General features: G+C 33.5%; 9 protein-coding genes across 16 annotated transcripts; 3 read left to right on the forward strand and 6 right to left on the reverse strand.

The window, feature by feature from the left end:
- Window positions 1–10991: 10991 nt before the first annotated feature.
- Window positions 10992–19914, reverse strand: LOC128192379 (uncharacterized). The gene is made up of 6 exons (XM_052864991.1): window positions 19802–19914; window positions 15773–15857; window positions 15570–15661; window positions 14405–14468; window positions 13695–13789; window positions 10992–13379 (listed from the first exon to the last, which is right to left on the reverse strand). Exons 1-6 carry the CDS (start codon window positions 19851–19853, stop codon window positions 13309–13311), a joined length of 459 nt encoding a protein of 152 aa, XP_052720951.1. The 5' UTR covers window positions 19854–19914; the 3' UTR covers window positions 10992–13308.
- A 2522-nt stretch (window positions 19915–22436) lies between these two features.
- On the reverse strand, window positions 22437–27502 carry LOC128192380 (uncharacterized). Its single transcript, XM_052864993.1, has 9 exons — window positions 27371–27502; window positions 26745–26939; window positions 26607–26669; window positions 26280–26459; window positions 25873–25971; window positions 25036–25107; window positions 24672–24779; window positions 23610–23685; window positions 22437–23468 (listed from the first exon to the last, which is right to left on the reverse strand). The coding sequence occupies exons 1-9, from the start codon at window positions 27432–27434 to the stop codon at window positions 23114–23116; spliced, it is 1212 nt and encodes a 403-aa protein (XP_052720953.1). The 5' UTR covers window positions 27435–27502; the 3' UTR covers window positions 22437–23113.
- Window positions 27503–33961: 6459 nt separating this feature from the next.
- Window positions 33962–51984, reverse strand: LOC128155329 (uncharacterized). Its single transcript, XM_052816974.1, has 13 exons — window positions 51856–51984; window positions 51089–51258; window positions 50535–50629; window positions 50162–50224; window positions 49878–49985; window positions 48087–48193; window positions 45156–45250; window positions 44778–44801; window positions 39828–40013; window positions 39594–39656; window positions 36553–36768; window positions 36236–36311; window positions 33962–35819 (listed from the first exon to the last, which is right to left on the reverse strand). Exons 1-13 carry the CDS (start codon window positions 51888–51890, stop codon window positions 35624–35626), a joined length of 1434 nt encoding a protein of 477 aa, XP_052672934.1. The 5' UTR covers window positions 51891–51984; the 3' UTR covers window positions 33962–35623.
- Window positions 51985–52210: 226 nt separating this feature from the next.
- Window positions 52211–55990, forward strand: LOC128157029 (protein catecholamines up-like). Its single transcript, XM_052819385.1, has 3 exons — window positions 52211–53354; window positions 54091–54290; window positions 54590–55990. Exons 1-3 carry the CDS (start codon window positions 52247–52249, stop codon window positions 54839–54841), a joined length of 1560 nt encoding a protein of 519 aa, XP_052675345.1. The 5' UTR covers window positions 52211–52246; the 3' UTR covers window positions 54842–55990.
- On the reverse strand, window positions 55332–60220 carry LOC128157030 (tetratricopeptide repeat protein 19, mitochondrial-like). The gene is made up of 2 exons (XM_052819386.1): window positions 60025–60220; window positions 55332–57415 (listed from the first exon to the last, which is right to left on the reverse strand). The coding sequence occupies exons 1-2, from the start codon at window positions 60177–60179 to the stop codon at window positions 56482–56484; spliced, it is 1089 nt and encodes a 362-aa protein (XP_052675346.1). The 5' UTR covers window positions 60180–60220; the 3' UTR covers window positions 55332–56481.
- Window positions 60221–60379: 159 nt separating this feature from the next.
- Window positions 60380–96321, forward strand: LOC128157027 (tudor domain-containing protein 5-like). The gene is made up of 22 exons (XM_052819376.1): window positions 60380–61160; window positions 61285–61491; window positions 61791–61942; window positions 62390–62446; window positions 62564–62720; window positions 62996–63147; window positions 63795–63903; window positions 65301–65395; window positions 65802–66016; window positions 66204–66351; window positions 66965–67026; window positions 67879–67948; window positions 68147–68227; window positions 68397–68534; window positions 85445–85560; window positions 85726–85846; window positions 86195–86274; window positions 86763–86919; window positions 87064–87152; window positions 87759–87877; window positions 88401–88555; window positions 95536–96321. Exons 1-22 carry the CDS (start codon window positions 60560–60562, stop codon window positions 95965–95967), a joined length of 3513 nt encoding a protein of 1170 aa, XP_052675336.1. The 5' UTR covers window positions 60380–60559; the 3' UTR covers window positions 95968–96321.
- LOC128157028 (E3 ubiquitin-protein ligase TRIM56-like) lies at window positions 68553–85438 on the reverse strand. 8 transcript variants are annotated; one of them, XM_052819377.1, is made up of 2 exons: window positions 83725–85416; window positions 68553–73110 (listed from the first exon to the last, which is right to left on the reverse strand). In XM_052819377.1, the coding sequence occupies exons 1-2, from the start codon at window positions 83806–83808 to the stop codon at window positions 70828–70830; spliced, it is 2367 nt and encodes a 788-aa protein (XP_052675337.1). In that variant the 5' UTR covers window positions 83809–85416; the 3' UTR covers window positions 68553–70827. The 8 variants fall into 8 exon arrangements, 7 of the variants coding, with proteins under 7 accessions (XP_052675337.1, XP_052675344.1, XP_052675341.1 ...); XM_052819384.1 differs by lacking the exon at window positions 83725–85416 and adding an exon at window positions 81862–82820; XM_052819381.1 differs by lacking the exon at window positions 83725–85416 and adding an exon at window positions 81737–81876.
- Window positions 96322–97789: 1468 nt separating the features above from the next.
- On the reverse strand, window positions 97790–100267 carry LOC128193219 (uncharacterized). The gene has a single exon (XM_052866554.1). It carries the CDS (start codon window positions 100232–100234, stop codon window positions 97934–97936), a length of 2301 nt encoding a protein of 766 aa, XP_052722514.1. The 5' UTR covers window positions 100235–100267; the 3' UTR covers window positions 97790–97933.
- A 2274-nt stretch (window positions 100268–102541) lies between these two features.
- On the forward strand, window positions 102542–117881 carry LOC128193220 (protein O-mannosyl-transferase 1-like). Its single transcript, XM_052866555.1, has 33 exons — window positions 102542–102824; window positions 103004–103152; window positions 103307–103411; window positions 103514–103585; window positions 103670–103744; window positions 103863–103905; window positions 104104–104173; window positions 104479–104620; window positions 104728–104754; window positions 105006–105084; window positions 105222–105299; window positions 105558–105607; window positions 105832–105938; window positions 106066–106159; window positions 107808–107882; window positions 111209–111343; window positions 111731–111816; window positions 112013–112116; window positions 112262–112312; window positions 112587–112733; window positions 112934–113042; window positions 113246–113311; window positions 113440–113533; window positions 113703–113858; window positions 113982–114214; window positions 114468–114560; window positions 114752–114848; window positions 115048–115140; window positions 115227–115341; window positions 115506–115723; window positions 116013–116139; window positions 116361–116538; window positions 116808–117881. Exons 1-33 carry the CDS (start codon window positions 102716–102718, stop codon window positions 116998–117000), a joined length of 3570 nt encoding a protein of 1189 aa, XP_052722515.1. The 5' UTR covers window positions 102542–102715; the 3' UTR covers window positions 117001–117881.
- Window positions 117882–133282: the final 15401 nt, after the last annotated feature.

The following is a 133282-nucleotide window of genomic DNA, read 5'->3' on the forward strand; positions in this document are numbered from 1 at the left end:
TATGGTTTGTGCTATTGACGTATTGTTGGTACTGCTTGAGTTTGTGATTTTTTTCGTTGAAAAACTAAATTCCGGATAGTAGGGATTTTCCATGATAGTATATCCGTAGTCATATCCGATAGTTCTCTGACATTATACAGTGCTGCTAAAGATTAAAACTTGGATCACATCCTAACAGAAAAAGGAATAATGCAGATAAATAAGTCCTACATTTCAAAGTAGGTCTATATATTTTATACTATGTTGTAAATTGTTTACGTTTGTTGATAGAATTTAGTATAATACAATATTTTCGTTTACACTGTCCACAAAAGTCCGCTTAAATGACGCTGAACCTTGACACGTGTACTGACCCACAAATTTGATTGGAGAACAAGTAATGTGGGTAACCCCAGATGCTGAACCCTTCAAAGCACTAAACATACTAATAAATCAAAGAAAAGTAAAGTTCATTAAGTTTACATTGTTATTTTACAATAATACTGTAACATTCAACTGAGTAATGTTTGGACGGTAACCGCTGGGAAATTACCGCAAATGTCGTGATGATTCCAATGAACGATAACTATGGCTACGTACTTTTACCCACCAATTAATAAATCAGTGAATGATTCAGAGATAGTTGTCAACATAAACAAGAAAATGTGTTAATTGGTGATTCATTCGTGCTATAAAGATAGGAAGCATTTAAAAATATTTCACTTAAAAAACTAGGGTTATGTAGAGGGGGTAACGTCTCAGATAGTGTAGATGCCTGAATATTTACCTTGTCCACTTATAGCACTTTCTTTATTTTGATAAAATGGGTAACTGCAAGTTAGGGAAGGAGAGACTTTTTAGTCACATCTATACCCTTTCTTACCCAAGTACCACCAGCAAACCCTACTCTCAACAGCTGACTACTCCGAGTAGTTCCTGATTATATAGCTATCTTATTGTCATTAAATATATTTTGATAGGTAGAAGACTAATTTTTGTTTATTTCATAAACGAGTTCTCATTTTTTTCACTCTAACCATTACGGTACATGTTGTAGAGTGTTGATACAGTTATTGTGATAAATAGTCTTTTTAATTAAATGTATACTTGTAAAATTATATTGATCTAATGTTGTGAAATAGTACTTTTAAACAAGAGGGCCATGGGCCACATCGCTCATATGAACGACAGTTCCTTGTAATATTACTATTCAAGGATTCTTGCATAGTAAATTAGTAATCTCACAAACTTTAGCATTGTTATTCTCGATGGGAAAATTAAAAAAAAATGTCCATAAAAGCGGGTATGTTGAGGCAAGTCCGAGTTTAATGACCGTCGATATGTCCATAAAAGCGGGTATGTTGAGGCAAGTCCGAGTTTAATGACCGTCGATATTATGATCAATTAAAAAATTTTTTTCTATAAAAACCGTGCTGAATATTAGTATCAAGTGAATGTGTTTGCAAGATATTATTGTTCTACTTCGGATTTGAGTCAATATTTGAAGCTGCCGTGCAATGGTATCACTTTTTTACCTTAACATAAAATCGAAAAGTGTAACACTACCCCGAAGTTCATTTGTATGTATGATACAATAATTCGATCGGCAATTAGCTCATGTTTATTAGTATTACTGCTAGAATCCTATCGTTAATCGCATGAAATAAATATTGTCATTATTTATCGGAAACCCTCTCAAGGGTTTCAATTTCATTGAAAATTCTACGTATTTTTATTTACAGCAACAACGCAAAGGATTCTTGCAGCACTTTTCAAGTATTTTAGGTTATGTGCTTTTGATATTTGCCAAATTCAACTTTCATAATATCCGGGGTAGTGTTACACTTTTGCCTTTTTGTACACATTGACAGAGGAAAGGCCGATCAAGCCATATGTCGATTTGCTTACCATATAACACTCGCTGATTAAAAAAATATCCATGAATTTATTATCCTGATTATATTCTAACTGATACGCTTATAAATTTTGGATATCTGTATTGAATTAGTCTTATTTTGGCATTGTTTATACTGCATTCCGATGATTTGTCTCCTGACATGATCTTCTCTATTTAACATGCCTGTGACATTATGAACGAAAATTATAGGTAATACAGAGACTTCGAAGATATTAGTTAGAGACATCGCAGATATCAGTTAGAAGAGTTTCTAGTGAAATTTTCCACCTGTAGTTTTTATTATATAAACCAGAAGTTAAAATTGACATGTTTCTGATTAAAATATGACATCTGCGTATTGTGACGTCATATCGATCAGTGGAATTTTTACTCAATCGATCGCTGAGAATTGCCTTATCATCATGAAGCATTGTAGTACTCCAGGGAAAGATAATGAAACCTGTTTTCTTAATATTTCTATGTTTGAACCCCTCTTGGTGCCCCAGTAATTCAGAACCTACATTAGCCATATATGTTTGCACAGTAATATGCCAAACTGTTGCATTGTAAATCTTGAGAAGTAGATTTTTAAACATTTTTTCTCTATATGTTAAACTTTAAACCCCGCCCCCAGGGTTAGTCTGGGGTCACTATTTTTACAATTTAGAATGTTCAAAATATATACAATCTTTTGTGTAGATATTGGCTTTTCTGATGCAGAGGTTCTTGAGAATAAAATTTTAGAACATTTTCCCTACGTATTTCTATGTTAAAATTTGAACCCCGCCTGGGGCCCCAGTGTTGGTCCGGGGGTCACGATTTGTACAATCTAAAATTTCTACTATATATACAAGCTTTTGTGTGAATATTTGCATTTTTGGTGCAGTGGTTCTTGAGAATAGGATTTTAAAACATTTTTACTAAGTATGTCTATATTAAACCTTGATTTCCCTCTGGGGACGAATTTTGGTCCGGGTATGATTGTATTTACAATTTATAATTTCCACTATACGTACAAGCTTTTATATAAATATTTGCATTTTCTCTTTGGTTCAGGTGATTTAAAAGAACGAGTAAGGAACATTATGAATTGATAACCCTTTTGATTTTAAATTTATAAACACGCCGAATTAGAATATTTATGTCTCTGATAGCGATTTGGGAAAATATAACCAAAAAAAAAATAGTTTTGCAATAGAAGCAAATTTATTATTTTTAGTTTTATAATAAATTGAACGTGAAACATGACAGGATGCTTTAAACGTGCATTTACATTTTATACAATTTTATTTACAAAGATATTGTATACACAATTGTGGCTTAGAAGTGGGAACAGAAAAAAAACTCATTTCATTTCACTCCCATAATATTCATATCAAATTTTGTAAAATGATAAAAACGTTAGATATAACACAAGGATTTATTTTATTCTTAAACATACCCCCCCCCCCCCCCAAAAAAAAAAGAAAAAAAAGAAAGAAAAACTTCCCCCCCCCCACAGAAATACCCCCCCCCCCCCCATACATTGGAAAGGATGTAAACGTTGGCGAATATCTAAAATAATTTTTAAATTTCCCAGTCCAATTATTGGGGCAAATATTCGTTTCAGTGTACATTTGCTCTACTATAGGATTTATCAGCTTTAATCTAGGGTTCCTAAAACGTTTAGTGATACAAAGAAGGAAGTTAAATTTAAATTCTACGAATAAAGTGACACAAAAGCTCTTGACCTCCTCTTTAAAATGATGTCAAATTGAATATAAATACCGCGATTACATTTTTCCACGATTAAATATAAAATGTCGAAATATTGTTTTAATGATCTTTTCTCGTATTTTAGGTCAGGAGCTTTTGTAAGGCCGTTTTTGGAGAGACTGTAGACATTATAGATATATTTCGTTAGTCAAAAATGGACAAAACTTACGAGATTTTTACATTTATTTTTACATTTATCCATCATATTTCATAGAAAATGGATGTTTAAAACATGAATTTCATTGTGTTTACCAAACATTTAAGCCCCGGTACACCCTATGAAACAAAGATAGTGTTATGAAGCATCATTAAAAGAATTTATATCTTGAATTTCATAAACCTGTAGGCACCTTTCATTAACTAGATCTTACCCTTAAGATGAAACTGTTTTACAAAAGAACAAATTTCTTTATTTTTCCATCACGATAAAACCCTTACTGTTGATTCCACCTCAATCATACATAAGAAAGCTTATACAAATGTTTGGATTTTCTGAACTTGTAAAACACCCTAAGTAATTAAAATAAAATTGATGATCCTATAAATTAAAAAACCCCAAACATTACGGTTCTTGTATCTATAAAGATAGGTTTGTGTTTGTTCTGTAGATCTACAAAGTATGTGAAACTGCGAAAGAAATACAGGAAATACTGGAAAAAATTGAATGTATTATAACAAAAGTTAAGTTTTGATCTGTTAGTGAACATAATTTTGCAGATTAAAAGATTTGTTGGTTTGTTGTTTTGTTGGTTTTATCTTACTTTTTCCCTCAGATAAATGCATGATATGCAATAAAAATCAAAGTACTGAAGTACTGTCGGGAGTTGATTTTATTGATTAGTATCAATTTTAAAATCAACGATATGTTATTTTGCCTGGCAAGTAGTTTCTAATCTGTATTTGAATTACGCATATTTTTATAATATGAATTCTCGAACTTTTCCGACAAGAATTTCAAAAAACCCCATATGAATCATGTTGTGTAATATTTAAAGATAGAATTAATTCCATCAAACTGTGTATCAGTAATCGAAATGTTTCTAAAAATCGTACACGTCTGGATCCAAGCATTATTGAACTCTAGTCTCGTTCAACTAGACGCTCGGCTGTCTCCATTAATCTCCGACTACCAAAAGAGACTATCTGCTTGTCGGAGATTTACGGATATAGCCGAGCGTCTGGTTGAACGAGACTATATTGAACTCTGGCGTAGGAATACATACAACTACAAAACAGTTAAATTGTTCGTACTTTATAAAAACTGACTATTTTCAAGGTATTTATAAATACATTTCTTTTGAAAAGCAATGGTACAGCATACAGTACACCGAATTTATCTATTGTTTTCAAGATTTACGTCTTGTCAGCGGTGATGACTTGTGCTTAGGTCCAAACACTGTTTCACTTTCGGTTTGCCAGAGTAACTGCATAGGAGAGTTTATTAAAATCAACTCCTTAAAATATTAAAAAGTTCCAAAGCATTGAAAATAGCATATCTTAAACTTTGATCTTTGACTTAATAAAAAGTTTATTCCAGCAAAATGGTTTAGAAAATGCAAATAGGAAACCGGACTAAATTTCTGAAAACCTAGTATTCTTTTCATAAAACCTATTTTTTTTATTTATATTAAGCTTCACTAGCCTTTCATAACTGTATTTTTTTGGAAAAGTTCATTTATTGATACATTTTTTCATAGTTAAGAAAACAATTATTTTCAAAATACTTAATGGTCATTAACTTAAAAAGTAGGCCTTTAGCCGAAAGTGAAAATAACATTACTCTTTATCATACAATAGATGTTTTTTCCCTTATCATCAGTAAAATCTTTTCGCATTTAAATGGTCCAAAAACTTAATGATTTTTTAACAGTCTGATGATAACATCTACCTTCTTCTTACACTTTTCGGGGTCAAACCCTCACGAGTGTAAGAAGGAAACAGACTGGGGTTTAGGCTCAGAAATTCTTCCGTCTAACCAACCCTCTGAGTAATTTTAGGTATAAGTGAGATGGTGTTATCTATCTGTTGGTTTGACGTAGTCCTTATTCCAATAACAACGTTACATGGTATTTAACAGTGTTACGATCAAAAGACAAATTCCACTGCTAAAAGGAAGACTGGAACCGGAACCTGAAAAGAGAGGATTACGTAAATAGTTCTAGTTAATTCTGGTGTTCGAAAAATAGAACGTCACGTCAGATCAAACAAAATAATCATTAACAGTTAAGATTTAGACAGAGAGCAGCACTGAGCAAGAAGCAAGAAATCATACAGCTTGTAAAGTAGGCTAAATGTTCAGACATTTTGAAATAATAATGAGCTTTCAGATCTACTGTATTTCAAAACATCAAAAATGGAGTCATTATTAAACATACAATATTGCTTCTTACAGCCTTCGTCGTCGAGCTCCTGATTTGCTTTTGCAAAACCTATCGTCGTCATTTGCTACACAGTCAGTAAGTTCTTCCTTGACACATCTCTGCATCTGTCTAAAAGAGTGTCAAGATATCATTATCTTGAGATTAAGCATGGTAAAACTAGCCTATTGAAATAAAAAAAAATACTGTTTCTGTTATTCCTACTAGTTATAAATTCCATTACTTCTTACCTGCAGTTTACTTCACCACGGTAACTAATCGCTAGCAATTTGCATGAGCTGGTACTACAATAACCTATGCACAAAAATTGTTTTCTTTAACTTAGAATCAATAGTTATGTTATATTTTTATATGAAAGAATAACAACTGTTTCTCGTTCAATTCAAATCAATTCAAACTAACGAGCATTCGCAATTTTGCATTGTGCATGTCAACGAACTTTACTATTTAAGATGTAATATCCCTCTGATAAGAGAGATAACTTCTGTAGAAAATAATCTCACTTTGTTTTTGTTAACTCACAATTATTAAGGCATGTAGCAATAAGGGAAGCAGTGCTGGGCCCCAATTTATGTTGGATGGCGACATTTATTTAATATTCAATAATAAAAAAAGAAAATTGGAACGAAACGAACTGAACCCAAACTTTTGGCAAATGAAAAAAAGTTTAGAAAACTTTTACAAAAAAATGCAAGAGGCGAATCATATTTATCAAAGTTTTAATGAGGCAATGTCTACATGTAATACCCCTTCCCCTCCTCCCAATGGATTAATTTTTAAATATTACTAAATTTTATGTACTATTTCAGTATATGAATGGTACGCATTTGATGTTTTAGGCCAGAAATTTTAGGACAAAATTATGCGCTCTCTCTATTCATAGCTCGTTCACAAAGGGGAATGAATTATGATTGAGAAAAACGTGACAAAGACAATTGCAAACTCTAGACTTAATGATCGTCGTTTGAAACTTATAACATTTCAAATGCTTAAAATTGAATAAGGGTTTTCTTATCCGAGAGAGCAGATGTGGCACAACAAAATTAAAAAATAATAATATTACATTTTATTCAAGACAATATTTCCCTATACTGCTATCATATCAATTACTGGAAGTTAATTCATTTGACCCCCTTTTTGTGTTATAACAAAATGCTCTCACGACTTGTTTACATTTTTAGCATTACTAAAACATATGGATCCATTTACATGTACTATTATCTTATCCAAATTTAAAAATTTAAAAAAAGAAAACCTTTCTGATTAATTAGAAGCTGTGGCAAAATATCATGTACTGTATGTAACAATGTATATAAAACCTTCAATAGTCTATGATAAAGAAAGATAACTCTTGCTAATTGAAGCAATTTTTGTTACTGTATATAACTATACATTATTGTCATATACAGTTAATATTTTTTTTTTATTTTTTGGGGCCGGCTAGAGGAGACTTTGAGGCGAACTGCCCTGAAAGACCTAAAAAGCAGAGGCTTGACCATGTAGACGCCTCGAGCACCTGACGGCGTAGAGAGGAAGGAGAGAGATGTATATTTCTTGTTTGATATTAGTGTTGTTTATGCTAATATCAATGGTAATGCTGATGCAAAGTATTGTTTATGAAATTGCTATTGGTTCTGTTTATATCTTTATCCATGGTACAATTGATACTTTTGTTATTGCATAGTGCAGTTTTTGCCAATAGCTTATAAAATTGTTATACAAATCCTGTATAACTCCACCATTTGTGCTATTTCAGGCAAATGTTAATGGAGCTGTTTATGCTTATGTTGTTGCACGGTTTTAGTTTTGAGCAGATTCTCATGGTTCTTTACGCAAATGGTGTAAGTGCTGTTTGATAGTGTTATACATTAAGATTATAAAAACGTTCGTGGAGAGCTTTTTAAAAGAATGAATTTGATGTATCTTATACCATTACTGTAGGTGATGATGGCTTTGCTTGAGCTGTTTATGCCATTTTAAACATGTTGTTTGTGCTATTACGTATTGTTGGAAGTGCTCGAGTTTGTGATTTTTTTCGTTGAAAAACTAAATTCCGGATACTTGGAATTTGCCATGATAGTATATCTGTGGTCATATCCGATAGATCTCTGACATTATACAGTGCTGATAAAGATTAAAACTTGGATCACATCCTAACAAAAAAAAGGCATAATGTAGATAAATAAGTCCTACATTTCAACCTAGGTCTATATATTTTATATTATGTTGTAAATTGTTTACGTTTGTTGATAGAATATAGTTACGTTGATACAATATTTTCGTTAACACTGTCCACCAAAGTCCGCTTAAGTGACGCTGAACCTTGTCACGTGTACTGATCCACAACTTTGATTTCAAGGCACTAAACATACTAATAAATCAAAGAAAAGGAAATCTCATTAAGTGTACATTGTTATTTTACAATACTACTGTAACATTCAACTGAGTAATGCTTGGACGGTAACCGCTGGGAAATGACCGTAAATGTCGTGATGATTCCAATGGACGATAACTATGACAACGTACTTTTACCCACTTATTAGTTGAATGAATGATTCAGAGATAGTTGTCAACATTAACAAGACAATGTTTTAATTGGTGACTCATAAGTGTTATAAAGAAAGCAAGCATTAAAAAATATTACCAAAAATAAAAACTAGGGTTAAATAGAGGGAGTAACGTCTCAGATAGGGTCGATGCATGATTATTTAGCTTGACCACTTCTAGCATTTATTCTGATAAAATGGGTAATTGCAAGTTAGGGAAGGAAAGACTTTTTTGTCAAATCCATATACTTTCTTACTCAAGTACCATAAGGAAACCATACTCTTAACGGCTGACTACTCCGAGTAGTTCCTGATTATATAGCTATCTCATTGTTATAAATTATTTTGATAGGCTGAAAACTAATTTTTTCTATTTCATAAACGAGTTCTCATTTTTCAACTCTAACCATTACGGTACATGTTGTAGAGTGTTGATAAACTAATTGTGATAAATAATCTTTTTAATTCAATGTATACATGTAAAATTATATTGATCAAATGTTGTGAAAAAGGACTTTTTAAACAAGAGGTCTAAATATGCGGGTAGGATAAGGCAAGTCCGAGTTTAATGACCGTCGATATTATGATCAATTTAAAAATTGTTTATTTCTATAAAAACCGTGCTGAATATCAATATCAAGTGAATATGTTCACCAAGATATTATTTTTCTACTTCGGAATCGAGTCAGTCTTTAAAGCTGCCGTGCCATGGTATCACGTGACAGTTAAAAATAAATCACATTTTTACCTTAACAAAAAAATCAAGAAGTGTAACACTACCTAAAAGATCATTTGTATGTATGATACAATAATTTGATCGGCAATTAGTTCATGTTTATTAGTATTACTGCTAGAATCCTATCGTTAATCGCATGAAATAAATATTGTCATTACTTATCGGAAACCCACTCAACTTTTTTGATTTCATTGAAAATACTATGAATTTTTATTTACAACAACGCACAGGATTCTTGCAGCACTTTTCAAGTAGTTTTGGTTATGTGCTTTTGATATTTGCCAAATTCAACTTTCATAATATTCAGAGTAATGTTACACTTTTGCCTTTTTTGTACACATTGATAGAGGAAAGACCAATCAAACCATATAAATATTGATCTGCTTACCATATAACACTCGCTGATAAAACAAAATATCTTTGCCTGTATTATCCTGTTTATATCCTAACTAATACGCATCTAAATTTTGGATATCTCTATTGAATTAGTCTTATTTCGGCATTGTTTACGCTGCATTCCGATTATGTCTCCTGACATTGATCTTCTCTATTTAACATGCCTGTGACGTCATCAACAATTATTATACGTGATAAGAGACATCGAAGGTATATTCAGTTAGAAGAGTTTCTAATGACATTTTAAACCTGCAGTTTTTATTATTTAAACCAGAGATAAAGTTAAAATTGACATGTTTCTGATTAAAATATGACATCCTGCTGCTTATTGTGACGTCATATCGATCAGTGGAATTTTTACTCAATCGATCGCTGAGAGTTGCCTTATCATACCCACGTATATTTCTATGTTGAACTTTTAACCCATCTTGGGCCCCCAGTATTTGTCCGGTGGTCACACCTTTGATCAATTTAGAATCTACATTATTTAAGAATGCTTGCATAGTAATCTCACAAGTTGAAACGTTGTAATTTTACAGAAGAAGATTTTTAATTTTGTTTGCGATATATTTCTGTGTTAAACTTTGAAACCCGTCTTTGGCCCCAGTTTTAGATCGGGGTCAAAGCTTTGATAATTTAGGTTGTACACTATTAAAGGATGTTTACGTAGTAATCTGACAAATTGAAGATTTGTAGTTCTCTAGAGAAAGATAATGAAACCTGTTTTTTTAATATTCCTATGTTAAACGTTGAACCCCTCTTCCTGTCCCTGTAATTTAGAAACTACACTAGCAAAGGATGAATGCACAGTAATATCCCAAACTGTTGCACTGTCAATCTTGAGAAGTAGATTTTTAAACATTTTATTAAACTTTAAACCCCGCTAGGGGCCCCACAGATGGTCTGGGGTCACAATTTTTACAATTTAGATACAATCTTTTGTGTAAAGAATGTCCACTATATATACAAGCTTTTGTGTGAATATTTGCATTTTTGGTGCCGTGGTTCTTGAGAATAAGATTTTTAAAATTTTTTACTAAGTATGTCTATGTTAAACCTTGATTTAATTTCCCTCTGGAGCCCGAACTTTGGTTCGGGTATCAATGATATTTACAATTTCCACTATACATACAAGCTTTTGTATGAATATTGGCATTTTCTCTTTGGTTCAGGTAAGCTAAAATAACGAATAAGGAACCTTATGGATTATTATCCTTCTGATTTTAAATTTTTAGACACGCCTTATTAGAATATTTATGTCTCTGATCGCGATTTGGAAAAATATAACAAAACATCAAATAAAATAGTTTTGCAATGGAATCAATTTTATTTTTTATTATAATAAATTGAAACGTGAAACATGACGGGATGCTTTAAACATGCATTTACATTTTATACAATTTCTTCACAAAGATACTATATACACAAATGTGGCTTAGAAGTGGGAACAGAAAAAGCTCATTTCATTTCACTTCCGTAATATTCATCTCGAATTTTGTAAAATAATACAAGCGTTAAATATTTATAATAACACAAGGGTTTATTTTATTCTTAATCATAACAAAAAGAAATAAAAAACAAAAGAAACAAATAAAGAAACAAATTTAAAACAAAACACACACACAAAAATACCCCCTCCCCCCAATACATTGGAATTCATGTAAACGTTGGCGAATATCTAATTTTTTTTTTAATTTACCTTCCAATTATTGGGACAAATGTTCGTTTACAGAGTAGCTTTTGTTCTACTATAGGATTTATCAGCTTTAATCTAGGGTTCCTAAGACGTTTACTGAGACAAAGAAGGAAGTTAAAACATTGTGCAGTTTCAAGTAATGGAATGATATGATATAAAATATAATATACCTCAAAATAAAGTCATCAAAGTAAATATGCGGAAGTACTTAAATTTTTTTTGTATTCTTTCGCTTTTTCCTTAATTTCCGCCATTTTGTTGTAGAATTCCATAGATTTCAAAATTGTGCCAAACACACTAAACTAGTATACGAACAGGAAGATTGATGAAAAAAAGTAATAATGAATATGATGTCTACCTACTGATCCCCGAGAATCAATCTTTACACGAACTCGTAACTTTTTTTTATTAGTTTGTATATTGATCAAGATCTAGTAAATGATTCTATACTGTCTTTTTGGTGTTAGAACCATTATGACGTCATAATTGATTTGATGATCTTTTCCTGTATTTTACGGCTTTAAAGGAATTATGTAGAAAATAAAACAATATTTTGACATTCTATAGCCTATTTAATCGCGGGAAAAGTAATCCCGGTTCCTATATTTAATTTGACATCATTTTAAAAAGGAGGTCAAGAGCTTGTTTAATGCCGTTTTTTGAGAGACTGCAGGTTTTCTAGATATATTTCGTTAGTCAAAATGGACCAAACTCCGAGATTTGTTACATTTATCCTTCATACTTCATAGAAAATGGTTGTTTAACATTGAATTTTTATTGTGTTTACCAAATATTTAACCCCGGTACATCCTAAGAAACAAAGATATTGTTATGAGGCATCATTTATAGAATTTATATCTTGAATTTCATAAACCTGTAGGCACCTTTCATTTACTATATCTTGACCTTGTTTTACAGAACAAATTTCTTTATTTTTCTATCACGATAAAACCCTCGCTGTTGCTTCCACCTCAATCATACGTAAGAATGCTTATACAAATGTTTGGCTTTACTGAACTTGTAAAACACCCAAGTAATTAGAATTGATTTTATTTACCTATGGTTTTAGTTGTGAGATTTAGTTTTTTATACAGTTCATTTTCATAAGTAAAATGTGTTCTATATACATTTTGTATTAAAAAGAAGATTGGATTATTTTTTCTGATTCTGTGTTTACTGAAAAAATTTGACTGTGTGTTATAATAAAAGTTAAGTGTTGATATTTTAGTTTACATAATTTTGCAGATTGAAAGATTTGTTGGTTTGTTGTTTTGTTGGTTTTATCTTATTTTTTCAATCAGATAGATGCACGATATGCAATAAAAAAAATATAAAAAGTTCCAAAGCACTGAAAATAGCATATCTTAAACTTTGATCATTGACTAAATTAAAAGTTTATTCCGGCAAGATGTAGAAAATTCAAATAGGAAACCGGACTAAATTTCTGAAAACCTATTCCTTTCATAAAACCTATTCTTTTTAATTTATATTAAGCTACACTAGCCTTTTATAACTGTACTTTCTTTTTTGAAAACGTTTATTTATTGATTCATTTTTTCATTGTTAAGAAAACAATTATTTACAAAATACTCAATGGTCATTCACTTAAAAAGTAGGCCTTTAGCCTAAAGAGAAAATAACATTACTTTTTATCATACAATCTAGATGTTTTTTTCCCTTAACATCAGTGAAATCTTTTCGCATTCTAATGGTCCAAAAATTAAATAATTTGTTAACAGTCTGATGAAATCATCTCCCTTCTTCTTACACTTGTTGGGGTAAACCATCACGAGTGTAAGAAGAAAACAGACTTGGATTTAGGCTCAGAAATTCTTCCACTTAACCAATCCTTTGAGTGATTTTAGGTATGTGAGATGGTGTTATCTATCTGCGGGTTTGACGTAATCCTTATTCCAATAACAACGTTACATGGTATGTAACAGTGTTACGATCAAAAGACACATTCCACTGATAAAAGGAAGACTTGAACCGGAACCTGAAAAGAGAGGATCACGTAAATAGTTCTGGTTAATTCTGGTGTTCAAAAAATACAACGTCACGTCAGATCAAACAAAATAATCATTAACAATGAAGATTTAGACAGAGAGCAGCACTGAGAATAAATAAGTTACATGCAGTTAGTTAACAGGTTATTAATGAATAAGTTATTTGCTTCAAGCAAGAAATCATACAGCTTGTAAAGTAGGCTAAATGTTCAGACATTTTGAAATAATAATGAGCTTTGCAGATTTACTATATTTCAAAACATCAGAAATGGTGTCGTTATTAAATACACAATATTGTTTCTCACAGCCTTCGTCGTCGAGCTCCTTATTTGCTTTTGACCTATCGTCGTCATTTGCTACACAGTCAGTAAGTTCTTCCTTGACACATCTCTGCATCTCTCTAAAAGAGTATCAAGGTATCATTTTCTCGCAATATCACCGGTGTGAGATCGGTTTGTCCAATGTGAGACAGCAGTGTGAGATTTTTCTGTCTTACACTGTGTATTACTACGCCGTTTTAAAACGTAAACAAACGTTGTCTGCTGTAGGGAAATGCAAAATGGTGCATTGAGATTATCCATTTAGTAATTGTGTTGCTTAATTAATTACAATTTATCATATTTTTAATTTAAAAACTGTCCTATGCACTCATTTTGACTTGCACCATTTGAAGCACGCGGAGGGATAAACAGAAAGTAATCTTTTGAACGTCATAACAGAACGTTGTCAAACATCATTTTTTAAGGTAATATAATGCGAAAAAAATAACCATTCATTATATACTCGTGTGGGATAGTGAAATTCCACCTCGGAGCCAAGATTCATGGTCTAGGACTCGGCAAAGCCTCGTCCTAGACCGTGAATCTTGTCCCCGAGGTGGAATTTCACTATCCCACACTCGTAATAATGAATGATTCTATTAATCTTGAGATAAAGCATGGTAAAACTAGCCTATTAAAATAAACAAATACTGTTTCTGTTATTCCTACTAGTTATAAATTCCATTACTTCTTACCTGCAGTTTTTTATTCCAAGGTAACTTATCGCTAGCAATTTGCATGAGCTGGTACTACAATAACCTGTACACAAAAATTGTAATCTTTAACTCAAACTCAATAGTTATGTTATATTTTTATATGAAAGAATAACATCTGTTTCTCGTTCAATTGAATTCAATTCACACTAACGAGCATTCGCAATTTTGCATTGTGCATGTCAACGAATTTTACTATTCAAAGCTTTAACTTTTTCCATTTAAGTATTTTAGATCTAGAAAACGTTTTTAGATAACAGTACACTATTTCAAGGTATATTTCACTGATGTAATACATTTATCTCTAATATGAGATACTAAATTGTACTAAATAAGATCGCAATAATGTTGTACTAAGGATTAAGTTGAAAAACAAACTAAAATCAAATTGAAAACTTCAATAGCACAGCATTTCATATCGTTTGTGCAGTGTGTGTGTGTGTGTGTGTGTGTGTGTGTGTGTGTATATATATATATATATATATATATATATATATATATATATATATATATATATATATATATATATATATATATATATAAAGTACAAGCACTTTAAAAATCCAACAACACGCGATATCTATAGATATTAAGTCTAAAAGATTCACGGTTATAGCACGAGATATCAAAAAGCACTTATTTACTTAAAAATAGATGTAGATGTAGATGATTTTTCCCCCTTCCTTGTGTAGTTTGTATTTTTTGTCCTAAAGAAGAGACTTGTAGTTTGGAAAATTTGACAATATTGTATTTTATTGTTCGTGTCGTTTGTTATTTTTAGTGGGCATATATATATATATATATATATATATATATATATATATATATATATATATATATATATATATATATATATATATATATATATATAAAAGTAAAATTAATTAAATTACTGTTAATGTACATCAGTACTTTATCTAAAAGAAATAGCCAATCGTCTCCTATAAGAGTTTGAGTATGACATCATCATGATTATTTTGTGCAGTCCGTGATCTTTCTTAGGTCGCGATAGGTTTCGACCAATCGATAAACGGGGCGTGTAGATTTCAGTTTGGTTGTTTCTATACAGCTATCCATTTACTACACATACAAAGAGAGGGAATCATGATCGGTAGATGTAAATATAATCTAAAGACCCGTATCTTACATCTTTGCTTGTCCAGTATCTGTTTTCCAACCTTCCTATCCTGAGTTGTATTGCAGTCGGTTAAGGCTTTGGCAACACATTTCTTATGGTCGCTTAAAGACAAAGTGATAATGAGTTATTTTCATGAAGGAAATTATTTAACGAATGAAATCGATCATCACAATGTATATATTCTGTGTAAACGATTTGTTTTGACTGTTTACCTGCAGCCTTTAATCACTAATCCAAACAAATTTGTCTTGCAATCATCTAACTTTGACCCACACTGTGAACCTTGAGCGGAAACACCTGATAGGAAAAATATGATATATTTAATCCAGAAAATGTTTCTTTTATGCATTATTGCTGGTCTTGTGAGATTCCGAAATGTTAATTTTAAAACAGGCACGTTTGATATAGGAATGGTAATCGTTGTCATATTTTTTATAAGAAAGAAATATCTAAAGACAAATAAGAAGATCGGTGAATAAAAGAAAAAAGGGAGTATAAGGTAACGTAAAAGGCTTATTCATTGGGGCTTATTTGGTCACTCCGACAAATACGCTTTCGATGATAACAGAATGTGGATAAAACGGGCTCTTTTTCACTGTACTTTAACCCCCCCCCCCCAATTTTTTGCTCATTTGACAATACTACATTATAGCATTTTATAATCCAATGTCAGGTACTTTAAAATTAAAGTTTATTGTTCAGGTTTGTTTGATAATTCAAAGAAGTTATAAAACAGTTTTTATCATCAAGTAGGTATTTTTTTTTCATTAATATTGACAACGTTTATTAATATTCATACAATCCGCGCGTAGGCTCTATATTCCGACACAATCCCCTTCATACAATAAACGTGTTTCAATGCATCGATATTCGCTCCGTCAGTTACATTACATGGATTTCAAAGCCCTTATTATTTTCAAACCAGTGGCAATGTTCATAAAAGTAGTTTAAAATCCATTTTAAGTCATGTCTTAGAATCTTTGTTAAGGAGGTTGGCACCTGAAATACTCGTAATGTCAATCATCCGAATACCACTTGGATATAAAGATATGGACCTTAAATGTTCATTTGTTTTATTTGTGACTCATGTCACCTGTCATTTTTTGAAAATATAGGGCCCCAAACAGAAATGAAAATTTTCCTGAAATTTTTGCTAAAATTTAGCATGGAAATTGATTAATTGAAAAAATCAATCAAATATTTATAGTTTGAACAATTATTTAATTAAGATTTTAATACAGTATGAAATTGAACACATGTAGTGACAATAAAATCGCCGTGTATCTCCAAGCGCTATACCTACTTGGTCATTTAAATTGCTCCAGGCATTAGACACGGGACCCGTGTCACGGGTTGTTTATTCAGGCAACACTTGTGCTGTAAGATGATAATTGTTTAATGATTGCCCATACCGATACCTAATCTATAATCAATACCTACCGTTTTACGATAATTTGGAGACGCAATGAATGAGAAATTAATTGAGATGAATTTTGAGCCATGGTCAAATTTTAAAATTATAAAACGGTAAACATTATGCTTATCAGCATCATTGTCATTATAATGATTATTGCTGAATAAGTTCTTACAGCTGGTGAAGGACCGGTTCAGTGGGAACACTGGGTGATACTCGGTTATCACATTTTTGACATGTCGATCGTCTCACAGTACAGTAGTACTGAGCAATCTCGTCTTAATATGATACATAAAATAAATAATTATTATGAATTTATTCAATAGTTGTTTGTATTTAGTTTTAAAAAACATCAAGTTCTGCATATTTTACTGAAAAGAAAACGTTGTTTAAGCACGTGCGTAAGGTTAGCACTAAATAATTGGCTGAATCATAACATCCGGTAAGACTAATTTTAAAACCCGTCGGTCAACTCGGAATATTCCAAACTCTTGAAAACTCGAACTCTTGAAACCTCGAACTTTTTCCTCGGTCCCATGGACTTCGAGCTATCGAAAGTTACCTTATCTAAGTCAAAGTTTAAAAAAATCTTGCTTATTGGTGGCCTAGAATGCCAGTACATAATGAACACAACAACAGATGTTACAAAATTTTTGAATAATAAAATTATAACGCAAATAAAAAAAATATTAGTAATGTCATCTTCCAAAACTTTGATTGCAAATTAACATACGTTTGATTTATCATTTAAAAATAAAAAAAAGTAGGGGTCACATCTCAAAAATTTGAGATATAGCATGAAATAAGCTAATTTTAGACCAAGATTTGAGTTTCTTTTTTCTAAACTTCTATGAAATATAAGCTAAATTTACCAAAATATATCGATAGGAATATAAAAATATTGTTCAAATATGTTTTTTTAGATTATCATGAATATATCGTAATACACAAACTATGTAGAAGTTTGCTCTTCTCTGCAAATAAGGAAGCTTAACTAACAGTACTCTAAAAGTACTGAGTTATGAAAATTGATCATTTCCTTCTTGAAGACCTTCCGCCACAAAATATTGTCCCTTACTAAACTCTGTAAAAAATGTAATTTTGTTTAAACCATTCTATTCAATAAAGTTTATCTGGCATTGTAAAATATAAATATACTATTAGAATTAATATGTGAAGCAGAATTTTCAGACTAAAATTGACCCAAAATGGCTACCTAAATTCTAAGGAGCGAACCTGATATATCTTATGACAATTCTTAAACATATCTTAGAAAATAAACCACTTTTTTCTTCCAACCAGCATTAGCTAAATATTATTGTAGGTGATTTTTTTTTAAATCGTTAAGAAATCCTCAAAGTTCACAGCGACGTCACATTTCGATTGACAGCTTTAAAAAAAGTCTTAAACAAGAGATGATATTTAACTGGCGCATAACTTTTGATGAATCAATGAAAATGTGGGTTATGTTCTAAGTGAAATAAATCATACTAAAGTTAAGCAAAAATCACCAAATAATAAAATTTTTAAAATGTCGACCAAAAGATTTAATGATTTTATCAACGTTATTTTTTCTCAGTCACATATCCATTATTTTTCGCAAATTGTATTTTTATTTTTTTAAGAAATGAAAATACGAAAAGTGCTTTAGATATGTCTTTTCTGGAGTACAAGAAAATCTTTATTAAAACAACATACCACCTCCTTCAAAATGCAAGCGAGTGGCACTTTTTTCTTCGGTTTCAAGTTTACTACACTGGCAATCAATACTGACTTTTAAAAGCTATTTTAGCATATTATCCGATTAATGTCTTAAAATTACAATTTTAATACACATTTAAACGTTATGTATATCGTTAACTTTTTTTAACCGCAACGCCAAGAAAGTTATAACTTCACCTACGGCAGTAGGAAAAATAAAATTCTGCGCACGTGCAAAGTCAGGTTCATTCGAATTGTGCTTGACTTTAATGCAGATCATAGGATGTAAACCGAAGCCATCTTAGACGTATAAAAAGATATCTTAAATTGACTAAATTTACTTTCTAAAAAAAGAATTTCAAGAGATAATCTAAAATAAATATCTTTGAGCAAAACCTAATTATACAGATATAAAACTTAGAATTGTGGTTGTCTATCATGAACAATTACATTTTCAATTCCTGTTGCTAATACAGAATTTGATCCGCCAATGACGATTCGCGCCAATTTCGCATCCCCCTTATAGGTACGTTTAGTAATACTCGGTGGCTAAATATATATATTTTTCTAATTTTAAAGTTTTTAATTTCATCATACATTTTTAGCTAAGAGCGAGCCCTTGTCAACTTCTTAAGAAACGAAATGAAAACGTTGCTATATATTACGGCCAATAAAACTTAACCTTATTTTCACACAAATTCTGTAAAAATACTTAGTACCAATTATTAGGTCGGACAATTTACTAATGCGGTCGTTGCTTTACTTTCCTCAGACTCAGAATAAACAAACCACATAACTTCACTTTACAGGACTGGAAATAGTGTTTACAAGATGCAAATAAGTCACATAAATCAACAAAAATTGTTTCCATTATTTTTCAAAACCAAAAAAATCTAATGCAAAATTTAAGACAACTTCGAGAAATTCTCTTGTGACTAAGATGTGTCCTAAGATAAGTCTGAGACATATCTTAGTCTTAAGATAGCTTCAAGAACAAGCCTATTAGATTATTTAAACCTCTTCAACTGCTCCAGTACCAAAATTGATATTGACAAAAAGCTATAACAAAATTTAAATGCATTAACAAATCGTCCGCTACGATAACTAATCTAGCGACTACTCCTACCTCTGTGGCTGATGGATGCAAGAGCCATGAAAAGGAAGACAGCGACGTACATCTTTTAAAGTCTACAAGGAAGTGCTGTTATGTACTTAATCTAATGCTGCCTTTATATACACTACAGAACTTACATAATCTGTACTGACTGTAGACAATTTTAAATATCTTACAGAATCTCGATTAAATGGATAATGGAAACAAAACAAGAAGATTGGCTAACGTTTTACTGTAAGTGGTTATATTTTCAGTGATATGTAAAAGTAGTCTAATCCCCCCCAAAAATCACAGTGCCTGGTCTTTACATAAAGAAAATAAAAAAGAATAAGATAACTCAGAGTAATACACTTTTTCTGTGTTGTCTTTAATTTTAAACAATATAAATATATGATACCTCATGATTTGAGATGGTATATGATAATTATTCAACGAGTTGTGTGAGGATAGAAAACACACACCAAGATGGATAAAACTCTTCTGATAGAATCACCGTGTTATTCTTCATTTTTCTTATTTTTAACCTTGTTACGAAAGCAACAAGTGTCAATTTTTTATCCAACGTGTATTTTTGAAAAACAGCTATTTATCTATGAGTTTGGGTCGATGATAACTTCTCTGATATTTAAAAAATATATCAAAAAATCATATTTTGAAAAGAATTATCGGTTTCAATGGTGATATTCTCTAGATTTTCATTTTCAAGATTAATTCATCATCATTTTAATTCATTTTAAACTGGAGATTAGGAGAAACTGTATAAAGTTTTTTGCTAATGTACTATCATCTTCTGACAATTAATGTCAGAAGATTTTTTGATCTGATGCGAGTCAACGTTTACAAATTTCATTTTTGATAGAAATCAACTTTTGTTGCCAAATTTCCTTTTTCTCAGAATAGGATGCACAGTTATCATTATTTATCTTAAGATCTTAAGATCAATTCTAAGTAAAAATCAAAAATAGAATTTAGAGATTCCGGCACACATAGTCACCAGTTTTCTTTATATTGCCTACAATGATACATATTGATGTAATAAGTAGAAAGATGCCATAAATTTGTTGCTACGGACTATCGCTGCCATGGTAATGGAGACCAAAGATAGAAAAATCTTAGCAACTTCAAAACAAAATAGAAAGTAATTGCAGCTTATCTAAGTTATGAAATATTGAATTGACTATATGGTGAATTTTAAAATTATAGAAAAACATTGGTGGGTAAATGATCATACTACAAAGAACGAATTCGTTTTCATAGGTAGGGGTCACTACATTATATTGAATCTTCATAAGATAATGAGGATGCATACCTTTTTAAAGACTTAATACGTAGTCAGCGCATGTTTGTCTATTGTTCTCCTTTTAATGGTAGTTGTATATTCATACATTTAAGCTTATGTTAAAAGGAGATCAATAGACAAACCTACACTCATGATAAAACAGACAATACACAATTTCTTCTTGCATCCGCGTCCTCTTTTGTTAATAGGTATACTTTGACCTGTTTGAATATTATAATTTACCACGTGATTTCTAACCCCAGGTAACTGTGTGAGTACAGGACATCGTCACGTGATGTGTTAGGTAGCATGCATACTGTTAGATGACATGATTTGTCCATACATATTTCAATTCATTCCAATCGAGTAATGGTTTTTTAAGTTTTCCGAGATATCTTTAAGGGATTATCGCTTCTGTGCGTCACTGGAACCTATTTGTTATTTCGTTTAGAACACATATTTTGTTGACATCAGCCTGGTTAACGATCATCAATAATTAAAGGGGCATGGTCTCGATTTTCGTCAATTTTTTTTTCTGTTTTTATTATTTGCAATGCTTTAGGAATGCATTTCTAATGATCAAATGGAATTTGGGTGCCAGTCGTTGAGTTTTAAGAAAGATACAGGGCTTACAATTCTTCATCATGTAAAAAAGGCTCGTGCCCTGTTTTTGTTTACATAGGTTCAATATACCAGTAAAACTCTTTTTAAGGATGGTTTGTCTATCTTATTATTCATTTTAAGCATAAATAAACAGTTCTTAACGATTAACACATTCATTTTAGGTCTAAAACTGGAATTTTCACTTCAACATTCAAAATGTAAACATACGAGTTGTTTACATAGCGAAGAATTGTAAGCTCTGTAACTCGCTTATAACTCATCAAATGACACTCAAATTATGGTTGCCTATTAAAAATGCCTTACTGAAGCATTGTAAACATTTAAATCGAAAAAATAATTTTTGACCAAAATCGTGACCATGTCCCTTTAAATGGCAACATGCAGAGAGAGAGAGAGAGAGAGAGAGAGAGAGAGAGAGAGAGAGAGAGAGGTCTCAATGGTTTAACGAAACTTTCATGAACATGTAATTTCATAATAACGTAGAATTTATCATTAGTTGACATCATAAGTTTACATATTGTATGAGTGTTTTTAACACACAAAAAATATTTACAAATTTGATTTTTTTTACCTACGCATTGAGTCACGAAATAAAAATATGTTGGTATATGGAACATTCAGAACAAAGTATGACGGCATATATTAGGCTTTTGCCAATCATTGTAATTGTGTGTGTGCCAATAATATATTTGTATTTGTATTTATCCAAAATGCTATATTTTTTTAAAATTATAACTTCAATAAATAGTTATTCTTTTTTATCATTAAAAAATCATACTCCATTCAACACGAGAAACAAACAACATTACGTGTTCTACTTGACGTCATGCATTTTTCTGTCATATATCAACCTAAGAAAAAAAATCAGTTGGCGGATCTTAAAAGGTGTTTTGTGCACTGCAATACCACCGTAATGTTTATTGCGATGTTCTCATAAGTTAACTCATACGATTTTATCTGATATTATTTCAGGATTTTACAGAAGCAGCTCACAATATAAAAAAGAAACTCCTAGTTCTTTGACGAATAATTATTTAAACGGTAATTTCAACAGTAATTCGTTTTTTAGTTAACCACCCTTTACAATTCCATACATATACACGTGCCAGTCAAATGACATAGTATTGAGCATGTACCTAAACTTTAAACTGACATCACTATGTCCGTCTGTCTTTGAATGTAATTGTATTGTAATACAACTGTTCATCATTCACGTATTTTAAACAGTATTTGGCTATCAGCTGTTCTTTTGACACGAGTCAAACGTGTTTATTGTCAACTTTGATTCAACTTCCATTTAAAAAGCTGAAATATTACAGCCTATTGGTTTACACAGTAGAAAAAAATCATATTTTTAAAGTTTGTTAATCAAGTTCAACAGGCGGCAAAATATACAAAATAATTTGTCAAACTCGATTGTATTAATCATACATCGAGCACTTCTGTGTGGAAGAACTTTTACCGAGCTTAAAAGAGCTACAATATGCACCATTTCGCACAAGACCAGGCATTCCTTTCATATCAACATAGCCATTTCCATGTGGTCCAACTGGATTGACTTCATCATTGAAACAGGCTCCCTTTCCGGTTATTTCTGAATACGGGTTCTCCTCTTCCGGTAAGATTTTCACACGGGTTGAGTTCCCGGGAGATGAGGCCGGAACACATTGATACTCTGTGTTTTTAAAAAACGTTTTCCCTTTCTTCAACTTTGATTTACTTTTTACTTCTGAGGGATGCACATTCTTGGTTTCCATATTCCATTTTGATGTTACTCTGAATTTAAGAACAAAGTTTTCTTTACAATTATTTTGCTGAAACCATAAACCATCTACTTGTATTTCTGGTTGATTTCCATTTATACTACTTTCATGACTGAAACTTTATATTCGGTATGACACTAGTATATGAACAAACCTTTTCCAAAGAACCAGCATGAAACCCATCAACACCATGAATAAGATCAGATTGAAGCCGCTGAATGCAAATGGCACTACAGCAATGAAATCAGATTAAAAGAATATTGAATGTAATGATAGCTCACATATCAACTGATAGAACGACACACAAAATGAAATTAGACTGAATCCACTGAATGCTAAATAAACTACAAAAATTTAAAACAGGTTGAAATCCTTGATACAAGATATTTCAATAATAACATAAGAATATATGTGATATAAAAATCAGATTGATTCTCTAGGTTACATGCTTTAATTCAACAGACGCTAAAAGTTTAATTTGAAGTAACTACAGAACTTTGGTATTATATTATTTTTAAAGTGTATATTAGAATTTCATTTTCATGAGTGTGCTATATCGAAATTGAATTAAAGCAATAATCAATATTCATTTTAGTAAACGTACGTTAACTGCTTATATAAAACGATTACGAACTATAATTCATACTTTGATACTTGGCTATATATATTTTGATTTATATATTCTCTAATATCACTTTATCAAATATGACTCAATGGAGTCAAATAAATGACATTTCTATCAGCTGTACAAAAAAACCCAACCTCCAGCTGGGTAATATAAATTCAAAAGTAAAGCTAAGAGTAAACAATTAATTTGGAATGAATGGAATCTGGTTTTCTTTTTTCCCTTTAACTATAACGACCACCTTAATCATTGCGTTTTGATTTCCGTTACCAGTCTATAGTTTGTGATGGTGATAAATAAGTACAATATTTCACAATTTTCAGCATGAACAAATTTGAAAGCAATCGTGCTCAAAGTTTTAGAAACTCTTAGATACCTAAAAGTACTTAAAATCATAACGATTGTTGAAAACTATTCAATTGACTTGAGATGTTTACCCTACAATAAATAAATGTCCATTGACAAGGAGACTCTATTAAGGAGACTTGGTCGTATATAATGAGGAAGTGATCGAATAGCCATTATGAGCAGGAAGAAATGAACGCCCTTTTAACAATTGTTTAATTGGCGTCGTGTTAACTAAACCCTTACACAGAGTCTTCAAATCCCAGACATGCCAATCTCCATTTTCTGTGGTCCGAGTACCAACTAGCTGTAGGGAAGACGCTTCGCTCAGATCTTCTTGCATGTAGGCTTGAACTATTTCATGTAAAACAATACATCTAAATATCAGGCTTGTGCTCGGTCATCAGATATAATTTAGATATGTTTTAAAATGCACTTTATAAGAAAAAAACATATAAACAACGAAACAAAATCAATTTCAAAGTAAATAAACAAAAGTACTATATATATGTGTGTGTGTGTGTGTGTGTGTGTGTGCATGTATGTGTGTGTTTGTTTGTTTTTTTTAACGATGGTTAAGAATCAATGCATGATAAAATAGGTTTCCTACCGCCCAGAGCCTCTTCTCTGTATGGTAGTGGAGTTATTTCCAAAAATGTTGACATTTGATGATCTGGTATATCTGAGAAAATTAGTGAAGTGTGTATCATCAATTGAAAAAAAATTGTTATTTTTTCTTTAATCAATATTGACTCTTAGATTGTTTATTCTGTAATAACTATTTGTATTGGAGACGGTCTTTAAGGTGGTACGTGACATCTATCAATATAATCGTGGATTTAAGTACTTTATGATTAAAATACTTTCAGCGGTTTAGAATTTTCCAGTTTTTCAATATCTATCCAAAGAATATGTTTTAAAATGTTTTGGAAAACTTTTAAAATCCCCATCCGGACTCGATCTCATGACTTACATTTTCGTATTGAACCTTTTAACCTACTGTGCTACGCTGTTAGATGAAAATTTTGGGAAAGAAACCATTAAATTGTTATAAAATAACATTTTGGTTAAATATCACTTTTCATTTTGGAATGTTTAAAGCCTATATAGCTAGGCACAAGTGACAAGATATTCACGCTATTGGTGTGTCAATAAGGAGAGTAATTGAACCAATTAGCTTTTTAACTTTTGATTTCAATTCGTTAAGTACATGTACTTTGTATTGTTTGTGTTGAACAATGTCAGTAATCCAATGATTAACATAAGATATTAAATCTAGAGATTAAAATTAAGAAATTTACAAAAAAGCTTCAAATTCTTTCAATTATCTCATTGGTTCCAGGATTTCAACCTCGTCCCTTTTAAAGAAGTAAGAAGTATTTTCGATTTTAAAAACGATCAGGTAAATTTACACTTACGAGAACCTTCAATGAACTTTTATACTCACAAGAAGTGTTGATACAGACACCCATTTTTGGAATTGAGCAGTCATCCTGTCTTGATTCCAACGTTTCATTGTCACGGGAAACCACGTATGTACATTGCTCTGAAACAACGGCCATTGTATTGTGTAACAAGAATCATTATGTTCAGCATCGGGTTAATTGGGTACGGAAAACTTTGCCTTGTATTTATTGTCTATTATCGTTCAAGATATCAACAATTCATATTTTAACAGGTTTTTCAATTTTAAAAATTCTATAGCTTTATTGCTTTGTTTTATCCACCCTTTAGTAATACAGCGCATTGAAACTATCATTGTTGTCAAAAACGTTCTTTTTAAATTAAATATTCTATCAAATAACATCCATTGATTTAGTATGTTAGTTAAACAAACTTTACTAAGACTAATACCTCGGGTACTATCTATAATGACCTCTGGGACCCAGAAAGCTGTTGGCTTCTTGAAATCATTCTGAAGCCTGGTGACATCAATTATGACGTCTTCCATTTTGTGTTGAGCACTTCCACATATACCCTTCGCCTTTTGGTATGTCACTTCGGTCCAACGTATTTCAAAGCTGCCAAGGTGTACTGTTGAAAACACAATGCTAATGTACCTTAATTCTACATACCTTTAGGAAGGAGAAGTAAGAGAGCAAAGTGCATTTTCATAGTTGGTTAAAATTTCGATACGTCATGGATACGGCTAAACATTTTAGATACATGTATAATGGTTACCACAAATGAACGGATTTCTCATATCTCCCCGTGTGTGTTGCTGTTTCATGCGGTAACAGGCATCTGAAAGTTAAGATGGATTAGTCAATGAAATATCCTCACATCAGTAAAGAGTCAACTCTCTCTTGATATTCTCACCTTCTGTGCATCCTAACTCTTTAACTTTCCCGTCAATCCACGCTTCGACATTTATTCCAAGTTCTTTGATGATTTCTGCTGTAAGGTTCTTTTCCCCTATGTATTGATAGGTTATCAGTTCGGATTCGTACTTGGTCTTGCATTCTCTCGACGCCTCTTCCCAGTGAATTTTATACTCAGGTGTACACAAAATTCCTGTGTATAATGGAACAACAATACATAGCAATTGTTGTCAATACTGGTTTTTCTAAATCTGAAGGTTCTAAACTTAAAGTAAGCGTCAAATTGCCACACAGCGACAGATGCAGAACCTGTCTCTTCTGTATGAACCTGTAGACCTAGACCCACACTATCTAAGTAAAACAGACACTAATTATCGGTGCTTGGCTGACTCTAACATGTCTGATATCATATGATATAAGAAACAAGTACAAAAACCATGTTTAAATTTTTTTTTTAAAATTATTTGCTAGTGTTTTTTGTGCAAAACAATGTTAGATTGAACAGTTTTCAAATCTTTAAAAAGTTATAAGTTTTTCATCAGTTGTGTCTTATGTGCTAATTAAAGTCATAACTTATAAATGAAGAAAGAATATAGACATCACTAAATTAAAAGGAATTGGTACCTGTAACTAAGCACACAAGAGGGATGAGACCTCTGAACGTTCCACTGAATCGCCGCAGCATCATTGATTGCCCTAATCAAATCTCATGTTGTCAACTTATGCGCATTCTCTCATTTCCCCATTATCCTGAAATAGAGTGAAAAAGAGTTTTGAATTTTATACTTTAGTTTTGGGCATGCGCATACTAAAAAAATTTGCAGTTGCTGACAAGTGGCTTTCAGTTTGAAGTAAATGTTTTGTTATGTGATTAACACAATACAAATAAACAGTTATATTGCTTAAGAGTTATAATAAATAATCTATATTAAAGGTGGACAACATATTTACCGAAAGAAATACAAACCATTTTTTACAAGTTCCAATGTAATGCAAAAAATTGCTATTTGTAAAAATTTTGAATAAAACTGAAACCAATGTGATTAACCATTTAACGAATCGTTTATCTTAACAAATATGTATTAAAGATTATATAGCGAACCAGTTATTTCACAGTACGAATTTTTTAGCATTGTTTGCCAGTGGGTCATTGAAGAAAACTAAGAAGTCCAATGAAATTGCAGTGAACAGATTTTAAGTTATGTGTCATGTCTACGCTATTTTGGGACAACCCTCGTATATCGGCTATGTAAATTTTCTTTAATTGATGTTAGCTAACATTTTAACAAATCATGACAAAGATTTGTGAATTGTTATGTGATTTTTATTTCATTTTAATAGTCAATATTATAATTACAATACAGTTCGGATATGAAATACAACTTATTATCACTTGCAATTAATTTTGATTAAAATAATGTCATTTTTTAAAATGATAAAACTGTTCTCTCCATGCGTTCTTTTTTGAATTTTATATTTTGATTCTGTTATACCAATAGTGATGATTTTACTAGTTTTGTCATATGGTTTTATACACTTGTGGATTGTTCTATTTATGCAAATGGAGTTGGTCTTATCTATGCTATGTTGATGACAATATGTTGCTTCAAATTAGGCTAATGCTGTTGATGGGCGATCACAAATCCTGTTGGTGGTTTCTTTGTCACTTTTGGAGCTGTGCAAGCAAACTTTGGCGGTGCTGTTTATGCTTATGTTGTTTCGTTGTGTAGTTGTAATAAATGGTCACGGTTCAGTACTGCTGGTGAGATTTAATAACATGGTTTGTTAAGATTATATCGATGTTGGCTGTGCTGTTTTTCTGGGGTTTATGCCATTACTGATAATGATATATTGTTGGTATCCATTGATGTCGTTAGGTTTTTGATTTGACCAAAACAAAATAGTTGTGTTTTTTTTCATTCCGGTCGCTAGAAACATTTTTTTAGTCAAGTTATGTTTGTTTGATGTATTTATTAAATCCTATAGTAGATTATCAAAAAAAAATTAAAATCCCGGATGCTAAGGGACTATCATGGTTTTATCTTTGTTCACATCCGATAGATCTCTGACATTATAACATATACCGGTAGAGAAAAGCACAATGCAGATAAATAAGTCCTAATTTTGAACCCAGGCCTAAATATTTTGAATAAATCGGTTTTAATTTCTATATTGTACCTTTCAATCATATATATCAAAAGGAACTGTTATCTAGGAAAAACAACATTTTTTTCCTTTTTGTATCATAATACTGTACCTGATACAACACGGTAAAACACGATGCATTTAACCGAATAATGATTAATAAGGTAATCACCGGGAATTGGTTGTAAACATCGTTATGATGACCTTGATGATAAATCTATACTACACATAATCATAATTTTAATCAAATTATTATAAAGTAAAAATTGAATTAGATTGCATAAGATAGATTATTTTCATTTTGCTATAAAATTATTCGTTTCATTCTGTAATACATGATCAAAAGAATGTTTGATGCGATGAAATAGACCTTTTTTGTCATATTGAACCCTATGAACATGCGTCAATATACTTGGCAAATATTTTATTCAATCCAAAAGTCTTGAAACTTTAAGTGAACTTATACATAGTATCAAATCAAACATAGAGAGTGTTTTAGTGTGTTCAATATGTGTACGAGAAGGTCAATTAAGGGAAGTACAAGTGCCAAACAAGAACTCGTAATTGAGTTAAGGGTCACCTAGAATCCTCATGGAAGAATTTGAAACACACAAGGAAGTTTATAGAGGATAGCTATGGTGGCATATTGCTGACCCCTATATCAAGATCAATTATGTCGACATGCAAGAAAATTATGTCAACATGCAAAAAAATTATGTCAACATGCAAGATAATTGTCTGTACATGCAAGTTACAAATCTTTTAAGAGAACCTAATTTTTTATGTGGGTAAAATCACTTACTTACACCAGTATCTGATATTTTAGATGCAAGATGCAACATAATTATGACAACATGCGGCTTATTAATGTTGACATGCTATTAATATATGTGAACATGCAAGTTATCTATGTTAACATGTAAGAAATTTATGTCAACATGCGAAGTAATTATGTTATTTATGCATATTGACTAAATATCTTGCATGTTAAAATAATTAACTCGCATGTTAATGTTGATAAGTCACATGTCAACATAATTTACTCACATGTCAACATAATTAACCCACATGTCAACATATGTATATTGCATGTTTACATAATTAACTTGCATGTTGACATAGATAAGTCACATGTCGACTTAATATGTTGCATGTCTACATAATCATTTTGCATGTCAACATAACTAAGTCGCATGTTGTCATAATTATGTTGCATCTTGCATCTATGATGTCAAATTACGGCATTAGTATGTCATATTTTACCAATATAAAAATCAAATTCTCTAAAAGGATGAAAACAACATGGTCAAATAATTTAGCAGATATTTGAAGAAGAAAAAAATGTCGGAGTCATCCATTTGAATAAACATGGAGATAAATATGTCACAGTGTAAAAAGAAAATGAACTTTTTCAGACATTTTGTTGTTACCAAAAAATTCTTCTTAGCGACGGTCTAAAAGGGGCATAAAGGGGGCTCATGTTTATTAATGTCTATTTAACATTAATTTTATAAAAATTGCCTTTCTCTTGAACTCGCTCTTTTTTGCGATAGAAGCACGACTGTGAGTTTCCCGCTCTCATACAGAGTGTGCTGGGATGCGCCAGGAATTAAAATTCGGACTTTAAAAAAAAAGGAAATGGTTTTACTACTTCAGTTCAAAAAATAAATCTAAAGCATCTCCCTTTTTGCAAAATAACCATGTATTTGGATTTGATTCGTACCAGTTGTAATATATATCATTCAATAATGTCTACCACTTAAACTGGTATGGCTCGTGAAATTCAAATATTCTTAATTCAGGATAGAATACATTTATTTGTCCTGTCTTTTCATTCTAAGCGTAGCACGTGATTATTATTCAGTCTGAATGGGTCTCCAAGAAACATATTGAATAAATATAACCAATTTTAAATTTCTTTTCATTCATATAGAACACCACATCTGTCTTATGTAGATAATCTTCATAATATGATGGTACTTTAGCAATACATGCTGATACTTTGACAGCATTACATGGTGGTACTTAAACATTACGTGCTGGTATTTCAACATTACATGATGGTACTTTAACATTACGTGCTGATACTTTAATATTACATGCTGATACATTAACATAACATGCTGTTATACCATAAAATGATGGTATTTCAATATGCAGTGGTTCCAAAGTAGCTATAAGCACCGGGATCGTGATTCCGTATTACGAAGATGGACACTTTTCAAACCCAGTTGGTTATCATTAAAATCTATATTGCCAAAACTAGAGCTTGTCCCACTCAGGTGAAACTGGATTCTGGAGGGAATCGGTGCACGGTCACTTTAATCAATTTGTAAAAACCTGCGCCGAAACCTCTGAGTCAAACGACTCCTGAGTCGTCCTTGTTTAGGCGCCTTCAAATTCAATGCCAATTTTACAAGTTCGTTTTCTGTCGTAGATTGACTGTATTAATCCTGCAAGCGGGCCCATTCAATTGGCGCTTGTTTTACCATTGTTTAGCCAGGCCTATGGGTTCGGGCGCTTCTACGCCATTAAGCAGGGACTTTACTGTTCAAGGGACTTTTAATGAAATCAGATTACGAGCAATCATCCAGCAGATCCCAGTACATGCACATAGCATCATTTATAGGGAAAGGGTGCAAACCTACCACTCAATCTCGACATGTAAATAAAAAAAGGGGGCGGTCAAACACCGGTTTTTGATATATTAATCTACATATGATCGAATTTCTATACATTTGCATATGCGTTTTCACCTTGTAAAAAATGAAATGTCAGTTTTTAAAAAACTTTTTTTATATTATGATTTATGTAAGTTTCCACAAAAAGCGCGTTGGTTAAAAAGAGAGTAATTAACAAGAGTTTGGCTTCATGAAGCATTTACAGTGCTTATATTGCTTAATTTCAGTAACGTAGCGCATCTGCCAAAATACATATAAAAAAAACTGCTGGCACTGAAGAAGAACAAAGTACAGCTCATAAGAGAGGATCTCTATACTGAATAAAATAATGTCGGAACATACGATTTGTTTGGGTATAATATATCAAGACATATTACAACCACACATGCAGTTTATAAGATCACGGTCCTATCATGCAAAGGATAAAGCATTGCATTACTGTTGAAATTTTTTCAGTAACTGTACTGTTGAACAAATCAGTGCTTACATTGCCCACTCCTACACGTGGATCTCCAGGGAGAGCCCATCAATCCCCATAAGTCCAATTTCTAACATGAATGACAGAAGTCTTTGTTTAGGTGCTATTAATATTTTTAGAAGTCCGCTCTGACCGAGCGCCAAAAGATTTGGTTCTGTATGCAAATTTTTAGACCAAAACCCTCTTGGGGACTTTTCGTTCCCCCTGATTTTTATGCGCTGAGCCCCAATGGTCTTACCATGCAGCCATTCTTTAAAATTTGAAATGACCTTTTTTATAAGACAACACTTAATCAAATAGTAGCATTTGTTGAGTATCTTGATCTAAACTAGTCTAAGTGGACCTTAGTCCTATCTGAAACAGAGATACAGCCTAGTGTTAAAAACTTTACAGGCATCCACGTAAACAGAGATACAGCCCAGTGTTAAAAACTTTACAGGCATCCACGTATTCTGAGTTTTAGCGTATTTCGATCCCGAGGCGACGCTTCCCTATTTTTAGAACCCCCGCATAGTGAAGTACCATCATGTAATGAAGAAGTATCAGCATAAAACGTTAAAGTATCAGCACGTAATATTAAAGTATCATCATGTAATGTTGAAGTATCAGCACATAATGTTAGAGTACCATTATATAAATAGTGCCTGTTTGGGAAGGTAACAGTTGAAATTGACACCCCGAGAAAACCATTGTCAACCGACGCGAAGCGTGTTACCCGTTGCTAAGTGCGTTGCTAACGCTGAGGGTAAAAGAACGGATTATCAACTGCGTCTAAACCAATCAGATTTCAGTATTTAACATGAAAGTATAATAACATGTAATGTTGAAGTATCAGCATATTATGTTGAAGTATCATGATATTATGAAGATTATCTACATAAGGTAGTTAAGGCGTTCCATCGTTCACATTCACTGTAGATTCCTTATTTTACGCTAGTACTTACTTCCGCGATTTAACGATTTTGCATCAAACCGCGAGAATACAAAATAGCGATCGTCGAAATTTAAATCATTGTTTCTTTTAGTTTACATCTGCTCAAAACGAGATGTGATTCTCGTGATTTTACGCAGATAATAATTCCTCGTGTTAAATTAAGAATCTACAGTACTAACTTACACTCATTCAACCCAGAATATTCCTTTTTGCCTGTCTGCTGACATATGCTGTACCATGCCCCAAGTCCATCCCTGATCTTTCATCTCCTTCTCCACTGACCTCTGCCATGTCTCCTTTGGTCGCCCTCTGCTTCTTTTTCCAGGTGGAGTCCATCTTTAGGCTACCCTTGGTATTTATGTTGTTTCCTTTCTCGGGACATGGACAATCCACTTCCATTGTTTATCTTTTATCTGGTCAGATATGGCAGCTGTTTGAGTTGTCCTGTACAGCTCTTCGTGGCTGATCTTGTTTGGCCAGAATATCTCGATGATCCTACGGAGGAATCTTGTTTCGAAGGTGTCTAGTTTTTGTATGATGGTATTTGACACCTTTCAGGACTCAGAACCATAAAGAAAGACTCCAATTAAGTTTGTTTTGAATATCCTGATGTTGGATGACTTCCAGATGTTCTTTAGGTTTGCTTTTGTTATCCTGCATTGAACGTCTATGGTAGAGTCTCCATTGGAGTGATCTTGTTGCAAGGTATACGAAATCATTGAATCATTGACCTCTTCTATTTTGTTGTTGTAAGCTGTAACTTCAATATCTTTCTTTGAGTAAATCTTCATTAATTTTGTTTTCTTTACATTTATATTCTAGATACTTTTTCACAGTTAATGAAGACATTCTGAATTGTCTCAACTTCATTTTTACAACAAAAGGAACCAAAACGCACACAAACACACACCCCAAAAAACACAACATTAAGAGGACATCACTTTAATTCATTTCAAGTAATAATTCAGAGGAAGAACTCCATGGCCTTATCTTTATTGTAACCATTGTAACTGAGCATCTTTAATCGTTTTAAAACATACACTACAAACATCATTAACACATATTTCGGATCCACATTAAACCAACTCCGAGTCCCACTTGGAAATAGAGGTAGGAATTACATTGCTAGAATTTAACTGCCTGTACACTACCTAAATATATTTATTTTGCAACAGTAGATATTTATAATATATTGGAAAAATGGAGTGATATACCTATTGTTTCAGTTCAGAGAAAAAAATTTCTCTTTTTATTTCTAAGTAAAAACATGTGGCCCTTACCAAGGAGATCATGATTTGAACGATCTGGAATCTACAGTACCTGAGAATGCTTTTATTATAACTTGCATTCCAATCATCCAAGAATGCTTTACGCCAACTTTGGTTTAAATAAGCCCAGTGGTTCTGGAAAGAGTTAAATTAAATTTTGGGTTAATGCTTAATCATAGAGAATGATACAAATGGGAACAGCTAGACATTGTGAAAGGTATACACACACACGCCTAATGACTAGGTTCTTGTTTCACAGAAAAAAGAAGGCCAAAAAAAATCTGTGCAAGATGCAATTGAGGCTGGTATATCTCATGATCTGGGCTCAGAAAGCAATGTGGATGTGTGTGTCATCACTAAAAACAGGATGGATTATATTACACCGTTTGATGAGGCAAATCTCAATGGACAAAAGTTTAAAGTTTAAATGGAAATACTAGTTATTATTTGATTTATGAGGAACTAGTTACATCATTGCATATTTTAAGGAAAACTTTTGAAGTTAAATAAGTATTCAACATTTAAATTCGGGAAAACCTAGTATTGAAAACACGATGGAAGAAGAGTTTGTTTACAAATTAGAATCACGTTTTTCATGTCTTAAATTAGATAACTCTTATATCAGATGATACCCGAAGCATTATTATTCCGTTATTCATTAATGTAGAACGATAAATTGCTAATTACGTGTAATAAAGATGAAACACGCTTTTAGCATCAACGACACGGTAAAACCCCTACAACTTCATGATAAAAACAGTCTGTCTCTTTTTTCATTCTTTGCCAAATCTGTCAAACTTAACAGCTGCTTAACGGTATACTTATCTTTCTCGTCGTCGCCATTGTTGTTGTGATAGACTGAGCGTGGTGTCATGTGACCGATTTCAGGCGGGATTATTTATTGTGGACTCCACAATAATTATAAAATTTATTAATTTTTATATCTTTTTAACCCGATTGATATAAACTGCGTAATTTATTGTGAAGATACGTGTTTATATAACATATTTAAATAAATCAATCAATATTTCAATATTTCTTAGCATGAAAAAAATACGCCACATTTACCTTTAATAGCCCCCCCCCCCCCGGGAACATCAAGAAAAGCTCACTAGAGCTTATTTCTTCGGTAAGCTTTCTTTGGAGAGCTTAAACGTCAAAATAAAATAACATTTCACACGTTTAAGAACTGGCGCTTGAAAAATAATCCCATGTAATCCATATAGCATGGTGAAAGTTTTGTGTTAGTTAATATATAACACATGAAAACCTTAAACAGTTAAAGTCTCAATCGAAAAGTCACACATTTTTACAGTTATCTAAATAAAACTATACAATGAAAACACAGCAACAACAGTTATAACGTTCTCCTCAGTCTGTGTTGTTCTGGTTGATGCGGGAGTAAGGATTCTCGTCGGGCATACTGGGGACTTTGACTCGGGTAGAGAGCTCGGGGCTGAACACCGGAAGTCTCTCGTAGGCCACACTCCTGTTTCCCCTGGTTTTCTTCCTGGGCTTTCTCACCTCGTACACATACTTTGTCAGGGTGTTCAGCTTTGACGACACTCTTTTTAAAATGAAAACAACAAAATGGTGATGAGAAAATCGAATTTGATTATGTCTCGATGCAAATGAAAGGACTTTTAGGGATATATATAGTTATACATAAATCGTAAAAAGCAAAAATGGTATTATTTTACAATGTACGTTTAATCTCCAATTTGGCCTTGCTCGGTACTCAAAAGCATCTTTGTTTACAGACATTGTATTCGCAAGGTGTATATATTTGCTCATTTGCATGCAAATATATATCTACAATTAATCAATGTTTGATAATAAGTATTGTACTAGCTTTAAATAAAATATATTTAACTCTTAGAATTGTATTTCACTATTAATCAATATGCATTTGCTTTGTCATTATTGTGGACACAACAAAAAATTATGATTGTAAAAGAATCACAGTTTGAGTTGCGTACGCACCTTTTCCAGAGTAGAATACTGATACACATGGTAACAAGAACCAGGACCAAGCTAAACCCAGCCACGCCGAAGGATACTTAAAAATATAAAAACACTGGGAACATAATTTCAAGAGATGTATGACTAAAGAAACATAAAAATGTTAGTCAGGGTTACTTAACAAAGAGGTTTTACAATTAGGAAAATCATCATTGCATCCAAATATCTTGAGAAATCCAAATATATGCCAAACTTCTATTAACGTAATTGTTTTATTAGAAGAGCTAGATCACGCAAACACCGACACCAATTGATAGTAAATCGTCGGCAACACTCACTGTACTCCTGAATCTCTAGTAGGTTTCTCTCATTAGACCTGTCTGTCGGCAGATAGTCCGTGTCGTTTCCCGCGCTTTGTTGGAGCTCCCCCCAGTGACCGTTTAACGTTAGGCCCCCGTCTAATGTCGATACTTCCTCTTCATTACGAACAGAAGTACCTTGATCGTTCACTTTGAATTCCAAAACATTGTAAAACCAACAATGAGTCACGATATCTAATATGTGTTAGAACAAAAAAAAAATCCTCAAGAGTTTTTGTAAATCCGAAAAAGTATATGCAATTGAATTTAAATATCCCGAACAGTGATATCTTGATTACAATGGATATGTCAAAGTAATTTGTAAGTCCCAACCACTTATTTTTGAACTATTTTACTCTCGACATCTCGAATACTAGGATATCTCGAAGTTTAAACAGTACCATCTACTTGGAGATAACAAGGTTTGACTGTAACTTTATGCTCATATTTTTTATCTATTGGTGAATTCATCTTTGTGATGCGTGTGTCAAAGAACTTAATGTGTCCAAATGAATTGAAATCATCTTTGATTTAACATTAAATAACTGGATAAATGCACCTGCTAGAAGGAATCTTTTATAATTGTACTAACTGACTTCAGTTAACAGAAATAAATAACATTTACTAACAACAATACTTAAACACATGCACTATTTGAGATATAAGTTAAAAGTATAAAAAAAATCATTAATTACAGTTTCATTTTTATTAAAAAATTGACTCTGGGTTATTTTCAAAGAATAACATTTTGTAAGAAGAAAGCTCAGCTTGTGTCCTTTAGATTTACATCTTAGTAAAGATGTCTAAAACAGACGTTTTTTATTTAACAAAAGCAATCTGACCCTTATAAATGAACATTTTTAAAAAAGTGCATTGAGCATCAGATTTATCTTTCAAACCTTTTGATGATAAAGCTGAAACTGCTGGCGCTGTAGGCCGGTTTACTTCCAGCATAACAGTCAGTTGGAAGTCAGATACATCTAAAAAAAAAAACAAAGATATCTTAAATAACAAATATATCTAAAATAACAAAAGATGATATCTAAGATAACAAAAGATATCAAAATAACAAAAATGACTTTTAAAATAATAAAAGATATCTTATATAACAAAAGATGATACCTAAGATAACATTATATCTCTAAAATCACTAAAGATGATCTGAAATTGACCTTGAAAACATATTGAAATATTGAGTAGTTGGAGTAACAGGTATACTAGCCCCCCCCCCCCCCCCCCCCCCCGGAATAGGAATGTCATGATTTTGGGGGGAAAAATTTGGTAGGTAATTTTTTTTGAAACTATAGGTATACTCGACCCCCCCCCCCCCCCACCCCCCACGAATTAGGATTTTCATAATTATGAGAATGGAGTTTCGTCAAGATTTCTGAGGATTAGTCTAGCCCACCCCCCCCCCCCCCCCATTTTTCAATTTGCTTCCGACGCCACTGCGTTGATCGTGATAATATGACACTCCACTAACATGTGTTGTTGATACAGATGCCCAGTTGTTGAACGCTACAGTCCCCAGTCAAAGTCTCCAGCGATTTCTGGCCCGTAGTGATAAAACTGCAGCGGCTGTCTGAAACATTTACAAGAAGGTGGTGTTTGGAAGCATGGCGGAGCCAAATAATTTCAGGTTATGCAACAGTTCTTAAAAAAAGATGGCTTCAATAGAAATTCTATGAAGGACATCGAATTGAGGCATTAATTTAACAATACCTAGGTTTAGCTTCGCATGTGGAAGCCAGAATGTTGATAGAGAAGAACGCAGAGGACGGTCAGCTAAACTCGATCTTAGTGCGTACGCATACTTGTCCAATTCAAAGCTCGTTACATTGCACAGGTCCCTAGATTCCTGGTATAGAACCTCCGTCAGGTGAGTGTTAATACCCATAGGCCTCACTATGTATAATAAATTTGGATGGTGAAATCATTGACAGCAATACCGGTAAATTGATTTGCGAAACTATTGTTAACGCTTCTTGACAGTATGTTTGAAATTATGAAAGAAGATGGGGGAACAAGATAGCGCAAATGCCCATTTGGTTTTGTCGTAAAAAACAATTTCAAATTAATTTTTTTTAAACAAAATATACTAGATGATGGTATATTACAAGTTTACAAAAGCACAATTTCTAACTATATTCAGTTCTGAATATTTTAACAAAACGATAAGAAGAAAAATAAATTCTAAAATTTTGGTGGTATCGAACCCACAACCTAAAAATCCTAGCTTTATAATGTTACTAATGTGCTCTAACCACTGAGCCATTTCAGTTACAACAAACTTCATTGTTAAAAGCTAAATGCAACTTCAACCATGAATTTACGGACTTGACGAATTTCTCTAAAACGTTCAATTGTTGGGATACAAAATGACATTTTTAAAGTATAGTGGGTCATCTCTCCACGTTTTTGTTGATTGAAATCGGTTTGATTTCCTTTAAACCTTATATAGACTATGACAAAAATATGGAGCCAAGACCCACTCTATAAAAGAAAAGGCATTGTAGTTCTAAAAATGACACTATTTGGATGTTTTGACACGCATACGCCAGTTTAAATCAACCTATTCTAAATATTTAACCAATTTAAAGGTTATCAATCGATGTTATAGTAAATATACATTGTTTTCAAAAATTTAGAAAGAAATTATGAGATTTGTTCATATTTTAATTTTATAGTATCTTATCTATCCCCATATTGGCAGTTTACACGCCTTATGCATCCATCTTCTTTTGTTATGTTCAGAACTAATTACACTTGGTAAGAAAAAAAAATGGTAATCCTTTGGTCTTAAGACGTAATTTTGTTCAAAATCTGTTCTTTTTAAAACTTAACGTAAACTCTATTGACAATTTTATCTGAAAACAAACCAACACTGTTGTTAAAGATGGATAAAGTTGTGGTATTGAAGCAAGGAAAACAGGGCAAGACATCAAACGGCAAACTTCACACATTATCATTTATAACTACCTGGAGATTTTTGAAAACAGAAATGAAATAAATCAAAATACCACAGACATATGGTAATTTTCTGTTTTCTTTTTGATGTAACATTTTAATCGTTAGACACGTTTCTGAAATAAAAAAAATCATAAATTTAAGTTTTATTCTTACGTTTTGTAATGGTATCAGATTGTAATGGTATCAGATTTCTTATATTTTTGGATCCTCGGAAACACGCTTTTAAATAAGGGAAAACAGATAAACTCTGTGATAGTGCTTAAGGATTCTCTTTGGTTAAATACCTTGGAAACAACCGATGTGTTGCGTTTTCCCGTCGATCCAGGCCGAGACACCAACCCCCAGCTCCTTGATGATGTCCCCTGTCAGATTGCGGTCATCTATGTAGCTCCGGGGGATGAGCCGAGAGTCGTATTTCGCTACACAGTGAGAGGAAGATGTGGTCCAATTCACTGGACCAGTGGCTAGCACTTAAAGAATATCGGAGTGCACTATATATGTATTCCATATTGTTTCCACGATTTAGTAATTTCTTCACAATCAGGTTTATATATATATCTAATAACATATTGTAGAGTTTTGGACAATTTAATTTACTAAAATTGTTAAATCAGAATCTACATTTTCAGTGGGGGTTTTTTGTATGTGAACACTGCGAATCGAATGTTGTAATGTATAGTCCAATACATGTCATGTAATATATAGTCCAATACATGTCATCGATGCACATGGCTATTTTAATATTCAATCTTACAATTGCCGAAAATTATTTAATATAAGTAATAAGAATTATTCTTTGAATATTATGAGGTGATCAAATACGGCCGTGGAATCTATCATAAAGCTCTTCGGGCTTTATTGGATTTGATCACCCCGATGTATTTGATGACCTCATAATACCCAAAGAATGATTCCTTATTCCTTTATTGTAGCTTGTTTTACAAACATAACGAATAATAAAGATCAAGCCATCTCTCCTCCTTAATTGAAAAACAATGTTAAGAAAAACAAATCAAACATTCGATCGAACATAACATAAACACACAAAATAAACTCTGTATGACATTTCAATTATTATTTCATCTTCTTCAATGCAATCTTTTTCTTAGAAAATCATTGTTAGATAATATGTTGTATACCTTCATTTAGCGGCAAGAAAAACAACATAAAATAGCACAGGTAAGACATATTTCCTTGCCGTGATTGGCAGAATGTGTCAAGCTCCCACAATGAAAACAAATAGCATGAGTACAGCTATGGTTTGGCTCGTACGTCATATTAAATATAATATATGCATAGTAATTTTTGAGAAAAGTGCATGTATGGTTTTTCCAATAAAATTACGTTGTGTGATCGTGTCAATTATCTGTTTCCTCGTCTTTTTTTATCCCAATTCTTGTGACGTTAAATCAACCATTTCATTGTCCCTTTCCTGCAAAGAACGTCAACGTACACAAAGAAGGGTGTAGTTAAGATAAATATGCGACCAGTTCTAGGAATGATATCGAACTGTTACGGCAAACAGCTGAGGAGGGAATGTCGGTCCATTCTGGTTCATTCCGAAGCAATGTGATATAAGAGCAAATGTTGCCTTTGGTTCTGGTATGGAATGAAAACTTCAGCAAATCTCTTTATCCGTTAATTGTAGCATCTCAATGACTTGGTTTGAATGTTTGATATGAACAAAAGATACTAGAGTGAAAGAAATTAACTTTTTATAATAATGTTGTTTTTATTTGTTATTTTGATTTCCGAGTAAAAATTCGGGAATAATTGGTACTAACCAACAATAAAAGATTTATATCTGCTCTTGTAACCACTGACAATTGTCTTTTATAATAAAAGTTTAGGAGGCTGGATGGTCAACAAACTAACCATCAGATCTACCGTAAAATTTCGGACACGATTGATCATGCCATAAACTTTTCTTTTGTAAAAGAAATCGAAACAATATGTCTATATAAAATTTGGGTATATGTAATTCCTATATGTATATATCTTTATACAGATCAAGCTCTTTTTCTAAAGAAGATTGGTATAGATTAAAAATGGCCATGCACCATTGAGCCCTCTTAACGTAAATAAAAATCCTGGCACACAAGGAACTACAGTCAAACTTCGTTATCTCGATATAGAGGGGACTGTTTAAAAAAGTTCGAGATATCCAAGTATTCGAGGGTATAAAAGTTAAAAAGTCGTTGAAACTTACAAATCTCTTCGACATATCGACTGTATTCGAGATATCATCGAAGTTCAACTGAATAGTAAATAATTTTAACATTGTTCATTAACGTCTTCTTTGTACTTTTAGTAACTTGGTATTACAGTTAAAGTCAATGCCCCTGTCACACCCCACAGATTAAGCTAATGCCTGTCACACCTCTATGACATAGTGATAATGAGCTCAGTTATAAAGTCACTATCTTCTTGGTGTGACATTCTCAAAGTATAATAAACAGTCAAAAAAGATCAAATGTTCAGTGTTTATTTTTTTACAAAATGTCTGCATTAAATGCAGTGTACATTTTAAATGGAGGACTATTACCTCCATAAAGTAATGTAACAACACATAAATAACAAGCAGGTATTGTACAACATGTCATAATCAAGTGTTCATCACATGCAATAAACTAATCACAGACCAACTGTGTTTATAATGTATACATCAAATGTACATAAAACTCTACATTTGCTTGGGTGTCCTTCAACTCTGTTTTCTAGAAAGCAAGAAATAAACAGATATAGGAATGATTTGTGTACAACAGCAAATACTTAACAAAATTCAAGGGGGTCAATGTTTTGTCATTGAATTATTATTAAGATATATTAAAAGATTTTTTCCGGCAACAAAACCAAATGATATGTTACAATTGTATGTCAATTATCCTAAAATAACAACCCTTGATAATTTCAATAAATTTCAAATCCCAAGTACAGCTATAACGTTTAGAGCTAAGTGAATTGGTCAAGGTTAGGTCAAGTACAGGAAGTAAATGGCCAATCCAATAATGTTGACACTTAATAAATACTTGTACCTTGTAAACAAAAATTTCATTGAACAATGCAATCTTAAAAGCTTGCTAATATACTATAACTAATATGTAGAAAAAGCTAAAATGGTCATAGTTTGCATCTCTAAACCAAATGGTCACTTCAATCTTATCAAAGTACGCAATATATTTCTCCCAGCAAACCAGTTCTTTAATGTATCTTAATTGTATTTGTTCAAATCTATCTTAACCGGCTTAGTAAAAAAGTTTAGTTCATAACATATTTCTATAAATTTAGTTTTTATGAATAAGACAGGGTTTAGTAAACCATACAGGACAAACTTTACAATTTTTAATCAACAATTTGTATAACAGGGTGAATCCTATGATCTTGAGTACCGGTAATGAAATGTAATATGCAACCAAATGATTTCCCTGAAAATTTAGGCCTATGGAAATAAAACATAACATAACATCTACAGCTTATACTGATGCAAATACACATGCAAACGAATCTTTGGACTGGTCAATAGGGAACAGGTTGATCAGTTCTAATGCCAAGGTCAAAGTAAAAAGAATCACAGTGCAGGGCTACATGTACATTACTAAAGATTTATGGAAGATTCTGATTAGATTTGAAACTGTCGATTATAAGCTGATGATTACATTGCAGGTAGTTTGTTGTCTATTGAAAACTGAGGCATGTGTTAAGTTTGAAGGAAATCAAATGCACAAAATTAAGTATATATATGGCCTACAAACATGCATGTGCTGAATGTTATAATGTCTGTTCCTCCAAAAAATATGGTTATTAAAATGCCGTCCTATAGTGTACAAAATATGGGTAAAAGCCAACAATACGGTACTGAGATTTCTTATTTCATTAGAGTACTTAATTCTGCAATTTCACTGTTTTGTATCAATTTGCGAGACAATAAAATCGTGTGTATCAAACTTTTGCTATACTTGCATGTAGTTCACAACTATCAGAAATTGAAATTAAAGCCAGATTTCAAAATCTGCGAGGGATGTTTCTCGCAATTTCACTCGGATACTGTAAATTCCTAATTAAACATGAGGAATTAATATCCGCGTAAAATCGCGAGAAGCCAGCCTCATGAATTTTAAAATCTCGCTTTTAATTTTCAAACATATGTAAACTACATGAAACTATGATAACATTTCGACATTCGCGATTTTATGTTCTCGCGATTTGATGGAAAACCGTTGAATCGCGGAAATAAGTACTCGCGTAAAATAGGGAATCTACAGTATTAATTCTTCATGTTTAATTAAAAATCTACAGTAACTACTGTTTAATCTAAGCAAATCTCAAGCTAAATCTCATCTAATTTTGGCAAACTCATGAGAAACTACCAAAAAAGATATCCTAGCAGGTGTTTTTTGAACGGCCATAAGTGGTATCCTTCTCCATTTATAGAAATATTCTCTTTCAATTTATCAAAAGTGCATGATGTAACTCCAATATGATGCATTTAAAATATTCTCAATAGCTTTTTATTCGAAAAATAAAACTAAATATATATTCATGTATGGTGTGAAAAACATACACTATCAGAATGTTTGGTTAGATTAGATTTGGATCATTAATCCTCTTAATATGAGGAAGTACTTATGAGTTGATAATTTGAGATAAAATCAGTCAGCATTGATTATTTCATTGAATTGAACATTGATCCAATCCTGCATAATATGATAAAACAATGGATTGTTTTTGTACATTTATTTTGATAATGTATTTGTTTTTTTCATTTTGAGGGGTAGTGTAATATTAATTCAACTAATGTGGGGAAAAAATATGAATCCATTTATATTTCCGGCATTTTTACAACTGTTACAAGAGAACAGGAGAATGTTTATTGAAAATGGTGTATCTAATTATCATTTTACAAGGATCTTGAACAGGGGAAGAAAATATCTATAATAAAAAATGAAATACATATACAATGTATACAATGTACATGCAATTGAAAAAAATACATACCTAGTATTTATTTTTAAATGATAAAGAAGGAAAAAGAAATCTAACCAAAACATTACAAATTATTGGCAGTGTGTGTGTGTGTGTGTTTGGGAGATGAAGGTGGGAGATAGTACATGTACTACATGAATTAATCTGTCCATAAATAAGTACTTCCATGAATATTCACTTGTATTTAGCATCCATTTATCATAAAACAATGAAGAGTAAAATGATAATCAAAATAATCCCTAATAAAACACCAATGGCACACCACTGTCTTTTGTCTGAAATAAAGAAAAAATATATATAAATAGCATTCCACATAAGATACTATACACAGGGAAATATATAACACAAAAAGAGTAGGCTCTTTGAAATGTGTATCATTAAGCATCAATTACATGTAATTACTGTAATACACACAAATGTGTTCATGATATTTATCATCCAGCCTATGTTATATACACAAGAACAGGTTTTTTTTTGGTTCCTACTATGGAGAAATACATGTATATGGGAGTTAACAAAGCATTAATATGAAAGCTTCTGACTTGTGTATCATGATAGGAACAGGATGCGACTGTTTCAATGACTAGAATGTATAGAGCATTGTTTATGTCAGTTCTTTGACCACCCACCATTGGACATGTGCATCACTTTGGCCATTTTCTTCATGGTGGTGTCCATTCTGGATTCTGTATTGTCCATTTCATGTCCAAATTCATCTAATATGCTAAACAAATTAAAACAAGTATACATCACATATAACAACATTTATGACCAGGAACAATGTGTATTTTTATTTGTTATATCATTTATACCAAGAAATAAAATGACTGCCTGACTTCCCCTTGGATGTTGTTGAAACAAAGTACACTGATTGAGTTTTAACCAAATCCAATTTGAAGGAAGAACACAATTCACTGCGTCCTTGATATTTGTTGATAAAACTTCCCTACTTCCCTAATGATAATCATATAGTGAGTGATGAAAATATGTACCAGTGTATGTTAAGATCTTGCATGCAATAAAAATTGATTCTTAGTGCATTCATAGAATTAAGACAAAGATTCTCAATAAATAAATGACAACATGCATGCCTATCTGATTGGATATAAAATATCAGATTACCAGAAATGAATTATATAATAGGCTTAGAAAATATTAATCCTTTGTTATCCTTTCCTTTGCTTATACATACATAATAAAAAGATTTTCTTTATATAGTTATAATGTAACTAAGTATGTGTAATAAAAAATACATTTATAGTACATGTATTTTAAAGGTTATTGGTTTCATGCATGCAACATTGTTATCATGGCATTTGAAGAAAAAGAAAATAAACAGTACCCAGTATTCAAATAGCCATCTTTGAAAACTTTGAGAATTCAAAGAAGTTTTAGCAATGCAAGTCATCTTAAGAACAATAGAGCTAGCGTAAGACCCACATTTAGCTGTGGTTAGGTAAAGCTTTCAATAACTGCTGAAAGAAGCATATATGCTAGCTAACAGTAGTCTCACAAAAGAGCCACCCAAAATAGAAAGAGATGGTATACTTTTTAAACCTGAAATTATTACATGATTATTGTATACAAACTGAACAGAGTGGTTTTAAAGTTGTAAAATTGTTGAAAACGTAAATTTTAGAAGCAAAGCCTCTCTCGATGAATAAATAAAAAAGAACATTTTGATTTGTGACAAAACATGACCTAACAATGTGATACCATTGGCAAAAGGTATGACTTATAGCATTTCTTTGGTCGATCATACAGCCAGGCTGATACATGACTGAATATTACTTCTGTCGTCTCAACTCTAATATCAGAAGTTTAATTCCAGGAAACCATAAAGAGCCATGGGCCTTTGTACTTTATATAACTGGTATATAAAACATCTTTATTTTTTTTTTACAGAAAGACAAAACAGTTAAGTATCATACATGCATAAGATGAAAATGATTGTAAAACGACAGTTATTAAGTGGGTTATTTACCAATAATATAGTATTAATATGACTTTCCCCCTTGATAAGTGTAAGCCTTTGTAATTTTTTCCCTTAATTAAGAGGCCCATGGGCCACATCACTAACATGAGCAAAATAGCCATAACTTATCAAATCAGCATTACAGTATCAAATTCAAATTAATCTTGACAACAAAGTAAGTAGATCTTGCTCAAATATAAAAAAAAATGCTGATTTTTTTCACACATTTTTATGGTAAATACCAAGCCCCTTCTGTTGTTTCAGTATATGTAAGAAGGTTTTCCTCTATTCCTATATAGAAATCACCCTCACCCCTCATTTTTCTGTAGGGAATCATTGTTTGATCAAGCTTTATTCTGCACAACCTGTGCTTTCACAAAAGTTTCTGCTTTTTGGACTGAATGCTTTTCCAGAAGATTTTTAAAGATTTTTCTCTTTATCTTCCTATGTAAAAAATTCACTCATTCCCTCTCCCCTCCTCAAATGTGGCCCCATCATACCCATGATTTGAACAGACTTGAATCAACACTATCTGAGGATGCTTCCACACAATTTTAAGCTTTTCTGGCCAAATGAGTTTGAGAAGATTTCTAAAAGATTTTCTCAATATCTTTCTACGTACAACATGATCCCCAAGTCCCTTCCTTTGGGACTATGAACAAACTTAAATCTACACTACCTGAGGATGCTTCCCCACAATTTTTAGCTTAGCTGGCCTAAAAGTTTTAGGAAGATTTTTAAAGATTTTCTCTATATATTCTTAGGTAAAAATTCATTCCCCACTTTGGCCCCACCCTACCCCCATGGACCATGATTTCAATAAAGTTTAAACCACACTACCTGGGGATGCTTCCATACAAATTTAAGCTTTTATGGTCTTATAGTGTTTGAGAAGAAGGTTATTGAAAAACTTTTTTGATAATTATAAATCATCTCCACTTTAAAGGGGGTGTGGCCTTTCATTGGAACAAACATGAATCCCCTTTACCCAGTGATGTTTTGTTTTAAGTTTGGTTGAAATCGGCCAAGTGGTTCTAGAGAAAAGGATGAGAATGTGAAAAGTTTACTACAATGAAAATGGTGACGAGAACAGACAACAGACAAATCTTGATCAGAAAAGCTCACTTGAGCCTTTGGCTCAGGTGAGCTATTAAAAATGTAATTAGTTAACTGCCTATTTTTATGCAAAATAAATTAATCTTTTATCATACATGTAGGTGGTTTCACAACATATCTTGTGTTTTTGCAATGTGCCACTTTTAATAATTTTAATAATTATACAAAAGTTACATAATGTATCATAAGTGTTATGCATGTAATATGTGCAATTGTTTTGCTTTTAGTCTCAAATATTTAATTATTTTTCACCTAAGTAAATATGATCAAATGGGCTTTTGTATCATATGATAATCAAAGAAAGATTTATTTTGATTAACAAGTGCTGATGCACAAAAAAACCAAAAACAACATTTTAAAGAAGTGTAGAAACAAAAACCATCCATTATTGTGCTACATGTATAATGCAGGTAAACACATTATTTTTCTTGTATTGGTCGATCAGATTTATGAGAATGAGGACACTCACAGATTCTGTTCCTCAAGCTCGTTGCCGATTTGGTGGCTCATGTTTTTGAGGACTCCTACACTGGACCCTATCATATCCAGCTGGTCATCCTGGGATCTGATAATCATCTACAAATCAGACAACATGCAGTCTTAAGAGCCCATCTCTTCTGAATAAATTGATATTGTCAGTAAACGCAATTCAAAATTAAAAAATCATTTTATTTCATGGATAAAGTTTTTTGATTGTGAGAAAAAATATTTACTATTCTAAACTTTAATGTTATTAAACACATCCTAATTTGGAGGAAAGTGAATAATATTCAAAATGGCATACAAATTCATTGTTATTACTCTTAAGTCTTTAGAAATTAAATAACAATATACAAATTATGTTAGCATGTAACATTGATGAGCTTTGACTGTCAGATATGTGTAGATTTTTATTACATGTACTACCAAAACTGACACAAGAATCATGAGAACCATATGCTGTAATTATCTGTGCTTAGATTGTTACATTATTGTAAATATAACCTTCATTATCTTGTAACCATATAGTTACACTACAGTTACCATATTAGTTATCTTGTAACCACATAGTTACACTACAGTAACCATATTAGTTATCTTGTAAACACATAGTTACACTACAGTAACCATATCATTGCTTATCTAGTAACCACATAGGTACATTATGACAATTTTACTGTGCCATATCTTTTCTTGTAACCACAAGTACTAGTGAATGGAACCAATTTCACTACTGATAATCACATTTAATTGACAGCACAGATTCAATTATAAAATCGAGAATGTAAACTTTCAAACTCCAAAACTTCGTCCTGAGTAAAAGATACATATATATAGGCATATATATATAGGCATAAATAAAAACATCTTTTTTATTTAGAATTCATAGTTCACAAGATTTAATGAATGAACTTTTCTTTAAACAAATTTAATACATATATAATACAGTCATATTCTAGATACTGGGACATAAAAAATTATCTGTCAAGTGACTGGATAATTTTTTTATTTTAATCAGAAACATCAGTGCTGCAAATAGACAATGTATAAAGTGGTTCCCACACGAGCGTGTTGCGTCCACTTCATGTCACGAGAAACTGATTTAAGCAATCCTGAACTCATTGAAACAATTAAAGATGCAAATTCTTGGCTTGTAGCCAGAAACTTATTGATCATGTCAGATTTTTGGATTGAATACATGGGAATCTTGTCTTAAATTAAATCTAGACTTATATTTTAATCAAGTCAGGAAAACTGAATGAAGAGGAAAACATAAAAAAAAAATAAATGACAATAAAATTTGGACAAAAAGTCTAGAGTTACCATTAAGATTTTGAACAATTACCGACAGATAGTTTTAATGAAAACACAACGCAAATATTGTGTGGGATCCGCCTGATCAACTGTTGTTTCGTTCATCATTATTTTCACATGGAGAAGAAAAAAGTTTAAACCATTTGACTAAACAAAATATTTCCAGAATTTTAGTGACTATTGATTAAATTTTCTATTGATTGTTGCCAAACTGCTGCCTTCAGCAATAATTTTTTCGATAGTCAGTGACTATTGTAACAACACTACACATTACTGTAACTACATATCTTATCTTGTAACCACATTGTTACATTTCATTATTGTAGCCTCACTGGTATATCACAGTAACTCTATCATTACTTATCTTGTTACCACACTGTACATTACGGTAACTGTCATTTCTAATCAGACAGGTAAGTTTGGTACATAATGGTAATTATATCATTACTTATAAAACCCATGTTACCTGCTGCTGTTGGCTGGTATCGTCCAGGTATCTCTGGTTGGATCGTTCCATCTCTTGGTCTAGTCTTGTATATTTATCATACTGTTTATTTTGTCCATGCAGGAGAGCCTATGGAAGAGAGATAAACCTGACTGTTTACTGTTCTTTCTATTGTGCAGGACCTCATAGATTGAGACATGAGGATGAGAGTGTTGATTCTTATAGATTACTCTGGTACTTCCATAACTCATCAAGTTCTAAATAGAATTGATTTCATGATGGAAGAATGATAAATAATGGTGTACCTGGCGCACATCCCCGTCATCCTTTCCTTTGGCTTGTGGACTGGCTAAATCATCTTTCATTCTCTGTAATATTCAATTATATAAATTAAAACTCCTTTTAAGGCTTAAAGAATTCAAGATCATACCTATGTGTTGCATGAATGGACATTTTGTATTAATGAATAATCATAAAGTTGAAAAATATACATATCAAAGAGGTTATTTATTTTACTGTACATTTTGTTTTATCAATGATTAACGTAAAATTTGTGTTCAGTACATGTATTTGTAAAAAAGTTAAAAAATCTCAGCTGCAAATGAACATTCAATGAAATACACAAATTTTGCAGAATACAGTAGGTTGTGTGTACATAAAAGTAAGAATGCAACTAACCCTGACAGTGGCTTTACTTCTGTCAATAAATGCTCTCCTCTCTTGAAGCTCATTCTGATCGATTTTGAACTTTCTTGGATTTTTTTCTACAATTCGTAAGTTAGTCAAGGCAAAATAACAGTCAGCAAATGTACCCATCAATGGGGTCATTTTACTCAAATCAGTAATTTATAATTCTATCTTACATGCAAACAGCTATGTATACCCGCTTCTCTGTTTTTATGACAAATGCTCAGAGAATCATTTTCATTAATGAAAAGTTGTTGGTTTAAGTCTATATAAATTATTTAACATATTTACTTGGTACCCCCCCCCCCCAAAAAAAAAAAATTACTCATTCCACTTATTAAGAATTATTTCCGCTCAACTTCTCTGCAAAATGAATTAAAATATATGAAAGGAAATCAATTCGACAGGTCAATGGAAAAGATCAAGTAAAATGGTGTTTTTCAGTAGTTCTCAGAAAATTTTCAGCAGTTTTCTACATTAAACAAGGACCACATATATGAATTATGATTGGGTGACTGTTTGACAGCCTTGTTGTGAGAGGATATCAACTGTCTCCTCCAGGTCCTCGAGGTCCCACTCAATGCTCCTCAGACTGTTCCTCAGTTCACTGGTTGTCCACTCCAGTTCCTCCTTGGACACCGACTTGGGATTACTAACCAACTCTGACCATCTGTCATGTAGGTTTTGAGAGGTCTGGATGGCCTTTTGTACTTCTCTGAGATTTAAAAAGAGAAAATTATCAAATATTGTGTGTACATAACTAGCTTTGCATGTCATACACATATTTTCTTAAGGAAAAATTGTAGTACTTGAACAACATTTAAAAAACAAGATTGTATGAGTTAGCCATTTGCATTTAATAATATAGAGTAGCCTGAATTTGATTATTATTTTGTGTCATAGTAATTAAATCAGTGTTAATGTTTTTCGCAACTCAAAATCTTCCTAAACTACATACTTTTAGTTTTCTCCCTCTACTTATTATTCTAGGTTTCAGATATTGTTCAAAAGTGTAATATCAAATTATCAAGCAAATGATACCTCAAAATCATTGAGACTATTAAGGTGTAACCAAGGTTTCTGCCATATGTTTGAATTTAACCAAAATAAAATGATAAGACATGATGACCAATGACAGCTTTAACATAAAAACAAACTGGTGGCAACCAAATGCTCTCAGACCCGGCAGAGGTATTTATAAAGACCAAGAGTAAAAGCTGCTAAGCACAACACTCAATGATTTTGCCAACAATTTTGATCAAAACATGAGGTAAAATATCATCAATGTAAGGATATAATTAAGAACACTTACTCTTTTACAACGAAAAAGGGATCTTCTATCGACATTTTTCTCTATAATTGAGAATATTCTCTAAAACATTCCAATGCTGTAAAATTAATCGATCAGCTCAAACCGGATTATTAGCTCGGTATATATAGGGTTTCAAACGAAGCGTAATGAAGGTCATAATTTTCCGGAATAGTATTATTTAAAAATATATATATAAAAACATTATTGCAATTAACTAATGTATGATCAACATTTATTGAATAAATTAATAATCTTTTAAGATATTATATACATTTTTTTCCAAAATAATTCTGGAGTGATATATTTTGATGGACCGAAGCATTTGTTGAGCAAGCTATCAAAATCATTAAAAGGCCACGTAAACATTTGGCGACCTTCACCTTTCCGAAAAATGGCTGCTCCCGGTACACGTTCTCAGTTGGGACTGTTTAGACTTGTGATTGTGTCCTTATGGGTGTTTTGTTTGTATTTTGCCATCGTGTCTGCTCATGGACATGGCCATAGTCACGATCACGAACCAAAGGAACCAGCTTCCTTCAGATATAGCAGGGAAGCCAACGAGGCAGATGGGAAAGAGGGCCAGGGACATGGTCACGCCCACGGGGGCCACGGGCACGCCCATGGGGGCCATGGACACGCTCATGGAGGTCACGAACATGCTCATGGAGGTCACGGACATGCTCACGGGGGTCATGGTCACTCACATGAAGGACATGGTCATGGCCATTCTCATGAACACGCTCACAGCCACGGACAGCCTTCTGGCAAGTCGGAGTTCTCCGTTGATAATATGGATTCAGTGTGGACAAAAGGGGATACTAAAAGTCCAGTTAAAGAAGTAAATGTTTGGCTGTGTGTTCAGGCCTTGGTTGCCACTCTTTTTATTAGTGTATCTCCTATTGTTATCTTGTTATTTGTTCCTATTGAAAACGCAAATGACCCAAAACACAAGGACTTGTTGAAAATCTTGTTGAGTTTTGCATCAGGTGGTCTGCTCGGTGATGCATTCCTTCACCTTATTCCACATGCTGTTTCTCCCCACAGTCACGGAGGGGATGATCATGGCCACTCTCATTCCCACGGTCACAGTCACGGGGACCATGATCATTCTCATGACATGTCCGTTGGCCTTTGGGTTCTGGCAGGAATCATTGCTTTCTTGTGTGTGGAGAAATTTGTTCGCATTGTGAAGGGAGGGCATGGACATTCACATGGTCACAGTCACAGTGATGCATCAAAGAAGGAAGGGAAAAAGTCTGACCAGAAATCAGAGGACACCAAAGACAGCAAAAAGGAAAACGAGGAGGAAAAAAAGAAAACTGATAAAGAGAAGGAAGAAAAGAAGGAGGAAAAGAAAGAGTCATCAGACAAAGAAGACTCTTCTAAGGAAGATAAAACAAAGAAAGACACAGAAAAAGAGGAAAAGAAAGAAAAAGACACAGAAAAGAAAGATGATAAGAAATCAGATAAAAAGGAAGAGAAAGAAGAAGAAACAGAAGGTAAATCATAAAATGAAAGTTGCATTATGAAGCTAACAATTCCTTTCATGTATCAAAAATCCAAACATGAATGTACATGTATGATACTTCACATGATTGAATACCCTGAGAATTTCATATGCATATTTATGTGTCCAAATTTTAACTTTACTATAATTTGGAAATGCAACCTGAATGTGAACTTAGAATTACTGGTATCAAGTAATAGAGAATATATATAAACAGTATAGCATGGTCTTAAAGGTACCTCACTACACCTACATTTATACTTTTTAAGACACTATGTTGCAAGATGGCGATTTAAATGTTTTGTTAAACTGTTTATAGTATTCGATTGGATTGTATATCGTCATAACTCAGTGGTTAAAGTATTGGGCTCCTGAACTGCAGCTAGATCATGAGTTCGAATCCACCTGGAGCTTTTGTTCATGTTAATTGAACTAAATTTTTGAAAATGTAATTTTTCATCCAAAATGAAAATGTAATTTTTCATCCAAAATTGCACATTTTTTGCCTATTTGACATAAATAATTCTTATGCATTATGATATATATCACAATCAAGTAATTTTCTGCTGATTTGAGAAAATATTTCAAGGTGTAGTGAGCCACTTTAAAGACAAGGGAATTGTTCACTTTCAAAACAATAAACTTTAATGATTATCATTTTACACTGAATTTTCTATTGGCAATTCAATGTGAATTTTAACAATTTTCAATATATATATGAATTGCAGAGGATATAAAAGTGGCAGGCTACCTGAATTTAGCAGCTGACTTTGCCCACAACTTCACAGATGGTCTTGCGATAGGAGCCTCCTTCCTGGTGGGTCAGGGGCTGGGTATCATCACCACGGCAACTGTGTTCCTACACGAGATTCCACATGAGATTGGAGACTTTGCCATCTTAGTGCAGTCAGGATGCTCAAAGAAAAAGGTAAGAATGCAGGCTACCCATGGTGAAAGGACTCAGTGGAATAGAGTTCTCAGCATTGAGAACCTGTATCTAAAGAAGTGTCTGTTTTATTTATCATGAATATAAGATACAAACTTGAACTTTTAATGCTAGGAGAGGAAAATCATATACTGCTAGCTGACAAATTTCTTGTTACACATGTACTTTTTAAAGTTTAAATTAATTATTATTACAGAATTTTTTTATCAATCAGTATATTAGGGTTTATATTCAAGTGTTTACACTCTATTTATTTTCATAATCCATGTGTAATATTTCAGGCCATGAAGCTACAGTTTACCACTGCCATTGGAGCCATGATGGGCACTGTCTGCAGTCTAATGGCCCAGGGAATTGGAGATGCTGCCACGGCCTGGATCCTTCCCTTCACCGCCGGGGGATTTATCTACATCGCCACCGTCTCCGTCATTCCAGAACTTCTGGAGGATACTAAACTAGGCCAGTCCGTGAAGGAAATAGCCGCCCTCTTAGTGGGGGTGTATATGATGGTTTTGATTGGTCAGTTTGAATGATCTGCCAAAAACTTATCGAAGAGTACCTGTTATAGATTTAACATATTTTCCATGAGAATTTGTTACTATTTATTTTGCTGAACATGTTGAAGGCTGATGATCATCTTGTGTTCAGGGAACACATTTCTTACAAATTTTACTTTTTGTGCTTGAGAAGCAGAGCAATCGACTGGTAGAACTATTTATGGACCAATTTGACACACTTGTAGATGAAGGTTATACAATGTTTGTATAAAAATGCCAATTGAGGTAGCAAGTTTTAAATCATGTCCATTTTCTTAATCATATCAAATAATGCTTGTTGATTTTCTTCAAGCAGATTTCAAAGTGTTGTTGTATTCAAAAAGGTCAATTGGTACTGAACTTAACATGCATTTTTTATTGACAAAAATGCATGTCAATGAACATTTCAATTAAATGGCAAGGGTGCTCAAATTCTTACAAATAAAACCCAATCAGGTTTTTAAGAAACCTTTTTTTTAAAAAAAAACGTTTTTCTTGTTGTGAAATAGATTTTCTTATTGTATCATTTAATATGTTGTTGGGAAAGACTGGGTATGAGTATTGTTAAGTGTGGTTGCATGAGAGATTTGCGATTGATGTTTGTGGATATCTAGTCATGTATAAAAATTCTACTGTTTTTCTTTAATTGTACACATGAAAATTAACATAAAATTAAAGAATTATCAGTTTGCACAGATTTGAGAACCTGCCCCAAAGTGTTGAGAAGTTGAGAACACATAATAGATTAAATATATGGTATATACAAGTATAAAATAGCATTGGTTTGCTCTTTAATTTCATCTTTTTTGTTGAATGCATTAGTGTTTTATTAAGTAATTGATCAATAAACAAAATGGGTGGAATAAGCATTGTTGTAATAGAACCATGCTAATGCTGTGCAAGACTTCAGAACTAGATACATTAATGTCCTTATTTATTCATTCCATGTCATTCTTGTGTGAATTTGTGAGAAAAAGTGTACATTGAATTACAATGGGTTGAATGAATGTGTGATAATTTTGTAGTTTATGGGTCCTGAAGGAGAGGAAGTACTTGAATAATATTTTTTGAATGGAAATAGAAATTTGGATGCTTTAATTGTATTGTTTAAGATGTCATTACTTTGAAATATATCTGGTGCCAGGATATTGAGTTTCTCATCTATTTCAACTGTAGAAGCTTGTGGCATACAGTGCTTGTCTGCAGTACTTATATCAATAACAACTGCTCCTTCATCAGAAGCTTTGCATTAACGTTTAAAGTTGTGGGTCTTAAAGAATGTAAGGACTGTGATGCAGTAATCGCTAGCACAATATAGATCCCTCAACCAAAGAATATGGTAGTTTCAAGACCTGGCGATTCTGAACACCTTGATTTGAGTAAAATATTCTTAATATATGTAAAAGCAATGAAAAAACCCCAACTAAATTAAATTGAGCTGAGACCCTTAAGGATTTCTGCTGCATTTTTAATTAACTTTTTAATCAATATCTGACTATTTGTTAACTTATTACAACAGTGTATCTAATGAACACTACTATGACAGATAGTACATGTAAATTAAGTTATTCAGAAGGACGATTAAAAAAGCTTTAATTTTATTTTTTTCTAAATTCACAAATATAGAAAAGCAAACACTATTCTTCCTCTTCACATTTTTCAATACAAAACTTGGCTCTTTTGACAGCTTCAGAATGCCCCATCTCAGTTCCAATTTTTTCTCCAGTTTTGCACATTTCTAAAGCTTTGTCCACTTTCGCCTGTCTGAGGTACAAAGCCCCCAGATTGGAGTATAAGACAGGCAATGTCTCATCTTTACAAGCATGTCCAATAGCCAAAGCTTTTTTCAACACTTTCTCTGCTTTGTCATAATCTTCCTTTAAAATGTGAACAGAGCCAATGTCATTTAGAGCCACGATTCTCTGGGGGTGCTCCTCACCCAGATATCTCACCACCACCTCCTCCGCGCGCTGCAGGTACTCCAAGGCTTTGTCATACTGCTTTGCATTCACGAGGAATTTGGCGTAGTTTTCCAAGCACATCCCCAGCAGACCGTAAGTATAGGAACTCTCATCTGGATTCTCTTTTATTTTGTCCTCTTGGGTCTTGATGCAGAACTGGAAGCCAGAGTGGGTTTCTTCTTCTTTTCCCATCATGGCATAAATGGCTGCTAAGCGCATACTTATCTCAACCGTTGCATTATCTGTTAGTGTAAAAAATTCATTCTGGACTGCTACCTTTAATGTCCTTTTGTAAAGTTCCTCAGCTTTTTTTAGATCACCCATCTTCAGGGCGAGATTTCCTAAGGAATCAAACACATATATTCTGATTGTGATTAGCTGCCGCTTGTCAATCTTCTTCTCGTTAAACTGTTGTTGTCCAGCATGAAGGGCAAGGTGGTAGCAATTCTCCGCCTCCTTAAAATCTTCTCGTGCAACTGCAATGTGTCCCATTCGTATGTGCTCTTTCACTGGATCCTTTGAATCATCAGTCCCAAAAAATCCCAAAAATGCTCGAGTAAATGTCACAGTTCCAAGGAATTTGTATGTGCCTTTTCTCTGTTGTGTCCCACTGAAATAAAGAATGAGAGATTTTATTTAAAGAATCTGATAGAATTTTACAAAATAATTATTAAGGTCTCTTTTTTGCATTGCAAGCAAATTTTACTATATGTTTCAGTATATGAATGTAAAGCATACATCAAACTACATGCACACCAGTCCAAATGACAAACACGAGGCAAACTGGCCTTAACGGTCACCTATGTAGCATATAACCCATACACAAACTTGTCGAGGAGTCTCATATAATATTCATTTTAAAATTAGGTTTCATTCTGGAGTAGAACAATTTTAAATTTGTAATGACGACCACCTCCCTTCCTGAAATCTTTCAAAAAGATCTATGAAACCTATAATTTAGGTGAAAAACTTAAAGATTTGGTCTACAAAATCATGAATTAAATTTTCCTTTCAGGTGTGTGGGAGTAAAGAAGATAATTTTTTAAAAACATTTTATGCATTAACACCTATACATCCATTTTGGCCCTGCGCTAGAGTCAAAACCCATACTCCAGGGGACACGAAATTTAAAACTTAGTAGAGGACTTCCTGGTAAACATAATTATGAAGTCAGTTTTTCATAAAGATGTGTGAGAATAGAGAAGAAGATTTTTAAACATTATACGCATTGACACTGTATCCCCCCCCCCCCCTCCCCATGTCCTAAACCCCTGACCAAGGGGCTATGAATTTCACAATTTTGGTAGAGGAGTTAGTGGACATCATAAACATGTATTCAGAATTTTTTGCCCACATGTGTTGGAGTAAAGAAGAAGATTTTCTAAGATTTAATACATTTTTCCTATATGGCCATATTGGCCCCACCCTAGAGCTTGAACCCCTGACCCAGGGGTCATGAATTTTGATTGAGGGCTTCATGGACATCATAATCATGCATTTAGTTTTTAACAAATATATATGGGAGTAGAGAAGAAGATTTTCTAAGATTCAATACATTTTAACTATATGGCCATATTGGCCCCACCCTAGAGCCTGAACCCCTGACACAGGGGTCATGAATTTCACAATTTTGGTAGAGGGCTTCATGGACATCATAATCATGCATTTAGTTTTTAACAAATATACATGTATATATATGGGAGTAGAGAAGAAATGTTTCTAAGATTCAATACATTTTTACTATATGGCCATATTGGCCCCACCCCAGAGCCAGATCCCCTGACACAGGGGCCATGAATTTCACAATTTTGGTAGAGGGCTTCATGGACATCATAACCATGCAACCAGTTTTTTCCTCACATGTGTGGGAGTAGAGAAGAAGATTTTTGAAATGTTTGCTTTTTTTTGCATATTTGGTACCACCTGTGGTGCCCCGGGGGTGGTAGAGCCATGCATTTTACAATTTAGATTCCTCTGAACATAGAGATGCCTCTCATAAAAAATGGTACCAATTGGACTTGTAGTTTTTAAGAAGAAGTTAAAAATGTAAAAATTGTTAACGTGTGACGGACAACAACTGACGAAAACAGATATCAGTAGGTCACCTGAGTTTACCTAAAAACACAGGATATACATGTACTAGTGTTTTTTCAAGAAATATTATAACCTGTATTTTTATTAACATTTTCTGGGGGGGGGGGGGATTATACCAATTTTCTTCATATACTAAAGTACCGGTATATCAAATGTCTATCATTTATATAATAATTATTTTGCATTTGATATCCCAGTCATTAAAGAGCTTGTGTTAGCAGTAAGAAAGAACCAGAAATAACTTTCCATTATGACACAATACATGTATAACTGATCTGTAAGCATTGAGACATAACTCAAACTCATTATGTAAAACACATTTGTATTTTATCACTGAGGAAATAACGCCATGTTGGGATTTATTTATTTTAATCTTCTCATCTATTCATTTTCATAAAGTTGTCTATCAACTTCAATTACATTGAATCTATGAGCTTTTATGGTCACACAAAAATCTTAAATTAAAAAATCAAAAGGTTTTGTTATCTTTTTATTCGAATAAAAATTTTGGCAAAACCTTTAGAGCATGAGTAATGACAAAACAATGCTTGCACGTACATTATTGATCATAATCAGGAATGCATGGATCAACACTAGTTGTATATACTTACAGTTCTGTAAAGCTAAACTAAGGAAGAGCAACAGTGATCTCTTACACTACTAGTCAGTGTTTCTATTTAAAATACAACAGAATCATGGATGAGTCGTGACAGATTATCATGTTTATAAGAGCCCCCTTTCAAAGTAGTCTGGAAAAGGAATTTTAAGAACAAAACATCCTGTGATTTGATAGGCTAGTGTACACAAAATAATCCAGTCTTCCTGTGTTTAATACAAAGTATTGGAGCAATTGAACACAGAAATCGACGGTGTTTGATGAAAGCCTAAGCCAACCTGAAGATCTGCTAAAGCTGCTGTTAGTTCACCCAAGGAACAATAACGTAAATCGTTACGGTTTGTCAGATTAATGCGCCATTTTCTATTAAGGATATTAGCCATAAGCATATTTAACTTTGAAATATTGAATACATTTAAATTAATATTTTGAAAAATAAAATTTAAAAAAAATTGAGAGAAAATTCGAGATATTGTATAACAGAGGAAATTCGAGAAATTTGTTGTTACCTCTTGTATAACTTCTCAAACGCATCCTTGAAACGTTGTTGGGTGAACGTTGTATTAAACACAGCATGGTTAAACTGTTTTGGAAATTTCCATTTGAAAGTGCGAGGCAATTTTAACATCAAACCCAAAGTCGATTTCCATGTCGAATATGACATTATGAAGTTCGGAAATTTTTCAAGTTGGTTTTAATTTTATGTAATGTGATATCGTACAAAACGTTTCGCATCTTATCTAGGCTTCAAATTGATTGACATTTGTTACCGAGTTGTATATTCAATAATTTAAAAAATCGCACAGAGACCTATAAAAAATATTAAAACTGAGGATAGAGATATTTTTCGATGGAATGATGAAATTAGTTTCGAACTCCATATTGAGAAGCACATGCAACGACAAACAGCGGGAAATGCAGAGAATTTTAGAATTTCATATGCTTACACAAGAGCATCAATGTGATCCTTGATTGAGCACATATGCCAACCTTTAATTCTGATTGAATTGTTTTAATTGACAGGAAACAAATCTCTTTGCAATAATGAGTAGTAAAGCACAGAAGAAAGAAGAAGTGAAGAAGAACCTCAGATCTCTTCTTCTGTCGGCCCCCGCGGCGCTGACCATCGATGAACTGAAGCGTGACTACCATGACTTCATCATGGAACCTATTCCCTTCAGGGCACTTGGCTATGTCACCATAGAGGATCTCCTCAAGGATATGTCAGATGCTCTGTATGTTACATGGAAAAAGGGAGTGATGTGTGTTGCAGGTATTGCAGACTCCAACACTGCTCACATTCAGAAACTGGTCTCGAAGCAGAAAGTAGCAAACAAAAACAAATGGGCCACCCTCAGAAAAGGGGGTCCACCCCCACAGAGACACAGAACTCAGCAACCCCGGCCTCTTCCAACTGTTCCACCATTCATCAGAAATTATCTTACTCAGCTTTTTAAATCCTACCCTGATGGGTTGCCTTTCACACACTTTGATGCAGCGTTCTCTAAAAGATTTAACATTCAAATTGATCCAATAAGGCTAGGGTTTACATCACTACGAGAACTCCTGAAGTCTGTGCCATACATTTTAGAAGTGAAAGAATTGCAGAATGGAGAAGTTCGTGTGTGTCCTGTCAGCAAATCTTGTAAGTTTATAAAGGCAAGAAATGAAGATGATAAGATGTATTTTGATAATTTGATAGATCTATAGCATGGAATTGTATCTCTCAATAATCTTGAGTTTGAATTCTACTCTTTTTTTTTTGGCAGATGATCAGCCATCACAATCAAGAGAACAGCATCCTTTTTACAAACCCTACACACAAAATCTACCTCCTAGACTGGAGAGACAGAGATCTTTGGAAAGTAAAGACCCCTCCGAACATCCAGTCAATTCAGCATTTTCATGGAGAAATCAAAGCAACAATGAGCAACAGCTTATGCAGTCATCCAATCCACCCCAGTCTGTAGGACGAGGTATACATTGCAGACTCGTAAACATTGACTGTCAACTGAGCAGACATATATATGCATATGCGTAGATCTTAAATTTTCAGTGATACACACTTAATTTTTTGTTGCTTGTCATAGTCCCTATTATGTAGCATTTCAACTCCATATTGCTTCATTAATGTAACAAGACAAAAGATACCTTTAATTTTCAGTGATTTCAGACAGATGAGACACATTGTACAGACCCAAACTAAGTGTTTTCATGCTTTGGTCATTAAAAGAATAACAATGATAAGTTGTAAACAAAATGAGGCTTATTTTAGGTAGAAAGAAGAGTTGTTCGTACCGTCAGAACGGGCCCCGCCCTAGACAGCGGTACCAGAGTGAGGACAGCTCAGGAACGTTCTCTTCCTCGGAACTCAGCGTGGACTTTGAGAGCAGCGTTAGTCACCAACTCCACTTTGAACTTCAGCAGGTATTGGGTGCTATGGAAAATTGGTGTCTAATGTCATATGTGCTGAAAATTTTTATTGAAAATGCTCACAAAAACAAGTTATTTCTTTTTCCTTCATCTACACCATCTGTTAGACATCAAAAATTCATTTTTTAGTTGTCAGATAACATAAAATCAGAATAAATGCTGCTGCAACAATTAACATATTGCCTTATTAAAAACGGGAATACATTTTTTGATTCCAAGTAATGAAGTTAAAAAAGAAAGAAGATATACTCTCTTTTCAAATCTTGAAATCAAAATAAAATATCTGTATTATATTTTGAATGTTTTTGATACAAATAATTGAATCTCTTGACCGTATAATGAAACCTGCTATTTTAATTCATTTTTATGATTATTTCTTTAAATTCATTGCTTAGATAATTTTTTCATTAATATTATGTTTATCATTATTTTATTTTCTAGCTATTAAGTACAAGACCTGAGGGATTGTGGGCTACAAAACTGCTAGCAGCATACAAAGTATGTCATCTCTGATAAAATATTGCTAGGTTTGCAAAATATGTCCTTCAAGGCTTCTTCCATGTTTTACAAAAAGAAAATTGAACAGATTGGAAGTCGATGCTTTTATTTTGTCAGGAGACATTCCAAAAGGAGTTGAAGCCCATGGATCATGGATACACTAGCATCATTGAGTTGTGTTCAGCCCTGCCAGAAGTCATCAGAATGGAGCGACCTCATTCCAAGGGAGACTGGAGACTGTTTGACAAGAGACTGCCCTCCCCCGCAAAACCAGGTACTGATAAAAGGAATGGATGCTATGTGGCTTGTGTTGTATAGAACATCTTAGATTCATTCCAATTGTTCAGTTATTTAGTTACTGCATTCAAGTAAAAGTTTGTGTTAGGAATTAAACATGTGGATAGTTGCAAGTAGCTAAAATGGAAATTGTAGTGTATCTTGAATGTCTCCTGTTAGTATGTTGTCTAACATCTTGGTTTCACACCATGGACTTGAGTGTTGAGATAAAGCAGTGAGCGTGAACACACCAAATCTGAATTTACTGCACAGATACTAGTAACTCAGAATTGGGAGGACTAGTTGGGCGTCAGAGACATCCCAGTGAGCTGTGTGCAGACAGTGTTCTGAAGGAAACCATACGACAGGTGCTACAGGCTCATCCAGAGGGAGTAAGACTGCAGGATCTAGCAGCAGTGTTCCAGGTATCTCCCTCAAGATGTCAATTATCAGAATTTTTTGTCTCTATATTGTTGATTATTGGAATAAGATATGTGCTCCATGTACATGTATATGTATATATAGTCAGTGTTTTCCCCAGAAAATTTTCCATGCATGGGGGAAGTGTGGCAGAGTTGGTGCACGATGCGATGTAACAGCTGAGTACATTTGCTCAAGTTTCCAATATTTTTATGGCAAATACACAGTTTAATCATATCACAACCAAGCTAATACCATCGAGTGAACATTGTGCTATTTTTATACCCTTGCTCCGAAGGAGAAGGGGGTATACTTTTTTTACCCTTGTGTGTCCGTTTGTCCTTCAGTCTGTCTGTCCGTGACAAAAATTTCTGTCGCATTTTTCTCGCAACTATTTATTGCTGGTACTTGAAATTTTAAAACACTATTTGTTTAGGCATACCATATTGTGGAATATATTTTTATACCAATTGTAAGTCAACTTCCTGTTAAATGACAACTTTGTTTATTTTTAACCTAAATTTTCAAACAAATTTTCGTCAAAGATTTCTCAGCAACGATTTATCACTGGTGCTTAAAATTAACCATGAAAATATTTAAGTAATGAATATCTCATGTCGATTAAATTGACTACATCATTTTGTATGTGTAGGAGGAAACAGGCAAGTCTTTGGATTGGGAGAGTCTGGGTTTTAGCAGAGTGGAAACATTTGCTCTCTCCTTGGCTGACACAGTTTTACGCTTTGAATACAAAGGCAGCAGTGAGTACCTCTACTATTTCCAGTAGTTACTTTATTTTACCTCTGTGAATATTGTCTCTTTAAAGATATGTCAGATTTAACTAATAATTTTTCAGTTTATATCTCATTTAAACAGCCAGCATTGTGTGGTAGCTTTTGTATTATTTCTCGTATTACCGTAATGTATCGTGTATAATACGCACTCGTGTATAATACGCACCCCCCAAAGTTGACCAAAAATGGTGAAAAAACAGCAGGTCCTTTGTATAACACGCACCTAAAAAATGGGGAAATCAACGGCCGCCATTTCCCCTAAAACTATCGATGTTTCATAATAATTTTATAATCCTTGCGCAATTTCTTTAATTTTGTGATCCGAACATAGCACAGCGATGAAAATCGAGGGCCGCCATTTTTCCAAATAGCTATTGATGTTCAATGATAATTTTATAACCCAAGCACAATTATTGTAATTTCGTGATCGTAACATGGCCCGAGCAATATTAGAGTCAAAGTTCTCACAATTTTTCTTAAAAGGGACGGCATGATTTACGTGGGCAGTATCAAATATCATTTGACACTTCGTAAAGAGTTTCTTATATACAACAGCGGAGACGTTGAAGATCATCATACGTAGAGAAGAATGGCAACCGAGCTTAGTGCTTAAAAGTAATAATGTTTGCAGATATAAACCAAAACAACATAAAAAAATTTTTTTATTTGATAAATAATATTATAGTCACACTCTTTGATTGTTGTTAAATAAACATTGTGAAGAAACGTATGTATGTCGTATATCGTCATTATCAAGTCGTACAAATGATTGATGTATTTTTAGCAGTGTCTATGTAAAGCAATAACGTATAACTGCATAACTGGACATGAAGTAAGGTAATCAAATTTAATAAAATCAGAATAATCGCTAATCTTCATGCATTTGAAAACACCCTGTGAAGTCCGAAACAAGACAGGTGCATGCCTCTGACACTGGAAATTGTTAAACAAACACTGACCACGCGCCAAGTCAACAGGTGGCTGCTTACGTAATGGCAAATACACTGGCGATATTTAATCTTGTTTGATGCAAGAAATAGTGTTGAGAGAGGATAAATATTTCAATACATGGAAATAAAACTAAGAATAAGGTATTTCTGATGCAGTTAATTTAGTATACACTCACACAACTTGCATAACAGGCTATATCGGCAGTCACTACTCCATTGGTATCAAGAATCACGGCTTGAAAAAATGGGGTAAATTTTTTGTCCTATGTACAACACGCACTCCCACTTTTGATCAAATTTTGGCTGAAAAAAGTGCGTGTTATACACGCGACATTACGGTAATTGGGAAAAAAAATGGAAAAAGGGTGTTACATACATGCAGGTCTGTTTACACACTGCTTGTGATCTCAATAGATTCCATTTACCTGTATGCCATTGATGATGAAACTCCGCCCAAAACAGATCTTATGAAACCCAGAGAATCCAAAAGCCAGCCACCTGCCATAGCAGTCAGTATAACACTAGCACTTGTAATCTACATGTATAAGCATATGATGAAGTAATTAAACTGATGTAAGTCATACATTGTTAGTCACAAAATTATTATATCCTTCATGTTTATATTATATAATCAAAAGGAATTTATTTCAGAGATTTGGTTGAATGAATTGAGAATTTATCATTAAAAAAATCAATCGTTTTAAGAGTTTTAGAGTTTTCCAGAATGTTCATGCTTTGTTTCACTGTTCGGATTGTACTGTAGTATTGCACTATCGGTTTTTGGTTGTAAATTGTAAAATGGACATTTTTAAGCAAAATTTTATTTTCAATATATGAATTTTTGAAGCATGTCAGTATTTTTAGTAAATTTCCTAGTCCACACTCTCAATTTCTTGACAATTTTCTGTATTATAGCCCCCTATAGAGCCCCTTGTTGAGATGAATGCAGACAGCAGCATTCCCTCTGACGCCATTGGTCCCGGCAGTTTTTATACCCCAGTAGACCTTCCTCCCTGTAACAGCTGGATAGAGGTCTACATCGCCAATGTCGATTCCCCAGGGCAATTCTGGTTCCAAATTCGTGGAACAAAGACTTCGTTGGCTCTGGAAAAACTAATGAACCAGTTAGAGTAAGTCCAAACTTTTTTAGGCGTGGACCTTATTAACCAATAACATAAGGTCAAAGTCCAAGCATCTTTCCCTGGGTCAAAAATAATTATTTTTGAATTCTTTGATGTAAAAATATATGAAACATGTCTCTTGTCATTCTTCTCTCAAAATCAAACTAGAGAGTGTTGTTTTAAATTGTATTTACAGTGACTCCTACACTGGAGAAATTGGGATGTTATACCGCATTCCCAGTGAAATCGTTGCAGTGGGTTTGTTAGTGGCTGCCATCTTCCCTGAGGATGATAACTGGCACCGCTGTGTCATCACAGGAATGGGGCCAGGAAACTATGTAGAGGTGGGACACATCACAACATATAGGGGAAACTACGTAGAGATAAAATGGCCAGTGATTTTTTTAAGGCATAAGTACAGCTGATATTTGACAGTTTCATTAAGGATTTTTTCCCAATTGAAAGATACTTTTTCCCAATTGAAATCAAGAATTTTATAAACAAAAAGTTTTTATGTACGAGTTAACAAATTACAAATAGAAACTGAAAGTTAAAAAAAAATAATGTGGTTTTGACATCAGCATGTCACACAATGCTAAATATTTATTTAAATTTTCAAAAGTAGTCATAATTTTTTCCCAATTTGAGGAAAATGTCGGGGGTGGTTGTACAAAAAACCCACTGGATAGGATTCAAAAGATATATTTTAATTTTGTTGTCTAATTATTTTTTATCCTGGCTCTTTTACATAAATATCTGGGTGAATGTACATATACACATGCATTAAATGTCATTCCCATGAAGGCAGGGAAAAGTTTTGAAGGATGCAGTAAAACAATGTTTAATTATATCAAGATATGAGACAAAAGGCTTTGAAATGTGAACACAGTATTAAAGCTGTGAATTCATGGTTTAATCTTTGCCTAACATTGCAATTTTTTTTGGCTTTTATTTCAGGTTTACTTTGTGGATTATGGGAATACATGTGATGTTCATCGTAATAACATACGTTTCCTAAGGTTTGTTAGAAAAGTTTAATAACAATAATGCATGTATTGCAGTTTTATTAAAGCATAAGATATGTATGGCCATGAAAAATTAATCTCTTTGTTCTCAAGCCAATATTTTCAAAAACAGTGTGGTTGGTGATTTTTTTTTCTTATTTCATAAAAAAAAAGATGCAGCATTTTTTCTTATATTTCAATAATGTGCAATTCTAAAAATTCAGAAAAAGCAGTGGTTTAATGCAAATATATAGTTACATCGCAATAAATGTATGGTCTTAGATTTATTAGTTCAAACCAAATGAAATAAACAAGTCATCATGTTCTTCAGGAAATACCACAGCTACAAGGCTTGAGGAAGCCCTGTGTTTAAGCATTATGAGATATTTAGTACAGTGCAAGCTGCAGGAACTCTCCTCCTACATGCATTTGAAGTTAAACAATGCTTTTCTTCATATCAAAACTAAAATCATTGCTGTCACAATCATAACCTGAACACAGCATCTTGTAACTATAGATTTGGTGGCCATTTGCATTTTGTTATAATTTAGTCTGGATCATCATGATGTTTGCATTAATGTTCTATATTTAAGTCGAGTGTTTTAGTGACTGAGTATCTAAAATGCAGTCCTTAATCAGGAATTTTTTTTCCATGATTCACAAGTGCACTAGAGAAATTTAATTTTATTCACTTAGTGTTAAAAATGGGCAATGCACGATGTTATGTCAGATAGGGTGAGTCGGAGAACCAAGCAATTCATTTTTGATTGTCTAATAAGAAAACTTTAGTATTTAACCATTTTTCTGATCATTAATATTTATGTCTTTAATTTACCTACATGTAGATGATTTTGAGATGAATTTCAGATCCAGATTTCTAAAACTACCAGCACAGGCTATATCAGGCCGCCTGTCCAATATAAGACCAATCGGCACTGTAAGTACTTTTGATGTCTCAGAAAATACTACACTTATCTCATGATTTTCAATGCATGATATGTAGAACAGCAATTGCATAGTTTATAGGGTTTGTGATTTGTACAGGAATATGACTACACATCAAACTAAGAGTAATGCTGTATTGATAGGTTAATTGTTTGTATTACATGTATTGTTTTATGTCTGTCCTTTATAGGAATGGAGTGTGGAATCTCAGTCTTGTATGCTCAGAATGGTGAAATGTCGACCTCTGGTGGCCATAGCAACTTCTGAAAAGGTCAGGCTTATATATTTACTCACATGTATTATCAACATTTTTGTGTCGATAGAAACTTAATTCATAGATGATAAAAATAGCAATATTTAAGTAACAATAAATCTCATCTCAAGTTTTGCTGGGCGTTGTGCAGCAGTTTATGTGTATTACTGAATTTCCTGATCTGTAGAATCGTGTGATGTCGCTCTGTCTAAGTGACACCTCTGGTAAAGACGATATCCACATCAATGACGTTCTGATAGAGGAGGGCCATGCTCAGTTTGTCGCGGATAACCCAGACCTGGTCTACGCTGAAGATCCACAAGTGGTAGGTGTGATTGTTCAGATTAGAGTTATGCCCCTTTCCATATTACCCCATTCACATCAATGTTGCTCATTGAATTTACATACCATTGAAACTCCCAGTTTGGTGCTGATAAATTACAGTATCCACTTCATGGTATCTTTACATTTGTTTGCCATGGAAAATTTGTGTACAGATTTTAATAATGATATTACATTATAATACCTTCTTGTATTTTTTTTTATGGTGAGGCATAATGGCATTATTGATACATCTGTTAAAATGTCAGTTTGCTATAGTCTGGTTCAGAGAAGAAGTGAAAGGATGCATGTGCCATTTCAGAAAGGACTACTGATGGTAGCCCTTGTTTGGTTTTGTGTTTGTAGCTGCATTTTTCAATACAAAGATTTTTAACATAACTCTGGTTAATAATAAGTTAACCCTATCAATTATTTAATTAGTCCCTACAGGAGAAAACAGGGAAATATAGGCTCAATTACTACAATTTTTCTTTCCATATGTAAGTCTTTCCACATTTGTTTACCTGCATTTATTATAACTTTTATTTTTTCTCATCGAAATTTTTCCTTGTCTGTTGTTTGTATTGTTGTCATAGTAAACTTTTCACATTTTTATCATCTTCTCCAAAATTACCGGGCCAATTTCAACCAAACTTAAACCAAGCATTATTGGGTGAAGGGGATTCAAGTTTGATGAAATGAAAAGCCACACCCTCTTCAAAGGAAAAATAATTTAAAATTATTGAAAATCTTCAGTATTTTTCTAAAATCTTTTCTCAAGAACCTATTGGCCAAAAAGACTGAAACATGTGTAGAAGCATCTGCTTCAGGTAGTGTAGATTCAAGTTTATTCAAATCATCCCTGGTGGTAGGGTGGGGCCACAAAAGCAGGCTATTATTTTATGTCATCGTTGGATACCCACGGGTGATCACGTCTTTTACTTATCAGACGCAATCACCCGTGGGTATCCAAGGATGATTTTACATTTGAATAAATAAAGAACATTCTTAAAAGATCTCAAAAAATGAAACAACAAAAGAACCTCAATGTTTGAATTAAGAATATGTGGAGAAAAATTTTTAAAATCTTATCAAACAAGATATTCTCTGTTAACTTTTCTACATATTTTGCATTTGATACTCTAAAAATGGTCTAAAGCTTTTCTGATCAGTTATGACTGAGTTGCTCAGGTGAGTGATGTGGGCTCTGGGCCTCTTGTTTTTTTTTTTTACAACTTATTTTCAGTTTCTAATCTTCAATAAGCTCAGAATTGTTGATTGCAAGTTTGTAATAAAAACTTCATTCTAAATTCTTCATAAAATATTTATTGAAAACAAAGCTCAATACAACTATCACAGAATATTTAACATTAACAAAACAAGATTGTGTAACACAGGATCAATGATTCATAGGAAATGTCTGTGACTAAACTACTACTGGAACAGTCTTCAACTCTGACTTTAAATGCAGCTCTAACTACAATAAAAACTTCACTGTCAGTCTTGCATTTTATGTTCATAAAAAAAGTGTTAGAATTGCTGCATGATATGGATCACCATATCTAGATGGACGGGGAAGCATATATGATACAAAATATGGACTAGGAAACGTACTATACAAATGGACTGGTAACACAATATCAATAACATCAGCTGTTGTTGGACTGTCGGATACAATCCAATGAGTCTGCACACAGACTAATCCTGTAGAATGACTGGGTTTGTGCATTAGGTTATTGTATTAAAGAAAGACAAAAGGGCATTGTTTTATTAATCAGTCTGTGATCTGCCGTTTAAAACCTTGAACAAAATACTGGCGATGTCTCACATTTTTTAAAAACTGGAACAAAAAATCTGCTGTGAATGTCTCAAGTTTTGTTAAAACCCCAAACAAAATTATCAATAACGTCTAAGGTTTCATAAGAACCCTGATCAAAATAATGCCTGAAGTATTGTTAAAATTAATAACTACTAACGGTGTGGAGTTTACACGGAGACAATTAATGGAGAGTTAAAAACAGTTTTCCTCCTGCAGGGGGATAAGCCTCTTATATATGTTTATACAACTAGACACACTTGTGAAATGTAAAATTAATCTCTAGACACAGACCCTGTTCACATTGGTCAATAATCACACTGACCATTGTTCCCCACTAAGGACGAAGTGACCACTCAAGATGAAAGTACAAACAGTTGGTAGCTGCAGTAAAGCACTAATGTACTATAGCATGATTTAGCTGCTCAGTGTCAAATTATCATTTTATCCTACATACTAGTCTTTTTTTTTAACAAAAAAGTTAGCTCAGGTACTCATAAAACTTCATGTTTCCATCGGGCATGGCCGTGACCAAAAGTTTGTCTGGGGTGGCACCAACAAACCTAGGAATGTCATCAGTGTAGAAGGATTTCTTCAGGTTCCCTTTGTGTCCCAGAATGTCTATCCTCCCCTCCCGTTTGTCTGTTACGATGACATTTCCGTATTTATCGATGGAGATGAGGTCTGGGCCCTGATAGATCTCCTCTTGTCCCTCTATGTTCCCATACTCAAAGGCAAGTCCACCTTCGGAATTCAGAGCTATGACTTTGTGGCTTCCTGGATCGGCCACGTAGGTTCTGCTGCGCTTTTCATCCACTACCACCATCTGGGGTTTTTCCAAGAGATTGGCATGGAAATCTTCATTTGTAATTCTGCGAAGGAGGTATCCATCCGAGCCATAAAAGGCAATGTTTCCACCTGATTTTGCTGCTTTGCCATGACTCTTATGGATCTGAGCATAGCGGTTTGAAGTGATAATGAGTGTCCCAGACTTGTCAGCTGTTACAAAATTAAGTCCAAAACTCTCAACGTTGAAATCTGAGAGAATGTGTCCTGTCCCATCATTTCTCAAAACTCGCACTTTAAATCTGTTATCTCCTCTTGGCACAGTCATGGAGACTTTGCCATCACTGGCCACAGAGTGAATGTTCCAACCGTTCTCTAGAGGGATCTGCCCCCGGACTATTCCACGTTTTTCAAGGACGTGGATAGTTGTTGTTGTTCCCACAATGATGTCTCCTTTCTCATTGATCCCAATGCCTTTGATACACTCCTTCTGAATAGGTGCTGGGAGAACAACTTCCCTTTTTGGATTCTCCAAGTTAAACACATTTTCATTCTGGAACTCGTTTTGTTCAACTTGCTCTCTGAATTTGACATTCTTGATCTTGTCGCTGGAGTTACTGGAACTGAGCATGTCTGAGTCGGATCCACTCTGTTTGCTGTCTTGTCTGTGAAGGTCACCATGAGTTTTACCAAAGATTTCCACCAGCTCTGGCTCAGTTTCCACGTTTTCTGCATTCTCCATGGAATCGCTGCCATGGCCCGAGTCTCCAAAGCTGTGGTAGCGCTGGAAGTGTTGAGAGGTAGGGGTGTTCTCCTCGGGGTCGCCTGCATTAGTACCTACTGACTGCTCCTCTGTACTGATGGTCCCAAACATATCACAGATAGTGTCCACTGTCACATTGGGCTCCATCAGCCTCACAGAGTGGATCTGGATGGGATCAGTTCCCAGGGATTCCTCACAGAGCTCACGGATCCTGTATCCAACTTTCTTCCTCAGGTGCACTTTCTCCTCATAGGAACCATAGGTGATCAGATTGTTTGTAAAGTCCTTCACTCCTCGGATGGCTTCTAAATGCATTTCTAGGTCTAGTCTCCTGGTCTTGATTTCCTCCAGTTGGTCATCGAATCTTCTCTCAATATCATCTAGCAGAAGCTTTTGATAATCCTTGATCAGACTACATAGCTGCTTGGTACGGTCTCTCACATTCTGCTTCAGTGAATCTTTCTGCTCCAGAATGGTTTGCTCTGTGGAGTCCAGATTCACAAGAAATTCACTAATTTCCTCCGAATCATTGTCAAGTTCCTTCAAGGGTTCTTTAATTTTAGTTTCGAAATGTTGTGCTATGGTCATGAGTTCTGCACATCTATGTTCAGCATGTTTGTTCACATGACAATCGGCACACACAGAAATATCACACTCCACACAGAACATGGCACCAATGTCTAGAGGATCGTAAGCCTCGCAGCACACTGTAAGAACCTGTCCCTGGGTGGTGGTGCTGGAAGATTTCTCCAGGCTAGCGTTGTAGTCCTCTTCACTCTGTAGCTGATGATCAGCAAACTCTTCTTGGGCGGTGTGGGAATTGGTGCAGGAAGTGCACAGAAACTCGTCACAATTGACACAGTGCGTTTTACCCTCGACAAAATTCCCAGCATTCTTGCAGTAAAAACAAAGTGTCTCTCTTTTGATTGGATCAATGGTGGGAACTGACAGACGGCGAGCCAGGATGTTCTCGGGGAGGTTTCCTTGTCCTCCATGCTCCTCTTCCAGACCAACCTCTGTCATACATGTTGGACACGGGAAATATCCGTCATCGTCTGTGCTGTTGATGCGATGCTCGTCTATGCACTTCTGGCAGAAGGTGTGGAGACAAGGAAGGTAACATGGTTTGGTGAACTCCTCATCACAGAGCTTGCAGCAGAGGAGTTGTCTGGGAATGACCAGCTCTGACTGTTCCATGTCCATACTGGTGCATCTCTGCAACAGAAAGTAAATCATAAACATTATCTCTCTATTTATACAACTCTGGAACAAATTAAGGTTACATCTCTATTTATACATCTCTGACACAAAATATGAAGGCAAACCATAAAAAATTCCTGGTCAGGATTAAAAAATGAATATAAGACTTTAGAATTGTCTACTGGTAAATATCTTTTCCTGTGTTAGTCTGGTACAGAAAGTAACATTGTATGACTATCTCTCCCCTGGCAAATCCCATTAAATGATGTGTTTGTAAATTGCATGACCATGATGATAATGGTAACTATTAACTCCTTGCAATCTCTCTTTCCTGTTTTACTTTAAAATGATTGCATGGTATATGACAGTAATGCCAATAATAACACTGTATTGTTGGGGAAATGACAGCAAAAAGTGATAATGGAACAAAGTAACAGTCATAACAGTTCCATTTATGTCTGGTCCAAGGCTACCAGAATCAATCCAGATCAGCCTGACATATCATTTATGTCTTACCCTTCTTTTCCGGATAAATCCCATTTCCTCATCAAGATGTATGAATTTGACAGTAGTTGTTACAAGTCAATGTACTGACTGTTGTCTGAAGGTTTCAGGGTCTTTTTGTGGTTTATTGCATTAGGATACATATGCTTTTAATCTTATAATCTTATTTGATTGAGAATTACATAATGGGATAGGAATTGGAGAGCGACCTTTAAATTCAAGTCAGGTGACATAATGCTGTCTATTTAAAAAAGAAAGTGGTATGAACTAATTGTACCCCCACAGAAGTTTCACCTTTCTAATGAAGATAATCCTTCTTTCCCAGTGGGTTGTCTACCTTGATTCTATCATAGGATTTTTTTTATACTTCATTTTAAGATGCAATAAGAATACTTTCATTTTCTTGAAAAAGCCTGTATGATATCATGCTTAAAGACTACAAACAACATCAACAAGTTAACACACTGTTCAGCTGATTGAGGTAACTACTTACTGTTTTAACTTTCAGAGCCCACAAACGAGCATATTTTCCAGCAAACTCCATTGCAAGAATTTAATCAAATTTTAACAAAGTAAGGTGTTTGGTCTTAAAAAAGCCTCCTTATTGTTTGTCAAGTTAATTAGAATGGTCTTAAAAAAGCCTCCTTATTGTTTGTCAAGTTAATTAGAATTTGTAATCCATTAAAGCTTGACTTGGTATTCCTCCTCCCTCCGGAATAAGATTGGTACAGATGAACAGACTATACAGTACAATAATAACAATATTGTTCCTAGAAATGGGATGCACCCTGTGATAATGAGAAGTGATCAGGAGTCCATTATAGAATCTGTTGTCCGTACTCTGCTCCCAGAGTTCTTGCCTGTTTGCCGAGCTTTAACATTGGCCTATATTGAAGTTCCATTCCACTGAATAATCAATGTAGATTACTTTTTGAGATTTCACTGGTTTCAACTTTTGTTCAAATTATCATGTCAACTTTATGACTCTTAGACTTTTAACTTTGAACTGAGAAAAATTTAAAGGACTCCATTTCACAGCTCTCCATTTGTTCAAATCTTTCTGATCTTAAACTCCAAAATAAATAGTCTTCAAGGTTAGTAAGTTAAGTCAAGCAACAGAGTTAGTTTGGTGTGGTGAACTTCTTGATCAGTCATCACAGAATATAGACACAAATGAGGAGAGATTGTTATGTGTCCTTATTTTGCCTCTGTCTTTTCAGATGGTGATGTATGGAAATTCGATTCAAACATATTGATTTTCACATCCATTGAACTGAAAGCTTGTAATACCTGTAATATTCCTGTTTGCCAACCAGCGTGGCACTAATATATATTGGATGCGACATGTCAATCAATTGCGCTTTGAAAAATAGAGATGATTAAAAATGCTTCTGAAACTGCTCACAGGCTGAACATTAAAAGGGGGGATTGTGTGGAGGAGGATTGAGATTTACTCCTGGAACCCTAATTCTGTTGTTCTCACTAGCTGTTTGAATCTCCAGGTTCTTTAAATATGGATCAATAGTAAATTAATTATTTTCATTTGAGAATTTAGAGAAAAGTTGATTGCAGAATTCATCTTTTCTAATAGTAGGGTGCTTCAAAATTTGTAAAAAGAGGTTTGCAAAAAGTTGAATTCAAGTTTTCTTTAAATTGACATCCTTTTTTAGCTCACCTGAGCTGAAAGCTCAAGTGAGCTATTCTGATCACATTTTGTCTGTCGTCCGTCTGTCCGTCCGTCTGTCCGTAAACTTTTCATATTTTCAACATCTTGTCAAGAACTACTGGGCCAATTTCAACCAAACTTGGCACAAATCATCCTTAGGCAAAGGGGATTCAAAGTTGTGAAAATTAAGGGCCACACCTGTTTTCAAGGGGAGATAATTAGAAATTAATGAAAAATTTCGAGAAATTTTCAAAAATCTTCTTCTTAAGAACCATACAGCCAGGAAAGCTGAAACTTGTGTGGAAGCATCCTCAGGTAGTGTAGATTCAAAGTTGTGAAATTCATGACCCCCGGGGGTAGGGTGGGGCCACAATGGGGGTTCGAAGTTTTACATAGGAGTATATAGAGTAAATATTTAAAAATCTTCTTCTCAGAAACTAATCAGCCAGGAAAGCTGAAACTTGTGTGGAAGCATCCTCAGGTAGTGTAGATTCAAAGTTGTGAAATTCATGAACCCCAGGGGTAGGTTGGGGCCACAATGGGGGGGTCAAAGTTTTACATAGGAATATATAGAGATAATCTTTAAAAATCTTGTTCTCAGAAACTGATCAGCCAGGAAAGCTGAAACTTGTGTAGAAGCATCCTCTGGGAGTGTAGATTCAAAGTTGTGAAAATCATGACCCCCGGGGATAGGTTGGGGCCACAAAGGGGGGGTCAACGTTTTACTTAGGAATATAAAGAGTAAATCTTTAAAAATCTTCTTTTCAGAAACTAATCAGCCAGGAAAGCTAAAACTTGTGTTGAAGCATTCTCAGATAGTGTAGATTCAAAGTTGGGAAATTCATGACCCCCGGGGGTAGGGTGGGGCCACAATCCGGGGTCAAAGTTTTACATAGGAGTATATAGAGTAAATCTTTAAAAATCTTCTCAAACACTAATCAGCCAGGAAAGCTGAAACTTGTGTGGAAGTATCCTCAGGTAGTGTAGATTCAAAGTAGTGAAAATCATGAACCCCGGGGGGTAGGTCGGGGCCACAATGGGGGGTCAAAGTTTTACATAGGAATATATTGAGTAAATATTTAAAAATCTTGTTCTCAGAAACTAATCAGCCAGCAAAGCTGAAACTTGTGTGGAAGCATCCTCAGGTAGTGTAGATTCAAAGTTGTGGAAATCATGACCCCCGGGGGTAGGGTGGGGCCACAATAGGGGCTCGAAGTTTTACATAGGAATATATAGAGTAAATATTTAAAAATCTTCTTCTCAGAAACTAATCAGCCAGGAAAGCTAAAACTTGTGTTGAAGCATTCTCAGGTAGTGTAGATTCAAAGTTGTGAAATTCATGACCCCCGGGGGTAGGGTGGGGCCACAATCCGGGGTCAAAGTTTTACATAGGAGTATATATAGAGTAAATCTTTAAAAATCTTCTCAAAAACTAATCAGCCAGGAAAGCTGAAACTTGTGTGGAAGTATCCTCAGGTAGTGTAGATTCAAAGTTGTGAAAATCATGAACCCCGGGGGTAGGTCGGGGCCACAATGGGGGGTCAAAGTTTTACATAGGAATATATAGAGTAAATATTTAAAAATCTTGTTCTCAGAAACTAATCAGCCAGCAAAGCTGAAACTTGTGTGGAAGCATCCTCAGGTAGTGTAGTTTTAAAGTTGTGAAAATCATGACCCCCGGGGGTAGGGTGGGGCCACAATAGGGGCTCGAAGTTTTACATAGGAATATATAGAGTAAATATTTAAAAATCTTCTTCTCAGAAACTAATCAGCCAGGAAAGCTGAAACTTGTGTGGAAGCATCCTCTGGGAGTGGAAATTCAAAATTGTGAAAATCATGACCCCCGGGGGTAGGGTGGGGCCACAATGGGGGTCAAAGTTTTACATAGGAATATATAGAGTAAATCTTTAAAAATCTTCTTCTCAGAAACTAATCAGCCAGGAAAGCTGAAACTTGTGTTGAAGTATCCTCAGGTAGTGTAGATTCAAAGTTGTGAAAATCATGAGCCTCGGGGGTAGGGTGGGGCCACATTGGGGGGATGTTAAAGTTTTACATAGGAGTATATAGAGTAAATCTTTAAAAATCTTCTCAGAAACTAATCAGCCAGATCATTCTTAAGACTTTGGCTCCAGGACAATTCTTCGGCCTCACAAGAAGGTTCAGAGTTTGATATAAAACTGCAATACTCATTATGTGATATGACTATAAAATCAGCCTGTTAGAAAAGGGACGAATGATTATAAATTTAAGAATATCCAGGGGGAAAAATGGATTTTATTTATACAGGATCTACATGTATTATTGTACATTGTCCAGATAGTTTGTATTATGACTCCATTAAGCTGATTTTATCATACCTATTGTTCCTCAGGTGAGCGATGTGGCCCATGGGCCTCTTGTTATTGATAGTAATTAGATTACAATCTATTGTCATCTAAATTAGAATCCAAAAAATGTAACTTTTCCTTGTTTCATAGATATATATTCTTTTCACTTGGTATTTGTTTGATGGATTAAAAAAGAGTGCCTTTTTGAGCCTTTTGGAGAAGGGGGATGGGTGTATGATAATGGCAAAGACGGGACAGGCACTTAACATTTGGGAGAATATATGAAAATTGCAAAGTACCGGTAGTCAGAAACTTTGTTCTGCATGGCCAAGCAGTAGACTGGAAACTGTTTTATTGGTCATAGAAGATGATACCAAACAATTTGCAGTGCTGAAATAGCAGATCTGCTTAATGCCTTATATGTCATAGTATATTTAATAGATGATAAATAATTGACAGTTTGGAATAGATAACACTGTATCAGAGCATTGGTAGGGTCTGTTAACAAAAGATTCATAAAAATGTTAAAATAAAAAGCTGTTGGAAGATAGCCAAGATTGGAACTTTATATGGACCAAGACTTGCATATATAATGCATTTACTGGTACATGTACATGAATGAATGTACGGTAGGCCTAGTATGATCTGTCAATTTTCTGTTAATAGGAAAAATGTAACATTTAATTAAACATTAGCCAAGTAGAAAACTTGATATGGGAATATGTTACTACAGTGTAATGGTTATACGATATTGAACAAACACTGACTGACATACTGAAATACCGTTAGACTGATTAAAATAGTTCAATGCCATTGTAACACAGCTGTCCTGAGTTAGCAGAATGATGCATCCACACTTACAAAGTAGAAAGAGGAGGTCAAGCTTGTTCAAACAGACCCCCCCCCCCAAAAAAAAGCATAAACCCCAAAAACGAAACAGAGCTAACTGTCGTGAGTAATTCTCTAAGTATTTATATATGATCTCTCTAAAACATTTATCCGTGACCCAATTATTGGATGTGGACTGTTTACATTCCTACCCAAGCTCCAACACCGGCCACCGAGTACAAGCTAAGAGATCGAATACCTATCCTCTCTACAATCAATACAAGTCTATCAGTGTCCTCCAGATTATTTCGTTCTCTCTGGAATGCTAAACCTGAATAATTGCTCCTTAATGAGGAATAAAGTGGTATTTCATACCTTACCTGGCCCAGTCGATACAGACTTAAGGAATCTGCTGCTTAAAATCCCCCAGACCTGCTTGACAAAACATTGCTAGATGTCATAGAAGTTGTCAATAGCCAAGTTCAATAAATTGATCGGTTACCAAGTTGAGATGAGAACTTTAAATGCAATGACTGCAGTTATCTATTCATTCTTTTTAATAACAGTAATGAGATTTCTGTGTAAATTCCAGCATACAAAATGAAGCTGTTCCAAAACTTCCAGTATGCATGGGTACATATATTAATATGTAGATGCAATAAGTGATAGATGAGGGAATTTTGTAATGATTTCATTTAAGTACCAGGGTTAAATGGGTATTAACATTCTGTTTATTGCTTTTTTGCACTTTGATGGCTTACATGCCTAAATGCAGAAGTAGTTACCTGTGTATAAGAATCTTACCTGTTAGACAATCAATTATATGGTGATGTTATGTAATAAAGCTTCCATTATCGCATAGCCCCCTAACTCCGTCACTACCCTAACTCCGTCACTTTCGGGAAACTCTTTGCCGTTTGAAATCAAGTACGATTATGACGTCATTTTTTACATGTCAAAAATCTTTAATCAAATGTCAACAATTTGCAACGGTTAAATTTAAGAATATGTCAAAAAATAACAGAACTAAACCTTGTTCATTTTATGCACCATTAATTGTGTGAAATCAGCTAAAACTTTTTCACGGGTGCACTAAATTATCGATATTTCTGACATGCAGGCCCATTCGATCATTTACGGTGGTCAGCCATTTTAAGAGAGGTTAAGATGAAACATTTCACATGTAATACATTTTTGAGTAAGGTAATTAATACATTTTTTTCAGACCGCAATAGCCTTTATGCACTACTCTTGATGATAACGTCAAATCGCTCATGCCGATACTTTTGCCTTATACAGGGTACATAGACATATCCAGTATATCGCTATTTAGAATATGCTACATTTCTAAAAATGTAATAAATAAATAATTTAATAAGTAATATATTAATTAATGATATAAAATATTTGAAATATATAAGGACATAAATCAAACGGCATCCATAAATTCTGAAAATGACATTGTGATTGTTGTTACATGGACCCATTTTTTATTCTGGCGATCATTTCATTTCGATGAAATTAAATACAATTTAAATTGTATGCACCATTTTTACTTATTATAACTTGGCCTAGATACAAATTGAGTTTTAACTAAATTGTTAATGTGTCTTCATTCCCTGCCATATCATAGAGCATGTGGGTGACGGAGTTAGGTTCATAAGTTATGATAGCACGTGTGATAAACGTTGTATTCAGAGGGCTTATTTAAATAAAAATAAAAATATTTTTGTTAATAATTTTATAAATTATATTGTTTCAGATTATGTTTAGTGATTGCAAATGATAAAAACCACAAAAAATAATTTACAGAGAAACGCGGGAGGTTTTTTGCTTATGGTGACGGAGTTTGGGTACTCGGGGATATATATATGGTCGTTTTTTTTGCATAATTAAGCTTAACTTTCATATTTGATGTTTGACTTTAATATACCCGGTAATTAAAGGTTGCGTTAATCATGTATTGAAGGGTATTATCCTCTAACTCATGTGAGAACACAATGCTACAGGCCAGCTTGGTCATTTGACATTTACTCATTCAGTTAACCATAAAACTTTCTTACACACTATTCACCAGATTTACTAAATATCCATTGGCTTATTTTGAAGGTATGCAGATCTATATATGAGCTGTTTTGGCTTTATTTTGTAAGGTACCGGGTATGCAGATCTATGTATGAGACCAAAACATGCAATGGAAGGTGAATGTATGAGATTGCAAAAAACTGAAAACTTAGATATTTATTATGCAAGACAACACCTGCATTTTCTTTAAAAGCTGCAATTTTAATTTCCTCCTATTTACTACCTGGAGGACTTTCGTAACATGGGAATCATAAGTCCAATCTACAGTCATTATGCCTGAATATTAAAAGATTTTGTCTGATTAATTTGATCGGGACAACAAAGAAGCCTGAAGGCCAGATTTTTTAATTCCCATATTAACCTCTTAAGGGCACCCACACATAAATGACTGGTGACTGACTGGGGTTAATTCTGGGGGCTTATATATTATGGAGATGACTTATAAAGCCCTTGTTTGATCTTTTCAAAATAAACTGGACAAGATCGTTTGTAATTCTCCATCCAGGAATGAAATACGAAAAACTCACGGATACAAAGATTGAAGTTAATGAAAGATTAATGGGACCTATCAGTCCTATGGTAAAACCAATTCCCAGGCTTGTTTAGAGATCCTATAAGTAAACTTTGTGTCAACGCCCCTTTCGCCCTCGTTAAGACAGGGCGAATTCCAATGTCTAAAATAATCTCTCTTTAAACACAACTGTGTCTGGGCGAATTCAAAACGGGGCGCAACTATATACAAGTGTAGAAGGGCAAAAATTACGTGGAGAGAAAATAACGCAGTATAAAGTATTAGACAAATATACTGCTGAAATACAGTCACACTACGGAACAACAATATTTTGAATACCATGGATCATGGATATGTTGAACTCTTTATATAAAATCTCACTTAGTCACCAGTAATTTCTATCTTAAATGTGTAAATCTCATTTAGCCACCAGTAATTTCTGTCTTAAATGTAATTAAGATATACAAGTTGATTAAATATAGATGTCCAATGATAATGATAAATGACCACGTTTAATTCTTCTTTTCTAATAAACGTTTTTGGTCCAGAATTTGTGAGTAGTTATCTGGTGTAAATGATACGAACATGATCAATGAATTCTTCTCATGAAATGATTCCCGCGAAGGTTGGACCCAGTGCATGCCTACTGAACACACATTTTACAGGATGAACCGAGTAGATCATCACAAGTAGCAGGTTAAGAGAGTGCTGAGTGATTACCTTCTTGGTCCACACCATGCTGATAACAGGGTGCTAGTAAATATACCACTAGTATTGGAGGAGTGTGTGTGTCCCTCTACATCACAAGTCGGTGTTTATTCCTCAAACAGCCATATATTACATACCTAACACCACTGCAGTGTTTCCTTGGAAGTACCCTAACCAGGCAACAGTCCCTACTCTGTTGTCTTACTCCTGACCGAGTGTTTAGTTGTTTGTAAATATTTACGCTCAATCTCTCCTTAGCAAACTTCGGTAATTCCAAATGTGTACATATCATCCGATTTGCACATAGTAGGATAAGGGTGAGTGAGAGCAGAGGTAATCACTACGAATTTTCTTTACATGGGCATTTTACGGGGTCACGACCTAATGTGTACGTGGAATTCTGTGCCAGAGTATGCTCCATGCTATTTCAATAAGTTTAAATCTATCAATGAGCTCATATTGATCGGGGGTTTAAATTTTATTGTAAACACTGCTCCCCAGTTTTGGAGGGATTTAAATAACAGTACAAGCATAAACAAACTTCAGCATACATTTTTGGAGTAAATACCAAAGATGCTATTTGCATATATCTTATCTGAAGGATTGTAAATTGAAATATTCAATGTTTTCATTTTTATGTGCGTGTATTTAGCTTTTAAGAAAGTGTAAAGTTTTCAAAATCACTCTGAAAAGAATGCTTAGCCACCAATCCCTTAAGATATTGTTGTATATCTAAAGAAAATGTACATAGCACAGAATGACCCATATGTCAGAAAAGAATTCATTTTGACAAAAATATGAAAATGATAAAGTACGATGTTTTCCTATGCTGCTATTTTTTTGCATTGGCACAAGTTTTCAAAAAATTTACTACAATAAAGAATTGAATAATTCTTGTTTATTTCAGTCCATATTGAAGTTTTTTCGAGTCACTAGAATGTATCATGCTAATGAGTATAAGTGGAATTGGAGAGGGTTGATATCATAACTGTTACGTGTGATGTACGAAAGAAAAGCCTTCAGTGCATCACTAATGGGAGATGATCACATTAATATTTGATGGTGATTCCCGAGTATAATCTAGGACACACACAGTACTATAAAGGGTTCAGACTCTATGTACTGGTACCGGGGGTTCGTGTCCTGTATATGGACAGAATCGGTGAATTTAAGTCGGATGTATTTGAGGAATCAATATTCTGTCATCATTATCTGTATCCTGTGTATCATTTTCCTCTGTAAGGTCAGTGTTCCCATATCATTTTCAGCCATCATTACACGCATCTAACCAACCAGAGATCCCTATTATCAAGGAATAACCCCATAAATAATGAATATCCCTCCTGAACAGAAATGTTGGTCATCATATTGCCTTCTCCACTTTGATCTGCTATATTTAGAAAAACAAATCTTTTGAAAATTACTTCTAATTGAATAAAGTCATTTTGTTGTCATTGATTTTAGTCGGTAGTTTTAGTACCAGTAATTGTGTAGTATATTTTAGAATTCCTGAACAAATTCTTATTTGGCATTAATGATGACTGTCTTACAGAAATTGTCTTAATATTGGATAGCCATACAGATTTGAATTAATGATATATGGAGACTGGACTTTCTATGATATTAACAAAGCAAATTTTATGAAAGATACACATATCACCCTATTAGACTTCAGATTTCTTATCTTTAAAAAGAAAAAAAATCCAAATGGCCAATACGGTAGTAGCTTAAAACAAGACCAGCTTAATTTATATTCCAAGAGCAAACATCCACTATATTTTTGTCATACACATTAGGAAAATAAAATGTGAATGGTTTGAAAGTTGGCTAGTAGTAATTGAATGTGCACAGTAGAAATACCTAGTTCAATGATAGGTAGCGTGATATGATACCAGAACGATTAATTAAAGGTGCTGTATCATGCCCACTATGACTACAAGATCATTGCATGTTTTACAAACGAGCCATTAATTGGCAAACAGACTTTTGTTTTCACTTACCAATGCAGAATTTCTCCTAAACCGAAATTCTACTTTGAGCTGTTGAACTGCCCAATTTGGATCGTCTAAAGAATCCGTTGACATTTTTGAAAATAAAATATTCCTCAACTGATATTTTCTCTGTTGCTCATCACATGGTGTTGGTTAATAAGAGTTCGCTGTCCAAATATGAAAACGTGGGTGTGTTGAATGGGCCGTACACTTTAAATGTAATTTGGGGGAAAGCTTTCAGAGGACGGGCTGTTAAATTTCTCTACTTTACCTATAAATGTTCAAATTTTGAACAGATGCCAGATTCATTTTTCAGAGTGTAGATTTAGAAAGAAAACACAGTAATTTTATCTTGCATTACCAGACAATTGAGCCCTCTGATAGTAGGAGTTGTTTAAATATTGACTCGCCTATTTTTCCGCACAACTTGATACCATAATATTTAGCGACAGGAATGAATGGAGGGTATTTTATGCATACAGTAATTTGCATTACAAACAATAGGTTTTAATAGTCCTTGCTGTTTTTTTGCCCTTGACAAAACTAGCTGGTTGAAAAGCTTGCCAGTATTTGTGAACAGGAATAAATCAGAAGAAATATAGCTCAAAGAAATACAAAATTGATTTTTGATAATGTATTCTTTAAAGTAAGTTAATCCAAAGAAACTTGATGTTTGACGAAGGTTACAACTTGTCTTTGGAAGTTTTATCTCTATAATGACCAGTATATTTGAAGTGCCAATCTTTTTGGCAGTGCTATTTTATTATCAATGCCACATTGATAGTTACATTTTGATTGAAACGTGTTGTTGAGTCTTTGAAAAAGAACAAAGATTTCATATTCTTGTATTTGTCTTTGGTAAACTGTTCAGTTGCCTTTAAAGGGGAAACGGTCTAAATTGGCTGAACTACTTATTTTACACAGATATGCTCCACTGAATACATGAATAGAATTACATTTATTATATTTAAAGACAGAAGAGAGCTTTTATGATTGACATGATATGTAATTACCTGTATATGTCATATGCCAAATGAGTTGCTCTACCCATGAAACAAAGATGTTAATAGAATTGAATACCTGTATAATTGATTTTTGTTTTTATTAAATTTTGAAGAGGCACTTTTTTTCTAAGGCCTTCCATTATTTAGATTATTAGAAAATAAGAACATGTTGTATTTTGGGAATAAAATTGATAGCCTAATCCATTTCATTGGATGAAGAGTTGAGAACATTTTAGACCTTAAACTATTGAGGGGTCTATAAAATGTATAAATGACCACAGCTAGCTCCAATAAAGCAGGCTTAGCATGTAATTAAATTTTACCTTTGAGTGCAGAAAAAAGAGGACTTGTCTTTTGAATCACCACAAATGACACATGTTTTTATTGTGACATAGGTAAATGATGCTGTTTATAAATCAGATAATCAAATGGCATGATGCTGTCAATATCAAACTGTATGTGTTGTCTTGTACAATTGTATATTTGTATATAGATGATGTCTTGTACATGTAGAATTGTACGCTGATGTTGTGTTGTAGATTTGTAATTGTACACTGATGTTGTGTTGTAGATTTGTAATTGTACGCTGATGTTGTCTTGTAGATTTGTGTATAGATGATGTCTTGTACATGTAGAATTGTACACTGATGTTGTGTTGTAGATTTGTAATTGTACGCTGATGTTGTGTTGTAGATTTGTAATTGTACGCTGATGTTGTGTTGTAGATTGCTGACTTCTCGTTTGACTGCCAGTCAGAGACAGGAAGCACCCCCTCCAGTGCTGCATATTTTGAAGGTTTGGTGGGACAGGACACATCAGAGACCAGACACTATGTACTACAGTCAGTATACCCTGTTATACTAATGCAACTAAACTTTTAATCAAAGAATATACAATTGTTTCAAAAAAACAAATGCAACATCTTTTGGAAAATAACTTCGTAGCAGATTTTTTGAGGTAAAAAGTAATGATTATTGAAGAGTTTATATAATTGCTGTTATTGCAGGATGTGTTTGACCTCTGATTCCAAGGTCGTCACGCATCTGATCAACCTAGAGGGTGTGGCTTATCTTCTGTCTTCAGAAATATCATCGTTTTTCTGGGATGAAGATGTCCTCACTTCAATGGTAATTGGAAATCTATCTGATAAAGAGGCTAGACCATACAGTTTATGTAATTGATAGATTTTAAAAGCATATAATTGAGAACATGCATGTCATGTAGAATTGCTTTTAAAAGAAATGTAAATAAGAACATATAGGATTGCCTAGCTGAAGTGTTATTGATCAATTAAGTTTATTCTCTGATGTCATTTGCTTCTAAAAATAAGGTTTTCAATTAAAAATCCTATGAAGCTGTTTTTCAATCTGAGAAATAACTGCTCAACAAAGACCAAAGATAGAATCTGTTCCAAGTAAATTGGTCCTAAATGTACTGGTGCAGATAATGGGAGTGATCAGGAGATATCTTTGTAGCTGTTTCAGATGAGAGCACACATAAACAAGGTCAAGGTCACTGTGGAGGAATATCCAGCTTTGTTCAATGAACTTTACCAGTAAGGAAAATGCAAAATATTGGGAAAAAATGAACTTTACCAGTAGGGAAGATACACAATATTAAATGTAAAATAATATGAACAATATCAATTGAGCTAACTACAGTTTTCCTCTGAAGGGGTTGAAACTTCTAATAGCATCTGCTAGTGTAAAAAATAACTATTACACTGTAAGATAGTGCAGTAAAAGGGGAGTTTCTGTAATATTTTGCATTGTAAGTTTTGGTGAAATTGCACACATTACTTTTCTTTAGAAAATCATTTTTAAAAACAAAAATTTAATTGACTTCAAAGACGGATAATGATAAAGTTGTCAAGCTACATTATGTACATAGTGCATCCATCTTAAACTTTGCAGCTTCTAATAACATGATCCATAATGTTGTGACAGATTTAGTGATTATAATTGTACAAAAAGTTTGTGAATTTAGTTGCCCTACTAAAATTAAAGAGTTGTTGAGATGAGGATTGTGTTGTACATATCTCAGGTATGGAGTAAAAAGTGTGAAGCAGAAGACATTGACCCTGTATGAACTGAACAGGGTTCCAGAAATCCTGAAACTCTTCCATTGTCCCTCCCCAGAACTAGAACAGGGTGTGTCCCAGCTGATAGAGAACTTTGACCCAGAGGATCCCTACTGGAGGGTGAGTAGTCTACCACTAGATCATTATCTATCACATTGTACATATATTTGTTATCACCCTGTGAAATAACACCACACACCTTCCATAGACCAAGCTGACAGTGTAGACTTGCCTGTAGTGTGTGTGTGTTGTATCCATTGACAGGGTGAGGACTTTGAGGTCTCCAGCAATGAGATAGAGCAGCTCAGTATGGAGGAGATCCAGGAAACCCTGCAGATTCAACAGTTCAAGAGGTCAGTGCTCCTATACAGGTCAAGGACTCTCCTACTGCTGTTGTTATGGGGATCAGGCTCCAGGATCATGAAGCAGTCTTAGACTAATGTCTAAACTTGTACACTGTCTTATTGTCTTGTAGTTGAATACATTAAAAAATGCTTTAAAGGGTGTCTCTATATTATGATGAAAGTGATTAATTCCAAACATAATCTTATGACAAATATTCATTTTAAGAATGATTGAAATTAGGACTTGAGTCTTGAAAATATTTCATGATCCTGGGGCCAGGCCCTTGTAACAGCTGCTCTTCTGGCTCAGAAGTAGAGCTAGTCTGCCTATAACCTATCAAAGTAAAGTTTGTTCACACATAGGGCTTTCATTGGGGGAGGGGTGGGCAAGAGGCAATTTTCCGCTGTTTCAATCATCAAAATGAGCTGCATAGAGTTTCATAATTGACAAAACAAACTATTGGAAAAACTATAAATTGTAATTAAGCTTCTTCAAAATTTCATGTGTTATTCCCCTATAATTGAAATCCCTGCACACATCCATGTGGGAGTCAATCATCTTGTTACAGGGCTATCATCTAATATCTTATTCATACCCTATGTTTTTTTGTGTAGAAAAAGAGTACTTCAGACGATGTTGAACAACCCTGAAAATACAGAAGAAATAGTTAATGAACTCAATGAAGTAGAAATAAAGATCAAGAACCTCAAAACCTTGTTAAAGAACAAAGAAGGTAGGTTCTGCATATCTGAAGACTGGGGGCAGTTATACAATCCTCGATTGTTGATATGATTCAAATACTCACCAAGTTTATTCCAATCAAGGAATATGGTTTTGAATAACAATACCCCAGCCTTGAATTAAATTTTACTTGATTTAAAAAAAAAATGTTCTTTTAACCAGTAACTAAGAAATTAAAATACAATTTTTGATAAGTTGGTGTACACTTTTAAATATCAATATATAATGCTCTCTTGTAACTTATTTGTCAAATTTACTTTTAAATAAATAAATATTGTATGCATTATATACACATTTTAAAGCCATATACAAGATCTTTGTGAATTGGCAAAGCTGGAACATGTCACCATATGAGATGTGGTGTTACTGGGGATTTTGGTAGTGAAATAGACACTAAGTCACTGTACAACTAAATTTAAGAGTTCATAGTCATATACCATTGTACTGTAATGCCGGACAAGTGACAGATCCATGGACGGCTGTTCTATATATATGGTGCTCTTTTTCTCCTACAGAGACCTCCGGCAGAGAATCGCAAGCTTCGTTCAGTGAGACTGCGGCGAGAGGAGTGGCAGATTCCAGGCAGTTTGAGGATGTGATGTTGGAGGAAAAGAAGTCACTACCAGTGTCACCACAGAAAATTGTGTTCAATACGGATCTATCCTCCAAGGTAAGGTGTTCTACACAGCTTTGTTAAAAAATATTTGCTTTGGTCAGGTTTTTTAGCTCACCGAGACGAAGTCAGGGGGAGCTTATGCTATACCCTCGGCGTCGGCGTCCGGACCTGGTTAAAGTTTTTGTTGCAGGTCCTGTATCTAAGCTATTACTTGTTCTATCTTCACCAAACTTGCATGGATGATGCATCTATCTGGACCTACTTATGGACTTGAAAGACTTGGATGCTGAATCTGAGTCCTAAATTTCAGATGCTGGAGGAGGTTAAGGTTGTTGGACCAGGTTAAAGTTTTTAGCTCACCTGAGCCAAAGGCTCAAGTGAGCTTTTCTGATCACAATTTGTCCGTTGTCTGTCGTTGTCGTCGTTGTCGTTGTCGTCATTGTTGTTGTTAACTTTTCACATTTTCATCTTCTTCTCAAGAACCACTGGACAGATTTCAACCAAATTTGGCACAAAGCACCACTAGGTGAAGGGGATTCAAGTTTGTTCAAATGAAGTGCCACACCCTTTTTAAAGGGGAGATAATTGAGAATTATTAAAAATTTGTTGGTATTTTTCAAAAATCTTCTTCTCAAAAACTATTCAGCCGGAAAAGCTTAAACTTGTGTGGAGGCATCCTCAGGTAGTGTAGATTCAAGTTTGTTCAAATCATGGTCCCCGGGGGTAGGGAGGGGCCACAAGAGGGGGATCAAGTTTGACATAGGAATATATTGAGAAAATCTTTAAAAATCTTCTTCTCAAAAACTATTAGGCCAGAAAAGCTCAAATTAAAATGGGAGCATCCTCAGGTAGTGTAGATTCAAGTTTGTTCAAATCATGGTTCCCGGGGGTAGGGTGGGGCCACAATAGGGGGATCAAGTTTTACATAGGAATATATAAAGAAAATCTTTAAAAATCTTCTTCTCAAAAACTATTAGGCCAGAAAAACTCAAATTTAAATGGAAGCATCCTCAGGAAGTGTAGATTCAAAATTGTTCAAATCATGGTCCCCGGGGGTAGGGTGGGGCCACAATTGGGGGATCAAGTTTTACATAGGAATATATAGAGAAAATCATTAAGAATCTTCTTCTCAAAAACTATTAGGCCAGAAAAGCTCAAATTAAATTGGAAGCATGCTCAGGAAGTGTAGGTTTAAGTTTGTTCAAATCATGGTCCCCGGGGGTAGGATGGGGCCACAATTGGGGGATCAAGTTTTACATAGGAATATATAGAGAAAATCTTTAAAAATCTTCTTCTCAAAAACTATTAGGCCAGGAAAGCTCAACTTTGAGTGTAAGCATCCTCAGGTAGTGTATATTTAAGTTTGTTAAAATCATTGTCCCCAGGGGTAGGGTGGGGCCACAATAGGGGGATCATGTTTTAAATAGGAATATATAGAGAAAATCTTTAAAAATCCTCTTCTCAAAAACTATTTGGCCAGAAAAGCTCAAATTAAAATGAAAGCATCCTCAGGTAGTGTAGATTTAAGTCTGTTCAAATCATGATCCCCAGGGGTAGGGTGGGGCCACAATTGGGGGATCAAGTTTTACATAGGAATATATATAGAGAAAATCTTTAAAAATCTTCTTCTCAAAATCTTTTAGGCCAGATAAGCTCAAATTAAAATGGAAGCATCCTCAGGTAGTGTAGATTCACGTTTCTTCAAATCATAGTCCCCGGGGGTAGGGTGGGGCCACAATTGGGGGATCAATTTTTACATAAGAGTATATAGAGATAATCTTTAAAAAAATTTCTTTTATTATCTATTTGGCCAAGAAATCTCAAATTGGCTTGTAACCATCCTCAAATAATGTAGATTCAAGTTTGTTCAAATCATAGTCCCCGGGGGTAGGGTGGGGCCACAATTGGGGGATCAATTTTTACATAAGAGTATATAGAGAAAATCTTTTAAAAAATTTCTTTTATTATCTATTTGGCCAAGAAATCTCAAATTGGCTTGTAACCATCCCCAGATCATATAGATTCAAGTTTGTTTAAATAATAGTCCAGGGGTAGGGTGAGGCCACAATGGTGGATGAAATTTTATTTAGGAATATATAGAGAAAATCTTTCAAAATCTTCTTTTTAAAGACTATTTGGCCAGAAAAGCTTAAACTTGTGTAGAGGCATCCTCGGGTAGTGTAAATTCAAGTTTGCAAAATCACAGTCCCTAGTGGTAGGACGGGACCGTGATGGCGGTTTGAATTTTTACATAGGAATATATAGAGAAAATCTTTAAAAATATTCTGGGAAAGTATTTTTTCCAAAACTCAGTACTTAGTGTGAAAGCACAGGTTATGAGATTAAAGGTAGATTTAAGTTTGATGAAACCATGATTCCCTAGAGAATAGTGGGGCCACGAAATGGGGGGGGGGGGGGGGTTATAGGAATAGAGAAAAATCTTAGAGGTACAACAACAAAAGGGGCTTGGTATTTACCAAAAAATAAGAGGTGGACAAAAATTGGCAGATTTTCAATTTTTTTTAGCAAGATCTACTGTACTCAGTTGTCAAGATATTTTGATACTGTAATGCTAATTTGATCAGAATTAAGGCTATTGTTGCTCAGGTGAGCGATGTGGCCCCTGGGCCTCTTGTTGTTGCAGGTGCCCTTTGATAGCAATATCTAAGTTACTGCAGGTCCGTACTTCACCAAACTTGCATGGATGGTGTGTCTTATGATACTGATGCACCAGACAGGCTTGAGTGCTGAATCTGAGCTATAGGTTTCGGATGCTGGAGGAGGTTAAGGTTTTTGGAGCAGGTTAAAGTTTTTGTTGCAGGTGCCCTTTGATAGCAATATCTAAGTTACTGCTGGTCTGTACTTCACCAAACTTGCATGGATGGTGTGTCTTATGATACTGATGCACCGGGCAGGCTTGGTTGCTGAATCTGAGCTTTAGGTTACAGATGCTGGAGGAGGTTAAGGTTTTTAGAGCTGGTTAAAGTTTTTATTGCAGGTGCCCTCTGATGATTATATCTTAGTTACTATTTGTCGTAACTTCACCAGACTTCCATGGATGGTGCGTCTTATGATACTGATGCACCAGACAGGCTTGAATGCTGAATCTGAGCCATGGGTTTCGGATGCTGGAGAAGGTTAAGGTTTTTAGAGCTGGTTAAGGTTTTTGAAACAGGTGCCCTCTGATGATTATATCTTAGTTATTACTTGTCCTAACTTCACCAGACTTCCATGGATGGTGCGTCTTATGATACTGATGCGCCTGACAAGCTTGAATGCTGAGCCTGAGCCATAGGTTTCAGATGCTGGATATGGTTAAGTTTTTTGGAACAGGTCACATGTTTAATAGATAATAGTACTATTTCAAACTTGCATAGTTAATTAAACTGTAATATGAATGAATCACAGAGGAAGCTTCAGATGCAGAGCTTGATCTCCATTATCAAGGATGCTAAAAAATATATCTTAGTTATTACAGGTCCTAACTTCACCAAACTTGAATGGATGGTGTGTCTTATGATACAGATGCACCAGACAGGCACGGATGATGAATCTGAGCCAAAGGTTGCGGATGCTGGAGCAGGTTAAGGTTTTTATTGCTAGTGCCCTCTGATGATGATATCTTAGTTATTACTGGTCTGAACTTTACCAAACTTGCATGGAGGTGCGTCTTATATATACTGTACACATGACAGGCTTGAATGCTAAATCTGAGACATAGGTTTCGGATGCTGGATGAGGTTTAGTTTTTAGCTCACCTGAGCTGAAAGCTCAAGTGAGCTATTCTGATCACATTTTGTCTGTCGTCCGTCTGTCCGTCTGTCTGTCTGTCCGTCTGTCCGTAAACTTTTCACATTTTCAACATCTTCTCAAGAACTACTGGGCCAATTTCAACCAAACTTGGCACAAATCATCCTTAGGCAAAGGGGATTCAAAGTTGTGAAAATTAAGGGCCACACTCGTTTTCAAGGGGAGATAATTAGAAATTAATGAAAAATTTCGAGAAATTTTCAAAAATCTTCTTCTCAAGAACCAGAAAGCCAGGAAAGCTGAAACTTGTGTGGAAGCATCCTCAGGTAGTGTAGATTCAAAGTTGTGAAATTCATGACCCCCAGGGGTAGGGTGGGGCCACAATGGGGGGTCGAAGTTTTACATAGGAATATATAGAGTAAATCTTTAAAAATCTTCTTCTCAGAAACTAATCAGCCAGGAAAGCTGAAACTCGTGTGGAAGCATCCTCAGGTAGTGTAGATTCAAAGTTGTGAAACTCATGACCCCCCAGGGGTAGGGCGGGGCACAATGGGGGGTCGAAGTTTTACATAGGAATATATAGAGTAAATCTTTAAAAATCTTCTTCTCAGAAAATAATCAGCCGGGAAAGCTGAAACTTGTGTGGAAGCATCCTCAGGTAGTGTAGATTCAAAGTTGTGAAATTCATGATCCCTGGATGTAGGGTGGGGCCACAATGGGGGGTCGTAGTTTTACATAGGAATATATAGAGTAAATCTTTAAAAATCTTCTTCTCAGAAACTAATCAGCCCGGAAAGCTGAAACTTGTGTGGAAGCATCCTCAGGTAGTGTAGATTCAAAGTTGTGAAAATCATGACCCCCAGGGGTAGGGTGAGGCCACATTGGGGGGGATGTTAAAGTTTTACATAGGAATATATAGAGTAAATCTTTGAAAATCCTCTTCTCAAAAACTAATCAGCCAGGAAAGCTGAAACTTGTGTGGAAGTATCCTCAGGTAGTGTAGATTCAAAGTTGTGAAAATCATGACCCCTGGGGTAGGGTGGGGCCACAATGGGGTGGTCGAAGTTTTACATAGGAATATATAGAGTAAATCTTTAAAAATCTTCTTCTCAGAAACTTATGCCAGGAAAGCTGAAACTTATGTGGAAGCATCCTCAGGTAGTGCAGATTCAAAGTTGTGAAAATCATGATCCCTGGGGGTAGGGTGGGGCACAATGGAGGGTCGAAGTTTTACATAGGAATATATAGAGTAAATCTTTAAAATTCTTCTTCTCAGAAACTAATCAGCCAGGAAAGCTGAAACTTGTGTGGAAGCATCCTCAGGCAGTGTAGATTCAAAGTTGTGAAAATCATGATCCCTGGGGGTAGGGTGAGACCACATTTGGGGGGGGGGGGTGTTAAAGTTTTACATAGAAATATAGAGTAAATCTTTGAAAATCTTTTTCTCAGAAACTAATCAGCCAGATGATTCTTTATAATTGTTAAGACTTTGGCTCCAGGACAATTCTTCGGCCTCACAAGAAGGTTAAGAGTTTGATGTAGCTTAATATCCCATATATAAACAATTGTAAAGGATCTTTTTGAGGACTGCAATACTCAACATGTGATATGACTATAAAATCATCCTGTTAGAAAAGGGACGAATGATTATAAACATAAGAATATCCAGGGGGGAAATTGGATTTTATTTTTACAGGATCTACATGTATTATTGTACATTGTCCAGATTGTTTGTATTCTGACTTCATTAAGCTGATTTTATCATACCCATTGTTCCTCAGGTGAGCGATGTGGCCCATGGGCCTCTTGTTTTGGAACAGGTCGCATGTTTTATAGATGATAGCTTGCATAGTTGATTTAACTATATTATAAATGAAACGCAGAGGTTGCTTCAGATGCAGAGCCTGATCTCCATTATCAAGAATGCTAAAGAAATCTCCTACCTCACTCAAACCTGCTCGATAGATATATGTGTTTGTTGATAAATGATATAATATGATTCCTGTGATATAGTATTGTATGGTATGAAACAATATTGTTTAATATGATACAATATAATATATTATGTAATATTATAAAAAGTTATATAATACGATATGATATTGTATCATTTTTTTTTTTTATGTTATGATATTGTATCATGATATTGTTATGTATAGTATTGTATATAATGATACAATATTGTATAATATTATATTGTATTATTAATTTATTATTTTATCACATGATACTATTACATAAGATATTGCAAAATATAATATTGTATCCTATGATACAATATTGTATATTCTATAAAATTGAATCATACGGTATTGTATAATATAAGTTTCTGTAATATAGAAGTATATCATATGAAATTATTTAATATGATACTGTAATATTATACAATATCGTATCATATGATATTGTATAATATGATATTGGTTTACAATATGATATGTTATCACATCACATGAAATTGAATTGTATGATATTGTAAAATTTATTATCGATCATATGATACAATATGTATAATATAATATTGTTTTATATAAAATTTTACTTTATCATTGATATGATACAATGTTGTATCAAATTATATTGCATCATATGATACAATATCATATTATGTATCAAAAATGATACAGTATCATACAATATCATACTATATTATACAATATAATATCATATGTTTCAATGTTATGATGTATTATGTAATATGAAATTGTAATATAATACTATATTGTTTTATATATTATGATATTGTATTAAGAGATCAAATACAATAACGTATAACAAAATACAAAGTCATATCATACGTTACAATATCATATCTCATCATTGTTTATTATGGTATTTTATTGTATTATATGATATATGTTGTAAATATGATAGGATGCAATATTTAATTTATCGTATTGATTAACATATGAACATATGATTATAATACAATTTTTTAACAGATGATATACGATATTGTGTCAAAACAGAATCCATGAATATCCAAGATCATAAAGTATGATTTTCATTTAATATGATAAAGGTGGTCTCATAAAGGTGAAGTCTCATAAGGGTGATGTCTCGTCTCGGTGAGCTTTGTAATCTGTGATTACCTATGTTTATTATAAGGAGGTGGCTTTAATATTTACTTGCTGCCTAACTTTATGTTGAATTTACTTAGCAAAAGTTATTTCATATGTTAAATCACATTTTATACATAAATAAGAGATACATGGTTCTTGTTTTATCATATAAATATTGAGTCATTCATTGTTAATCCTGTTAACCTTTGTTTGCATTGACAGCCTGTAGCAACTGTTGCTAGCATGCCCCAGCCGAAACCTGTTGTATCCGAGGCAGCCACGGTGAGTGAGGGTCAGTCTGTCCCCCCTCTGAACACAGCCAGCATCCTTCAGCAGATCACACAGCAACAGCAGCAGCTCAACCTGTTCCAAACCTTGCTACTCAACCAGTACTCCGCCCCCACTCTACCCCCAGGGACAGACCCCTTGCTGCAGGCCCTTCCTGGAAATACCCCAGAGGTGAATCCAACACCCGCAGGAAATTTGATGGGCCTGGGGAGAGGAATGCCTGCTATCAATAACCCACTGGGAAACTATCTTTTACCAGGACTTTTGCCCTTGTTGGAAAATTTCAATCTCAAACAGGATGGGCCCAAATTACCAACACATCCTGGACTGGGGCGTGGGGGACCAAATCACACCCCTGACAGTTAGAATAATTGAGTTTTGAACCGTAGAAGCATTCGTCGAAAATCTAGAAGGGACATTATAAATGTTTGATGTGAATATTTTATGCTTTTACTTATGTATTAATATGTACAAATGTCCCAGTATCAGAGCATATATTATGCCTGTTACTACCATATTTTTATTGACAATCATGTTACCAAAAACTGACTTTATTGAAACAGTGCTGTTTATATCATAATTACTCAATTTTATGTTACCCGGTATTTTATAGTGGTGCTTCATTTATGTGTGTCCCAAAAAGGGTTAAGATTTTACTGATCCTTGTTTATTATGTTTATTGTAAATTCTGAGTGTTTGATAATAAATTTGTTTAAGTTATATTTTCTAAGACTTGTTGGGGGTTAAGTGAACAGAGAATGGCCATATGCGTATTCTTTAGGAGAAGGACATTGACAAGGCAAGAAAACCGAAAGAGAAAAAAGTCTATTCCACTTACATATCATACATATAATAATACAGTCATTTACATTGCAGTGTAACCTGCTATGGTATAATGGTACTTTTTGACAGTTGTGCGAGACATTCAAGGAGTTCTGATAGGACTGAACGAAGCAGAGAAAATTGGCATGCAGATAAAACATCTAACAGAAATCTATAAGAGAAACTAAAAAAAACATATACTAGAAAACTAAAAAGAAACTTTATAAATAATATACCAAATCTGAACAAATACATTGTGTATTTCTTTTCCATCCATGGTTCATGGAAAGGAATTAGAAAGTTACCTGGTACTTTTTTTAACACAATTAGAAATACGGGAGTCGGAAAGAAAAGAATACTGTGGAATAAAATAAAATAAAATGGTCTTTCCTTGGAAAAGGTAGACCCAAATTATGCAAACAATCAGTAGAATGTCTTCAATGGAGACCTTAATAAGAATCACATGATTTTTCAGATGAAAGTGTTCACCTTGTGAATGGCCATTGGTCTTACGATACTGCTGTTCAGTGAGGATTTGATTGTGGAAGACTAAAAATTTACTAAGGGAAGAAACTCTTAAATAGACAAGAATGCAACATGTCTTCTATCTAGTATAGTGGTATGTTCTACCAAATTACTTGGATGGCAGCTGAAATGAAAATACAGTGATGATTATGATAAACTTTGTAAAAGTTATTAAAAAACGATCTTGAAAGTAAAGCTGGTTTGATAAGTTAAATGTGCAAGAATATAACACGCTGTGCATGTACTATTGATACACTTTCACAGATATTTTCCAAATTTTCTATGTAAATTCCAAGGACCTTGCCAATGCCTCGGTGTTTATAACACTTAGTTACCCATACAAAGTTGATGGAAGTTAGAAGAATAAATTCCATTGGAAAAATCATTTTTTAAGACAGTAGTTTGTCATACTTATTAGAATGGAGGATATATAGCATCAGAAGATTACAGCAGGGACTTATTTTTTAAAATAATTTGCAAAATACTTTTGATGTAAATTTTTTTTTTAGAGTTGAAAAAAAGTTGTATAAGTTTATGCTTCGTTGAACATCTTACCCCAAAGGTGTGAAGAATCCTTAAGAATTTAGGATATTAAGTGAACAGAGGGATGAAGTCTGTTGTCTCCCTTTACACTTGATAAAATAAATTTCCTGAAATTTTCAATGGGTATGATAGATTTATTTTCATCTATCTGTTTGTATGCTATAATGCTAAACAGAGACAACCATGCATTTATGACCAGTAAATATATAAATCAAATGTTATTTTTTATTGCTTAAAATTCGGTAGTTAAAAAGAAATTGAAACAAACATGAAAATAAGTACATGATATCACTATTCATTAGCACTTTGTTATCAGCAAGAGCAAGAAATGCATATATACATATATTTTTAAGAATACACATAATGAGGTATAATGGTTAAATAAATTAAATATCCCCAGCTTTACACTAGATTATAAAATGATTGTTAACTTTAAGAATAGTTATTTGGGTCGGGGCTGTTTGTGGATGTCATCAGCTTGGTCTGGGGTGTGGTTTGGAGTGGGTGATGGAAGGTTCCCCCCACTACTTGTCTTCATTTTTCTCATACTTTTGATTCTAGCTGTAAGGCCAGCCTGTTGGTTCAGAAAAAACTGGTCCTCATCCTCCAACAGCATCAGAGCTCCAATCTGATGCACACTCTGTGTTTTACAGCCTTTGTTTACGCAATTTTGTTGTGAACTGACTGCTTCAGAACACTCTTTGTTAATAGGGACTAAATTGTTAGAGTTTTGAACATCTTGTTCTGTGGTAGATCTATTGTTATTGCTGTCTTTTTCTGACTTTCCATGTGGGTCAGCCAAATGGTATGAAGAATTTGAAATTGAAATGGTGTCTTTTGAATTCTTTTTGTTCACATCATATATTTTCTTGAGTCGTTTCTGTGGGGTAGAGCTCGTCTTTTCGTCCAATGACTTCCTGGACCTGTTACCGTTGCTTGTGTCTGATTTCTCACTTCTCCTTGTTTCCACTGGTCTCTTACGAGAACTGTGTCTTGATTTCTTTTTCTCAAGCTGTTTCTTTGCCTCTTCTATGCGAAGTCTTCTAGCTAACACTTTCCTCTCAACACAGGCCACTTGGAGGGACACATGCATAGAACTTGGGCTGCATTGGTAGGATTTTAGTGATGAGACAAATGTTGTGAGAGGGTGATCTTGATTCAATAGTAACTTATCTGTCTTACTTGATGGATTAGCATCATCCTTATACTCTGTCGTCTTCTTGTGGTTGACACTACTTATTGTTTGAGACTGTTCCAATCTTTTGCTTTTGTTCTCTGGTTTATCTAGAATTTCAGATGGTGACTTGGAATATCTTTTCCTTTCTGGATTTTTGTTGTGTATAATGGTGTTTCCTCTAGGAGCTGCAGTGGAACTTGTCTGAAGGGCACTCAGTTTGGAAGGTGTTTGTGTTCCTCTATCATTACACGGAGTTGGCAGATTCCCCATTGGTAGACTCTGTAGTGTTGGCTTCTTTGTTGCTGTTTTGTTTGGACTTTTGCTCCATGGTTTCCTCTTGTGTTTTCCAGTTTTAGATCTGTTCTCCGAATTTGCCAATAAACTTTTTGAAATTCTTATTTTTTCTGGTTTGGTGAGTGAAGTTCTTTTGTCTGCATTCTGAAGACTCTGCTCTGTAACATTTCTCTTTTGCAGTAATTCATGGTCTTGAATTTCGGCAGAACCACCGTCCCAGATATGATTAAGCATGGTTCCTTGCTGTATTTTGGGTATGTGTCTATGTTTTTCCAATGTCACAGAACATTTCTCCAGAGCAAATGTAGGTTGAGTGTTGAAGCAATTGCCTTTTCTTGGCGTAGTTTCTGTGTTTTCCCCATTTTGTGGTGGTTGAAGGTTTTGAGGTCCTAATCTTTCTACATGTACCGGACTAAGTCCACTGGTGTCACTTGTCACATTGCTGGAAGGCTCTGCATCTTCTGTATACAAATTCATCTTCATTACACTTTCAGGTTCTTTTGTAAATGTTTCTTCATTAAATAGCTCTTTTTTTATATATTTATTTGGAGAAACATTGTCTGTCTCATTCAGATTATATGTCATGGTATCATTTTGTTCTAATTCAGTTGCACCTTCACTAGATAGATTTTGTGGCCATGCATGGTCAGCTGGAAACTCATCAATCTGGCAGTTAGTTGATTGTAGAAAAGTGAGCCATGCTGTGTCGACTGCTCTGATGGACTGCTTTATCAAAACCTTCATGGTCTGTATAAGTTCCTCTGGGTATAAGGCAACACCACTGTTATGCTTCGAGTACTGAAGGCTACTACAGCATTGTATAAACGCCTTCGTGCTTAGCAACAAACTCTCAATATTCAACTGAAGAATTTTCAGCATATGTTCATTGAAGTTTGTCTGATTAAATCTGTCCATTTTCTCCACTATATCTGACATCTTGGACAGACTCTTCTGACAGAAGCTGGTCTCTCGCATTGTCCAGCTGTCATTAAAAAAATCCTGAAATTCAATTAAATGCTTCTTGAATAATGTGACAGTGCTTTCCAAGGAACAAATGCTAGCATCTGATGAAGCTGATGGATCTGTGTGAGAATTCCCTTGCAATGGAGAATTTGAGCCATCCACATTCGAATAGATGTTGCTGATGCAAGAAGTGAACATTGTGTCCTCCTCGCTATCATCAGACAAGTAGTCAATGTCGCTTACACTGTCACTTTTTACAGGCAGGCCCTGTCTCTTCCATAGGCTCCCTTTATCTGATGGATCACCCATCCCAATGATTTGCAACCTGAATTAAAAATACAAAAATTTAGGCATATTTCATGCAACATTTGAATTAATTTTAGTTGTTAGATATACTTACACAGGACTTAATTAATATAATCCAAATGCATCCTTATAATTATTCAGCAAGACTGAACAAAGAAACTTAAAATAATGAAAATGTGAAACATAACCTAGCTGCACCACACTCGCAATACATTGCAACTACTTAATATATGCCAGTGGATTATAAGTCAAGAAGTTGCTCTGGTTGCAAGGAAATGTAGGCTATTTAATTTTGAGGGGATCAAGTATACGGTAAAAATAACTTACCAAATCAACTAAGTAATTGTTCTTAATGTTCTGCTATAAAAAGGCATGTTAAAGAGTTGATATATAATGTTTAAAGCTGAGACACCTGAGCTTTGGATGTCTTGGGGACAGTCAGGTGTAATACATTTATTTAGTTACACTATCCCTGGTGGTAATTAAGGATCCTCGACACCCTCTGACTTCTACTTTTTATGATAGTACATCACAACATGGTGATTTTAGGGTATTGTAAATCAGTTTATATTGCCAAACTTTGTTGGTTATCTCGTTATCTCTGTGGCGCATTGGGTGTTGCTTTGGTTTACCTACCCGCAGGTCCTGAGTTTGAATGCTGCAGGAACTTCAGGCACGTAGCATCCCCCCCCCCCCCCACACACACACTTTTTAAAGATTTTTCTTAAATTTACATACTAGTACAAAAAATTGAATTAAGAATGGCGTCGCCCCCCCCCCCCCCCCACACTTTTATGGGGGCCATGTAAGAATTGAATTGAAAATACGGAAATAAAGAGCGAAATTGAAGTTATCGCATAGCCCCCTAACTCCGTCACTACCCCAACTCCGTCACTTTCGGGAAACTCCTCGCCGTTTGAAATCAAGTTTGATTATGACGTCATTTTTTGCATGTCAAAAATCTTTAATCAAATGTCAACAATTTGCTACGGTTAAATTTAAGAATGTGTCAAAAAATAACAGAATTAAACCTTGTTTATTTTATGCACCATTAATAGCGTGAAATCAGCTAAAACTTTTTCACGGGTGCACTAAAATATCGATATTTCTGACATGCGGGCCCATTCGATCATTTACAGTGGTCAGTCATTTCAAGAGATGTCAAGATGAAACATTCTACTTGTAATACATCTTGGATTAACGTAATAATACATTTTTTTCAGTCCGCAATAGCCTTTATGCACTACTCTTGATGATAACGTCAAATCGCTCATGCCGTAACTTTTGCCTTATAGAGGGTTACAGATATATCCGGTATATCGCTATTTAGAATCTGCTACATTATTAAAAATGTAATAAATGAATAATGTGATAAGTAATATATTAGTTAATGATATAAAATATTTGAAATATGTAAGGACATAAATCAAACGGCATCCATACATTCTGAAAAGACCATTGTGATTGTTTTTACATGGACCCATTTTTTATTCTTGCGATCATTTCATTTCGATTAAATTAAATACAATTTATATTGTAAGTACCATTTTTACTTATTATAACTTGGCCTAGATACAAATGGAGTTTTAGCTAAATTGTTAATGTGTCTTCATTCCCTGCCATATCATAGAGCATGTGGGTGACGGAGTTAGGTTCATAAGATATGATAAGCACGCGTGATAAACGTCGTATTCAGAGGGCTTATTTGAATAAAAATAAAAATATTTTTGTTAATTATCTTATAAATTATATTGTTTCAGATTATATTAAGTGATTGCAAATGATAAAAACCACAAAAATTAATTTACAGAGAAACGCGGGAGGTTTTCTGCTTATGGTGACGGAGTTTGGGTACTCGGGGATAAAGGTACATATATACATGCCAGTGTAGTGAACATTATATGCATTATCTTCTGCTTGATAAAATGAAAGAAAATAGTTCGTAACAGTGTTACAATGTGAGCACTAATTTTTGCAATTTTGCAAACTAGCAAATTAAAAACAGATTTTCATAAACGTATAAAGTGATGCCATAGAGTATGGTACTTACGAAAATGAAAAAAAAACGTAGGTTGTTTTTGAATTTTCGCGCGTGGGTGTCTTCGAATTTGAAACATTCGTTCTTGTATTTTTCGTTCATTTACATAAGCACTCACCTTTAATGAAGGGTTACAATTTTAAAAAATACAACATATTTAAATCAAACCTCAAATTTTAGACAATATTTTTTTTCAAAATGAAAGTTTCTAAAATTTGATAACTTTACTCGAGTTTTTTTTCCCTCAAATTATCAAGTATCGGCCACGACTAAAATGTCTGCTCCCATAGAAAATCATGACAGTCGTCTGAGTCGAGGACTCATTTATCGTGTGTTTATGATTTAGCACTACATTGCCATATATATATATATGTCACAGTAAAAGATATATGCGAAGTCGCTAATATTTCGAACTATATTGTATTCGTAGATTGTTAAAAGAAATAATGGCAACTGCACTATCATACTCAAGAGTTAGGTATCAAAAATTGAGGAATTTGTCCAGATTTTCAAAGATTTTGCGATTGCAGTCTTCAAGATGTTGTCAAGAAAGAGGTACGTTTGATATCAATTCCACAAAGTTTTTTTTTTCAATTATTCTCTTAAGGTTTTATCACGTACCAACCAAGTTGATATTCGGATTCATATGAAATTTTTGGAAAGAAAGTCAGATCATTTATTGTAATGTCATAGTCACTCATAAATATCAACGTTTGATACATCTTGATTGACAGACAACTTGCCTGAGTTTGGGAGCAGTGTCTTGTCAGAGCTGTCCATGATTGACCCAGATCTCGATGTTGGGAAAAAACTCGCAAACCCTATTGAACTTCAGAAAAACATTGAGGCTAGAGGACTAGAAAATATAAACATACAGAAACTGGTACTATTCAAATTTTAAAATGCATGTGTTGTTTATAAATGGGTAGATTGTGTTTAACTTTAATAACCATTGGTGGCTTTTTAAAAATAAGAAAAGAAATGTCTAATGACCTGTAAACTATAATATTACATATGCATGTAATAAAATGTTACAGGCAATAAAGTATGGTAGAATGATGAAGATTAAACAGGAAAAGGATGCTTTGGATCAAGAAAGAAAAATGTTAAACAATCAGATTCAAACAATGATTAAAGAAAAGGTAGGATCAGAGCAACAATGTTGAAGCTAGCCAAAACATGGTTGACATGGTTTTTTTAATGGATTTCAATAAAACAATGCTGTCTATTGGTAATTTTTGCAGATTCAAAATGAGGAAATTGAAAATGTCAAAGTTAAAGCTAGGGGTTTGCGAGAACAACATGATACAGTAGTGGTAAGTTGCATTCTTGATTACTAATATTATTAGTCTTCTGAAAACTATCAAGAGGATGACCTCTCTCTCTCTCTTTTTTTTTAGAAATCCCTACAGGATGTGCATCATGAAGTGAATTTGATGGCATTTGGTCTCCCTAATACACTCAGCCTCCAGACTGTGAGTGCATTTTAGGGACTTTGACACGATTTTAGATCAAAATTTTATTTTCTATTTTTTATGTATAAAATGGTTTACTTGGGCATTTGAATTTTTGAATTCATGCTATTTTTTTTAGCCAGTGGATAATGAAGAGGTTCTGGAGGTCTTTGGATCTACTGGTAAGAGGTAGAAAAAAAGGTCGTAATTTTCATGATTTCTTTTCGTTTGATCTTTATATGAATATACTTAAGCATATACATTAATGTTATTTAAAAGGAACATAACTGATCTAACATACCAGTACATATACTATAATTCTGATTTGAAAACAGTCTGATTTATTGCTGTAATATTTGTACCATTTTACATTTCTACAGAGATCAAACAGAAAAAAGATAATTTCTCTCATATTGAAGTTGCTGAGAAGACTGATTTGATCAAGTTCAGGTAAAAGATTGAAGATCCTATTGGGACATAAACTTGTCTCACTAAATGTTTCACAGGTCAACAACACTCAATGGAATCTTGTTTTAAAAAGTCTTGGTGAAAATGCATGTACCGTAAACCTGTAGGACAGCTGTTATGTTCAGCATAGTACTGGTGATAATCAACACATATTTGTAATTTTTGGTTTCAAAGCCCAACTCTTATTTACCAACTCTAGAGTATTGTACTTCTTTACTAGGGATTGGTTTAACTGAAACATACAAATCGGAACTTAATACATGTACTATTGATTTTAAATCTTCCAGTTCAGTTGGAGATCAAGCTTTTTATTTCACCGGTGAAGCAGCAGAGTTACAACAGCATCTTCTGTCGTATTTCTCTACACGGGTTGTGGACCAGGGATTCATTCCAATGAAGACACCTGATTTTTTCAAAGATTTTGTCATTGTAAGAATGAAATTGTCACTCATAGACAGTCCTTAAAGGCTACAATTTATATAAACATAGATCTTTGTATGAGATCTTTTCTAATGATGCAACTCTGTCTTTTTCAGGAAGGCTGTGGAATCCACAAAGAAATGGTAAAATATGCAGATATTTTATAGAAAATATGTACTTATAGTTGTTGCAGGAATGAATTTCAATACATTGTGAATTTCAGAAAGAAATATTGTAATTGTATTGGTGTACAGAATTTGAATTGATTAACTTTTGCATTTTGATCCCTTATTATTAAAAATCTGATACCTTTACATTATGATTGTTTATAATATGTTTGAGAAAATTGGAATGATTCTTTCATATTATTTTCCTGTGATGTCATATGTTACAGACATACCTGATGCATCAGCCCTATGTGGATCAAGGAATACAGTATTGTGTGTTAGGAACCTCTGAAGCATCTTTTGCAGGTTTACAATTCATGATTAACAATAACCTGAACAAAAGACTTTCAGAAATCAATGGTTTTAAGCCTCTATTCAAATTTGACTAATTTTGATTTGTTGGCATTTCTTAGTCATGTTATGTTTTTACTTATTGTTCATAGCATATCTTACAAAGATGAATATTTCCCAGAAATCTCTGCCCCTTCAGCTCATGTCAATGGGTCCCAGCTATAGTCCAAGTAAGTGTCTTAATCATGATATTTGAGAATGATTCTAGTTTCAGCAGAGCTTTTCTGATACATGTTGGTATACTGGCATGTGCAAATGTCTAATTAAGGAAAATGTCAAAAGAAATTTGGAATAGAAATTAACCTAATCTGATCTGAGGCTTTGAATTATCTGGATACTTTGGATTTAGCAAAATCAAATTACGAAAGTGCTCAATGAAAATTAATTATATGTTATGGACATTTACATGCATGCTTATTTTTTTACAGTGAGAAAGTTGTTGTACCCAGGGCTATTTTCTGCAGCCCAAACTTCAAAAGTAAGTGCCATTGATATAAACTATTAGAAGTAAAATCATTGATTTTTAACATGAACTCTCTATTTAGTCTTTATTAAACCAATTGAATATTTTTAGAGGGAAATAATAAGTTAAATACAAAGTAGGTATCTTTTTCTGAAGTGATTTATAACGTTGGATTCAAGTAACACTGTACCATATATTTTTATATATTTGTGTGTCATATTAGTTTCCTGTTATTTAAGGTAAACCTGTTAGGAGTTAATTCCACTTCTGAGGAGAGCTATTCAACTTTTACAGAACTACAACAACTAATACTGGAAATGTACAAACAACTGGAAATACCACTAAGGTCCGTTTCTTTTAAAATCTTTTCTGTAGTAGCTTTTATTTTAAAGAAACAAGTGTGTGCCTTAATTGAGAAAATTTGATACTGCATCTGATATATCCGAGTTGTAAAATTTGTTTTACTTTTTCAGACTGATATTAGTTCCAGCTCATAAGCTGAAATTGTCAGAAGAGATTCGTGCAGAATTACAGATATGGACCCCAAGTTTACAAGAATATTTATCGGTATTTATGTTAACAATATGTGATTGATATAGGTACAAAAGAGTGATATAGGTACCAAATTTATTTTCATAGAAAATTGTTTTGGACAGCATGAAGCTCTTCCTATTCAAGGTTTAAAAAAAAAAGAAAGAAAGTGGGGGGGGGGGGGGTGAGGGGGTGTAAATTAAACTGCCTTTTATTAGTATAAATTTGGTAGCAATTTAATTTCATTCCTTTTAAAGAATTCAATTTTTTATCATTTATTTCATTCATTTATTTCCATAAATACATATATGTGTCTTGATTATCAGAGAAAAGAATGTAGGCAATTTTGACATCCAATTTAATGCTTAATTAATAGTACATGTACTAGTAGGATATTGATATCAGAACTTATGTTTATGTCTATTGAGATAAATGATAATGTTTAAATCACTAGATATATTACCTGTAAGTTGATTTTCTAAAAACTTATCATCTCATCTTTATTGTCTTAAGTTAATGTATCTGTTGTGTTAAGTTAATATATCTGTTGTGTTAAGTTAATATATCTGTTGTGTTAAGTTAATGTATCTGTTGTGTTAAGTAAATGAATCTGTCGTGTTAAGTTAATGTATCTGTTGTGTTAAGTAAATGTATCTGTTGTGTTAAGTTAATGTATCTGTTGTGTTAAGTAAATGTATCTGTTGTGTTAGGTAAATGTATCTGATGTGTTAAGTTAATGTATCTGTTGTGTTAAATTAATGTATCCGTTGTGTTAAGTTAATGTATCTGTTGTGTTAAGTTGATGTACCTGTTGTGTTAAGTTAATGTATCTGTTGTGTTAAGTTAATGAACCTGTTGTGTTAAGTTAATGAACCTGTTGTGTTAAGTTAATGAACCTGTTGTGTTAAGTTAATGTATCTGTTGTGTTAAGTTAATGTATCTGTGATACATGTATTTGTATACTAGGTGGCATCCATATCAGTTCTGGGAGACTACATCAGTAGACGATTGGCTGTCCGACCAGTGGGCATACCAGAATTCCAGGCTTCTACTCTTCACATGGTGAGTAGAAAAAACTGTCTTCAACAACTCTAGTTATTTTGTTTTGAAGTTTTGTAAAAAGATATAGATATTTTAGTAGGTCAGTGTTGTAAAATACTTTTAGCCTCTTTATCAGTACTTTTTGTTATATTTACTTTTTGTTTTAATGACTGAATTTGACTTCTACAATAAGAATTAAACTTCTTAATTATGAATACAATATAAAAACAACTTTACCCAAGATATAAATGAACCAGATATATAAAACTTAACTTACAGGAAATGAAAACTAAGATTAGCTTTGTGAATTCATTACAACAAAAAACCCTAAAACCTAGCTTAACAGGAACCTCCCACACACAAATAAAAGGGGAGTCGGGAGAAAAGTAGTTAGTGAAACCAGCTGTTTTTCTTCTCAAATAAGAAGAGACACGAGTTAATACATGTAGATAGAAAAGAGAACAATAGAAACTGTTATGAAAGATAATGTCTATGGAATAAAAGTGGGCATAACCAAACGAAAAAAATGAATGACAAATTGGCTGGAATACAAATAAATAGGATTGGAAGCAAAATCCTGATCTACTGCAATATGTACATTGAGGTTGGGAGACGTATATATGATCATGTAATGATTTTGCAGGTGTATGGCGAAGTGCTCGATACGGCCAGGCTGATAGCAGTGCTGCTGGAACATGGATCTCTAGACAAGAAAGCTGTGAGCCAAACTAATAACCCTCAGAAATATATCAGTGTTTAACAAATTGATTTAGTCATACGTATATCAAGAAAACTTATTTTATGTTTTTTATTTGAAGATTAAATGTTCATAGAGTTTATTAATTGTTTAAGTTAATTTGATTTTTAGCGAATTACAGAATACCGGTAGAATTTTCAATAGCTTGCTTGATTGAATTTAAAATTTGGTCAGCCAGGTATCACATCAGGTCTAAATCTAGGCTGGTGATTACTTGGGTATGACTTCAAGAAAGTTGGTTATATTTGGAAAATATTTGCACTTTTTATGCTTTTGGGGGGTTTATTACATGTTTTATCCAACAGTATTTCTTTAGTTTGATCGAATAAATCAGCTTTAGCACAAAATACTATTAGTTCTGTATGTTGTACCACGAATTGAGGAACCATTATGTACAGTAAGGAAAATTCATTCTTTTTCAGTTTTTACTTGAATAAGTCTCCCTTTTTTTCTTCAGAAATATCTTTTGAATAACAAAAAATATTTTCCAAATTATTCTGAGCACAGCAGTTAGTACTCTAGAATCTAGTGCTGACCAGGCGAAGATTCTTTTCAAAAGAATATGAATGTAATAACTAACAATAGGTGAGAGTGTTTTAGAGCCTTTCTTTGTGCAAGATACATTGTAAATGGGTTGAATGAAAAATAACAATCTACACTGTCTAGATTAATTAGTGCAAATGTTTGTTAGATATAATTCACTTTCATGAAGTCATACATGAGTTACCACAAGAGCTAGATTCAGACCTGATATGATACCTAATAACCAAATTTTTTACCCATTAAGCAATCCAGCAAGCTATCGAAATAAAAAGTTAAATCCTTCACCGTGCCATGAAGGTGCATAGGGGCAGTGCTAATCTCCGGTTTCCCTGGTGAGAAGCTGATGAGAGTCATTGAGTCCCTCTGGATGGAACACCAGTCCATCTCAGTTTAACCCCCAGCTTAAGCCAGTACCCAATTTCAGCTGGATGGACTGAGACAATGTAGATAAAGTGCCTTGTGAGTTTGAACCAGCGACCTTTTGACCACTGGCCTAACGCCCATGACCACTGAGCCATATTGTGCTCCACTATTGAGATTAGACTATTGAAAACTCTACCAATATTCTGTAATTTGCTGTACTGACCTTGTTCACTGCTGATGTTGAGTGTTATTGAGTGATGTTTGAGTGTTAAATTGTTTCTGTATATTAAAACTCCATATTCTCTCTGTTGTAGGGTACCTACCAGATGATGAAATCAAACATCTTTAACCAGTTCAACAATGATGTTTAGATAAAACTGAAATAAATTAATATACATTGTATATGAAATATGCTTGGTTTAAGTGTGGTTTATATTGGAAGAAAATAACATGAATTATTTTTTAAAGAAAAACATAGTAATTTGTATATACATATATATACAGGTTAAAGATAAGAGAAAGTCATTGTAATGTTCAGAAAGCAACAGACTGGAAACTTCAGGGAAAAAAAGTATAAAAGAATTGTCCAGGTCGTTGAATGTTCCTGATAAATACATCAAACAGAATTATTTATCCAAAAGATATGCTATCTTATTTGAAAATGAAGATTAATCGTTTTATTGATAAATTATAACCATTTTAACAACATTAAAATATGATAAATAAAATTTAAACACTGTAGTATTGGCTACAAAAAAGTGAATAACTCGGAAAGAGATGAGATTATAAGACTAAAGCGTGTTTTGTTATGAAACGCAACATAATGTAGGCGTGATTACTCTGTCAGGATATAGCAAATTTGCACTGTAAGGTTTTAGGTTTTATATTATGCGAAACTATTTCCGGTTGTTCTCGCCAATCAATCATACATGATACGAAAAAACATTTGCTTATTTAGAATGAATTTAATGATTTTTACGAATATATAGATTACTTCTGGTGCTCAGCAGAAAGGTGAAGGAACTTTTAAAGAATTATATGTATGCTTTTGATACAGTACATTCACAATAGAATGAATCGAGTGGTGATAATCGTGTTAATGCTGTTACATTATGTTGGTAATGTTTAACAGTTTATATTTATATTTTTTTATTGCAAATACAACCAAAGTGGTCTGCATTGTCTATTCACTCGTGGTAAACACTCAATAACTGTGTTACTTTTAACAAGTTAGCTCATCGCACCTAGTGATATAAAGTACCGATCAGACCCAACCCAACACCAGAGTAAACCCCAACTAAACCCCGGGTTTACTTTTTGGGTTTACTTGGGGTTTACTTTGGGTTTATTTTTTGAAAATTTGGGTCCACTCGGGGTTTACTTTGGGTTTACTTGGGGTTTACTTTGGGTTTACTTTGAAATTGCTTTTGAGGCCAACTTTATGCACTGGAATGTGAAGCAGACTAGTATTTTATCTTACCATCCTATTGCCTGTAATTCCTACCCTTTGTATATTCCGAATACACAGTTAGCGTCTGCTTTCAGGGGTATACTTTTGACTGGGTTTACTCTCTGTGTCCTCTCTGGGTTTACTCTGGGTCCACTCTAGTAAACCCAGAAAGTAAACCCAGGGTTTAGTTGGGGTTTACTCTGGTGTTAGGTTGGGTCTGATCGGTACTGTATTACTGTAGGCACTGCTACTGCCGGGGTCAAGCTGCTCACTATAGTCTGTCCCAAGTATTGTTTCTGTCACATTTGGATGATTTTAATAAAAATGTACATACCTGTGAAAGAAGTACAAATAGAATGGATGAAAGGCAAACTATCCAAAAAAAAATTTATTGACACATTATCATTTTCCACTCTAATAAAATTCAATCACAGGAATGAAAACTGATTTCTTACAGAGATTTATAATGAGAAATGTTGACATCTTTTCTCCAATCAGAAGTCACTCAAAATACCTAGCAAACACTTTCAACATTTAATATCATCTGGGTAATTTCATGTATAATGTGATGCAATGACCCCATATACTTTTTATTTTTAGCTGTGTATTGTAACATGAGAAGCTAGGGATTCAAAGGAGAAATCTTGTATTTTTTTTCATACTGTTTAATGAACATCAATTGAACCCAGAGGTTTATATAAATATTGAGTTATTAAGTAAAATGTGACCGTAAGATATCTTGGAACATAGTATAGATATTGCTGCATACAAAAAAAGAATTACAAATTTTCAACTGATTTAATTCATGAACCAAACATAAATGTTAAGAGGGCTAGGGCATAACTGTTAAACAATTATTGGTGAATTGTAGAGTTTATTAATTGCAGCTTTAAATATTCTAAGCTATCATTTAATGTAAACCCAATTGCAGTGTTATTCCCTTTTTCCTGGCATGGAGATACAGAGCACTACCCCACCTCCAGCAGACAGGCAAAGGGAGAGAGTGACCAGTTTTCATCCACAAGATGACATTCGTCGACTAATGCCAGAACCTCAGAGAGTGGAGGTAAATAGATAAAACATGTAGTTTCTTCATTTAGCAGGACCTTTCTGCATTAAAAATAGATTAATTAGAGTTTAGTGCTAACTGAACTGAAAAAAATGTAGAATAACACATTGGTTCTTTTTAAAAAGATTTTAAAATTCTGTTATTAAATATTTATTCTGGTAAGTGCCAGACAACTGTGATAAATTCTGACAATCTGTAAACATGCTTGTTTGACTATGAATAGAAATATCAGCATAAGTAAAAACACCTATTATAAGTGTGATATGTTTTCAACTTCAGGGGGATGGATCTCCAATGCCAGGAAATCTAGAAGAGAGGGTCAGAAACCTGCAAGAGAATGACAGAATACTGCAAGCTGAAAAGTCCAAACCTTTTTCTGTACAGTTTGAAGTGGATGTTGTTCAGTTTCTGTTGACTCTGGCTGCACTTGGATCCAGGCTGTGGATGTTGGGTCACCCTAGGGCTGTAGTGTATGTAAACAACAACTTATACAGTATACTACATTTGTATTGACATATAACTTTAGCTCCACGGGAAATTTGACCATGGAGCTCCACAGTCTGTCAACCCAAATTATCTGTGGAGCTACAGTTCTGCAGCTAATATAACTTAAGCTGAGTAAATTTCATTATACATATTTGTTTGATCATTGCTGTCTATTTTCAGATTTGATGAACTTCATTTCGCAAAATTTGCATTACTGTACACGAAGAAAATATTTTTCTTTGATGTTCACCCTCCTCTTGGAAAACTCTTGTTAGCCGTGGCAGGTAATGCTGTTATGGATAGAACATACATATGCTGTCTAAATGATGCTTTGGCAAAATTGCATCCCAACATAGGCATAATCAAAATTGTTTCACTGTGGGAGAATTTTTAGAAAACTGTTACATTGCCATTGTTCCTTACTTTCAGGAGGTTTTAGTGGTCTAGAGGACAATGCAGATTTTGACCATATTGGTGCAGGTAAGATGATGTACGTTAATGATGGCAAGGCCTGTCAGAGTGTACCAGTAAGTACCGGGTAACATAAAATCGTTTTTATCATATTCTTGTCCTCATCAACTTGAACATTTTGTTGTTAAATTGTTTCATATTGAAAAGATTAATTGTTTTTTCTTGTAAAGAAGTGATGTTATTTTGTATGTAATCTATATTTGAAACACAATAGGTTTAAATTTTTATGCATTATTCATTTTGATATAATATCATATGCTTATGGTCATAATGTGATTTGTAGGTTACTCGCCTACATTCCCGGTGTACACAATGCGGCTTCTTCCTGCAGTGCTGGGCAGTCTAGTGGTTCCGTTAGTGTATCAGATTGTGGTGGAGCTCCGCCTGTCTCGATGGGCAGCCCTTTTGGCGGGACTCTGTGTCATCTTTGGTATCATTTAATCTAAAGCAATTGCTCTATTAAATTATTGACCAAAATAATGATCCTGTTGCTTAATATATCATTCAAGGATGTTTACATTTAAACATAGTTTAGATGAATAAGTTGAAATGATTTATGAATTATATCAATATTTGCTGTGATATTATTCTATGACATTTGATTTACAATGCCTTGACTGTTATGATCAGATAACGCCTTGCTGGTGCAGTCACGGTTTATGTTGATGGAGGGCATGCTGCTGTTCTTCATGTGTCTCTCACTATACAGTTACCTCAAGTTCAGAAATCTAGCTCACAGGTATTGCTTATCTAACAAATAAATCTGAAATAATTCTGTAGAGAAATAACAGATTAAATAAACATGTAGTATGATTAAAATAAAATAATATAAAAACATTTTTTAAGTTTAGTTTTGTCTCAATTATCTTTTTGGGGGAAAGGGGGATACTGTATCATTTTTTTTAACTCTCATTTTGACATATAAAGATTTTTTTCTTCCAGACAATTTTCTGTGCAGTGGTTTTTCTGGCTCAGTCTAACAGGTGTCTCTTTCACCTGTAATCTTAGGTAAGATGTTGATTATTAGGCAAGGATTATATAACAATCATTTAGAAGATGAATTTTTGAAGAAACAGAAATGGTTCATTGAAGCTCATATATTTATTAACATGTATATCACTGTTTTTTGTTTTCAGTATAAAGTATGTGGGATTTTTCACAGCTGCTCTGATAATGATTCAAGTTGCTAAAGATTACTGGAACTTATTGGGAGATGTCACCAAATCTGATGTTAGTTTGCAATTTAAACTGTTCTATCGAAAGTGATTTAATTATTATTGGTAATTTTTCTCAAGGGGTAAAAAATGCGATATTGAATTTCATTAATGGAAGATTTACATAATACATTTACGATAATTGTTAAACGTGACTTAGTATTTGTGTATGTCCCTATTTCCAGCTGTGCCTGGTGAAGCACCTGTTTGTCCGTGCCTTTCTCCTTCTGACTGTCCCAGTCCTTGGCTATGTATTCATCTTCTACATCCATCTGTCACTCCTGACCAAGGCTGGTCCCCATGACAACATCATGACTAGTGCCTTCCAAGCTAGTCTAGAGGTATGCTTATGTTTGCTTCTAAAATAAAACAATTATATGATAAAAATAAAAATACCCTTACCATGGACACTTCTTAGGATAGCATCATGTAAATGTTGAACATTTCCTCTTTTTTTTTGTCAGGGAGGTTTAGCTGCCCTCACCAAAGGACAGCCCCTCAATGTGGCCTATGGCTCCCAGATCACCCTGAGACACACCCACTCTCTGTCACCTGGAAAACCCTGCTGGCTCCACTCCCATGCTCATGTTTATCCAATCAGATATCCTGATGGGAGGGGCAGCAGTCATCAACAGCAAGTCACATGTTATGTGTTTAAGGATATCAACAACTGGTGGATTGTTAAGCATCCCGATAGGTAACAATACTACGTACTTATCAAGAGCCAGGTTCATTTATACTCTCTTTCAGACCTCACAGCTGTACTGAAGACTCTTGGCAGTTTTTATCAATTTGTCATCCGTATAAGTGAAATATAATAGATGTTATGTTTATCATTCTGGTTTTTTTTTAAGAGTAGGAGTTGTTTAGTTTGTTCATGTATGTACATGATGATGTACATGCTTTCCTGTACATATTAGTTACAATGGATTGTTTGATTTTTTTCTTAGAAATCTGCTAGTGGTAGATGAGCCTCCTAAGCCAGTCAAGCATGGAGATGTGGTACAACTGGTCCATGGAATCACCAGCCGCGCCCTCAACAGGTCAGGCTGCTGAGGTGTTAACAATGCCTGGACAATTATTGTTTATATACTTGTTGTTCAGAATTCAGAAATAGAAGGTCATTTAACCCGTTTATTTGACATTATTTGCCCACATCCATAATTCATAAAATAAATTGTTAATCAAGATGATGCAGTGCCTCTAATTTGTTTGTTTGTTTGTGTGTTGTCAGTCATGATGTGGCGGCCCCTTTGACCCCTCAGAACCAGGAGGTGACCTGTTACATTGACTACAACATCTCCATGGCATCCCAGAACCTGTGGAAAGTGGTGAGTCTCCTACACTAAAATTAATCATTACAGTACTGCCCTAGTATAAATGCAAGTGATGTAAGAACTAAGATATACACATGTAAATTCTTAATTAATCTAAAGTCTTAATTAAGAAGCTAATGTTTCCTGACTATTATATTCTCATGTTGAAGTATTAAAAGTGGAATCTTAACTTTATTTTATTGTGATATAACAGGAGATTGTCAACAGGAAGTCAGACGATGAGGCATGGCAGATCATCAACAGTCATATCCGCCTCCACCATCTGGGGACTGGACAGGCACTCAAAGTGAGACGATACTTAAAAGACCTAAAAGTAGACCTTGATGTGCTAGGGTAGATTTACGTAATATGTGGTTATTGTTTGTGTTGCAGTCCACGGGGAAGCAGCTGCCTGACTGGGGGTTCTTCCAGCTGGAGGTGACCACAGACAGAGTCACAGACCAACCAGCCACTGTGTGGAATGTAGAGGAGCACAGGTACACCAAAAGTAAGTCCAAGGAACAACTTTTATTGCAAACTTTATTTTTGTTTTAAAATCATGTAGATACAACATAACAAAAAATCATTATGTAATCTGTGGTGTAAATCAGTTTTTGAAGTCATGATGATGGACTGTATAAGAAAGTCCTAATACTCTGATGTCTCTGTCAGTTCAGGACAAGGAGGGTCAGACTCGAGATATCGCCCACTCTGAGATGATCCCCACTGAGCCCACGCGCCTGTCCTTCTGGACCAAGTTCCTGGAACTACAGTACAAGATGTTCATGGCTAAGGGTGATGTGGAGATGGAACACAAGTACAGCTCAGAGCCCATACAGTGGCCATTCCTCTCCAAAAACGTGGCTTACTGGATGAGCCCAAATAACAATGTAAGTCGACCAGTCAGAAGGCATTATTAGTAACACATGCTGTAGTTAAAGTACTGGATGATACATGGTCAGTGAGTTAAATTGGCACATAGTCTTCAGCAAGTTTCGTTATCTTAAGAACATGCAAACTTGAGACATATTAGTATTTTGATGTATTGTAGTCTTTTTTGGTAACAGAAAGGAATTTTGCAATATTATTCTGGTCTGATTAGAATGTTGTGACATTATTTATGACTGGCGGACACAGAGACCTTGGTACCAGTTTGATGACTGGTTTTTGTACTTGCAGCAACAGATCCACCTGATCGGAAACCCTGTGGTGTGGTACTCAGCCTTCCTGTCCGTGATTCTCTATGTAGGAGTGTTCGTCTTCTATTTAATGAGGAGGCAGAGGGCCTGTTACGACCTCAGTGAGAGTAAGACATGTTCTGATGAATAAAGTTATGGATACTGTTGGCTGCAAAAGATTAACTCCATGGAAAATTTAGCCTGACAAACCAATGAGCTACATTTGCAAGCAATCAGTTCCATGCCTGAAAAAAACTTTTGGACATATTAAATGAATTTCCCAACATTTTCTGTGAATTCTTTAAACTTTTTGCTACTGATGTCATCTCTTTTCTTCTCCTTTGTACAGGTGATTGGAGCAACTTTGTGTTTGTGGGAGAAATTTTGGTTGGAGGCTATTTACTGCATTATCTCCCTTTCTTTTTGACGGATCGTACCTTGTTTCTTCACAGTTATCTACCCTGTGTAATATACAAAATACTTGTAATGGCAGCTCTCACAGATCACCTGTATTCCCTGAGTAAAAGGTGATTGTTCACTTTTTTTACATGTACAATATATGTTTGATAATACACTCCATAGGGGTTAAGAATGAATTCATATTGGATATATCACATTAAGAGCGATAAAGAATATACAGAAATAATTCAAATATTTATATAAAGATTTAATAAATACACATAAACAGAAATCTATACTATTATAACAGATACTTAGTATAGTTACTAGTAATTGCTCTTTGTAATATATATTTTACTTTAATTGATCATTATCTATGTTAAAATTTCTTTGACAGGATCTCCTACATTCCCAGCCTGCTGACAATCTTTGTACTCGGTCTGGTGACCTGTGTTGTGTGGGCATTCTATAGACTCTCTCCTTTTACCTATGGTAGCATAAGTCTGCGGACAGAGGAGATCCTGGGTCTGATGTGGAGGGACACCTGGGACTTCCTGATTCATGCCACCCCGTCACCACCCCCACAGTAGGGAGGGAGGAGGGGGAATCATAAAATTAATACCAGGGGCTAGCAAATTTAAAGAAATTGGAAAAGAAGATCATCATGTTTGAGAAATTTAAGATAATTTAAAAGAAAAAGAGAGAAATTAAGAGAAATTTAAGTAATATACCCAAAAGAAAGTGCCATCTGTAGGATATACCTGTAACAATTATTGAAGAATCTCTATTAATGCTAGTCATATCTTATACAGGATGATTATACTGAACAGGTATATATAAAGAAAGTAAGTCATTCGTCATCCATTCCTGTAAAATTCCTGTTTTTGTAATTGTCGGTTAGCCTAATGTTGGTTGATCTAGAAAGAGGAAAAAATGATAGTTTTTTAAAAGTGATTTACTTGGCGTATACGTAGTTTTTAGAACCTTTTTTTCATATCATACTTTTAATTTTGAAACCACTATGATTTTGCAAATAATGTGATATATTGTATGCGTGTAAGTATCTTTTTAGTGGTACTAATTAGCATTTTAGTTTGAATTTAATGTAAATAAAACCAAATAGTTTTAGCATTTATGGTCAATGGTTGTAAACATTTTCTAATTGAATTTATAATATTGATTGAGATAATTTATTTATTTATATTTGAAAGTCATATGTTCAATCTGCAAGTGTCATTGATAATAAATGGCAGGTGATACATTTCATAAAAAGCAACCAAATCTGATATACTAATGTGTACAGTTCAACTTTACCCTAATTATCCTAAAATATTTACATGTGTGAATTATAATTAAATTCTGTTTAACAAAATATAATAATAATTCCATTTTTTACACAAATATTTTTTTTTTGCTATGCAACGTTCACTTGTAAGTTTCTTAGAAAAAAAATAAAACTTTTAAAAAGTTCTACTTTTGTTTGTTTTGAGTATTGTGTTTGGTTGTAAGTATGCAATTTATGTACCTGGTTATTACTCTTTGGCTGTGTAAAATGAAAATATCTACAGGTGATAGATTATTTATTAGTTGGTGCAAAATTATGTAGTGAATTTTTTATAAGAGTTTTTCAATTTTGAATTAACACTATCCTCGCTATGTCTGCGTCAAATATCTGTCCTCCACCTGGAGATTAATTCTAATTTTTATTTTGTGTAATGTTTTGCAAGATATTGCATTTGATGAGCACAACACTGACATCATTTAAGCTTAGATAAGGAGACAGGGTGGTCAGTAATTAAATCATAAATCTACTTTACTAATGAAGTAGAAATCAGTTAAAATAACGACGTAATTAAAATCACATGCAGTCTGTTAGATTGTTGAAATTAAACATCACACGTGTTTAACTTTCATCAGACTTGTTAAGAAGTAGAGTATTGCTTTAAAATGAACGCGACCCCCAGTCTAGTTCATCCCATTTAAAAGATCAAAGCTCAAAGCCTGTTAATACAAAAAATGTGACATACAGCTAGGCGTTTTTCAAATTTTGTAAACTTTTAAAGTACAAGTGACAAAGCATACATGGACAAAGATCTCTGTAATTTGCTTGTACGAGGGACTTTTTGTCATGATGTATATGTGAATTTCACATTTAATGTGGCAAAGTAATTTTTTAAGTTTTGTTAAATAATGGTGTCTTATTTCATGTATATGCAGTGGCGTCGGAAGCATATTGAAGGTGGGGGGGGGACTAGACTTATAAAAAAAAAATCTTGACACGCAAAAAAATGAATTTGGATCATACAAATGCATTGCTGTTTGTCCCTTTTACAAGGAGTAGGGGGGGGGGGGGGGGTGGAGGCTGAGAAAATTTTGATATACAACTCATCTTCCACAATTACGGGTAGATTATCATTGAAATGTTTGACAATTCAGTACTTTTCAACAAAAAAAAAAACTACAACAAGAATTTCTTAATAATTGTCGGAAGAGTGGAAACTTTTTCACCTTCAGGCTTACTTTTCTCACCAAAGATGTACTTTCTCTTGCTGTTGTTTCTCATGTTGGATAATCTCCTCTCTGTTATCTTGATCTGGTCAATATTTTCTATTTTTGTGTATCATGAAAGCAAATAACCAAATAAGATATTCATAAATTGTTTGGTCAAGGAAACAGGAGGAAATGATATACACTCGTTTGGCATACAGTTCAAGACAATTCATACTTCAACAACAATCACCACAAGTTGGAACAATATCCAATTTATTATAGCACAGCCCCGCCTATCTCTCTCTGTAATGCGGACCAGACTGATCCAAAACATCCATATTTCTGTGCTTGGTCAGGGACTCGGCTGTTTTGAATTTACCGTCCTCCAAGGCAAGCAGAAGTGGCGTTTTACCCAATTTGTCTAAAGAATTGACATTTGCTCATTAAAGACCAAAGAACTGTCAAATTAAAATCTAATCAAATCATGATCAAACTAAAATATTTAAGCGTTCCTCTATCTCACATGCTTTGATGTTGTCTGTTATCCTTAGTTGTTTTCCTATTCTGATTCTTTTCGCCATAGTCTTACTCAAATATTCATTCTATCAAACGTCCTTTTTTACTCATATTTTTTTCCTGTATGACATTGTACATATATGTATGTATACCTCTGACGATTTGTATTTATGTGTATTCTATTTATATGCTTTTCTTGAACCAAATTATTTGGTTTGAGCGAATAAACTGAACTTGATAAGATGTCTGACCATTCTGATATCATCTATTTCTACGGCTAGCATAAACATCCTCATATCTTCATGATTGTATAAGTCTAAGTCACTGTTCCCAGTAATAGGCCAATATATGCTGAAAAGTCCCGAAAGTAAGCAAATCATCATTGATATAAAATTCAGTCATTTATTAACACTTACCAAGAGTCAATATGGTGTCTAACATTTCGACAATACCATCCACAATGAGAATAAACAGCAGAGAATCGCCTTTTTTGTTAACTTTAAGAAGATCTGCATATTACCATTCTTAAAAACTCTGAACAACAGGTCATTTAGTGATTCGACGTTCGTAGCCATGTCTTTGAAAACCATGGATGAGATAATCAGTAGGTGCATACCATCTTCACTATCTTGTATATGCCCCATTCATATCATCATTGTACTCTCTGACTATGGGTGAATATTTCATTTACAAGCTTAATACACACACACACACACACACACACACACACACACACACACACACACACACACACACACACACACACACACACACACACACATATATATATATATATATATATATATATATATATATATATATATATATATATATATATATATATATATATATATATATATATATATATAATATGTTATGCTATATCTACATTAGATTCTGGATTGTCCGCATTGTCAGGTTTATTTATTTCCCGACACTCGATCTCGAGTAATAAAAGGATATCATTATCAAGATGCAATTTACATTAGAAATAGATATATCAAAAATAAATAAGATGATGTTTTTATTACACCAACTATCAAAATATTTATTGTAGTCTTAAAAATAGTCTGAAGAAGGCATTATCTAAAATCCTTTTAAATATTAGAAACTGAATGAAATTTATTTTGGCGATAATCAAGTGAATTGCATACCTAACGCTGCATAATCGAACAAACTTTTTTTAAACGTATGAAACAACACTCTCCCCACATCTGCAATCACCAAGGAAAAAGTAACGAGAGAGAGAGAGAGAGAGAGAGAGAGAGAGAGAGAGAGAGAGAGAGAGAGAGAGAGAGAGAGAGAGAGAGAGAGAGAGTGAGAGAAAGAGAGAGAGAGAGAGACACCAGGTACAGGTGACATGTAAAGTATATACACTTATACTGAATAAGATGCAAATGAGATTGTAATTGTTTTAAACAGACTTTTGTATTTATGAAATGCTGGTGAAAAAAAAATGCATAATGATAGAAAGACATCAAAAGAAAGCTATTTATGACAGTTCACAATGAAGCATTGTCTTACAATCTGTACGGAGACAGGTTTTTTGATAAGTGTTATTATTTATTAGGCCAGGTTAAGTAAACCTTTCGAGTAAATTAAATTAAATCACTTTTAATATGAACTCAGTGTCAAAGCAACAATCACGTCCCAGAAAGCACAATTATTTTGACTTCGGATCACAATGGAGGGCACATTACACTTTCCTGCTTGTTTTCATACAAAAAAATATACACCTACTCCTAAATAAAAATCTCTCTCGACCGTTTAAATGTTACATTGCTAACAACGTAATATAAATTTAACATACTAATTGTACGTATTAATTGTTGATGAGCTAAACTTTTTTTTTTTTTTTTACAAAAGTTTGTTCAGTAAATACATTTTATGTGTTTTTGTATAATTATCCAGTCAGTGGTTCACGGGGTTCATTCAAATTTGTATACTAGGGCTAAAACATCTATTTAATATATCATAATTAAGATACACGTCAGGCAGAGTATCTCAACATAAGAGAAAGAAAACTAAGGTGTGTTCTTACCTGGTGCACTTTATCTAACAACACAAATAATTAAAGAATTTGTGACTCATCTTGATGTAGATAAGTTACACTAATATTAAAAGTTACAATAATATTAAAAGATTAAGATGAATGTAATTTGATAACTGTACCAAACAAAGGAGTGTTTAAAGTTGATGAAATAAAATTAATTAGAGCAAAACACGAAAATATTTACAGGAAAATTACATTGTCTATGGCGTCCGGAGCATTTTCATGTATAAAAAGTTCTGATCACACCTGACGTTCAAATATTTCTTTTTTTTATATCAAGATAATATCCTGTTCTATGATTATAATTAATATTATTATCTTTTTATCATTATAATAGGAATGATTTTATTATATTTGTAACGTCTGGTGCCTGAGGTTCTGACTCAATCCACATTTTAATCTATAGGTTTAATCATTCAGTATATAAAGGGATTTTAAAAAAGGTTATGATTATTCCCTTTTCAGTGGTATTATTACTGTACTATATATTCGTTGTTGCTATTACCAAGATTGTTACTAAATCTCTGCACTGCACATATTTTGTTAAAAACATTTCATATGCAATAAGATTTTTGTCTTACGAAATAAAGAAAGTAGATTTTCCTTTTCCCCCTCGTTTTTCCTTTCAAGAGTTTTCATCATTTCATCGTTTTTCACTTTTTTGTATTTTTTCGCCTTTTCTATCAGTATTCACTTTTCGATGCTTTATTTTTCTGCCACTTAAACTGTCCGAGGCAACTTCAACGAAAATGTAATTGTTATTCTAGTCTAATATACAAATGCTAACGGGGTCAAAGTCCTAGTGTAGAGTTAAACTCGACATTACCAACAAGGGATAGCTCCTGTATCACATGCAAGGTGGGAGATCAATTAATAAAGCTTTTAATTATTTTCTGTTTGAATCATGATTGAAATTTTAATAAGAATCTATTTGAAGCATCAGTAGATGTGATGGTATTCGAGAAATTCTGACGCAGTTTTAAAAAGACTGACATGCTTGTATAAACGACCGGAGGCTAATGTTGTCTTAACCTCCATGTATTTCTTAAGGTGTTGCATGGTAGTCATTTATAACAGATAAATATCTGTAGAAACATGAAAAAGTTTTTAAACAACCCATTTATTTCTAGTATGGAGATACTGCCGAATGTGGAGGTCATTAACGTATACTTATCTCTAATTTTAAACTCATTTGTAAATAAACATTACAATTTTCGTTAACATTGTTTAAAGCACTTATTAATAATAAAGAACGACATATGCTTGTCACATGCAAATTGAATTTTGTTGATATTTTATACTTTTATTTTTACTTTTTTTAAACTTATTATAATCTTAACTTTCTGATATATGGTAACCGGTTGCAAACTCAGTAATTGGTTGATAAAATAAAAAATAAAAAAATTGTATTTCTTTACGTATTTTCTCAGATCCAAATTTGATTTTGTAATCTTCAAGACACTGGTTTTGGAAAAGTTGGATTAATATAGGTTTTATTGCTAATATAACGAATCGGTGTTTGGGTTGAATATATATTTATTAGTTAAACAGCCACGATGCATTATATATTTACATCACATTCATCAAGTTGCTCGGAAGTAGAACAATGCTATAAAATGGCCGCCACCACCGAGTCTGCTTCTGGTTCACACCTCTGAAAATTTGAATGATCAAAGCTTAATCTAAGGCATTCGAATATAAAAATGACATACAACTACAATTTTGAGTTTAATTGTAATTTTTTAAAGGTGGGGCCTATGCGAACACATGTAGGTCACCTTGCTTCGTGCGCAGGCTATTCTATCATGATTTCATTTTTGTGAATATCTATCAACATTGGTATTTTTTTAAAAACTTTCTCTAAAGATATCGTTATTGTATAAGACTATTTTATAATAAAATGAATTTGTTTAAAAACCTTATCATTTATGACAATGTTTTATTGAGAACAAAATGAACTTTTAAGTAAATTGCAATTTATCATTGGCTAATGCTTTATGATATTTTGGCTTCATTGACTGATAATTATTCATGATACGATGATACGTTGGCTTTATCGTCTGATACTTATTCATGATATGATTATATTTTTTTTAAATAAAATAATATTTTTTTTTATTTTTTTATTTATAAGTTTGCGTTATTCAATTTGGTTGATATTTAATGATATGATATACGTTGGCTTTATTGGTCGATATTCTTCATGATATGATGATAGGTTAATTTTATTGGCAAATACTTCCTGACAATTCTTAATCATATGTTGATATTTCCCTTTTAGTGATTACTTCATTATATACAGTTTAATTGTAAATATTATGTAACTTCTACAGTTGTTAAAAGAATCTGCGGAATTGGTTTTGTTTTTACCAATGATACCCGAAACACATGAAAAAGTGCATGTGTAACCATGTCATGACATCCAGGGATACACATATTTTTGGTTATTTCTTACCTGGTTTCCATCTGACTATTCCACCCTTAAAGAAAACATTCTTAAAAGTTATAAAAATCTAAAACAAATGATAAATTTACAGCAGCAAAAGGGAATTGTTTTTGAAATCGACCTAATGATCCACGTAAACAATGTATAGTATTCAATAGACTAAGAGGGCGAAACTCCTGCCCTTTTAAAAATTGGTTGCAAATCTACAATGTAGCCCTGAATACCATTAATCTCCTCCAGAAAATCCAACAACCACTATCATCATTAGAGGCCGTGAATACTTGGTAAAGATATCCATTGTTTATAATGGCTACAGTACTAGTTACTACGGACTGTCCATCGGTCTTTGACCATGCTTTGCAATAGTCGTTGTAACAACAAGTTTTCAATTTTGTGTGTTAAATATAGCGTTGTTAAGGGAGTATGACAGCTTGAAAAAAGTATGAGAGAGAGAGAGAGAGAGAGACAAAGAGGGATAGCGAAAGAGGGACAGAGAGAAGCATTAGACAACATTTCAGATAAATGAAATGTTAAACAGATACGCTGATTGCTAATTAAGATGCAAATGAAATTGTACTTGCATTAAAAACTTGTTTTGTTTCTTTTAATGCAGGTGAAAAGTCATTCAACATTGCATATTAATAAGAAATATCATCAAAGTATTGCTTGTGACAGTTCACAATATAACTAAATGGACCATTGTCTTGAAATCTGATCTAACACAGTTTTTTTTGACGAGTGTTTTTATTTATAATGACATGTGAAGTAATCTGTTTGCATTCATTAATTCTTTTATCAATTCTTAAATGACCTTGGTGTCAAAGTAATAGCAAAGCCGCCCTTTAAACACAACTTTGGCATCACTTTCTGAACAATAAGGAGGCAAAGTTGGGTTCACAAGGTGCACACCTTTTATTGCATCGTGCAATTATTTTGAAACAGTAAAGTTTGTTTTAAAATCTGTAGGCACATTTCTTAATATTTATGACATATCATCCGGTAGATTGGCGAGAAATAATTAAAGGCCACCTCAGTGCCTTCTTTGCTATTTTTAAAAACAAAAATATACCCCCACTGATAGCGAATTGTGTCCGTGTTGTTGACAGGGTCGTTTAACTTTAGTATATGTGTTGTTTATCTAATTTTAGAATGTTCAATCTGACTGGCAGCTTAAAACAGTTTTGAGTATGTACTCTAATACTTTCATGGCTAAAAAATACCAATACTCTGAGAATAAGTTACCAATTGAAGCACAGTTTAGGAGTTTGAGCCTGATTTATGTATCTGATATGATTTATAATGTGACAACAAGCATAAACACTTATATTTGTTCAATGAATTTATTTCTTGTTTGTTGCCTTTTATAATTTCATAACAGAGTTTGTAGTTCATTGCGTGCATTTAGACTTGGACATTTGTACTTGGACATATCATCTTTTAAATTTATCATAATGGAGACACAAGTGTCACTTAATTGTACTTAAATTTGGAAAAAAGAAATAAAATGATGGTGGGATCGTACTCTCATTGCATGCACTTAACCTAACAATAATGATATTTTAAATTTGTGATTCATCTTTTTAAAGCTACGACACTGATTGATGTGAATATTAGTTAAATAAAATTTTCGTAGAAAAATACGATTTATTCTACCGAATATTTTTCGATTGAAATAAACAAGATATGGATTTTTGAAAGTTGAATAAATGAAATTATTGGATCAAAATAAAAGTTTGTTGATAGAAAATGACATTATAAGCTTCAATGAAAAAATTTAAGATATCAGTTCTGACTCAATCCGTATTTTTTCACATTTAGTATAAACGCTGATTCTTTGATGCGTTTTTTTAGTAATGTCTATAATTCTGAAATAAAAACACGAATTGCAATGATCCCTTTTTCAATCAGAGTTTACTTTTCAGCATGTGTGCCACTCTTGTAAAATGTGTAATAAAGCAAAATGTGACCTTTTTTAATCCTTTGTAATTCCAATGCAAATGCAATTGATTAAATTCTAATCGTGTGTACGGTAACCTGGTCATCTCTCTTTTGTACAACTCGGTGCTTCCACCGAGTGATAACCCCTGTAACACATGCAAGTTAAAACATCAATTTAAAAAATGCGCTTAATAATAATATTTAAACATGATTGAAATTTTAATAAGAATCTATTTGCGGATACCGCAAATGTGATAGTATTCAGGCAATGATGACACAATTTTGAGTAGATAGACAGGCTTGTATGAAGCGACCAAAGATTAATGTTCTTTTAAACTAACTGTATTTCGTAATGTTTTGAAAGTCATTTTTAAAAGATCTATGTCTGTACAAACATGGAAACAATTTTAAACAGATCATTTCATTCCATCAACCCTATTAGCATATATATCAATAACATTTGTATGTATATGTGGAGATAATGCTTAATGTGGAGGTAAACTGTATACAAAGCCAAATAGTATTAGCGTTTACTTTGCAAAGATGGCTTCTTAGAGTAAACATGCTCTGATTGAGTTTTAATTTTGTAAATCAGTTCATAATATATTTATATATTAAAGACTGAATGAATAATGTCATTATTAGTCAAGCCCAATTGGTAGTTTTGATGGATATTGCCAGAAAAAGAGTAACTGGTATATTATCTGTACATTCAACTTTATCAAACTGATTTTTTAATATTTAAATCTTTCAATATTAGAAACTACAAAATAAAATATATCGATTCGAGATATATATATATATATATATATATATATATATATATATATATATATATATATATATATATATATATATATATATATATATATAGGTTTTCCTATGCTAAGTTATAAGTTTCTACAAAAAATTTAAAACTTTCTAAAAGTTTATTTTTTGTTCCTTTAACCCAGTTAAAAAATTGTATAATGAACTCTCTATTAGTTTGAGAGCAAAAGTCTTTAATGAAATGTTGATTCGAGCATTTTTTAATTTTGATATTTTGATAGTTTTTAAATTTTATTTTTGAAATTCATCGCTGTGTCTGCGTCAGATATTTTCCTATCAGCTAGAGGCTAACTTCTGTACAATTTGTTATCTTGACGATTTTTTCATTGATAAACAGGGTAACGAGTTGACATACTTGCATCTTAAAGATAATGTGTATTCTGTAAGATTGTTCAATAATTTCCTCATTAGATTTGTTTATCTTTAATAAAAATTGCTCGATAGTAGAAAATTGCTTTTAAATGGCCGCGATTCCCAGCCTAGTTCAAATTTTTTGATACCGGTATTATGAAATTTTGGTTGAAAAGATCAAACCATTTGAATCTAAAAGTGACATGCAACTACATGCCTTTTAGGTTTTGTTATTTACTTTAAAAGTACACGGGATGAATCTCTCCTGGACAAATGTAGGTCACTTTTCTTTGATTGACACGAGGGCATTTCTTTTTGACGTCTTTGTGGATTTCCATTTGCTTTGGCATTGTTATTCTTTTATAAGCTGTTTGAGAAACATGGCCGTTTATATGTTTAAAATAAAATGACATCGTTTCAAAACATGCATGATTTTTATGCAAAATCCTACGTTAATTACTGGTAAAAAATATCAGCTTCTCCAAATTACCTTAAGGAGGACGTTAACTCAGAATGTTAAATTAAAAAAAAACCAAAAAAACTGGTGATATTGAAAACCCACATATTATGTCTTTAAAAAATTCAATTGTAGAATCATTATAAAAATAAATGTTTTAAAACTTACATTTATAGTATTAAACAACTTATATTGCTGGCTGAAATATCATTTGAGAGCATTCATCAAGTTTTCGACGTATACCGTCAATTAATGTTTTTGAGCACTTTAAAACATTTTGTTTGCTTTGGATGTCATACAATTGTCTAAATGATTATTTCAGATAAGACAGAAAATTTGCAAAATCATATTGACTAAAGGGTAAAAACTTCATTTTTGCAATCACATTTCTGCCACAAATATATTTTTAAAGAAATAAACAGCAGGATATGAACTTGGTTGGTCATGTGTTCAATCTTGTGTTTTCATTCTTAAATGACACGTCGTCATATTTGACCCACATTATGCTACGTCTTTATTTGATGATGATACTTGGACACAACGTGAAGAACACCTTTGCTGCATGCTGATGCTCCAAACTCGTTTAAAGCGCATGCTTTTAATGTCAGATCACAGATTTGTTTGATAGTAACATAAGTTTACTTTTATTCGATTCAGCAGTAGGCTATTTGAAATTCCGTAAAAACGTATACAGGTGTAAAGAGTTGGTTGGTTAAGTTGATGATTTTATTTAGAATTGGGTAGATGCCTGTTAGCTTTAAAATGATATTAAAGGTATTAACAGTTTGGCTTAAATAGGTTTAAAAGGTTTGATAATTGTTAACTTTATACAGTGAAATACGGTTATAGCGAACACGCTTATAATGAATTGACGCTTACAGCGAAGTGATTCTCATCCCCCGTGCCTTTATTACATGTTGTAAACTTGACGGATAAAACGATTTATGCTTATAATGAAGTAATGTTGCCCAATCCTGGGACTTCGTTATAAGCGTGTTTTACTGTACCTGTTATGAAAATGAAATTCTATGCAATGATTATTGGATTATGTGTTTTAAAGAAGAACTAGAAACACTAGGTTTCAACACGAATATTTGGGAGTTGATTTTTAATCAACTCTCCTATGCAGTCACTCGGACAAACCGAAAGTGAAGCAGTGTTTGGACCTCAGCACAAATCATTGCTCCTGACAAGACTTAGTTCTTGAAAATAATTGATGAATTCGATGTAATGTATGCTAAAGCATTGTTTTTCAAGGAAACTTATTTACAAATACCTTAAAAATAAATTTTAAATGGTACGAACAATTAGATATTTTTTGTAGTCGTATGTATTCCTACGCCAGAGTTCAATATAGTCTCGTTTAACTCGACTGTCTCCGTAAACCCTTGTCGGAGATTTACGGTGTCAGCCGAGCGTTTGGTTGAACGAGACTAGAGTTCAATATAAAATAATTGCTTGGATCCATACAATTTTCGAGAAATATTTCTACCACTGATACATAGTTTGATTGAATAAATTTTATCTTTAAATATTAATTAACATGATTCCTATGGAGGTTTCTCGAAATTCTAGTCGAAAAAGTTCAAAAATTCATATTATAAAAATATGCGTAATTCAAATTAGAAACTAAGTATACAGGTACTTGTCATGCAAAATAACATATCATTGATTTTAAAATAAATAAACATCGACAAAATCAACTCCCGTCAGTTCTTCAGTACTTTGATTATTCTATGTAATTACACAATTCCGATACGTTTGGAAATGAAAGTTTTGATTATAACTTAAACAAATATCAAATCTTAAAGTCAAAAATTGTTACTGTAAGTAACCCATTGGCATCTTAATCTCGTTTCTATTTTACATGCGAGCAACCATACGTGTAACCCTAATGTTATCAAATTCTACGGTCAACATCAACACCGTCCTCTCTTCAGGATTCATTATAAAGGTTGTCTAATATTCTGACATTACCATCAGCATTAGGTATAACATTAGAGGAAGGAGGTCGCCATTTCTGTCATAAATGTTTGTACAAGGGCCAAAGTAGACGAGCATTAAGAAGGTCTGCAAATCATCTTTTTTAACAATTCCATTTAACAGTTTATTTAGGGATTTGATGTTTGGGGCGCCCATATTTTGGTAATCAAGGATAAGATAATCTGTGTGTGAAAATAATATATATGCAAAACTCATATCAGCATTGAATTGTCTGCTTAGATTTTGATTTCATTGAAACGCTAAATAATATTAAAAAATGCGACACATTACACAGGTTCTGGAATATCTGCATTGTCGTAAAACACCAGATCTATTTAATTACTGACACTCACAAAAATATACTAACATTTGTTTCTTTATGTAAATCTATAGAATAGCGAAAACATTCAATTCTGGGTGAACTTTTTCATGACGTCACAATGATAATAGCACGCGCTTATCGCTTAGATTATTGTAAACATAAGATATATATAAATTATAACAATTCTAAACAATTTTACTTTTTCAAAGGTAAAAATAATTACTGTGGAATTATTTAGATTCGTGGGGGTCAATTTTCGTGGATAGTGAGGTTTTTGCTTATTCGTGGGGATGTAATTTCGTGGATGTGTCGGTTTTTAGTATCAGTAAGATAACTTATTCTTTCAAAATATGTTTTCGTCGATGATGTAAATTAGTGGGAGAGGGCTACGCACGAATACCACGAAAATTGAGCCACACGAACTTTTATGAGTCCACAGTAATTAACAGCAATGTTTAAAAGTTGAACATATGAACTTGGTTGGTATATGATAATATCTTTTGAGAAGCCCTTCAGACTTCAAGGGATCTTATCATGTGACCAACGAAGTTCATATCCCGGTGAACTTTTTAACTCCCATTATCTCTTGAATATCAATATTAAAATGCAATTTACATCACTAAGAGATCGATCAATAATAAATAAAACGCAATAGTTTTCATTAAGAGATATTGGAGAAGTACCAAGCAGGTAAATATCAAGCAAAACACAGCTTTTAAAAATTGAAATAAAATATATGTAATTTTATAACATACTTGTTTAATTTGTTCAAAATGCTAGTAAGAAATATCCTACGTTATAATAGAAGACATCAATAAAAAGCAATTTACGACAGTTCACAATGAACAATTGTCTGAAAATCTGTGCTGGGACAGTTTTTTGACGAGTGTTATTATTAATTAGGAAAGGTTATGTAAACTTTTTTTCGTATAGTTGAATATCATATCACTTTATATAGGTCCTCGGTATCAAAGCTCGTCCCAGAAAACAAAATTAATTTGATTTTGGGAGCACACTGGACGGCAAATATGCATATTCACACTCTCTTGCTTGTTTTTACAAAAAAAATTATATCTACTTATAACGAAAGGTACCTCAACCTTTGGTAGTTTACACTTGAAAGTACGAAATATAAATTAACATATTATACGTATTAATTGTAAATGAGTTTAAAGCAATTCTTTTCAGAAAAGTTTGTTCAGTAAATACATTTTCTGTTATTGTGTATGTACGGAGTCAGTGGTTCATGGGGGTGTATTCAAATTTGTGTACTACGACTTAACATCCCTTAAATATATCATAATTAAGATACACGTGTCACTACAGTGTACTTCAATTTAAGAGAGAAAAAATAAGGTGTGTTTTTACTTGGTGCACTTTATCTTTAAAAAAATATTTAAAGCATTTGTGATTCATCTTGATGTAAATTTTGAAATTGACTTTAAAATGAAAGATTGTAAAGGAATGTAATTCTATCAGTGTGTAAAACAAAGGAGTTTCTGAAGTTGATTAGATAAAATAAATTAGAGCAAACCACCTTTTTGTCGTGTAAGGAGATTTTAAAGATAATGAAGTTCTGATCACAAGCATCTGATGTTAAAATATTTGGTTTTTATAACGCAAGAGAATTTCCTGTTCTATATAATCATCGTACATATGATCATAGTTGTTCTTATTTTGGATTAATTTTACTATCTCTTATAGTATAATCTTATATGGTTATTCTTATTTAAATACTAACAGGGTCAAACCTAGTATAACGCTTGGCCCTACCAGGGAGAGATATCTGCTTTATCACATGCATGGGTTATCAATTAATAAAGCTTTTTATTAATTTTCTTTATTTGAATCATGATTGAAATTTTAAGAAGAATCTATTTCAAGCAACAACAGATATGATGGTATTTAGGGAATGCTGACACAGTTTTGAGAAGACAGACAGGCTTGTATGAAGCGATTAAAGGCTAATGTTCTCTTAACCTCCATGTATTTTGTAATGTTCTGACGGTTTTTAAGAGATATATGTTTGTACGAACATGGAAATAATTTTAAACAGGCCATTTAATTCAAGAAACCATTTAGGATATATAATGATAACATTTGTATGTATTTGTGAAGATTCTGCTAATTGTGGAGGTCATTTAACGTAGTAATATGTTTATTTCTTATTTTAAACTAATTTGTAAATAAAATAACAGATTCAGTTGACATTGCTTTTTGACATTGTATAATAAACCTATTAATAAAAAGTGAAACCCACTTGTCACATGTAAATTAAATCTAGTGGTATTTAAGCCGTCAGATATTGTCTAAAATCAAATTAAACACTATCAATGTTTTTCAAAGATTGATAAATTATACCTTTCTGTAAACTATACAATGATTTTAAATAGTTTCATATGGTTGTACCATATTAACACGTTTAAAAAGTCAAATCTTTTGAATTAAATTATAAGTACATAATATGTAATTCTTAAGTATCTTTCTGGATTTTAATATTTCATTTAATAAATACCAAACAAGTTTTTCGTACACAATTTCTACTTACTTGGAATGTTGCTACAACAGGTACATACACTTTATAAATATTGTTCTAAAACAAAAAAATATATATTTGGATAATAGGTTAAAATGAATGCTTTAAAATGTGAATCGGCTGCAAAAATCAGTTATTGGTAAATGTTTTATAGTAAAAATATTTGAACATCGTAAAATATTGTCTGATTTACAAATCTGATTTTTTAATCTCCGAGACACTGATACTTAATCAAGTTAAATTGAAATAGGTCCAGGAGATGGGGTTATGGATCAGTACATGGGTTAAAGTTATAATTTTTGTAAAACAGCATGCGCCTGCTCTGTTTGTTCCACTGTTGTTAGATTCTCAATGAATAAATTGACTAGTTTATATATTGCCACTAATGTGCAGTATGGAAGATAACTGAATTTCCTTCAATCTATACTTGTAACATAATTAACCGATGGCCTGGATGTAGAAAATGCTATTAAATGGACGCGACCACCTAGTCTTGTTCACATTCTTGAACGTTTTGAATGAAATAAGCACTAAGTAAATTGTTTAAAAAATGAAACTTAGCAATGTTTTTGAATTTTACTGTATTTTTTAAAGTGGCGTTGCCGACCGATGTAAAGGAACATAGACCAACTTGCTTTGAAGTCAGACCCTTTTGTCATGATGGCGATGCGAGTGTCTACTTTATTTTTACGTCTACTGCTACACGTATGATGGGGGGCCTTGTTTATGTGTTTACCATTTCATGCGTTTGATAATATATATATATATATATATATATATATATATATATATATATATATATATATATATATATATATATATATATATATATATATATATATATATAATGCAATTTTATAAATTGAATGTTTATGACACTTAAAATGCAAAAAGAGATTTTTATTTATGTTGATACTTCATTATATGATGATGTTCTGACATTATGCGGCAA

This window comes from Crassostrea angulata, chromosome 7, assembly GCF_025612915.1.
Source record: "Crassostrea angulata isolate pt1a10 chromosome 7, ASM2561291v2, whole genome shotgun sequence".
NCBI classification, from domain to species: domain Eukaryota; kingdom Metazoa; phylum Mollusca; class Bivalvia; order Ostreida; family Ostreidae; genus Magallana; species Magallana angulata.

Coding starts and splice junctions, on each gene's coding strand:
- LOC128193220 (XM_052866555.1), top strand. CDS start 102,716: ATGGCAACTGCACTATCATACTCAAGAGTTAGGTATCAAAAATTGAGG. Junction 103,586..103,669: donor AACAACATGATACAGTAGTG/GTAAGTTGCATT, acceptor CTTTTTTTTTAG/AAATCCCTACAGGATGTGCA. Junction 114,561..114,751: donor ACCAGCCGCGCCCTCAACAG/GTCAGGCTGCTG, acceptor GTGTGTTGTCAG/TCATGATGTGGCGGCCCCTT.
- LOC128157027 (XM_052819376.1), top strand. CDS start 60,560: ATGAGTAGTAAAGCACAGAAGAAAGAAGAAGTGAAGAAGAACCTCAGA. Junction 61,492..61,790: donor ACCCCAGTCTGTAGGACGAG/GTATACATTGCA, acceptor GGCTTATTTTAG/GTAGAAAGAAGAGTTGTTCG. Junction 87,878..88,400: donor CTTGTTAAAGAACAAAGAAG/GTAGGTTCTGCA, acceptor TTTCTCCTACAG/AGACCTCCGGCAGAGAATCG.
- LOC128193219 (XM_052866554.1), bottom strand. CDS start 100,234: ATGGGTGATCCATCAGATAAAGGGAGCCTATGGAAGAGACAGGGCCTG.
- LOC128157028 (XM_052819377.1), bottom strand. CDS start 83,808: ATGTCAACGGATTCTTTAGACGATCCAAATTGGGCAGTTCAACAGCTC. Junction 73,111..83,724: donor TTAGGAGAAATTCTGCATTG/GTAAGTGAAAAC, acceptor TTTCTGTTGCAG/AGATGCACCAGTATGGACAT.
- LOC128155329 (XM_052816974.1), bottom strand. CDS start 51,890: ATGTCGATAGAAGATCCCTTTTTCGTTGTAAAAGA. Junction 51,259..51,855: donor CCCTTTTTCGTTGTAAAAGA/GTAAGTGTTCTT, acceptor TTTAAATCTCAG/AGAAGTACAAAAGGCCATCC. Junction 39,657..39,827: donor ACACATCGGTTGTTTCCAAG/GTATTTAACCAA, acceptor TTTTTATTTCAG/AAACGTGTCTAACGATTAAA.
- LOC128157030 (XM_052819386.1), bottom strand. CDS start 60,179: ATGTCATATTCGACATGGAAATCGACTTTGGGTTTGATGTTAAAATTG. Junction 57,416..60,024: donor TTTGAGAAGTTATACAAGAG/GTAACAACAAAT, acceptor TCTTTATTTCAG/TGGGACACAACAGAGAAAAG.
- LOC128157029 (XM_052819385.1), top strand. CDS start 52,247: ATGGCTGCTCCCGGTACACGTTCTCAGTTGGGACTGTTTAGACTTGTG. Junction 53,355..54,090: donor GAAAGAAGAAGAAACAGAAG/GTAAATCATAAA, acceptor TATGAATTGCAG/AGGATATAAAAGTGGCAGGC. Junction 54,291..54,589: donor CAGGATGCTCAAAGAAAAAG/GTAAGAATGCAG, acceptor GTAATATTTCAG/GCCATGAAGCTACAGTTTAC.
- LOC128192379 (XM_052864991.1), bottom strand. CDS start 19,853: ATGTACGTCGCTGTCTTCCTTTTCATGGCTCTTGCATCCATCAGCCAC. Junction 15,858..19,801: donor TGCATCCATCAGCCACAGAG/GTAGGAGTAGTC, acceptor TTTTCCTATCAG/GTGTTTCCGCTCAAGGTTCA. Junction 15,662..15,772: donor TTAGTGATTAAAGGCTGCAG/GTAAACAGTCAA, acceptor TTTGTCTTTAAG/CGACCATAAGAAATGTGTTG.
- LOC128192380 (XM_052864993.1), bottom strand. CDS start 27,434: ATGATGCTGCGGCGATTCAGTGGAACGTTCAGAGGTCTCATCCCTCTT. Junction 26,940..27,370: donor TCTTGTGTGCTTAGTTACAG/GTACCAATTCCT, acceptor CATTATACACAG/GAATTTTGTGTACACCTGAG. Junction 26,460..26,606: donor GAGAAATCCGTTCATTTGTG/GTAACCATTATA, acceptor TGTTTTCAACAG/TACACCTTGGCAGCTTTGAA.